Below are 144,179 nucleotides of genomic sequence, written 5' to 3'. Positions count from 1 at the left end.
AACAGACGTGTGTAGCGCCTGATTTAGTGCTCCAATCACCTCCAGGGGCGATAAAAGCCAATTTTGCTGTTGGAGGCGATAATTAGTGCCAGGCGCTAAACTTTGCGCTCCGCCAATAATGGCGCTCCATATGGGGCGATACCGAATTTTTCCCCCAGGATTCATCCGGTTTCCTAACCGGCCATATCGGGGAGTTCGTCGTTGAAGTGGTCTTTTTTAATATACCCTCCTTCAGTAGTTCCTGAACTATTGCCTGCACCGCTGATCTCGCCTCTGGTTTAATAGGATATTGTTTACGTGGTTTGTGAGTTTCCCCCTGGACCACGACGGGTGTCATGTCAACCTTCCCGCAATCCTGTTTATGTCTAGCCCATACCTCCGGAAATTGGCAACACACAAGCCCAAAGACGCCCTCAGCCACCTACTCCCGTGTCATAGGGGTGGTGGAGGCCACCCAGGCGGTATATTAGGTTACGGCTCTCGGTTTGTGAGTGTGCTCTCTGGCTCCTCGGCCAGTCCGCCACGCGACTTCCCCCGCCACCCCCCCGGATCAATTATTGCGCCTACTTCTCTTAATATATCAATCCCCAGGTTGCTTCTCCTGGCATCCGGGAAGGCGCCGAACACCTCGAGTCTCTTCGCTGGGAGCAAGCGGAAGCCAAGCACAGGCAGCGCAAGGAGCGCACGTCAACCCAAGAACCCCACCCACCCGCCCCTTCAACCACCGTCTGCCCCACCTGTGACAGAGACTGTAGGTCCCGCATTGGACTCATCAGTCACCTGAGAACTCATTTTTAATGTGAAAGCAAGTCATCCTCGGTTCTCGAGGGACTGCCTAAGAAGAAGAAGATGTCAATCCCCAATATTGTCCCCTCGTTATTCGGACACACCCAGAAGTGGACCGCTATTCAAATTCCTCCCAATCCCAACAATTGTGACTCACTCCTTCTTGCCTTAACTGATTTGTCTCCTACTCCAGTTATATACATTGTTTTATTCAAAGTTGGTAAAGGTTGGTCGGTTATCGATACAGACGCTCCTGTGTCCACCAACATCTCACACTGCCGGCTCCCCTAACAATGCTGTGGTGTATATCCGGGGGTCGCCTGAGCTGCCTGAGGGGGCCGAGGCGACCTATTTGTCGGCCTTAGAGGCCAGTTTAATTATTTCTAAAATCTGATCCGGGGTGAGGGAGGGTGCTGATGGCGCTGTCCCTGTCTGCCGCCAAGGAGCCTGTCCTTGGCTCCCCCCACCCTTCGCACAACATTGTTGTTTAGTGTGTCCCACTTTCCCGCAATTTCCACATTCCAGTGCAGGCCTTCCCTTTCTCTGCCCTGTATTACCCCTCTCATGTGGACACTCCCGAGCCCTGTGGCCCAGCTTTCAGCAATTAAAACACTCGCCTTTTCCCCCTCCAATGGCGGCTACTTTCCGAAAGGCCCTCTTCATTCTTTTGTGCAACACCCATAATACTTCCCCAATTACTCTGGCCCGCCCCTAAACACGCCTGTATTTCTGCTTTAAAAACTCGATACATTTGTTCATCAGTTTGTCCCTGTGAGTCTGTCCAAGTTCCGTCCCGAACATTCAGGGCACAACTCTCCCACACATTCCTAGGGCACTTCGCCTTCCCCGGGACATGTATGTCTTTTAAGAACATAAGAATATAAGAAATAGGAGCAGGAATAGGCCACTTGGCCCCTCGAGCCTGCTCCGCCATTCAATAAGATCATGGCTGATCTTGGGCTCAAAGCCACTTCCTCGCCCGCTCCCCATAATCTTCATTCCCTTATCTTGCAAAAATCTGTCTATCTCCACCTTAAATGTATTTAATGACCCAGCCTCCACAGCTCTCTTGGGCAGAGAATTCCACAGATTTACGACCCTCTGAGAGAAGAAATTCCTCCTCATCTCAGTTCTAAAAGGGTGACCCTTTATTCTAAAACTGTGCCCCCGAGTTCTAGATTTCCCCACGAGGGGAAACATCCTCTCTGCATCTACTTTGTCGAGCCCACTCAGTATCATATATGTTTCAATAAGATCACCTCTCATTCTTCTAAATTCCAATGAGTATAGGCCCAGCCTGCTCAAGCTTTCCTCATAAGTCAACCCCCTCATTGTTATGTATTGGGTGTTCTCCTCCCACCTGCGGTGGCGCTGTCACTGCAGATAAGTGGTTGGGGTTGTTCTCTTGGTTAAGCTTTAGCTCTCTTTGTTTGATTCTCTCCAGAACCTTCTTTTGAATAAAGCCTCATGTTTGAATCTCTGAGTTCTGAGTCCTAACTCTGTCTAGGTAGAAAGGTACAGGCACAACAAAGTGGCGACGAGGATCGGATGAATCTGCGTTGTGGGAACTTTCTTGTTTTCGACTACAAAACACTCGGAACAGAGATTGCAGCATCACATTAACGTTACGGGTGCAGTGAGTAAACAGAAATTAAATTTGAAACGTGCGATGACTACTAAATTAGGAAATATCAGTGATTTTGATGAAAATGTGGAGCAATGGAGCGCTTATACGGAACGTTTTGACTATTTTGTTTTGGCGAATGTGGTGGCAAACGAAAAGGTCGTGCCTACCTTTTTGAGTGTAATCGGGACAAAGAAATTCAATTCACTTCGCAGCCTGGTACAGCCAGATAAGCCAGGAACTAAAACATATAAACAACTAGTGGAAATTCTTGGAACACATTTTTCACCAAATCCTCTGGTTATTGCTGAGAGGTTTAGATTTCACAAACGGAATCAAGAGGAGGGGGGAATCAGTGACGATGTTTATTGCTGCTTTAAAAAGGTTGTCAGAACACTGCGAGTTCAAGGAGGTGCTGAATGACACCATTAGAGACAGACTTGTGTGTGGTCTGCTAAGTGCAGTCACACAGAAGCGCCTTCTTACTGAGGACAACCTTACTCTTGAAAAGGCCATTGAAGTTAGTGTCTCCATGGAGATGGCGGAAAAGGAGGCTCACCAATTGAGTTCAACAGGGAGAGTTCACAAGGTGTCATCTGAGCCTAAAGGTGCGCGGAACAGCACATGTTACCGTTGTGGGCAAACGGGCCATCACGCTAATGACTGCTGGTGTACGGAGCTGGAATGCCAAAATTGTGGCAAAAAAGGTCACATTGAACGTGCCTGTAGAGGTAAAAAAAAAGAACAGACAGAGCTGGGAAGCATGAAAGCAAAATGTCTGTATTTGGATGAGAGAAGAAAAAGAGTGTTCATTCAGTGCAGTATGATGGAACAAGCAAAACAGAGGGGAGCGACACCTCTGAGGAGGAAGAGGTGCACATACTGACGGTTGCAGGTGGTCCAAATGGCTACTGTGTGTCGCCACTGGTGGAGGGACAATCAGTGCGGATGGAGGTGGACACAGGCGCGACTGTGTCCCTTGTTTCAGACACTGTCTACAACAAAATGCTAAAGCATCTTACCCTTCAGCCAACAAACATTGTGCTAAAGACGTATACCGGCGAACCTGTGGCCATGCGAGGCGCCATTGAGGTGACAGTTAAATTGAACGGACAGACTGCGAAACTGGCACTATATGTGGTAAAGGGAAATTACCCATCGCTACTGGGACGTGCGTGGCTAGAGAAAATCACGCTGGACTGGCCTGCAGTCCACATGATGTCAAAAGGGGAGTCAGGTCTGACTGCAGTTTTAAACAAACATGCAGAACTCTTCAATGGTGAACTTGGGAGCATGAAAAAGATCAGCGTGAGACTGGACATTAAACCTGACAGCAAGCCGAAGTTTCACAAAGCCCGACCTGTACCCTATGCAATTAGGCCAAAAGTTGAGGCTAACTTGGAGGCCTTAGTCGAGAATGGAGTCCTGGAGCCTGTGAGCGTGAGCAAATGGGCCACACCCATTGTTCCTGTCCTGAAAAAGGATGGATCTGTTCGAATCTGCGGGAATTTTAAAGTGACTATTAACCCGGTGCTGTCTGTGGAACAGTACCCTCTTCCCCTCATTGGTGATCTTTTTACGGGCCTGGCCGGAGGGCAGAAGTTCAGCAAAATAGACTTATGCCAGGCTTATCTACAAATGCATGTCGATGACAAATCAAAGGAGCCGTTGACAATTGTGACATACAAGGGGCTATACAGGTACTGCCGCCTTCCGTTTGGAATTACGTCGGCCCCTGCTCTATTCCAAAGGGCAATGGATCAAGTCTTGAGTGGACTGCCAGGAGTCCAGTGCTACCTGGACGACATCCTTGTCACTGGGACAAATGAGGAGGATCATCTTCTGAACTTGGATGCGACGCTACAGCAACTGAAAGAGTACGGACTCAGAGTTCATAAGGACAAATGTGAATTCTTTCAGTCTTCAGTTGAGTACCTGGGGCATGTGATTGACGCTACTGGCCTGCATAAGGCGCCGTCAAAGGTCAAGGCGATCGTGGAGGCCCCAGCACCCCAGAATGTGAGCCAGTTACGTTAATTTCTGGGGCTACTTAACTACTATGGGAAGTTTATTCCAGACTTAGCAACATTGCTGAAGCCGTTACAACAGTTGCTATGTCAAGGCAAAACATGGAAATGGACTGAACTGTGCAACAAAGCTTTCGCCCAAGCAAAGAAAGCATTGCTGAAGTCGGAGGTCCTGACACACTTCGACCCAAAGCTACCCGTGCAGCTAGCATGTGATGCATCACCATATGGTGTGGGAGCAGTCATATCCCACATCATGCCTTCTGGGGAAGAGAAACCTATCGCCTTCGCATCACGCAACTTGAACAAGGCCGAGAGTAACTATGCGCAGATTGAGTGCGAGGCCTTGGGAATCGTTTTTGGAATTCGAAAATTTCATCAGTACCTGTTTGGGAGAAGGTTCACACTCCTGACGGACCACCGTCCATTGACTTCAATCTTCGGGCCCCACACCGGAATTCCGTCTCTTGCTGCAAGCAGGATGCAAAGGTGGGCTTTACTGTTGTCAGGACACACATACGACATCAAATAGCGCAAATCAGACTTGCACGGCAATGCAGACGGTCTCTTGAGGCTGCCCTTGCCTGTTACTCCCCCAGAGCCTCGTCAGATAGACATCTTCTACTTTAGACAAGTGGAGGGAGCACCTGTCACTGCAGTTCAGGTGCGAAGGTACACCCGCAATGATCCAGTCCTGTCTGAGGTAATGGCCGATGTCATTCGAGGGAGAGCTGTAGGAGATTCTCCTAGTTTGATACCTTACGTTTCAAAAAGAAATGAGCTCTCCGTCCAGGCAGGTTGTCTTCTTTGGGGACGCCGTGTCATCATTCCGCCACCTCTGAGGGGACCTATACTGCAACAACTTCATACAGGCCACAGTGGGATGGTTCGGATGAAGGAAATGGCAAGAAGCTGCTTCTGGTGGCCAGGTCTCGATGGAAATATTGAGGAGAAAGCCAAAGCATGTTCCCCATGTCAAAGGGTCCGGAATGTTCCACAGCTGGCAACCCTACATCCCTGGGATTGGCCTGAAGAAGTGTGGCAGCGAGTACATGTGGACTTCACCGGTCCTTTCGAAGAGAAGATGTTTATGGTGGTTGTGGACGCTCGTAGCAAATGGCCAGAGGTCGCTGTGATGAGATCTACCACGGCAGAGAAAACAATTGAGAAACTGGGTGAGATGTTCAGCCGTTATGGCTCACTGGAACAACTCGTAAGTGACAACAGTTCACAATTTGTATCACAGGAGTTTGCAACCTTCCTGCATGTGAATGGTGTCCAACACATCAGGTCTGCGCCCTATCATCCCTCTACTAACGGCCTGGCAGAAAGGTTCGTGCAAACTTTGAAGCACGCCTTGAAGGCATCGCAAGATCAGGGCTCAATCCACCAACGTCTGAACAGCTTCCTGTTGTCCTACAGGAACGAGCCGCATGCCACAACCAAAACTTCCCCCGCTTCGCTCATGATGAAGAGGCAGTTGCGGACAAGTTTTGACTTACTCAAACCTCCAAGGGCAGAGCAGGTTGTCCATCGTCAACAACAAGTTCAAGTTGAAAGGAGAGAGAAAAGAACCAAGGAGAGACGGTTTCATCCTGGAGAGCACGTCCTAGCTCGAAACTACAACACTGGACCGAAATGGGTTCCTGCTACGGTGATCGCGCAGATGGGCCCTGTGTCTTACACAGTTGAGACTGCTGAGGACGTCGTCTGGAGAAGACACACAGATCAACTGTTGCTAGGAGCAGAGACAGCCACAGAGGCTCCAACGGCTGGTTGGCCTGAACTGTTTCCGGATGATACCGCAAACCAGCATCCTTTGCCACAGTGCTCTTCTCCAACACAGGAAGTCAAAGAGACTGTTCCACCTGTGCAAACTCCTGACTTTCGACTGACACAGGCACCTTCTCTATCTAGGCCTGTGTCAATGCCTACTGCTGTGGAAGCCAGCGATGACTGCCGGTATCCTGTCAGAGAGCGGCAGCCTCCAAGACGCTTGGATCTGTAGGCTTAGTGGCTTACCCACAAGACTGGGGCGGAATAAACCCCAGGGTAAAGTCAGGGTTTGAGGCAGTCTACCTCTACCCTTGGTTAGTTGAGTGCATTGAAAGTAACTTACCTGTTGACGAATAATGTGGACCTTTCATTTAAGAGGGGAGGAATATGTTATGTATTGGGTGTTCTCCTCCCACCTGCGGTGGCACTGTCACAGCAGAAAAATGGTTGGGGTTGTTCTCTTGGTTAAGCTTTAGCTCTCTTGGTTCGGTTTGCTCCAGAACCTTCTTTTGAATAAAGCCTCATGTTTGAATCTCTGAGTTCGGAGTCCTAATTCTGTCGAGGTAGAAAGGTACAGACACAACACTCATCTCTGGAATTAACCTAGTGAATCATCTCTGAACTGCCTCCAATGCAAGTATATCCTTCCTTAAATAAGGAGACCAAAACTGTACACAGTACTCGAGGTGTGGTCTCACCAATACCTTGTACAGTTGTAGCAGGACTTCCCTGCTTTTATACTCCAACCCCTTTGAAATAAAGGCCAACATTCCATTTGCCTTTTTGATTACTTGCTGTACCTGCATGCTAACTTTTTGTGTTTCATGCACTAGGACCCCCAGATCCCTCTGGGCTGTAGCATTTTGTAATCTCTCTCCATTTAAATAATAATTTGCTTTTTTATTTTTCCTGCCAAAGTGTATAACCTTGCACTTTCCCACATTATACTCCATCTGCCAAATGTTTTCCCACTCACTCAGCCTGTCTTTATCCCTTTGCAGGTTCTTTGAGTCCTCTGCACAACTTGCTTTCTCACCCATCTTTGTATGATCTTTGGATGCATACGGTGTATGTCTATCATTTCCTCCAATCTCTGCCAAAACTCAGTGTTGTCATGGGCCACCCTAAGAACCGGGAGATCCGCTGATATCAGTTGTTTTTCCCCTGGTGTAAAGGGTATATGTGCGGTCGCTATCAGTATCCATGGATTGGCGGGGTCAGCTGCGTTAGCGACCTGTCTCCGTCGGGTTTCAATTGGGGCTGCCTTAGCTCTCCCTGTCACTGCGACCAATCCATTTATTGACGGATACAGACCCTCACCAGTTATCTCATAATCTGGCGGTTTGTCATCATGGTGCTCCCATTCTGCTGCCTCTCCTAAATTATCCCAATCACCCTCATCACTCTCATTCCTTCCACTTTGTGCCGACCTTATCTTCATTACAGCGGCACACTTGGCGCCGATCTTCTTTGCCTTTTTAAACTGTTCCACTAGCTCCTCTTTTTCCTTCTCCCGTGTCGCTCCGATCTTATACGTTTTTAGGTGGACCTGGCAAAGAACCACTATTGCTTTCCCCTCCTTATTTTTGCTTTCCCTACTCCACCAGTCTTTCTGCCGGTCAGGAATCCATTCATGATTCCAGCCTTCCTTTACCATTCTTTTAATTACCTTGTCATGTTTATTTAACAAATACTCTGTTATGAATCCCTGAGGACCCGGCAGTCCAAAGATGTGCGGGTTAGGTTGATTGGCCATGATAAAAAATTGGCCCTTAGTGTTAGGGGGGATTAAATACGTGGGGTTACGGGGTTACGGGGATAGGGCTTGGGTGGGATGGCTGTCGGTGTAGGGACCGGGTGCTAGGGTTTGGATGATCAGCCATGATCTCGTTGAATGGCGGAGCAGGCTCGAAGGGCCGAAAGGCCTACTCCTGTTCCTATCTTCTATGTTTCTATGTTTCCCTCGGCCATCTTACCTACTTAACTCTTTTAGAAATCGCGGGGGTCTCCTACCCCCAGAGAGACACCCTTTAAGCTCTCTCCCCCGACCCTCACCTGGCCTTCGGCGACCACAACCACTTTGCAATGTTGTCCACTCTCTCTCTCTCTCTCACATGACAGCCATTCTGACTCTGTATTATTCGAGATCCCTGATAGTCCGAGGAACCGCTCCGTGCCCACAGACCTAACTACTGGGTGGTATCAGTTAACGTACTCACCCCACTTTGTCTGTTGGTCCTGGAATGGTGCCCTTGTTTCGGTATTAGCAGTGGATCCTGCCGACTACGCCAAGTTGTTGTGGAAAGAAACCACTCGGAGTCACGGGTAGGCTGCGATATGAGAGAAACTTTATTACAAGCATGCAGGGGAGAGCCTTCAGCGTACCGCAATCTCTCACATTTACAATGCTCGTGGCAGTTTACTTATACATAATCAACCATTAATTACCGGTTACGTAGGCTTTGGCAGATGCTTCCCGCTATCTCAACTGTCCCAGACCCAAGGTCCTTACTTCTGCCTTTCTGCAGTTTTGTTTATCTTATCCAGCCTCCAGTTACCATTATCTTTCTTCATTGTTCCTGATTCAAGGTTTCATGGAGAAACTTTATTACAACTACTGCTACTGTTAAATGCTGACACTACGCTTTGGTCTGATTTTGGGCAAGCTTCCAATCATGCCTTGAAGTTACAGTAACATTTTAATAGCATGGCTTCTAATGCAACTATGATATACATTTAAAGGTTATCCAAACCTACAGGTTACCCTATCAGTCCCTCTTGCTGGCCCCTGGTCAGACCTCATCTAAATCCCTGAATTCTCTACCTGCTGGATTGTCCAGGGATCCAACTGGACTCCCGCAGGTGTCAAATCCATAAATTACATGGTCCTCTTACAGCCTCACCGATGTCCTAGTGACATTGGCTGTGCTTGGGATGCAGTCGGCCAGATTTATATCGCATATGTGTCCCACTTTTCCCCAGTCTCTGAGAGTGGCACATTGGCTACCGACACCGGGGTGTATCCCCTATTTGACATCATCACTGTTGTGTATGTACCTTTAAGAGAATAACTGGTCTCAGACTGCAGTACCGGCAGTGACCACCCCTGTATAAAAGGCGCTAGTGAGCCTCTGTTGTTTTCAGTTTCACTATTGACTTCCATCAGTAAAGACTTGTTTTGTTCAACTCCTGCTGTCCGTGTCTCAATCATTCACGGACGTAATACTGGCGACGAGCAGATACGAACCTACCTACAGTCTGCACCACCTCCTGGGATCCATTCCTACAGCGAAGTGAGCAGAGGTCGAGGCCAGAAAGAAAAGAAAGTAAGAGGCAGTAGAAACGGGCGTCGACCGTGGGCATCCGCCCCTGTGTTTGCGGAGTTGAAGATTGCTGGAGAAGCTGTCGGAAGCGGGGCCTAGTTCCTGTCGATGGTGCTTCAGCTAATCGGGCTGCTGGCAGGTAGTGCACTGATCCTTCCTGGGCTGCGGCGGTCACGAACTCGAGCGGGTGGTTTGCAACGGGGCCGAGCAGCGTTGTCGGGAAGAAGAGAGAGAGAGGGTGGAGCACACAGGGCGCGGCCGGTGCTACGAAGCCGGGCTGCGTATAGGCCCGCGAAGAGGGAGGCAAGAGTCCCACAGGGTTGTTCCATGAGGGGAAAATATTTTTTTTTTAAAGAAATATTAAACGCGCAAGAAACCGCGAGGAGCTGCAGGTTGCAATGGGAACCACGGAAGGCAGCGCTAACAACAGCGGGGAAGAAGGCAAAGCGCGGGAGGCACCATCTTAATCAGCGGGGAAGAAGGCAAAGCGCGGGAGGCGCCATTTTGTTAAATCGGGGAAGAAGGCAAAGCGCGGGAGGCGCCATTTTAGATTTGCAAGATGCCGAAGACTGGCTGTATCACTGCTTTTGACAATACAATAGAGGACTGGACCACGTATGTGGAAAGAGTCGAGGTATATTTCGAGGCAAACAAAATAGCGGAGGAGAAAAAGGCATCGATATTGCTCAACTTAATGGGCGCTAGAATGTACGGCCTATTGCGGGACCTGATTACTCCAGCCAAACCGAAGGCGAAGACTTTTAATGAAATTGTTGCTGTCCTACAGGAACACCTAAACCCTGCACCGCTGTTGATAGCAGAAAGATTTAAATTCCACAGGAGAACTCAGCATAAAGATGAGAGCAATGCTGAGTACCTTACGGAACTACGCAAGCTATCAAAGCACTGCCAGTTCGGAGCAGGACTGGCAGATACCCTACGGGACAAATTTGTCTGTGGACTCCTGAGTGAAGGAACACAGAAGAAGTTACTCTCAGAGAAAGAGCTGACGCTAGATAAGGCTTTCAGCGTGGCAGTATCGTATGAAGCAGCAGCCAGGGGAGCTGCAGAAATTCAACAAAAACCACAGGAATACGGCACCCACGAAATGACACGGGGATTTGCAAAATGTTATCGCTGTGGCAGAACTAACCATGACCAGAAGGACTGCTGGTCCAAAGACAAAATATGCAGGCAATGCGGGAAGATGGGACACATTGCACGAGTTTGCAGGTCTGGGAAGAAGACCAGTGACAACAAAAAGGCTACTAAGGAACCGTACAAGAAAGTACAAAAGATGGCGGACAGTAGTTCCGAAGACCAGATGAGCGATAGTGAATCCGGGAACAGGAGACTAAGCTGTCTCAAACTTCACAATGTAATTGCAAAAGAGGATCACCGAACCATTTGGGTCACCCTCACGATAGCAGGGTCCCAAGTTAAAATGGAATTGGATACAGGATCAGCGCTAACCGTCATGAATCGACGAGACTACGAGCGGCTATTTTCACACATACCCTTGAGAGAGACATCCATCGTCTTGACGACGTATACGGGGCAAAAAGTATACCCCAGAGGAAAAATAAGGGTGCCTGTCGAATACAACGGCAAGAAAATATGGAAATTGTATCTCTACATACTGCCAAATGGTGGACCACCGTTATTGGGACGGGAATGGATCAGGAAGATAAACTTAGATTGGCACTCCATTCATGCAATGACGGTGGACGGTAAAAAAGATGAAGACGTCACTCCTGGACGATTGTCAACAATCTTAGCTAACGCCAAAGAGGTATTTCAACAAGAATTGGGCACGCTTAAAGGCGTAACCGCCTCGATAAAAATAGAAGAGAATGCAGTTACCAAGTTTTTCAAAGCAAGACCGGTACCATATGCAATTCGCCCAGCCGTCGAGGCAGAGCTGGAGAATCTGGAGAAGGCAGGCGTGTTGTCTAAGGTCGACTGGAGCGAGTGGGCGACACCCATCGTTCCTGTCATGAAGAAAACGTTAAGCAATAAGTCCGGGGAGCCAAGGAAGATTCGCATCTGTGGGGATTTCAAGGTGACGGTGAACCCAGTCCTTCACACAGTACAATATCCTCTTCCAAGGATAGAAGACATCTTCGCCTCACTGTCTGGAGGGAAGCGTTTTACAAAAATTGACCTAGCACAAGCATATTTGCAGATAGAGGTTGAAGAGTCCTCTAGGAAGTATCTCACGATAAACACTCACAAAGGTCTTTACCAGTATCATCGATTGGTATTCGGAGTAGCATCGGCTCCGGCGATATGGCAAAGAGCGATGGAACAAGTCCTGCAAGGGATTCCGGGGACTCAGTGTTACTTGGACGGCATCCTTGTGACAGGTGAAGATGACAGTGAACACCTTAACAACCTAGAACAGGTGCTCACTAGACTACGGGAACATGGGCTGCAAGCCAACCGCCCCAAGTGCGAATTTTTTAAGAAACATATATCGTATTGTGGCCACGTGATTGATGAAGAGGGGTTACATAAGTCCCCTGACAAAATTGAAGCAGTTGTTAAGGCCCAGCGCCTGAAAATGTGTCGCAACTGAGGTCATTCCTCGGATTGGTGAATTACTACCATAAGTTTTTGCCGAATTTGTCGACAATTCTGCACCCACTGAACGCCCTGCTACGAACGGGGGTAGCATGGAAGTGGAGCGATGATTGTAAGCGGGCCTTTCAGAAGAGTAAGGACTTAATCACTTCAAGGGAAGTATTGGCTCACTACAACCCAGCACTGCCGATCAGACTGGCGTGTGATGCGTCTCCCTACGGCATTGGGGCGGTACTGTCACATAAATTCCTTGATGGTTTAGAGAGGCCGATAGCTTTTGCGTCACGCTCGTTAACTTCTGCCGAGCGTAACTACGCCCAGATTGACAGAGAGGCCCTCAGCCTAGTGTGGGGGGTGAAGAAGTTCAATCACTACCTGCATGGTCAAAAATTTACTCTACTAACAGTTACCATTTTCTTTGGTCATTGTTCCTGATTCAAGGTTTCGTGGAGAAACTTTATTACAACTACTGCTACTGTTAAATGCTAACACTATGCTTTGGTCTGATTTTGGTCAAGCTTCCCATCATACCTTGGAGTTACAGTTACATTTTAATAGCATGGCTTCTAACGCAACTATACTATACATTTAAAGGTTATCCAAATGTACAGGTTACCCTAGCAACTAGAAAAGGGCAATAAATGTGGCTTTGCCTGTGTCACCCACATCACAAAAACTTTTTTATTTATTCTCAGGTATAGATAGTGTGGACATTCATAGGTAGTATGGCTATTTGTAGTATTTTCAGATATTTAAAAAAAATTGGAAAAAATATTGATAAAAAGGGAGAAAATAGAATGAGAGTAAATTAGCACAAAATATAAAAGCAGATTGTAAGAGCTTCTACAAGTATGTAAAAAGAAAAAGAGTAGCAAAAGTGAGCATTGGTCCCTTAGAGGCTGAGACAGGAGAAATTATAATGGGGAACAAGGAAATGGCAGAGGCTTTAAACAAATATTTTGTATCTGTCTTCACAGTAGAAGACACGAAAGTATACCAAAAGTAGTGGGGAACCAAGGGGCTAATGAGAGCGAGGAACTTAAAGTAATTAATATCAGTAGAGAAAATGTACTTGAGAAACTAATGGGACAGGGTGTCCTTGTGCACCAGTCGCTGAAGGTAAGCATGTAGGTGCAGCAGGCGGTTAAGAAGGCAAATGGTATGTTGGCCTTCATATCGACAGGATTTGAGAGCAGGAGCAAGGATGTCTTGCTGCAGTTGTACAGGGCCTTGGTGAGACCACACCTTGAGTATTGTGTGCAGTTTTGGTCACTTTATCTGAGGAAGGATGCTCTTGCCATGGAGGAAGTGCAGCGAAGATTCACCAGGCTGATACCTGGGATGGCAGAAATGACGTATGAAGAAAGATTGGGTCGATTATGCTTATATTCGCTAGAGTTTAGAAGAATGAGAGGGGATCTCATTGAAACTTATAAAATTCTAACAGGACTAGACAGACTAGATGCAGGAAGAATGTTCCCGATGGCGGGGGGTCCAGAACCAGGGGTCACAGTCTAAGGATAAGGGGTAAGCCATTTAGGACAGAGATGAGGAGGAATTTCTTTACCCAGAGAGTGGTGAACCTGTGGAATTCCCTACCACAGAAGGCAATTGAGGCCAACTTATTAAATATATTCAAGAAGGAGTTAGATATAATTCTTAAGGTTAAAGGGATCAAGGGATATGGGGAGAAAGCAGGGACAGGGTACTGAATTTGGATGATCAGCCATGATCTCATTAAATGGCGGAACAGGCTCGAGGGTCCAAATGGCCGACTCCTGCTCCTATCTTCTATGTTTCTATGTTTCTATGACTAAAAGCCAACAAATCCCCTGGACCTGATGGCCTACATCCTAGGGTTCTCAAAGAGGTGGCTGCAGAGACAGTGAATGTATTGGTTGTGATCTTGCAAAATTCCTGAGATTCAGGAAAAGTTCCAGCAGGTTGGAAGGTCACAAATGTAACCCTACTATTCAAGAAAGAAAGATAGAGCGAAAACTGAGAACTACAGGCCAGTTAGCCTGACATCAGTCTTCGGGAAAATGCTGGAATCCATTATTAAGGAAGTGGTATCAGGGCACTTAGAAAATCATAACATGATTAGGCAGAGTCAACGTGGTTTTATGAAAGGGAAATCATGTTTGACAAATGTATTAGAGTATTTTAGGATGTAACTAGCAGGGTAGATAAAGGGGAACCAATGGATGCAGTATATTTGGATTTCCAAAAGGCATTCGATAAGGTGCCACATAAAAGGTTGTTAAGCAAGATAACATGAGGTTGGGGGTAAGGATAAAGGATTGGTTAACTGACAGAAAACAGAGAGTAGGGATAACCCGGTCATTTTCAGATTGGCAGGCTGTAGCTAGTGGGGTGTCGCAAGGATCAGCTATTTACAATCTATATTAATGACTTAGATGAAGGGACCGAGTGCAATTTATCTAAGTTTGCTGATGATACAAAGCTAGGTGGAAAAGTAAGATGTGAGGAGGATGCAAAGAGCCTGCAAAGGGATATAGACAGGCTAAGTGAGTGGGCAATAAGGTGGCAGAAGGAGTATAATGTAGGGAAATGTGAGGTTATTCACTTTGGTAGGAAGAATAGAGAAACAGAATATTTTTTAAATGGTGAGAAACTTTTAAATGTTGGTGTTCAGAGAGATTTGGTTGTCCTCGTACAAGAAACACAGAGGGCTGGATTTTGATACTGGAGGCGTGTAGGAGGCGGGACTACAACTTTCGGGGTTGTAGTGCCGCCTCCATCGAGTTGTGGCCAACCCACTCGATTTTCACTTGATTGATCTTGTTGAGCCCGCCCAGCGGGCTAAGCAGGCCAATTAAGGGCCACCCGGCAACAGGTGACATCACAGATTGACATTTCATCTGTCAAGAACATAAGAACATAAGAACATAAGAAATAGGAGCAGGAGTAGGCCAATCGGCCCCTCGAGCCTGCTCCGCCATTCAATAAGATCATGGCTGATCTGATCCTAACCGCCAATCCACTATCACAGAAACATCTCCTGAATCTAACAGAATTAGACACACGAAATAGGAGCAGGATCAGGCTACACGGCCCCTGGGCCCGCTCCGCTACCCACAGGGCCATGACCGATCTGAACCTAGACTCATGTCCAAATTCCTGCCCGCTCCCCGTAACCTTTAATTCCCTTTACTTCTAGGAAACTGTCTATTTCTGTTTTAAATTTATGTAATGATGTAGCTTCTACAGCTTTTTGGGGCAGCATATTCCATGGACCTACCACCCTCTGAGTGAAGTAGTTCCTCCTCATCTCAGTTTTGAAAGAGCAGCCCCTTATTCTAAGACTATGCCCCCTAGTTCTAGTTTCACCCATCATCGGGAACATCTTCCCCGCATCCACCCGATCCAACCCCTTCACAATCTTATATGTTTCAATAAGATCGCCTCTCATTCTTCTGAACTCCAATGAATAGAGTCCCAATCTACTCAACCTCTCCTCATATGTCCATCCCCTCATCCCTGGGATTAACCGAGTGAACCTTCTTTGTACTGACTCGAGAGCAAGTATGTCCTTTCTTAAGTATGGACACCAAAACTGTACGCAGTATTCCAGGTGCGGCCTCACCAATACCTTGTACAACTGAAGCAATACCTCCCTATTTTTATATTCTATCCCCCTAGCAATGAAAGCCAACATTCCATTGGCCTTCTTAATCACTTGCTGCACCTGCATACTAACCTTTTGAGTTTTGTGCACCAGGACCCCCAGATCCCTTTGTACTTCAGTACTTTCCAGTTTCTTGCCATTAAGATAATAACTTGCTCCACGATTTTTCCTGCCAAAGTGCATAACCTCACACTTTCCAGTATTGTATTCCATCTGCCAAATCTCTGCCCACTTACTTAGCCTGTCGATGTCCCCTTGCAGGTTTTTTATGTCCTCCTCACTCACTACTTTCCCTCCCATCTTAGTATCATCTGCAAACTTTGATATGTGACACTCGGTCCCCTCCTCCAAATCGTTAATATGGATTGTAAAGAGTTGGGGACCCAGCACTGACCCCTGCGGAACACCACTAGTTACTGATTGCCAGTCTGAGAATGAACCATTTATCCCAACTCTCTGCCTTCTGTTTGATAGCCATCCATGCCAGAATATTACCCCCAATCCCGTGATTTTTTATCTTAAGCAATAATCTTTTGTGTGGCACCTTGTCAAATGCCTTTTGGAAGTCTAAATACACTACGTCCACTGGTTCCCCTTTATCCACCCTATACGTTACTTCCTCAAAGAACTCCAGCAAATTTGTCAAACATGACTTCCCCTTCATAAAACCATGCTGACTTTGTCCTATTAAATTATGATTATCCAAATGTCCTGTTACTGTCTCCTTAATAATGGACTCCAAAATTTTACCTACCACAGATGTTAGGCTAACCGGTCTATAGTTTCCAGCCTTCTGTCTACTGCCCTTTTTAAATCAGGGTGTTACATTTGCAGTTTTCCAGTCTGCCGGGACCTTTGCCGAGTCCAGGGAGTTTTGGAAAATTATTACCAATGCATCCACAATCCCTACCGCCACTTCCCTCAAGACCCTAGGATGTAAGCCATCAGGTCCAGGTGATTTATCCGCCTTGAGTCCCATTATTTTACCGAGTACCACTTCCTTAGTGATTTTGATCGTGTTTAGCTCCTCCCCCCCTTTAGCCCCCTGTTTGTCAGCTTTTGACAGATGAAATATCAACGTTTGACAGCTGTTTGAAGCTGTCAAACACTGACAATCTGTACTCTAAGTTAATTCCTTCCTCTCAGGCTGATTTAGAGATCTCTCCAGAACAGAAAGCTGAATGCTGCAACTTTTTTTGACAGCTCGCAGCCATTCTGCTTTCTGTGCCGGTGAGATGAGGGACTCCCGAGACTTGAAGGAAGGCTGTAAAGGTAAGTAAAGGTAAGTAAAACTTATTTAAACACTTTACACACACCAAACACACTTACCTCTGCACTCATGCATCCATTACTCACCTGAACACCGGACATCTCAAACCCTCCAAGCCCTTCAGCCCGACGGTCCGCCTCGCTAACTTGGCGTGGTTTGGAGCCGTCGGGAACCCCACACTTCAGGAATAAAAATAGGGATTAGGCTAAAAACTGCCTGTTAACTACCTGTTAACAGGCAGTTAATTGGCACTAACCCCCTTCCCGCCTCGGGGAGGCGGGTCCCAGCACAGGTCGGGTATCCGCCTCCTTTGAAACTGGCATGGAGGCGGGTTGGGGGCGGGATGGGTTCGTGCCCCCCCCCCCCCGATTTCACGATTTTAACCCCCCACACGCCTCCAATCCCGCCTCTATGGCCCAATGAAAATCCTGCCCAGAGAGTTAGCATGCAGGTACAGCAAGCAATTAGGAAGGCAAATGGCATGTTGGCCTTTATTGCAAGGAGGGTTGGAGTATAAGAGTAAGGAAGTCTTACTACAATTGTACAGGGCCTTGGTGAGACTACACCTGGAGTACTGGGCACAGTTTTTGTCTCCTTATTTAAGGAAGGATATATTTTCCTTAGAGTTGATGCAACAAAGGTTCACTAGATTGATCTCTGGGATGAGAGGGTTGTCCTATGAGGAGAGATTGAGTAGATTGAGTGTTTACTCTCTGGAGTTCAGAAGAATGAGAGGTGATCTCATTGAAACATATAAGATTCTGAGGGAGATGGACAGGGTAAATGCTGAGAGATTGTTTCCCCTGGCTGGAGAATCTAGAACTAGGGGGCATAGTCTCAGGATAAGGGGCCGGCCATTTAAGACTGAGACGAGGAGGAATTTTTTCACTCAAAGGGTTGTGAAGCTTTGGAATTCTCTACCCCAAAGTGCTGTGGATGCTGAGTCTTTGAGTATATTCAAGGTTGAGATAGATTTTTGGACTCCAGAGCGATACAGGGAACAGGCAGAAAAATGGAGTTGAGGTCGATGATCAGCCATGATCTTATTGAATGGTGGAGCAGGCTCGAGGGGTCTTATGGCCTACTCCTGCTCCTAATTCTTATGTTCTTATATTGATATTATTATGACCAGGTGTTGGTGGTATTTTGAGGTATTGCTAGCATGGCTAAGTATTAGTAATATATTCAGGTATCAGTAGTATATCCAGGTATTGGCTATAGTAGTATTTTCAGATATTGGTAGTATTTCCAGGCATTGATAAAGGTCTCAAAATTGTTCAGCCATTCCAGCAGAATCCAGTCACAATTCCAGTGGGAAATCACCAGAACTCTTCCAGTAACCTAGATTCACAGGTTCCTAGCCTTAGGCAGAGTTTCCGGGATGATCTTGTGGGGACAAAGGGGGAAAAATTCGGTATCGCCCCATTTGGGGCGCCGTTATCAGCCGTGCACAAGTTCAGAGCCTGGCGCTAATTATTACCTCCGACAGCAAACTTGGCTTTTATCGCCCCTGGAGGTGATTGGAGCGCTAAATCAGGCACTTCACACCTGCCTTAAGGCGCATAGGCCGAGGAACGAGGCGCTACCTCAGAGCGCTGGCGAAGCAAGGAAGGGCAAATCAAAATAAACCTGCAAAGTGCTGCTCAGTACTCAAAACTCCTTCACACAGCGTTGAATCTCTCCAGGAGTCTCTCACTCTCTCTCTCAGACTGTGTGGTGCAAAAATGTCACTGACAAAAAAAGGCAGGAAGCGGTCGCCTTTAAATAGCGTTCCCCCAGTCCCTTTCTGACAGCATAACATTCCCCTCAACCTGTCGTTGCTAGCGGCAGGCGGTAAGGCAGGGGGGCGCCACTCAATATCCGGTCCGGGGCGCTAACAAGGCGTTGCGCATTCGACTGATGTCACAATCTGCTGGCACAGGAGATCATGGCGGTAGTGTTTAACGCCGCCGCAAAATGTCTAGTTAATTTTGCGAGCGGCACAAACATCGCCGTGCCCGGCCTCTAGTTGCTTTGCGCCCAATTGGCGCCCTCTTAAGGCGCTAACGGGAGGCGCAAACAACAGAATTTTTCCCCCAAAGTCTCCTATTGCCCCTACAACACCATTGACGCAAGGGTCAGGAGTTACCACAGCCAGAGTCTTTTTTTGGGGGGGGGGTGTTCAGGTGTGGGGGAGGGTGGAAGGAGAGGCACCACAGATGTGTCCCAAACCATCGAAGGTCCACACCTTGCGATCCCTCCCTCTGATGCCATGAACATTGGCGGGGCCAGTGTCAGAGTTTCATGTTTCTGGGTCAGTATGCCTAACCATTGATAATATTTCCACATAATGATAGTATGGCCAAAAATTCAGTGTGGCCAACAATTCATGATATGGCCAATTCATTATGACCAACTGATTTTGTGTAAAAGAAAAACTTACAAGACTTGTATTTATATAGAAGCTTTTAACATCTCAAAACCATCTCAAAACATCTTTTTATTTGTTTTATTTATTCATACACTCATAACTATCTACAAGTCCCAATGATCTGGAGAAAAGAAAAAAAGAAAGAAGTGCTTGCATTTATATAGCACCTTTCACAACCTCAGGGCATTCCAAAGCGCTTTACAGCCAATGAAGTACTTTTTGAAGTGTAGCCACTGTTGTAATGTAGGAAACGTGGCAACCAATTTGTGCACAGCAAGCTCCCATAAGCAGCAATGTGATAATGACCAGATAATCTGTTTTTTTAGTGATGTTGTTTGAGGAATAAATATTGGCCAGCAAGCACACCAGGGATAACTCCCCCATTCTTCTTCAAAATAGTACCATGGAATCTTTTACCTCCACCAAGATGGCAGGCGGGGCCTCAACATCTCATCTGAGTTTAACGTCTCATCTGAAAGGCAGCACCTGCACCCAATACAGTGCTCCCTCAGTACGGCACTGGAATGGCGGCCTAGATTTTTGTGCTCAAGTCTCTGGGGTGGGACTTGAACCCACAACTTTCTGACTGAGAGGCTGAGAGTGCTACCCACTGCCCCATGGCTGACATTTTCCTCGACCTCTGAGGATATCTGCGAGTAGGATTGACAATTGTGATTAATAATGGGTAGTAGATTGTAACTTCTCAGGTTCGTAGAATCATAGAATGATGCAGCGCAGAAGGAGTCCATTCGGCCCATCGTGCCTGTGCCAACTTTTTGAAAGAGCTATCCAATTAGTCCCACTCCCCCTGCTCTTTCCCCATCACCCTGACAATTCTTCCCCTTCAAGTATTTCTCCAATTCCTTTCTGAAAGTTACTATTCAATCTGCTTGCACCGCCCTTACAGGCATCACTACTTTCTGCTTTCTGTCCCTTACCTTCCAGTGAATAACATAGCGGTAACGGCATGAAGCGTTGTAGGTTCACTGAAAATACAAAATAAATCTAATTGCTACAATGTGCTCACTCCCATCGGGGGGCATCTAGTCTTCCAGTTACAATATGCAAGGGCCTTTCATATCAGCAACAATGATTCAGTAAGTACTGTTTTGAATTGGAAATAAAGAACAGAAATCTGATGTTGATTAGATGAACCTATACCCTTCAAAATCTCATATACATTTAATGCAAAGCGGCACCAGGATAGAATGGTAATATGGAAGTTAAGATGAGAGTTAATCATATTACTCAGGCTTCCTGACTTTGCAAGGATGACTGATCTTGTTGATTTTCTGTTCTTTTGGCAATGATATTTTAGTAAGACCTGGGGGTTTAGAAGTTACAGAATCTGAAGGCAATGAAACTCTTCGATTAGGAAGGCTTGTCTGGGGAGAAAGTATTTTATTATACAGGGAGTTTTGTTTTATCGCTGGCCAGTTGGGTAATTATTAGTAACGGAGTGTCTGCTGCCAACGGACCCAAAGCTGCGCAGAAGCGTTCTGTGTGTAAATCTGTGGCGGTTTAAGTATGAACGCAAAGTAATATAGTCATATCGCAGGCCTAACTCTATGGAATCTATGGAGCTATGGGCTGGTTTGATAATGTATGATATTAGTGTGGGTTGGTTTAAGTATTAATGTATGATATTTTCACAGGGGGGAGGGTTGCGGAGATTTATTTGTACGGTGCGCAAGCTCCGTGTGAAGGGAAAGGAGAAGAAAATTAATAAAAATAAGAAAATTAATACAAATGAACGTGTGCTGCGTTTTGCCGGTGGAGATTTTCTTTCCCTGTTGCGGCTCTGTTCAGCGGTAGCGACCGATCTCCATTCACCACCCCCTCCCCTCCTTTCTCTCTGGAAGTGTTTTCTCTGTAATGGCGACAATGTTTTCTTTTCAGTTAGCGAGCAACCAAAAAAACCACTGGAACTACGCGCGGGCCACTACTTCAACCTCGTTGGCAGCAGTCGTGTCCTAGTAGTGATTCACAAACTGATGAATTGCAGAAGGCACAATGGTCAAGGCGAGTTGCAGTAAGCTGACATTGAAAGTGCTCTGCCCCCTTAACTGGCCCCGCTCTTTACTGGGGCGTGATTTCCATGCGGGACGCTGGGCGAGTGTGTGGTGATTTTTCAACCGGATCCCCGTCTGGAAGCCAGCCTGATTGACAGGAGAAACAACAGAAAACGCTGGAAAAACTCAGCAGGCCAGGCAACATCCATGGAAAGAGAAACAGAGTCAATGTTTCGGGTCGAAACCCTTCTACAGAACTGAGAATAAAAGGCAAGAAATGAAAAGATTAAAAGGCAGTTTGGGGGCTGGGAAATGGGGGAGGGGATGAAAGAAGAGACATTAAGAGATATTCAAGGTGAGACAAGATGGTAATAGGACAGGTAAAGAAACAGACAATGGCTCTAGGTGAAGTGTGAAATGCGCTGGCAGAGTGGAAGACAGCTGCCCTGTGGGAGAGAGAGAGAAAAAGGAAAAGGCACAAACCAAAAGCGTGGATAAAAAATTCAAAAATATAATAGGGGCCGAGGTTATGATCTGAAATTGTTGAACTCGATATTGAGTCCGGAAGGCTGTAAAGTGCCTAATCGGAAGATGAGGCGCTGATTGACAGGCTCGGCTTCCTGTCGGGCGGGGAGTGCTGCGGCAGAGGCTGCAGCCCAGGAGCAGGTAGGTTTCCTGCTGCTGAGGTAGAGATCGCGAGGGGCTGGCGGTGGGGGGCATTGTACAGTGTTGGGGGGGTGATCGCAGGAGTCAGAGATACATCGTAGCAGAGATGGGGGGATTGGGGGGGTTGGTGATCATGGGGTGTTATCCGATCGCGGGGGCGGGGGGGGGAGTGGGAAGCAGGTTAGCTTGGGGGGGCTGGCAGGAGGTACTCCTGATCCTCCTGGCCTGTAAGCAGTGTTAGAAAAGCACTTACCCCTTCCGTGCAGCTGCCCTCATCTCCCTTTAGCTGCCAGGTTTCCCGAGGCCCGGGAAACTCAACCAGCCAGGGCTAAACCTGGAAGAGAGATCAAATCTGAGGCACGCAGCCTCATTAGAATATTTAAATGAGCAATCCCCCTCCTGGGAGCAGATTGATTGCCCCCCGCCCCCCGCCATTCCGCCTTTGTTAAAACCAAAACTGCGCGGGTTTGAGTCGGGTTGGGTTCAGGTTTGAGATTTTTTTAATGTTTGCAGCCCACCCGATCCAACACCCGCCCGTTGCTGGGGGTTAAAATTCCCCTCAAATGGGGGGGTTACAATTTTAAGCTAACCTGCACATCGGGAGATGTATTAGATCAGCTGCAGCTGTGGTTGTACACCCCACCCGATTTTAATCTCCGTTGCAGTCAACGGAGAGCAATATTGGACAGGGTGAGAACCGCCGTTCCACCCGATCCCCTGGGGATTCCCGCCTGGCGAGTTAGCTTACAATTACCCAGAGAATGGGTTGCTGCTTCTAAAAGTTGTGAACAAAAGCTGAGCGTATGCATTGAGACACAAGATGCCCCCTAGCTGAACTCTTGTCTGTAGCAGAAATGGAATGATGGTTTTTTCAATGTTTCCCCTCATGGGGGAATCTAGAACTAGGGGGGCATAGTTTCAGGATAAGGGGTCATCCATTTAAGACGGAGATGAGGAGGAATTTCTTCTCTCAGAGGGTCACGAATCTTTGGAATTCTCGACCCCCAGAGAGCTGTGGAGGCGGAGTCAGTGAGTATATTCAAGGTGGAGATATTTGAGCTACAGGGGAGTCAAGGGTTATGGGGAGTGGGCAGGAAAGTGGAGTTGAGGCCAAGATCAGATCAGCCATGATCTTATTGAATGGCGGAGCAGGCTCGAGGGGCCGAACGGCCCACTCCTGCTCCTATTTCTTATGTTCTTATTATTGAAAATGATTTTTTTTTTTGCAATGACTGATAATGGTCTGGAATGCACTGCCTGCTAGGGTGGTGGAAGCAGATTCAATAATACCTTTCAAAGGGGAATTGGAGAAATGCCTGAAGGGGAAAAATTTGCAGGGCTATGGGCAAAGGGCAGGGGAGTGGGATTATTTGGATAGCTCCTTCAAAGATCCAACAAATGGCCTCCTTCTGCACTGTATCATTCCATGATTCTATGATTCTATAAATGTAATTACGTAAGTTAGTAAGTGTGCAGATAAATTAAGCACTTTAGTATCAGGGTCAGTGCTGCAATATCTATAAGGATTCCTTGATCCTAATGGGACCCACTACGCAAACCAGATGCAGGAATCTATCCCCATAATGCCAAAACGTTCTTCCTAACCTATAACATAATAACATAAGAAATAAGAGCAGGAGTCGGCCATTCGGCCCTTCGAGCCTGCTCCGCCATTCAATGGCTGATTTACTGCCTCAACTCCATTCACTGGTCCTATCGCCATATCCCTTGATGCTGTTACTAGTCAGAAATCTATCGACTTCTGCTTTGAATATAACTAATGACTGAACCTCCACAGCCCTCTGGGGTAGAGAATTCCAAAGATTCACCACCCTCTGTGTGAAGAAATTTCTTCTCATCTCAGTCCTGAATGGCCTACCCTTTATCCTGAGGCTGTGGCCCCTGGTTCTAGACTCCCCAGCCAAGGGAAACATTCTCCCAGCATCCACCCTATCAAGCCCTGTAATAATTTTGTATACTTCAATGAGATCCCCTCTCATTCTTCTGAATTCCAGAGAATACAGGCCTAGTTTACTCAATCTCTTCTCATACGACAGTCCCGCCATCCCAGGAATCAATCTCGTGAATCTTTATTGCACTCCCTCTATGGCAAGTAAATCCTTCCTTAGGTAAGGAGACCAAAATTGTACACAGTACTCCAGGTGTGGTCTCACCAAGGCCCTATATAATTGGAGTAAGACTTCTTTACTCCTGCACTCAAATCCTCTTATAATGAAGGCCAGCATACCATTTGTCTTCCTAATGGCTTGCTGCACCTGCACATTCACTTTCAGTGACTCATGTACAAAGACACCCAGGTCCTATTGAGCATTTGCATTCCCCAATCTTTCATCATTTAGGAACTACTCTGCCTTTCTGTTTTTTCTACCAAAGTGGATAACTTTACATTTATCCACCTTATATTCCATCTGCCACGTTCTCGCCCACTTACTGAGCCTGTCAAGATCCCCCTGAAGCCTGTTCACATCCTCTTCACAACTGACATTGCCACCTAGCTTTGTCTCATCAGCAAATTTGGAAATTTTACATTTAGTCCCCTCATCCAAATCATTGATATAGATTGTGAATAGCTGGGGCCCAAGCACTGATCCTTGCGGCACTCCACTAGTCACAGCCTGCTATCCTGAAAAAGACCCGTTTATCCCTACTCTTTGTTTTCTGTCTGTTAGCCAATTCTCAATCCATGCTAGTATATTGCCCCCAATTCCATGTGCCCTAACTTTGTTCACCAACCTCTTGTGTGGGACCTTATCGAAGGCCTTCTGAAAATCCAGATACACCACATCTACCAGTTCCCCTTTGTCTACTCCACTAGATACATCCTCAAAGAACTCCAATAGGTTTGTCAAACAGGACTTCCCTTTCATAAATCCATGTTGACTCTGCCCAATCTTACTATTAGTTTCTAAGTGCCCAGTTATTGCATCCTTTATAATAGATTCCAGCATTTTCCCAACTACTGATTGGGAAAGGAAGGGAGTAGACAAGATCAAAGTTAAAATCTCCATTCCCTGTGGAGTTGTACATGAAGATGAACAGTAGATGGTTATTATGATAAATAACAATTTCTTGGAGGTTTTAAGCAAGGAGGAGACGAATAATATACCGTCAAGTTCTTCAGCGCATTGCTATTAGTGAAGTGGAGGTTCTAGAGCTGGCAACCAATAAATCCCGCTGAAGTGATAGACAATACTTAAAGAGACAATGGAAACGATTTCTGAAGCAGTATTGGTCATTTTGAGGAGTCACTGCACCTTGGGAAGGTTTGAACAACAACAACAACAACTTGTATTTATATAGCGCCTTTAACGAAGTAAAACGTCTCAAGGCGCTTCAAATAAGACAAAAATTTGACACCGAGCCACATAAGAAATTAGGGCAGGTGACCAAAAGCTTGGTCAAAGAGGTAGATTTTAAGGAGCATCTTAAAGGAGGAAAGAGAGGTAGAGAGGTGGAGAGGTTTAGGCAGGGAATTCCAGAGCTTAGGGCCTAGGCAACAGAAGGCATGGCCATCAATGGTAGTGTGGCAGAACTACTGAATGACTCTAGCTAACTGTATATAATTCTCTTTAACGAGGTTCTAACACCAGCCTAAACCTGTACCATTGTGTTAGGCATTACTGTGTTTTGTATATAGAGTTTGCATGCATGGGGCGTGGCCCCTTTAAGAGCGCGGGAAAACACGGGCAAACGCGATGCCGTCACATTGCAAACCACGGGACTGCCCAGTGAGTCCTCGTGGCATCTCCATTGAGTAAAGACCTGTTTAATCGTTCTCTGGTGTCGATCTCAGTTATTCATAGGAATTTGCTAATTCCTACATTGGTGACCCCGTTTTTGTGAACGTTTTCACAAAAGAAGAGCACAGCATGGAAGCGAACGCCGTTTCCCTAAAGCTACCGCAGTTCTGGGAGCAGCAAGCGCCCTCGTGGTTTATTCAGGTCGCGGCCCAGTTCGCCCTGAGGAACATCAATGCGGATCAGACCAAGTACCTTTGCGTGGTCTCTGCACTCGACAGCTCTACCGCCTCTCGGATCGTCAGCCTCCTCGAAAACCCCCGAATGGAGCGCAAATATGAAACCCTCAAGGCGCGGTTACTGCAGGTTTTCAGGCTCACAAAATTGGAGCGCGCCCGTCGATTACTCGCTATGCCCGGGCTCGGGGACTCCAAGCCTTCAGAGTTGATGAGCCAAATGCTCACACTCCTGGGCTCAGAACGGGAATGTTTCCTATTCCGCAAGATTTTCCTCAGCCAACTGCCTGAACAGGTACAAGCTGCCCTGGCCAGATCTGACGTTGAAGACTGCGCAACACTCGCTGCGGAGGCTGACAAAATTTTCGCTATAACTCGGCAGTACTGCGCCGCCACGAGGCACCCATCCCCCGCAGACACCGCCCCAGCTCGTCCGCCTGCTGGGCTGTGTTTCTACCACGCGCAGTTCATCGTGAAAGCGAAGCGTTGCCACCCTCCCTCCCTCCCCCCAAAAAAACCAACGACTGGCACTGCGACCACCGAGGAACGGGTCTAACAGGCACCCCGCGGCCGCGATGGCGATCGGCAACGCGGGAAAATTGCTCTTCATCACCGATACTCTCTCCGGTCGTCATTTTCTGTGCGACACCGGAGCGCAATGCAGCATTTTACCCGCGTCCGCCCTCGATGTGCAGACGGGGAATCACGGCCCTGCCCTTGAAGCGGCCAATGGCGGAACAATTCGGACCTTCGGCAGACGGCGAGTGGAGTTGTGCCTCGGGGGGCAACGTTTTCACTGGGAGTTTGTTACGGCCAAAGTTTCCCAGCCCCTCCTCGGCGCGGATTTCCTGTGCACCAACAGCCTCCTGGTCGACGTTAGGAACCGGCGGCTGATCAACGCAGCAACTTTTCATTCTCTTCCGTGTTACCGCAGTAACACTACGTTACGCACCGTCTCCTGTGCGTTCCCAACCCCTGATGAGTTCGCTCGCCTGCTCAGCGAATTCCCCGACCTGACAAGACCCACGTTCTCCTCCACAGCCACGAAACATGGTGTGGAACACCACATCACCACCAACGGCCCCCCGGTCTATGCGCGGGCCCGGCGCCTAGAACCTGGCAAGCTGGCAGTCGCAAAGGCGGAGTACGCAACCATGGCATGGTTAGGGATTATTTGCCGGTCGAATAGTCCCTGGTCTTCACCCCTCCATATCGTCCCGAAGCCTGGCGGCGGATGGCGGCCATGCGGCGACTATCGACGACTAAACGACGCCACCACTCCTGATCGGTACCCGATCCACCATATACTGGTCCCTTCCACGTGTTGGAAGCAGGGGACAAAACCTTCACGGTAGATGTCGGTGATAAACCGGACCACATTTCGGTCGACCGCTTAAAGCCAGCACATTTGGACCTCGACCACCCCGTCGAGACAGCACAACCGCCGAGACGGGGTCGGCCACCCGTCGTCGTTCCGGCAGACCAAGTGCAACTGCCCGCCAGACCGCCAGCCGCCCAGCAGCCTCCGCCTCGAGAGTACAGGAGTCGTTCTGACAGGCTTGTCAGACCCACTCACCGTTTGACTTTGGCCGTTAAAGCGAATTCTGGGGGGGCGCATGTGGCAGAACCACTGAATGACTCTGGCTAACTGTATATAATTCTCTTTAACGAGGTTCTAACACCAGCCTAAACCTGTACCATTGTGTTTTGTATATAGAGTTTGCATGTACGGGGCGTGGCCCCTTTAAGAGCGCGGGAAAACGCAGGCAAATGCGATGACGTCACGTCGCAAACCACGGGACTGCCCAGTGAGTCCTCGTGGCATCTCCGTTGAGTAAAGACCTGTGTAATCATTCTCTGGTGTCGATCTCAGTTATTCGTAGGAATTCGTTAATTCCTACAGTAGAGCGATTATAATCAGCGATGCTCAAGAGGGCAGAATTAGAGGAGTGCAGATATCTCAGGGGGTTGTGGGGCTGAAGGAGATTACAGAGATAGGGAGGGGCAAGGCCATGGAGTGATTTGAAAACAAGGATGATAGTTTTGAATTCAAGACATTGCTTAACCGGGAGCCAATGTAGGTCAGCGAGCACAGGGGTGATGGGTGAACGGGACCTGATGCAAATTAGGACATGGACAGCCGAGTTTTGGATGACCTCAAGTTTACGTAGGGTAGAATGTAGGAGACCAGCCAGGCATGCATTGGAACAGACAAGAAAGAGGCAATGGTGGCAGTCATACTTGGCAACTACAGAACCAATAGCCTGATCTCAATAATCGGATAAAAAACTGATAGCATCAATAGACAGAAACAAAGTGGAAGAATACATGTATGAAAATGGCAGCCACCATGGGGTAGATCTTGCCTGAACAATCTCATAGACGTTTTGACAAGCCATCACCCCAAGTTGACAGGGGAAACCAGAGCTATAAAGCGATATATGCTTTATGTATCTGGCACCAGAATAATGCTGGATTGTCTTAAAAAACAAACTAGTTCAGTAATGTCCACCAGGAAAAGAACTTGCCCACCCCCCTTCACATGGGTTGACCTACACATGGCTCCAGTCCCACACCACAGGATTGACTCTTAATGCACTCTACAGTAGCCTAGTTATAAAAACAATCACTCAGGAAGAAGGCCCATCACCACCTTCTCTGGGCAAGGGATAGATATTAAAATGTGGCTTTGCCAGCGTTGCCCACATCCCACGAACAGATTTTTAAAAGCTTAACTCTATAGAGAACCTAAACCCAAAAGAGTACTTTTAAATACTCCATAGCAGAAGGGACAGACTCCAGGTTGAAATGAGCATATTTAGAACATGCATCAGGAAATATTTCTTTACACAAAGGGTGGGCATCAGCTGGAACATGTTGCCAGGAAGCCTGGTTGAGGGCAGGGCACTGGACTCATTTAAGAAACAGTTAAATCCTGTCATGGGAAGATGGTAGGTTGCATTCACAGAATCACAGAATCACAGAAACCCCACAGTGCAGATAGAGGCCATTTCGGCCCATCGAGCCTGCACCGACACATATCCCACCCGATCCCCGTAACCCCTACACCAACACATGTCCCACCCTATCCTTGTAACCCCACGTATTTAATCCCCCTAACACTAAGGGTCAATTTATCATAGCCAATCAACCTAACCCGCACATCTTTGGACTGTGGGAGGAAACCGGAGCACCCGGAGAAAACCCACGCAAACACGGGGAGAATGTGCAAACTCCACACAGTCGCCCGAGGCCGGATTCGAACCCGGGTCTCTGGCGCTGTGAGGCAACAGTGCTAACCACTATGCCACCGTGCTGCCCTGGAAGCATGGGATAAAATGGGCTGAAGGGGCCTTTTTCATCCAAACCTATCTTGTGATGAAGACTTATTTCTAATGGCTTTCCATGACATCTGTGGCTGCCGAAGTTCGCAAGAACATATACGGGGTCTCATCTAACTAAGCATGGAATTTTGGTGGTTATTTTCTTAGCGTGCATGCTGTCATTACATCAGGAGCTGGAGGCTAGGACCTCAAACAAGAGAATAGAGAATTGAAAGAGGAACAAAGGTCTGCGAGAAAAGAAAACTCAAGGTTAGGGAAAAGGCTGAAAGGAAAGAGAATGTAAAAAGAGAAATTACTGAAATACTGAAAGGAAAGAAATCATTTCTACTGAAAAGGATAGGACTGGGATGAAGTGTGGTTGGCTACGTTAGACATTCTTCTGTTTATGTGCTGGCCCTCTCGTGCCCTCACTTTCTCATTATAGCATCCAGCTGCATACTGAGTGTCCCCAGTGCCTTCGCATCAACTACCCCACCTGGCAGATTATTTGAAATATTTGTTGCTCTTCGAGTAATGACGTTCTTTTTTAACGTATGTTTTAAATTTACCTTTCACTGCATTAAATTTATGTTCTCTGGTCCTACTTCTCCGACTTAATTTGAAGGAATGCTCTTGGTTTAACACATCTGTATCATTTAACGTAACAAACCCCAATGACACAGCCCCTTATCTCCCCTCTCGATCATACCGTGGGTCTGTTCTCTTCATACCTCATCCCTTTCGGACTTGAAATCAGCCTGGTTACTCGTCTCCGTGCCTCCAGGAAAGGAAGGGAGAAAATTGGGAAGATGGGGAACAATCCCTTCGAACCATGCCAGGCTCTCACTTTGACCCCGTGACCCTGAAATTGCGAATTTCTGGTCCTAGCTTGTAGCCTCGCTGTACAGAAGCGCAGATCAGATAAAAAAAAGAAAGACTTGCATCTATATAGCGTCTTCCACGACCACCAGACATCCCAAAGCGCTTTACAGCCGATGAAGTACTTTTGAAGTGTAGTCACTGTTGTAATGTAGGAAACGCAGCAGCCAATTCGTGCACAGCAAGCTCCCACAAACAACAATGTGATAGTGACCAGATAATCTGTTTTAGTGATGTTGATTGAGAGATAAATATTGGCCAGCACACTGGGGAGAACTCCCCTGCTCTTCTTCAAAATATTGCCATGGGATATTTTACATCCACCTGAGAGAGCAGATGGGGCCTCGGTTGAACGTCTCATCCAAAAGACAGCACCTCCGACAGTGCAGCACTCCCTCAGTACTGCACTGGAGTGTCAGCCTAGAGTTTTGTGCTCAAGTCTGTGGGAAGTCAGTGCTCCCGAGAACTCCTGATTTTCCGGTTATTAATTTTGATGGCCAAGACCAGGATCTTGTAATTTCGAGGTTATTTGAGCCACATTTGATGCATAATAAGTCAGGCATTTCATAAGCTTCCTTGTTTTTCTAGCATTTTCCAAAGTTCAGTTACAGTGTTTAAGGTTTGAGGTTGGTTTAAAGTAAAGTTGCACCAACGAGTCCAAGTTGAGATGTCGTTAGATGTCAAAGGCCAAAAGAGGGGTCAAGGAAGTTTCCAATGGAGGCATTACTAATGGGGGTACATGAGCTGCAAGAGATTCAACACTGTCTCATCCAACAACAACTTGCATTTATATAGCGCCTTTAACATCGTACAACATCCCAAGGCGCTTCACAGGAGCTTTATCAAATAAAATTTGACACCGAGCAGCATAAGGAGCTATATGGGCAGATGACCAAAAATTTGGTCAAGGTTTTATGGAGCATCTTAAAGGAGGAAAGAGAGGCAGAGAGGCGGAGAGGTCTAGGGAGCAAAATCCAGAGCTTAGGGCCTTGGCAGCTGAAGGCACGGCCACCAATGGTGGAGCAATTAAAATCGGGGATGCTCAAGAGGGCAGAATTAGAGGAGCGCAGATATCTCGGAGGGTATCCGGTGGAATGTGGTTCCCCAAGCAATTTGTGGAGACTTCCTGATGGATTTAATCATGGTGGTCTTATGGATTTATTCACTTAGTTTCATCATCCAACAAAAAAAAACTGAGTTTGTAATTCTGCAAGGTATTGAAATGTAGGAATCCCAGCTCCTTGATTTATTAAATCTAGTCAAATAAAGTGCCAAAGCGTTCAGCTTTCAAAGTGTTCAGAGGTAACAACAACAACTTGTATTTATATAGCACCTTTAACATAGTAAAATGTCCCAAGGCGCTGCGCAGGAGTATTTTAAGACAAAAAAATTTGACACCGGTCCACATAAGGATAAATTAGGGCAGGTGACCAAAGCTTGGTCAAAGAGGTAAGTTTTAAGGAGCATCTTAAAGGAGGAAGGAGGAGTAGCGAGGCGGAGAGGTTTAGGCAGGGCATCCCAGAGCTTAGGGCCTAGGCAACAGAAGGCACAGCCACCAAAGGTTGAACGATTATAATCAGGGATCCTCAAGAGGGCAGAATTAGAGGAGCGCAGATATCTCAGGGGGTTGTGGGGCTGAAGGAGATTACAGGGATAGGGAGGGGCGAGGCCATGGAGGGATTTGAAAACAAGGATGAGAATTTTGAAATCGAGGCGCTGCTTAACCGGGAGCCAATGTAGGTCAGTGAGCACAGGGGTGATGGGCAAACGGGACTTGGTGCGAGTTAGTACACGGGCAGCCGAGTTTTGGACGACCTCAAGTTTACATAGGGTGGAATGTGGGAGGCCAGCCAGGAGTGTGTTGGAATAGTCAAGTCTAGAGGTAACAAAGTCAGGGATGAGGGTTTCAGCAGTGGATGGGCTGAGGCAAGGGCAGAGACGGGCGATGTCACGGGGGTGGAAGTAGGTGGTCTTTGTTATGCTGCGGATATGTGGTCGGAAGCTGATTTCATGGTCAACTATGACACCAAGGTTGCGAACAGTGTGGTTCAGCCTCAGACAGATGGTAGGCAGAGGGGTTGAGTATTGACTATTGAGTAACAAAGTATTGAGTTACATCATTAATTCAATCATACATTTAAGTGCCTGGGAGTCAGGATTGAGATGATTAAGTTTAATATTGTCGAATCATAGTTTTGAGATTTAAATGAAAATTTTGCGTTTAAAATTTTTTCAAGCAATCCTAAAAAAAATTAAAATGGGACAATTGCGCACGCAGGTAGAAGAGCATTGCGTGAGACATCAATGAATGGCCAATAAAATTTATATTCATATATGGATCCTCTGATAGGTAAATGCAATTTAGAGACAACCATATAAGCTAAAAGGGGCTTGGCTCCATCTCTAGTCTGGCTTGAATCAGCTGATCTCTGCCAGGGGAGCTCTTGAGGAGATGGTGGCTATTATTGACCTCAGCATTGCTTGGATAGAGAGGGGGAAGACACCTGCCCCTTGAGCCCGCGAGCCCTACCGAACTATGCGTGTGTGAATGTTGGGTGAGTGTGGGATTTGGATTCAGCTCTGATCCTCTCCGTTGTCAAATAGCCTGCTGTGTCTCTGGCTGCGCACATGAAGAGTGGCCACTTGGGCAAGGCACTGGCGGTCTCCTGAACCCGCTGGAACCACATCCCCGGAGGGGAGAAGCAAAGGGGAATAGATGTTCACTCGTAGAAGAAACACTTGTCAGATACACTAAACCAGGGATAATTCCTCCAGTCTTCACTACTATTTTAAACCTGTCATAGTTAAAAAAAAAATTTAACTGGTGGCTCCAAAGTAGTTTAATAGAAATAGCAGACTGCAAGGCCATAGCAAGTCCTCCCTATGGCCCCTGGCAAACAGGAAGGGATCAATGCATTAGATACGCTAAAAATGTCATTATTTTTCAAGTTTCCTGTGTTAAGCTCTTTTCTGATCCAACTACACCAGGTGAAACAATTCAGCCGTTGTTCTAGCTCAGTGTTGGTTTTCTGTAGGTTAAAGGGGCAGATGATTCTCAGTGTGCTGCGTCCTTTCATTAGCTTCCTTTTCATTTCAGTGTCCCTGCGATTTCTCAATACTTCCGGTGGGCCTGTGCACTCAGCCTATCGTTGGGCTTTGCCGTCTTTAAGGGGTGTGTTTCCCCGGGGCTTCTTGAATCGTTGACCATAACTTCAGAACAGTGCTGCAGAAAACCCAAGTAGGGTCGCCAACCCTCCAGGATTGTCCTGGAGTCCCAGGAATTGAAGGTTAATCTCCAGGGCAACCCAGGAGAGAAATCATAGGGGCATTCAAAAACAAATTGTGTTCTTTCAATACTTTGGTACATCAATTGTAGTAATGTGGGAGTGTGGAAAAGAAAGACTTGCATTTATATAGCGCCTTTCATGACCACCGGATGTCCCAAAGCACTCTACAGCCAATGAAGTACTTTTTGAAGTGTAGTCACTGTTGTAATGTGGGAAACGCAGCAGCCAATTTGCGCACAGCAAGCTCCCACAAACAGCAATGTGATAATGACCAGATAATCTGTTTTTAATTATGTTGATTGAGGGATAAATATTGGCCAGGACACCGGGGATAGCTCCCCCACTCCTCTTCGAAATAGTACCGCGGGATCTTTTACATCCACCTGAGAGAGCAGACGGGGCCTCGGTTTAACGTCTCATCCGAAAAACGGCACCTCCGACAGTGCAGCACTTCCACAGCGCTGCACTGGGAGTGTCAGCTTAGATTTTTGTGCTCAAGTCTCTGGAGCGAGACTGGTAACCCACAAGCTTCATGGCTCAGAGACGAGTGCCCTACCTACTGAGCCACGGCCGACACTGCGGAAAGAAAAGCTTACATAGTAAAATAGGAGCATGAGTAGGCCATTCAGCCCTTCGAGCCTGTTCCGCCATTCAATCTGATCATGGCTGATCCATTATCTCAATACCATATTCCCCCTCTCTCCCCATACCCCTTGATGACTTTTTGGGCTAGATTTTCAGTATAGACAATTTTGGGGCGCTAACCTTAGCGCCCGCCCGAAGTTAGCGCCCGCCCGAAGTTAGCGCCCGCCCCAAAGTAGCGCCCCGTTGCCGGAAATTCAGTGGCTTCGCCCTAAGAGGTTGGTGGAGCGCTAAAAGAGGCGTCCCACTACTATCTTTAGGCGCTAAGCCGGCGGTGCAGAGCGCAACACCTGAGCTCGGGCGCAGCGCACGGCAGACACTCTGGTGCCAGTGAGCTCTTAAAGGGGAAGGGTGCATGTGTTTTTTTCAAAGGCAGAGTCTGGGGGGGAAAACAGGAGGAGGAGGAGGATGAGGAGGAGGAGCAGGAGGAGGAGGAGGAGGAGGAGGAGGTGGCCGCAAACATCACAACACCACACTGGATCCTTCCACACAACACATGCAGACTGCCTTTTATAGTGCAGGAGGAGTGCCCTTTAATTTGCGCTCCCCAGGGTGTCTTGCGTTCTATTTTACAAACGCTCTGGACGCCAGCCGCACAATGGGGCGGTCCGACTGAAGTTTGGATTCGGGGCGGCCAAAGGGCGTAGCACGAGGATGTGACGTCATTTTCTGCGCGCGCATCCGGGCGGCCGCTAAACTTTGCGCCGGCGCTAACGGGCAACTTAATTTGGGGCGGGGCGCAAACTGCGCTGCACCCGGGCGCTACACGCATAGCGCCCGAAAATCACTTCTCTTAAGGCGCTAACTGCTGGCGCAAGCAACTGAAAATCTAGCCCTGTGTGTCTAGAAGCTTATTTGATGGACAGTCAAGCATCATCCAATCAGGTAACGAAGAGTCTGCTCGCTTTCCAATTGGCGTGGGAAGGCATGGCGCTGTGAGAATTGACCAATGCTGGGAGTGTGAGGGCGGGGTAGTTGGAGGAAGGAGGTCATGTGATGAAACCCCCCCAGGAATACACCCAACCAGAGTTGGCAACCCTAAAACCAAGAAAAAAGGCCCCAATATTTATCACTCAACCTACATTACAACAGTGACTACATGTCAAAAAAGTACTTCATTGGCTGTAAAGCGCTTTGGGACATCCGGTGGTTGTGAAAGGCGCTATATAAATGCAAGTCTTTCTTTTATTTCCTATCCTTGTGAAAGTTGTCGTCATTTGCGTTATGGTTCTATAGCCATGTAATATCAGAGGCGACCCATCAGATGTGGCGAGGGAGACACCGCCTCACCTGGAATCCGAAAAAGAATTCCCGCCGGAAAGTTTGAGTTAATTCAAATTTTAGATAGTTGGACGTAAAAGATCCCGCGCGGCACTATTTCAAAGAAGAGCAGCGGTGGGGTGGGGGGAGGTTCTCTCTGGTGTCCTGGCCAATATTTATCCCTCAACCAACATCACTAAAACAGATGATCTGGTCCTCACTTCTTTGAGGTACAAAATGCTGCCGGCCATTCCCACCCCACCGATGCTAAATTCCATATCCGCCCCTCCTCACCACCCGTGGAGTTACGGTGGACGATCGGGAGAACACCCCCTGCGGAAAACGTAACCCCTTTAAGTGTTGTTTTATTTTTGCTTTCTCTCTTACATTGCGCTCCAGCTCAGCCCCTGTTTTTCTTGGCCCTCCCTGGAAAGGTTCTCGCTCGCTCGATGCCCGGGACTCCAGACTCTGAAATGCAGAAGTGGATGGGCCCCGCTCCAGATAACGACCTGAACATGCACCACCGCCAGTGCAAAAGACTGTTCGAGAGCCGGCTTCTGTTCCTTCCCTTTTGCAAATGTGTGCGTTTCGCTCCGCTGGAGTTCACTTTATGAGCTGCCCTGATGCGTGCACTGCAATGTGAATCAGGGCAGCTTCAAGCCACCAAACGCGCCTGCTGGATAAGTGGGAAGGGTTTACCGTGCATCTTGTGGGCAGGTTTCCTGCCTGCCGCACGATATTAGTGGCCGGCTCAATCCTTTATATATCTTTTGGAAATGCCGACCTCGATTGTTTTTTGAGCTGGGCTTTTTTTAAGCAGGCATCATCGTCACGTGATTGAAAGAACTTTCGAACTTCTGAGCAACAACCGCAAAAAGGACAGAACCCGTTGCCTGTAGCTTTGTAGGTGATGCGTGTCTGAGTCTAGTGGGGGATGGGAAGACCCAAGTTTCTTAAAGAGTGTGTTTATGTGTCAGGAATCTCAACTCAACTGTAACATTCAGGTAAAAACAGAAAATGCTGGAAATGCTCAGCAAGTCAGGCAGCATCTGTGGAGAGAGAAACAGAGTTAACGTTTCAGGTCGATGACCCTTCGTCAGAACTGCTAGCATTTTCTGTTTTTATTTCAGATTTCCAGCATCCGCAGTATTTTGCTTTTGTAACATTCAGGTAATTAGAGAGGCAATGCACTGGTGGCACTGTGCAGAGTTCCCTTGCTCGCACTGCCAGGCTCCCGCTTGATGAGTGAGAATCCCACCGGCAGCCTGCCGTGTATATGCAGGAGCCCTGAGCAAAGGAAATGGATGGGGGTGGGGGGGTTGGAGTGGATACGGAGCAGCAGATGGAAGTCCCACCCCACCAGAACTCTTCCCGAAGAGGACGGTCGGCCCTCCCACAGTGTCAGCCGTGGCTCAGTGGGTAGCACACTAGCCTCTGAGTCAGAAGGTTGCGTGTTCAAGTCCCACTTCAGAGACTTGAGCACATAAAGCTAGGCTGACACTCCAGTGGAGTGCTGAGGGAGTGCTGCACTGTCAGAGGTGCATGTCTTTCAGATGAGATGTTAAACCGAGGCCGCGTCAGCTCCCTCACGTGGACGTGAAAGATCCCGTGGCACTATTTTGAAGAGCAGGGGAATTATCTCTGGTGTCTTGGGTCAATTCTTTTCCCTCAACTAACATAACAAAAACTCATTATCACATTGCTGTTTGCGGGAGCTTGCTGTGTGCAAATTGGCTGCCACGTTAACCTCATTACTATGGCGACTCCACTTCAAAAAGTATTTAATTGGCTGTAAAGCGCTTTGGGATGTCCGGTGGTTATGAAAGGCGTTATATAAATGCAAGTCTTTCTTTTCCTTTTCCCCCACCTGCACCCCCATGTGTTGTCATGACCACGGGCTCTTTTCAGGTCAAGGGCAGACAACTGAACCAAGGCTGGTGTAGTGTATGTACCTTTAAGAGAGAACTACTTTTACAGCTCCTGTATACTGTAGTACCGGCAGTGACCACACCTGTATATAAGCCTTGAGCATGCCTCTGTACTGTTAGTCTTTAGACTACCTTCCTCCAGGAAACACCTGTTGATTGTTAAGTTACAGACTCCGTCTAGTTATTGGAAAACATCATACTTTAAGAATCACGGATTCAACAGTGGCGACGAGGTCGATTCGATTCTACCTGCAACTCTGCATTTCCTTTCAAGGATTCGCTCCGGGAGGGCGGTGGAAGAAAGTCGAGGCCAGAAGCACGGGCGTCGACCACGAGCAACCGCCCAGTCATCCGGCAGAGAGTGAACATCGCAGGGGAGGCTGTTGAGAACTGGGCTTGGTTCTCCAGCCACAACGATCCAGCAACAGACTGGCAACAGGTACAGCGCAGACCCTTCCCAGACAGCGGCGGCTGGAGCCAAACGACGGCACAGAAAAGGCCGAGCAGCGTCGACGGGGTAAGAGAGAGGGTGAAGCACACAGGGCGCAGCTGGGGGTTGAAAACCAAGCAGCGTCGACGGAAAACAAAAAAAAGAGAGAAAGGGTAAAGCAGCAGCCGGTGTTCAGGACCGAGCGGCGGCAATGAGAGAGGCGCACAGGAGAACGCGCAGAGCACAGCCAGGGCTCAATGGCTGAACAGCGTCCGCGGGGGAAAGAAAGGAAGCGCGGGAGATGGCATTAAGCCGCAGAGAAGAAGGGAGAGCGCGGGAGACGCCATTTTAGAAGCCGCAGCGGAGAAGAAGGGCGAGCGCGGGAAGAAAGGAAAGCGCGGGAGATGCCATTTTGTGCCAGCGGAGAAGAAGGGAGAGCGCGGGAGACGCCATTTTAGACAGTTTAATCACACCCAGGGATGCCGAAGAGTGGCAGTATTACTGCGTTCGACAATGAAGTCGAAGATTGGGCGACATATGTGGAACGCATTGAGGTGTACTGCAAGGCGAATGAAGTGCCAGATGCTAGGAAAGCACTGGTTTTGTTAAATTCCATGGGTGCAAAAACTTATGGCTTACTGCGAAACTTAATAACCCCAGAGAAGCCAGTGGATAAGAATTTCGAAAGCATAGTGGAAATCCTACAGGACCACTTAAACCCCACACCGCTGCTAATAGCAGAAAGATTTAAGTTCCACAAAAGGAACCAGCATAAAGACGAAAGTAATGCTGAGTATTTAACGGAACTGCGCAAGCTATCGAAACACTGCCAGTTTGGAATGGGACTAGCAAATACGTTAAGGGACAAGTTAGTGTGTGGGCTTCAAAGTGAAGGAACCCAGAAACGGCTTCTATCAGAAAAGGATCTTACGCTGGACAAGGCTTTCAGCATGGCACACGAAGCAGCCGCACGGGGTGCTGCAGAGATACAACGGAGACCGCAAGAATATGGCACCAATGAAATGTCATATGGAGCAGGGAAGTGTTATCGCTGCGGCAGAACAACACACGACCAGAAGGATTGTTGGTTCAAGGACCAAGTGTGCAGACAGTGTGGAAAAGCAGGACACATAGCAAGAGTCTGCAGGTCAGGGAAGAAAACCAGCAGCAAGAAATCTCCACAGGAGAAGTACAAAAAGGCACATAAGGTGATGGACAGTAGTTCAGATGAACAGAAAAGTGATACAGACTCCGGAAGCAAGGAGCTGGGTTGTCTGAAACTACATAAGGTAATCAAAATGGAGGATCACCAGACTATCTGGGTCATGCTCAAGATAGACGGAGTCCAAGTGAAAATGGAATTGGACACAGGATCAGCCCTAACAGTCATAAACCGAAGGGACTACAAGCAGCTATTTTCACATATACCCTTGAAAGCTACAGAGATTGTCTTGAAGATGTACACGGGGCAAAAAGTCTACCCCAAAGGAAAAATAAGGGTGAACGTGATATTCAAAGGCCAGGAAATACCCAAAATGGACCTATATGTATTGTCAGATGGAGGACCACCACTACTAGGACGTGAATAGATCCGGAAGATACAATTAGATTGGCATTCCATACAGGCACTGAAGGTTGAGGCCAAAAAGGATGACGACGTCACACCTGGACGACTGTCAAAAATGCTAACTGATGCACAAGAAGTGTTCCAGGAGGGACTCGGAACACTAAAAGGCATAACAGCGACGATTAAAATAGAGTAAAATGCAAGCCCAAAGTTTTTTAAGGCCAGACCGGTGCCTTATGCGATCCGACAAGCTGTCGAAGCAGAGCTGGAAGGGTTGGAACGTTCAGGAGTACTGTCCAAAGTAGACTGGAGCGAGTGGGCTACACCCATCGTTCCTGTAATGAAGAGGTCGTTGAGTAATACGCCTGGGGAACCAAATATGGTCCGCATCTGTGGGGATTTTAAGGTGACAGTGAACCCAGTCCTTCACACGGTACAATATCCACTTCCACGGATTGAGGATATTTTCGCCTCGCTATCTGGATGTAAATGCTTCACCAAAATTGATCTCGCCCAGGCATACCTGCAAATGGAGGTAGAAGAAGCCTCGAAAAAATACCTCACGATCAACACTCATAAAGGTCTCTACCAATACAATCGGCTGGTGTTCTGGGTAGCATCGGCTCCGGCTATTTGGCAAAGGGCAATGGATCAAGTCCTGCAAGGGATTCCAGGGACCCAGTGTTATTTGGACGACATCCTGGTCACGGGCGAAAATGACAGTGATCACCTCGCCAACCTGGAGAAGGTGCTCACCAGATTAAAGGAATATGGGCGACGAGCTAATCGCCACAAGTGCGAGTTTTTCCAGAAGCAGATCTCGTATTGTGGCCACGTTATTGATGAAGAGGGGTTACATAAGTCCCCTGAAAAGATTGAGGCAGTAGTCAAGGCTCCAGCACCGGAAAATGTGTCACAACTGAGGTCGTTCCTCGGGCAGGTGAACTACTATCATAAGTTCTTACCAAATTTGTCTACAGTATTACATCCACTGAACACCTTACTGCAAACGGGGGTACCATGGAAGTGGAATGACGAATGTAAACGAGCTTTCCAGAAGTGCAAAGAATTGATTACATCAAAAGAGATGTTGGCCCATTTCAACCCAGCACTACCAATTCGGTTGGCATGTGATGCATCACCCTATGGCATTGGAGCGGTGCTGTCGCACAAATTCCCAGACGGGTTGGAGAGGCCAGTAGCCTTTGCGTCTCGGTCACTAACCTCAGCTGAGCGCAACTATGCCCAGATCAACAGGGAGGCCCTCAGCCTAGTATGGGGAGTAAAAAAATTCAACCACTATCTGCATGGGCAGAAGTTCACCTTGCTGACTGACCACCAACCACTTGTCTCCATCTTTAATCCAAAGAAGCGTGTTCCGGTGATGACTGCACAATGGCTACAAAGATGGTCACTTTTTCTAGGGGTGAACCAATATGAAATAGAGTATAAGGGCACGAAACAGCATGGAAACGCTGATGGGCTATCACGCCTGCCACTGCCTACTGTGGAGGAAGCACCAGCAGTGGACCCTATCGAAATATTTTATTCGTCGATAATTGAACGATTGCCAGTAACTAACGCGGATATAGAGAAGGAGACCCGCAATAATCCAACACTGTCTCGGGTATATGATTTGACGGTGAGGGGATGGCCAACACATGGCGACTCACTGTTGCCAGCATTCTCATCCAGAAGAGAACAGCTGTCAGTATGCCAGGGGACAGTGATGTGTGGATCCCGAGTGGTAAATCCACCCAAGTTAAGGGAGAGAGTGCTCAATGAGCTTCACGAAGGTCATCTGGGAGGGGTGAAAATGAAAAGCCTTGCTAGGGCTTATGTGTGGTGACCGGGGATCGATCAACAAATCGAGGACCTAACAAAGAGCTGCTCAGGATGCCAGAAGGTCCAAAATGCCCCACCACATGCCCCTCTACACCCATGGGAGTGGCCCTCCTCTCCATGGCAACGGGTGCATATTGATTTTGCTGGTCCATTCATGGACTCAATGTTCTTAATAGCAGTGGATGCGCACTCGAAATGGCCTGAGGTGATCAAAATGTCCTCAACCACTACAGAGAAAACGATTGCAGTCCTACAGACCATATTTGCCAGGAACTGCTTGCCAGAGCAGATTTGCTCTGATAACGGACCACAGTTTGTGTCCGAAGTGTTTCGGAAATTTATGAGAAGGAATGGGGTAAGGCATTACACATCCGCCCCGTATCATCCAGCCACAAATGGATTGGCTGAGAGGTTCGTACAAACCTTTAAAAAGGCGATAAGGGCCATGTGCGGTGATGAAATTCCACTACAGCATAAGATGGACAATTTCCTGTTAGCCTACAGAAATGCGACACATGCAGTTACCAACCAGACCCCGGCCATGATGTTCTTTAACCGAAGGTTGAGATCTCGTCTGGATTTGCTCAGACCAAATGTGCGAAGAAATGTTGAGGATAAGCAATTCCAGCACATCAATGAGAAGCCGACAAGGAGCTTCAATGTAGGACAACCAGTCTTGGCCCGCGACTACCGAACAGAGAAATGGCAACCCGGAACGATATGCACATGGTAGGGGCCATTAATGTACACAGTGGATGTCGGGGAGAACATTGTGAGACGCCACGTCGACCAGATCCTAGCATCACAGGAACCAGTCAACCCCATGTCTCGCGTACCTGGGGATGAACCCGACATACCGGTAGCATCTACCTCAGAAACAGTAGCAGCGGAAACTGATGAACTAACCGACGAAAGGGGGCCAGAATCGCCTCCGCACCAAGAACAAGAACCTCAGGAAAGGCGCTATCCAGAAAGGATCAGGAAGCCGCCCCAAAGACTGAATCTATAAATGGACTATTTCAGTTTAATGTGCATGTTAAAGTGTTAACTGTTATTTGAATGTTATGGGTACTGTTAATCTAAAAGGGGAGGAATTGTAGTGTATGTACCTTTAAGAGAGAACTACTTTTACAGCTCCTGTATACTGTAGTACTGGCAGTGACCACACCTGTATATAAGCCTTGAGCATGCCTCTGTACTGTCAGTCTTTAGACTACCCTCCTCCAGTAAACACCTGTTGATTGTTAAGTTACAGCCTCCGTCTAGTTATTGGAAAACATCATACTTTAAGAATCACGGATTCAACAGCTGGGGAGGGAAAAAAGGAGAGGGAAAAGAGGGATAGAGGAGGGAAAAAGTAAGGCAGGGGAGGATAACTGGGGACAGGGCGAGAGAGAGGTCAGGGGGAAGTGAAAGGAGTGAACAGGTTAGTGAGAGGAGAGGAGGGGGATATGCAGAGAGGAGGGGACTATGGGATGGAAAGGCAGGATACAGGAGGAGGTAAAGCAGGGGAGGGGAGAAGAGAAAGAGGGAGAAAGGAGAGGGACTGGGAGGCTCTGAGTGGAGAGGACAGGCAAGGGAGGGGAGAGGGAGTTGAGTGGAGAGAGGGTGATGAGGAGAGGGGAAGAGGACAGCAGAATGGGGTAAGGAAGGGTCATCAGGCAAGGGGAGAGTGAAGGGAGGTAGGGAGGGAAGAGGAGGAGGAGAAGGGGAAAAGGGAGAGGGAGATATGCATATCAACATTTACCTCAATGGGAGTAGGGCTTGCAAGGGGGAGTTTGCTATCAACAGGTGGGCAAGGGGGAATGTGCTAATATAGGATTGCTGCCTCAGTGGAGGGTGCAGCTGGATTTTTGCCTCCACAGATGGTGAGGAGGGAGGAGATGGCATCTTGCATCGGTGGGGGAGAGGGGCGGGTGTGGGAATGGCCTGCAGCAGTTTGTACCTCAACGAGGTCACGACCAGATCATCTGATTTTGATGTTGGTTGAGGGATAAGTATTGGCCAAGACACCAGATAGAACTCCCCTGCTCTTCTTTGAAATAGTGCCGTGGGATCTTTCACGTCCAACTGAGAGGGCAGACGGGGCCTCAGTTTAACCGAAAGATGGCGCCTCTGATAGTGCAGCACTCCCTCAGCACTGCACGGGAGCGTCAACCTAGATTTTTGTGCTCAAGTTTCTGAAATGGGACTTGACCCCACAACTTTCTGACTCAGAGGCGAGAGAGCTACCACTGAGCCATGGCTGACACCTTAGAGCAGAATTCCAAGGCCCGTACCTTTGAAGAATTGAAGAACAATTTTTAATGCCCCATTTAAGACCATGTTGGGCCTAATAGTCACGTGCTTTGAAAAATTCTTCTGGAAGAAAAGTTAATTGGGGGTGAAATTGGTCTACACCCGTAGCACAAAACGGGCTCATAGCGAATGTGTGGCCATTTTACAACGCGCCCGAATTTCTATTCCGTTGAAGTCACCGGGTGCGGTCGATTCGCTATGCGCCAGTTTCGCGCTACTGTAGACCAACTTCACCTCCGACATGATTTAACAGCAGACAATCATGTTGGAACTGTAAAAATAACTACAGAACAGTAAAACGACATGTGTTTTATTGCCATTTACAAATGTTTCCTTTTTTTATGTCCAAAGGAATATATAACTTCCCCAGGGGAACCATAGTGGGAAAGAATGATTCTCTTTGTCATATGTGACGTGACATAATTTCTTCTTTACTTCTTTTCCATACATCAGATTTTGGACATAGCTCCATTTATGGCTGTTAACATGCCAAGAAAGGAAACAAATTTGAACAAAACAATGAATCATAGCACAGAAGGAAGCCATTCGGCCCATCGTGCTTGTGACAGAGAAAGAAATAAAGAAAGACTTGCATTTATATAGCACCTTTCATGGCCACCGGACGTCTCAAAGCGCTGTACAGTCAATGAAGTACTTTTTGAAGTGTTGTAATGTGAGAAACGCAGCAGCCAATTTGCGCACAGCAAGCTCCCGCAAACAGCAATGTGATAATGACCAAATAATCTGTTTTTGTTATGTCGGTTGAGGGATAAGTATTGGCCAACACACCGGGGATAACTCCCCTGCTCTTCTTCGAAATAGTGCCATGGGATCTTTTACGTCCACCTGAGATAGCAGGTCTCATCCAAAAGACATGCACCTCCGACAGTGCAACGCTCCCTCAGCACTGCACTGGAGTGTCAGCCTAGCTTCCATGTACTCAAGTCCCTGGAGTGGGACTATGAACCCACAACCTTCTGACTTAGAGGCAAGTGTGCTACCCACTGATCCACAGCTGAGCTATCCTATTAGTCCCCCCACCACCTCCTCCCACCGCTCTTTCCCCATAAACCTGCAGGAGTTTCCTTTCTCAAGTATTTATCCAATTCCCTTTTGAAAGTTTCTGTTTCCACCACCCTTTCAGGCAGTACGTTCCAGATCATAACAACTCGCTGCGTAAAGAAATAAAAAATCTCTGCATCTCCCCTCCCAACCTTCCCACCCCCAAATCCTGGCTTAAGGGTATTTTGGCTTGAGATTAGGTAGCTCAGCACAGGCCAGGGATTGTCTGAGGTCGTAGTGACCTGTGAAGATTGGTTCCACACTATGCATTGGCTCTGGCCAACTCCAACCACTTCAAGGACTTGGCTTTAATTCAGATCCGCGGTTTAGATGTCAACTGAGATCCTTTTTCTTTCCCTCTCTCTCTTTCTGCTAGGCAACCACCAGACCATCGACCACAGCGCAGAAGGAGGCCTTTCGGCCCGTCGCGCCTGCACCGGCTCTTTCGAAGATGATGAGGAACACGCCTCCATTCGACAAGTACGCCTTCCATCCGCTGAATGGTTCCAGCAACTAAAGCTCGAGGCAACGTACGGCACGCAAAGATCTTTTATTGCAAAAGTAACAATAGTGTACGAACCATGCCTTTCCACAATTAAACAAATACCGCTCGTGTAATTACTGCATAATATGAAAAAAAAACACATCGCAACATCAATGTCCCACTCACCCGCAGAACTGAAACTTTAAAAGATGTTTAAAGATTCTCCTCTTCACATCAGTGCGGTTTCATTGATTAAGCTGGAACCAAGTATGAAAAATAAGACTGTCTAAACAACACAAAAGTTTCTTTCATAGGCTTACTTAGTATTTACAGCACAGAAACAGGCCATTCGGCCCAACTGGTCTATGCTGGTGTTTATGCTCCACACGAGCCTCCTCCCACCCTACTTCACCTCACCCCATCAGCATATCCCACCTGGCAGCTATCTCTTATCCTGCCAGTACACTTCACACCTAACCTCAGCTGCCTTTTGTCTCCTCTGGCCTATTACCATCTCGTCTGGTTTCGAATACCTTTTATTGTCTCTTTTACTTCTTTTGTTCGATCGCAGCCCTGTCTTCGATCTATTTTATTTTCATTCCAGTTTTGAAGAAGGGTTTCGACCCGAAACGTCAACTCAAACTTCTCTCCACGGATGTTGCCTGACCTGCTGAGTTTTTCCAGCATTTTCTGTTGTTATTTCGGATTTCCAGCATCTGCAGTATTTTGCTATCGTATCCCTCTATTCCTTTCTCTCCCATGTGCTTATCCAGCTTCCCCTTAAATGCATCTATGCTATTTGCTTCTCCTGAATTCTTTATTGGATTTATTAGTGGCTATCTTACATTTGTGACCCCGAGTTTTCATTGGTGAGAAAGCACTGGGGAGAAAGCAAGGACCGGGTACTGAATTTGGATGATCAGCCATGATCGCATTGAATGGTGGAGCAGGCTCGAGGGGCTGAATGGCCTACTCCTGCTCCTATCTTCTATGTTTCTATGGTGAGATCATGATTGGTAGTCAACTTTTACTATCCTGTTCCAGACATTCCGAACGTCAATACGATCGGCCAGTTCTTCTCCAATGAATCATAACAATCTTATATTGATGGCCCCTAATTCTGGTGTCTCCCACAAGTGGAAACATCTTCTCTATGTCTACCCTATCAAACCCTTTCATCATCTTAAAGACCTCTATCAGGTCACTCCTCAGTCTTCTCTTTTCTATGGAAAGGAGGCCCAGCCTGTTCAATCTTTACTGATATGAATAACCTTTTCTTAAAGGAGCTGGGGTATTTATACAAAGAATGCACAACACCTGACATCATCCTCTCTGTCCTCCTTGCTGGGGATATGGGTCGATGGGTACCAGACACCCTCTTGCATCTTACCCAAGAAGCCAGCCTTGATCTGTGAGCCCAGACACAGTGAGTGCCAGAAAAGCTATTCCACCTCAGAAGGCAGCCCAGCCAAGTTCGATTCTGTCCTCAACTGCCCATCGGCGTACTCCCGCTTTCCAACAAGTCATTTCTCAATGGGTAGCACTTCCGGCAAGGGTCACAAGAGAAGGATAATGAGTGGGAAGCTAGCCAAGCTTCCTCTTTTTCAGCCGTGGCTTAGCGGTAGCATTCTCTTCTCTGAGTCAGAAGGTTGTGGGTTCAAGTCCCACCCCAGAGACCTGAGCACAAAATCTAGATTGACACTTCAGTGCAGTGCTGAGGGCGTGCTGCACTGTCGGAGGTGCCGCCTTTCGAATGTGACATTAAACTGAGGCACCGCCTGCCCTCTCGGGTGGAAATAAAAGATCCCATGGCACGATTTTGAAGAAGAGCAGGGGGGTTCTCTCCCCGGTGTCCTGACCAATATTCATCCCTCAACCAACATCGCCAAAAAAGCAGATAATCTGGTCATTAGCCCATTTGTGGGATCTTGCTGTGTGCAAATTTTCCACCGCGTTTCCTACATTACAACAGTGACTATGCTTCAAGAGTACTTCATTGGCTGTAAAGCGCCTTGGGACGTCCTGAGGTCGTGAAAGGCGCTGTATAAATGCAAGTCTTTCTTTCTTAAACGTGGGGGGGGATTCAGAGTTCAATTGCAGAGCAGCTGGCTCAGTACATCTAACCTGGGCACCTTTCTTGGTTGTACAATGCAGCTGCTCACTGCCTTGGTCAGCTGAGCCATCAGGGGAACCTGGTACAATGCTTGTCGAGGAATCACAAGTCCGAGGGCTGGTGTGGTGGGGGAGGCGGGGGGGATCAAAAACAGCTTGAAAAATAACTATTCCTTCTGCACTCCGCCCACACTCAATGAAAGCTCCTTCGTGACCTCTGCAGTGTTGAGGCTTGAAAGCAAGTCGCAAAGGCAAGACATCTGCCAGAGCCATTTGCAGAATAAATGAGTTCTGCGCATGGCCTCGAGTTCTCGGAATGTTTTCTTTCTAAACAAAATCAAGCCGTGGGGAGGCGCATCTCGAAAACTGCAGAAGACATTTTGGTAATCAAGGAGTTAAGTATTACATTGGGGGGGTGGGGAGGTTGGGAACTCTGTGTTGTGGGAGTGAATAGGAAATGTGGAGTGTTAGGTACAGAACACACTGCGGAAATCTGTCACTCAGTTTTCCCAGCCTCGGCTACGTAACATTTATATAAATATATATAAGCAATGCATGCTTAAGGTCACCTCTCCCTGGCAGAAGTGAATGAAATGGGCACAAAATCCAGGCCTGACTGGATTTTGTGCATAAATTTCTATCAGATATGTACGATTCTGAGGCGGATTGACAAGGTAGATGCTGAGAGATTGTTTCCCCTGGCTGGAGAGTCTAGAATTAGCGGTCACAGTCTCAGGATAAGGGGTCGGCCATTTAAGACTGAGATGAGGAGAAATTTCTTCACTCAGAGCGTTGTGAATCTTTGGAATTCTCCACACCAAAGGGCTGTGGAGGCTCAGCCGTTGAGTGATATTCAAGGCTGAGAGAGATAGATTTTTGGAGTCAAGGGAAATCAAGGTGGGAAAGCAGAGTTGAGGTCGAAGATCAACCATGATCTTATTGAATGGCGGAGCAGGCTCGAGGGGCCATATGGCCAACTCCTGCTCCTAACTCTTATATTCTTATGTTCTTAACCTCGCTTATTTTTGGCTGAAGCACAGATGACACAAAAGTAAAAGCATAAATGTCAGCAGATTCTTGGGGGACTTGCAATCAGAAAATGGCCACTGTGGCAGCAATCTTAGTAGACTAGGGCTCATAGCAACTCCTCCATGATTGGTGCAGTGGCAAGGACCTGAAGGTGGGCCTCAAACCCTGGCTGTAGTTAAGGACTGGAGAGTCAGCAGTACAGAGCAGAGACTGCAGCGATACCCTCTAGTTTCTGCATCATTTGAAATAGAAGATAGTTATATTGAGTAGAATGGGCCTATATTCCCTGGAGTTTAGAAGAATGAGAGGTGATCTCATTGAAACATATAAAATCCTTACAGGGCTTGACAGGGTAGATGCTGAGAGGTTGTTTCTCCTGACTGGAGAGTCTAGAACCAGGGGTCACAGTCTCAGGGTAAGGTGTCGCTATTTAGGACTGAGATAAGGAGAAATTTCTTCACTCAGAGGGTGGTGAATCTTTGGAATTCTCTACCCCAGAGAGCTGTGGAGGCTCAGTTGTTGAGCATATTCAAAAATGAGATCGATAGATTTTTGGACTCTCGGGGAATCAAGGGAGATCAGGATAGGGTGGGAAAGTGGAGTTGAGGCAGAAGATCAGCCATGGTCTTATTGAATGGCGGAGCGGGCTCGAGGGGCCGAATGGTCTATTCCTGCTCCTTTCTCTTATGTTATTATGATACTAATAAATCCAATAAGGAATTCAGGAGAAATTTCTTTACTCAGAGAGTGGTGAGAATGTGGAACACCCTACCCATGAGAGTGGTTGAGGCAATTAGCGCAGTTGCATTTAAGGGGCAGCATCTCAGCAATTTGGTATGCTCGATTCATGACTTCACGATTTTCTGTCCATTGATTTTGATGTACAGGGAATGAATTAAGAGGACACTAGATATGTAGGAGGGAGAAAGGAAAACAAGGATATGCTGACAGGGTGAGATGAAGTAAGGTAGGAGGAGGCTCATGTGGAGCATAAACACCGTCATGGAGCAGATGGGCCGAATGACCTGCTTCTCTGCTGTAAAATTCTATGTTATGGGAAAAATGGCATCAAAATAAAGCTTTACAGACATTTTAAAGTCCCACATGTTGTGTATGTACCTTTAAGAGAATAACTGGTCTCAGACTGCAGTACCGGCAGTGACCACCCCTGTATAAAAGGCGCTAGTGAGCCTCTGTTGTTTTCAGTTTCACTATTGACTCCCATCAGTAAAGACTTGTTTTGTTCAACTCCTGCTGTCCGTGTCTCAATCATTCACGGAAATAATACCACAAAGTCCGTTTTAGCAAACAAACGCAACAATGTCAAATGGTCCGATAAACTGCCTTGATAACTTACTGGGTAAATGTATTCGCTGGTGCAGTACAAAGTCTCAAATCATGCTGCCTTAGATGATCTGATGCTAGGCAGCTGTAGGGCGCTACAATTTACTTTAACTTCTTGGGCCAGGGACCAGAGAAACCAGCCAGGGGAACGAAGGAAGGAAGGGAAAGAGGAAGGAATTGCATTTCTATAGCGCCTTTCACAACCTCAGGACATCCCAAAGTGCTTTACAGACAATGAAGCGCTTTTGAAGTATAGTCACTGTTGTAATGTAGGAAACGCAGCAGCCAATTTGCACACAGCAAGCTCCCACAAACAGCAATGTGATAATCTGTTTTAGTGATGTTGATTGATTGGCCAGGACACCAGGGGGAACTCCCCTGCTCTTCTTAAAAATAGTGCCATGGGATCTTATAGATCCACCTGAGAAGGCAGACGGGGCCTCAGTTTAGCGTCTCATCTGAAAGGCGGCACCTCCGACAGTGCAGCACTCCCTCATGACTGCACTGGGAGTGTCAGCCTAGATTTTTGAGCTCAAGTCTCTGGAGTGCGACTTGAACCCACAACCTTCTGATTCAGAGGCAAGAGTGGTACCCACTGAGCCATCGCAGACACCATATCGGCTGAGATCAGAATTGAGCTTGGCTGTGGTGCCTGACACAGTCAAATAGCCGGCCAACCCTCACTTTTCGAAGGTTGGGTGAAACATATCTGGGCGTGTTTGCCACCTTCAGAAGAGAAAACAGGAAAGAAAGAAAAAATTAGTTAAACCAAATTATCACAAGACCTTGTAAAAATAAATGGTGCCTACTGTTTTAGTTACATAAACACATAAGAAATAGGAGCAGGAGCAGGCCATTCGGCCCCTCGAGCCTACTCCGCCATTTAATAAGATCATGGCTGATCTGATCTTGGCCTCAACTCCACCTTCCTGCCCGCTCCCCATAACCCTCGACTCCCCTGTTGCTCAAAACCCTGTCTATCTCAGCCTTGAATATATTCAATGACTCGGCCTCCACAGCTCTCTGGGGTAGAGAATTCCAAAGATTTATGACCCTCTGAGAGAAGAAATTCCTCCTCATCTCCGTCTTAAATGGGCGACCCCTTATTCTGAGACTATGCCCCCTCGCTCTAGATTCCCCCACGAGGGGAAACATCATCTCAGCATCTACCCTGTCCAACCCCCTCAGAATCTAATATGTTTCAGTAAGATCCCCTCTCATTCTTCTGAACACCAATGAGTATAGGCCCAACCTGCTCAACCTTTCCTCTTAAGACAACCTTTCCATCCCAGGAATCAACCTCGTGAACCTTCTCTGAACTGCCTCCAATGAAAGTATACCCCTGCACCTGCATGTTAACTTTTTGCGTTTCATGTACGAGGACACCCAAATCCCTCTGTATCACCACATTCTGTAGTCTTTCTCCATTTACATAATATTTTTCTTTTCTATTCTTCCTACCAAAATGGATAACTTCACATTTTCCCACATAAACTCCATCTGGCAAATGTTTGCCCACTCACTTAACCTATCTGTAACCCTTTACAGACTCTTTGTGTCCTCCTCACAACTTACTTTCCCACCTAACTTTGTATCATCTGCAAATTTGGCTACAATACACTCCTTCATCCAAGTCATTAATCTAGATTGAAAATAATTGAGGCCCCAGCATTGATCCCTGTGGCACCCCACTAGTTACAGATTGCCATCCTGAAAATTACCCATTTATCCCGACTGTCTGTTTTCTGTTAGTTAGCCAATCCTCTATCCAATCTAATATATTACCCCCATCGCCATGAGCTCTTATCTTATGCAGTAACCTTTTATGTGGCACCTTGTCGAATGCCTTTTGGAAATCCAAATACACTACATCTACTGGTTCCCCTTTATCCACCCTGCTCATTACCTTCTCAAAGAACTCTAATAGATTTGTCAAACACGATTTCCCTTTCATAAAACCATGTTGACTCTGATTGTATTATGATTTTCTAAATGCCCTGCTACTACTTCCTTAATAATGGATTTGAGCATTTTGCCAATGACAGATGTTAGGCTTTCTGTCTCCCTCCTTTTTTGAATAAGGGCATTACATTTGCGGTTTTCCAATCCGCTGAGACTTTTCCAGAGTCAAGGGAATTTTGAAAGATTACAACCAATGCATCCACTATCTCTGTAGCCACTTCTTTTAAGACCCTAGGATACAGGCCATCAGGTCCAGGAGACTTTTCAGCCTTTAGACCCATAAGTTTGCCTAGTACTTTTTCTCTAGTGATAGTGATTGTTTTAAGTTCCTCCCTCCCTTCTGCCCCTTGATTTTCTACTATTACTGGGGTGTTTTTAGTGTCCTCTACTGTGAAGACAGATACAAAATATTTGTTCAATGCCTCTGCCATTTCCTTGTTTCCCATTATTATTTCCCCAGTCTCGTCCTCTGAGGGGCAAACGTTTACTTTAGCTACTCTCTTCCTTTTTATATTATTGGAAACAGTAAACATTTTTTGAGAATCTGAAAGTATTTGGTGCTGCAGATATAATGATTTTTCAATGCAGCCCCTGTACGCAAACAAAGGCAGCCCTGTAGGAAAAGCACAATAAACTCGCAGCAGTCATGAAACCATATTACTTCTCGGTCCAGTCATGGGAATAGGCTGTTTGGTTTGGAGTGCTTTCTACGTCCTCTTATGGCACTGTAGCATCGTTCCGGCAGTGAGAAACGTGCATCAGTTCTCCAGAAAAACAAAGACCAGAAACCAGCTGGAAAACGGAACAGCAGAGCAAATTATTGAGAAGAAAACAGCTAATGTGAAAATGGAGATAGAGCAGGAGGGGTGGAGGGGGTGGGACTAGTTAGATAACTCCAACAATGTAGCACTCCTTCAGCACTGCACTGAGGTATAATCCAAGATTGTCTGCTTAAGCCCTGGAGTGGTGCTTGGACCCACAAACTTCTGACTCAGAGGCAAGTGTGCTAGTAAATGAGAGATTGGGTCAATTGGGCTTATACTCGCTGGAGTTGAGAAGAACGAGAGGGGATCTCATTGAAACTTATAAAATTCTAACAGGACTGGACAGACTAGATGCAGGAAGGATCTTCCCGATGGTTGGGGAGTCCAGAACCAGGGGTCACAGTCTAAGGATAAGGGGTAAGCCATTTAGGACTGAGATGAGGAATTTCTTCACCCAGAGAGTGGTGAACCTGTGGAATTCTCTACCACAGAAGGCAGTAGAGGCCAATTCATTAAATATATTCAAGAAGGAGATGCATATATTTCTTAAGGCTAAAGGGATCAAGGGATATGGGGAGAAAGCAGGGACCGGGTACTGAATTTGGATGATCAGCCATGATCTCATTGAATGGCGGAGCAGGCTCGAGGGGCCGAATGGCCTACTCCTGCTCCTATCTTCTATGTTTCTATGTTTCTATGTTTCTATGTTTCTATGAGCAAGCTGCCAACCTGGGGAAGCTGCAACACAGGACGACATGCATGCTAAAAAGCGGTAGCAGCATACAATAGACAGGGCTAAGCGATCCCACAATCAACCGATCAGATCAAAGCTCTGCAGTCCTGCCACATCAAGTCGTGAATGGTGGTGGACCTTTAAACAGCTAACGGGAGGAGGAGGCTCCATGAATATCCCCATCCTCAATGATGGCAGAGCCCAGCACGTGAGTGCAAAAGACAAGGCTGAAGCATTTGCAACCATCTTCAGCCAGAAGTGCCGAGTGGATGATCCATATCGGCCTCCTTCTGCGGTCCCCACTATCACAGAAGCCAGTCTTCAGCCAATTCGATTCACTCCACGTGATGTTAAGAAACGGCTGAGCGCACTGGATACAGCAAAGGCTATGGGCCCCGACAACATCCCGGCTGTCATGCTGAAGACTTGTGCTCCAGAACTAGCCGCACCTCTAGCCAAGCTGTTCCAGTACAGCTACAACACTGGCATCTATCCGACAATGTGGAAAACTGCCCAGGTATGTCCTGTCCACAAAAAGCAGGACAAATCCAACCCAGCCAATTACTGCCCCATCAGTCTACTCTCAATCATCAGCAAAGTGATGGAAGGTTTCGTCAACAGTGCTATCAAGCAGCACTTACTCACCAATAACCTACTCACTGATGCCCAGTTTGGGTTCCAGAAGGACCACTCGGCTCCAGACCTCATTACAGCCTTGGTCCAAACATGGACAAATGAGCTGAATTCCAGAGGTGAGGTGAGAGTGACTGCCCTTGACATCAAGGCAGCATTTGACCAAGTGTGGCTTCAAGGAGCCCTAGTAAAACTGAAGTCAATGGGAATCAGGGGGAAAACTCTCCACTGGCTGGAGTCATACCTAGAACAAAGGAAGATGGTTGTGGTGGTTGAAGGTCAATCATCACAGCCCCAGGACATCGCTGCAGGAGTTCCTCAGGGCAGTGTCCTAGGCCCAACCATCTTCAGCTGCTTCATCAATGACCTTCCCTCCAACATAAGGTCAGAAATGGGGATGTTCGCTGATGACTGCACAGTGTTCAGTGCCATTCGCAACTCCTCAGATAATGAAACAGTCCATGCCCACATGCAGCAAGACCTGGACAACATTCAGGCGAGGGCTGTTAATGGCAGGTAACATTCGTACCACACAAGTGCCAGGCAATGACTATCTCCAACAAGCGAGAGTCTAACCACCACCCCTTGACATTCTACAGCATTACCATCGCTGAATCCCCCACCATCAAACCCGCGACCGCTACCACCTAGAAGGACAAGGGCAGCAGGCGCATGGGAACACCACCAACTCCAAGTTCACCTCCAAGTCACACACCATCCTGATTTGGAAGTAAATCGCTGTTCCTTCATCGTCGCTGGGTCAAAATCCTGGAACTTCCTCCCTAATAGCACTGTGGGAGTACATTCACCACACGGACTGCAGCGCTCAAGAAGGCGGCTCACCACCACCTTCTCAAGGGCAATTAGGGATGGGCAATAAATGCTGGCCTTGCCAGTGACGCCCACATCCCAGGAATGAATTTTTTAAAAATGAGCAAGAGTGCTAGTAAATAAGTAAAAGTGCTAGTAAATAAGTAAGAGTGCTAGTCAATGAGTAAGATGCTAGTAAATGAGCATGTGTGCTAGTTAATGAGCCAAGTTGACATATAATACAAGCATTAAAGACCATGTGGGGGGAAAAATTTGGTTGATTTGCGCCTCCCGTTAGTGCCCTAAGAGGGCGCTAACGGGGGGCGCAAAGCAACTAGCGCCCAGGCGCAGCGCCGCCAACGCCTCCCGCGAAATTCAGCTGGAGGTTGGCGGTGGTGGTAACCATTAGCACCCCGCGGCGCTGCGCCGCCAGTGATTACATCATCACCGTGCGCAGCGCCCCGCTTGCGCCCCGGCTGCGATCTTCGGTAGCGCCCCCTGACTTACCACCGGATGCTTTTTCCGACTGGGTCAGGGAGGCCTACCTGCGGTCAGGGCAGAGCAAATTAAAGGGAAGGTGCCGGGCGGCCATTTCTGTTGCTGGCCGCCTGCCAGCACCTGCCCCCGTTGCTGCCCCCGGCCTCCTGTGCAGCCCCCCCCCCCCGCAGAGTAATCCGTCCGCGCTCCGTGAGCCCAGCACTTCTCTTGAATGCCGGGCTCTTTTGCTGGCACTCCGATCCCTGGTGGCCCAGCTGGGCCCCGGGTCGCGCTGCGCTAGGCCCCTCCTCTTTAATAAGGGGAGGAAGGCCTGCCGTACCGCGGCCGCGCTGCGGCACATAGCACTGCGATATTCGCTCGCAGTGCCCCAAGAGGGAGGCGGGGCGCTTCCAGTAGTGCCCCACCTCCCTCTTGGGCCGCTACTGGTGAATTTCGGGCGCAGGGGCGCTAACTTTTTCGAGGCGAAGTTAGCACCCCAAAGGGGGCGTGACCCAATTTTTCCCCCCATGTACTTCTAAGAACCTTACGATATTGTATCCAGTCTTCATCTGAATTTTAGAAATATGGTACATCTCAATCTAAATAGTCCATGAAAGTGGAAAGGTAATGCCTCTGCTAAAGCAGAGAGCTTAAGAAGAGAGCCCAGCAATATCAGTGCCATCAGTAGAGGAAGGGAGTAAAGGGAAGGAAACCGAATTAAAATCATACATTCATACAGCACGAAGGAGGCCATTCAGCCCATCGTGTTTTTACTGGCTCTTTGAAAGAGCGATCCAGTTAGTCCCACTCCCCCGCTCTTTCTCCACACCTCTACAAATTTGTTCTTTTCAAGTATATCTAATTCTCTTTTGAAAATTACTATTGAATCTACTTCCACCACCTTTTCAGGTAGTGCATTCCAGATCACAACAATTGAAAAACCTTTGTAATAAGAAATTAACTAATGAGACTAAAACCTAGTCCTATGTTGATTCTTGGGGCTAAAACCGCATTTCCATCCTTTTTTACAAGATGAACTATGGCATTGGGTCATACAGTGGGCCTGCACACTTGAGCCTGCCCAACATCTATCCCATGCTAATCTCCTTGCTCTGCTATCTGTAAACGTCTTAAGTGAATTGAATTGGGACAACTTCAACTCAGTTCCATGGTACAAAACTGTCCATGATTCACCACACTTCTGCACTGAACTGCCAATCACACTCAGGGAGACCATAAAAACGACCAAGGTGGGAAATCAAAGAAATTCACACTGGCAATAAATAGTTCTTTTCTTAATTGGGGTTTAAGGTGCATTGTTGGGTTAGAGTGGATGGAGTTTTTAAAAAAATTAATTCCTTGGATGTGGATGTCGCTGGCAAGGCCAGCATTTATTGCCCATCCCTAATTGCCCTTGTGGTGATGGTGAGCTGCCTTCTTGTCAACTGAGTGGCTTGCTCGGCCATTTCAGAGTGCAGTTAAGAGTCAACCACATTGCTGTGGGTCTGGAGTCACATATAGGCCAGACCGGGTAAGGACGGCAGATTTCCTTCCCTAAAGGACATTAGTGAACCAGATGGGTTTTTACGACCATCCGGTGGTTACCTGGTCACCATTAATGATACTAATGATAATAATCCACGACAAGGCCTTGGACAACGTGGGCCACTTTCCATACCTCGGGAGCCTACTGTCAACAAGGGCAAACGTGGACGACGAAGTCCAACACCGCCTTCAGTGTGCCAGTGCAGCCTTCGGTCGCCTGAGGAAGAGAGTGTTTGAAGACCAGGACCTCAAACCCGGCACTAAGCTCATGGTCTACAGGGCAGCAGTGACACCTGCCCTGCTTTATGCCTCAGAGACATGGACCATGCACAGCAGGCACCTCAAAGCACTGGAGAGGTACCACCAATGCTGCTTCCGCAAGATCCTGCAAATCCATTGGCAGGATCGTCGCACCAACGTCAGTGTTCTCGCTCAGGCCAACATCCCCAGCATCGAAGCTTTGACCATGCTCGATCAGCTCTGATGGATGGGTCACATCGTCCGCATGCCCGATACGAGACTCCCAAAACAAGCGCTCTACTCGGAGCTCCAACATGGCAAGAGAGCCCCAGGTGGGCAGAGGAAACGCTTCAAGGACACCCTCAAAGCCTCCTTGAAAAAGTGCAACATCCCCACCGACACCTGGGAATCCCTGGCCCAAGGCCGCAGAAAGTGGAGAAGAAGCATCCGGGAAGGCGCCGAACACCTCGAGTCTCTTCGCCGGGAGCAAGCGGAAGTCAACCCAAGCACCCCACCCACCCACCACTGTCTGCCCCACCTGTGACAGAGACTGTAGGTCCCGCATTGGACTCATCAGTCACCTGAGAGCTCATTTTTAATGTGGAAGCAAGTCACCCTCGGTTCCGAGGGACAGCCTAAGAAGAAGAAGGTTAATGATACTATTTTTTTCAATTCCAAACTTATTTAACTGAATTTAAATTGGGCAGCTGCCGTGGTGGGATTTGAACACTTATATCCGGATCAGTGGTCCAGACCTCTGGATTACTAGTCCAGTAACAATACTGCTCCCATTCTGCATCCCATCCACCCAATGCTATACTTGACCTGCTAGATGCTGCCAGTGCAAGAAAGATTTATATAATGACCTCAGGACACCCCAAAGCACTTTACATCTAATTAAGTACCTTTTGAAGTGCAGTCACTCTTGTAATGTAGGAAACGTGGCAGCCAATTTGCACACAGCAAGCTCCCACAAACAGCAATGTGATAATGACCAGATCATCTGTTTTTAGCAATGTTGGTTGAGGGATAAATATTGGCCAGATGCCAGGGAGAACTCCCCTGCTCTTTTTCAAAATAGTGCCATGGGATCTTTTACATCCACCTGAGAGAGCCTCGGTTTAACATCTCATCCAAAAGACGGCACCACCAACACCTCCCTCACTGGAGTATCAACCTAGATTTTTGTGGTCAAGTCACTGACGTGGGACTTAAACCCACAAACCTACTGAGCCAGAGGCGAGAGGACTACCAACTGAACCACAGCTGACACAATGGGCACCCCAAAGAATATTATTCCATTGTTGCACCATTATCTTCACTCACTCTGGTGGCCATGAAAATAATTCATTAAAATATTTAAATTAAGAAAATCATGTTTAGTCACAGCAGAATCTCTGCGGCAGGATCAGGAAGAAATCTTGCCAGCTTCACAAGTTGATACAATCTCTGTAAAACTGTTTAAACTATAATGCATTTAGGAATTTTTAGCCTCATCGTGACCCCTTGAAATTGGATGAAGCTTGCTTTGGTTTTGAAACCCGCCCACAAGCTACTCCATGGTGTAAAGGGCTGTTAAATCTAGATGACATACGGTCACTATCAGAAGTGACTTGGTACACCCCCGATAAAGAGAGAATGATTAAAAAGTACCAGCAGACACGCTGTAACTCCGAGATATCTGACTGTGTCGCAGAAGCTTGCTAGGAAACAAGGCAGACGTTTACGATAGGTCCCTTATGGGTGAAGCAGATGATTAGTGGAAGCAATTTAATATTTACTGTGAACCAGATAATGGTTTAAGTGTACATAGTTGAAAGGAACTACCACAGACTTTGTAGGCAGTAAGGAATTTGACTGCAGGAAGTTGGGCGGGTTGGTCTCAAGAGTCAAGACTATCACTTTTGATTTAAAAGACTAACAGCTAATCCACTGAATGTTGATTCATGGCCGAGAAAAGGTATCTCTCGGGCTAATTACGCCCCTTCTAACTTCCAACCCAGCACTGAACGTTGTGCATGGATATCAGCTAAGTAGGTAACCGTTAAGAACAGCACATGCTTCTCAGACTTCTGAATGGTCACATTCTACGATGCAGTTTTAACAAGCGTACCTCTTATTGGAAGAATGTTACAGGCAAAGGATGGAACTCTAGCAGTCTCCAGTGTTTCCGTGCCAATTTCACACATGTAATGGGTCTTTAATCATTGCGGTTTTTTAAGCTGTTTTCATGATGTCCAGTTGGTGGAAGCAATCCTTTCCAGGTCTCAGCTTTCATGTGGCTGGACTCTGTGTGTGTGTTACTTCATCTCACGCACGTTTGTACATTTCTAGCGCTTTATATTTTGAGGACATTATTTTTTTTCAGTGACCGACCTAGGTGATGGGGTCAAAGCCCAGAGTGTAGGTCACCACCTTGGCCAGAAAGAGTAGGAGAAAGTAAGACAAGATACGGTAAACAGCTAATCATGAAATGTGATTGTACTTTAATTGAAAAGTATTAATGAGGGGTTTTATTTTGCAGCCAAAGAGACTTTAATGGTAATGAGAGGCCATTTTACCAGGTTTGTAAATGAGCCTCACCATCCCGTTGCCATCCATTAATGTCAGTGTTAAGTGCCCACTGCCCTGCATTGCTATAGCAGCAATCTTTATAAATCAAATTGAGCAGGTGCTCAAACAGCTTAAAAAACCGCAATGATTAAAGATCTATTACATGTGTGAAATTGGCACGGAAACACTGGAGACTGCTAGAGTTCCATCCTTTGCCTGTAACATTCTACCAATAAAAGGTACGCTTGTTGGTTCTCTGCCCACTTTGTAAGACCCACTTGGCAACACTCATTTAAAAAAAACTTGCATTTATATAGCACCTTTTACGACCACCGGACATCCCAAAATGCTTTACAGCCAACGAAGTACTTTTTTTTTAAGTGTCGTCACTGTTTTTTTAAATGTAGGAAACACAGCAGCCAATTTGCGCACAGCAAGCTCCCACAAACAGCAACGTGTCAATGACCAGATAGTCTGTTTTAGTGATGTTGATTGAGGGATAAATATCATCCAGGACACTGGGGATAACTCCCCCCTGCTCTTCTTCAAAATAGTGCAATTCAGCAATTCAATTTTTATTTGTCATATATGCAGCAGATGTGTGTATTGCACAATGAAATGTTGATTTTTACGAGTCCTCCCAACATTGGAATAAATATGGCATAACAATGATAAAATACTAATAGAAATACAGTAATAATAAATAAAACAACAGTAATAAATAATAATAAATTATACGTTCATGAGTCTTATGGCCTGGGGGTAGAAGCTGTTTCGAAACCTGCTGGTACGAGACCGTATGCTTCGGTATCTCTTACCGGACGGGAGCAGGGCGAAGAGATTGTGGCTGGGGTGGCTCGCGTCTTTAATGATTCTCAGGGCCTTCCCCCGGCACCTCTCGGGGTAGATATCCTGGACAGCGGGTAGTTTAATTCCTATAGTATGTTGTGCAGCTTTCACCACCATCTGTAGAGCCTTGCGGTCTATGGCGGTGCAGTTGCCATACCAGGTAGTGATGCAGCCGGACAGGATACTCTCGATGGTGCACCGGTAGAAGTTGGTGAGAATCTGGGGGGCCATTCCAAATTTCTTCAGTCTCCTGAGGAAGAACAGGCGTTGGCATGCCTTCTTCGTTACGACATCGATGTGATGTGACCACGTTAAGTCCTCCGTAATGAATACACACAAGAATTTGAAGCTGCTGACCCTCTCCATCTCAGCCCCTTCGATGTAGATTGGGGTGTGTCCCTCCCCCTGCCGCTTCCTGTAGTCCACGATCATCTCCTTTGTTTTGCTGATGTTGAGGGAGAGGTTGTTGTACTTGCACCATTCTGCTAGAGCACTTACCTCCTCCCTGTAGCCTGTCTCGTCGCCATCTGTGATCAGGCCTACAACAGTAGTGTCATCAGCAAACTTGATGATGGAGTTGGAGTTGTGCGTGGCCACGCAATCGTGAGTAAACAGGGAGTACAGAAGGGGGCTGAGCACACAACCCTGGGGAGCTCCCGTGTTCAGGATCAGTGTTGAGGAGGTGTTACTGCCTATTTTCACCACCTGGAGTCTGCCCGTCAGGAAGTCCAGGATCCAGTTGCATAGGGAGGTGTTAAGTCCTAGCTCACTGAGCTTGTTGACAAGCTTGGAGGGGATAATGGTATTGAATGCTGAACTATAATCAATGAACAACATTCTCACATAGGTGTTCCTCTTATCCAGGTGTGATAAGGCAGTGTGCAGTACAGTGGCGATGGCATCATCCCTAAAATCTTTTTGGGCGGTAAACAAATTGGAGTGGGTCCAGTGTGTCAGTTAGTAAGGAGTTGATGTGGGTTTTGACCAGCCTCTCAAAGCACTTCATGATGACAGAAATAAGTGCTATGGGGCGGTAGTCGTTTAAACAGGTTACTTTTGTTTTTTTGGGGATTGGAATAACCGATGTCATCTTGAAGCAGGTGGGGACTACAGACTGGTACAGTGAACGGTTGAATATATCCGTAAACATGGCTGCCAGCTGGTCAGCGCATGCTCTAAGGACACGCCCAGGGATTCCATCTGGACCGGGTGCTTTGTGGGTGTTCACTCTCTTAAAAGTCTTGCTCACGTCAGCCACGGAGATTGAGAAGACCCAGTCGTCCTGAGCCGCGGGCGCCCTTGTAACAGGCCAGTTGTTGTTGGCCTCAAACCGGGCGTAAAAAGTGTTAAGCTCGTCCGGGAGAGAGGCATTGCTGGGCATGACACAGCTGGGTTTCCCTTTGTAGTCCCGTAATAGATTGTAGTCCACTCCACATCCTTCGTGAATCTGAGCTATGATAGTGTGACTCCACTTTATCCATGTATTGTTTTTTTTGCATTTTTGATGGATTTTCTTAGCTCGTACTTTGATTTCTTGTACTCATCTATGCCCCCAGAGTTGAATGCGATGGACCGTGCTTTTAGCATAGCACGGATATCGCCATTTACCCATGGTTTCTGGTTGGGAAATGTTCGTACAACAATCCTCGGAACAACGTCATCTATGCGCTTGTTTATGAAATTAATGACTGAATCTGTATATGTGTTGATGTCATTGTCCGAGGCATTCCGGAACGTATCCCAGTCAGTGGAATCAAAACAGTCTTGTAACATAGCGTCTGATTGATCCGACCACCGTTGTAGAGATCTCATCACAGGCTTTTCCTGTTTCAGTTTCTGCCTATAGGTGGGTAGCAGCAGGATGGAGTCGTGATCTGATTTGCTGAAGGGAGGGCGGGGGAGGGCCTTGTATCCATCCCAGAATGGAGTGTAAACGTGATCTAGTGTGTTCTTGGCTCGCGTTGGGCAGGTGATATGCTGATGGTATTTAGGCAGTACTTTCTTCAGGTTGGCTTTGTTGAAATCGCCAGCCACGATGAATGCAGCCTCTGGATGGGAAGTTTCAAGCCTGCTAATGGTCCCATACAGCTCGTTTAGTGCCCTATTTGCATCGGCCTGTGGTGGAATATACACCGCTGTAATGATCACGGATGAGAACTCTCTCGGGAGGTAGAAGGGTCGGCATTTGATCATCAGGTGTTCGAGGTCGGGCGAACAAGAAGATGTAAGTAGTTCCACGTCAGAACACCAAGAATTGTTGATCATAAAGCATACTCCACCCCCTCTATTCTTCCCCGAGTCCTTTGTTCGGTCTAGCCGGTGAATGTTGAATCCCTCTGGTTGAATGGCCGAAGCCGGTATCGATGGATCAAGCCAAGTCTCAGTGAAAATCAAGACATTGCAGTCCTTAATGTCTCGCTGGAAGGTGAGCCTCCCCCTGAGTTCGTCCAGCTTATTGTCCAGTGACTGCACATTCGCCAGGAGAATACTCAGAAGGGGGGGGCGGTGGTGTTCACGTCGCCTCAGCTTCACTAATGCACCTGCTCGTCTGCCCCGCTTGCGCCGTCGTCGCTTCCTGATCACAGGAATGAAGTCAGGTAAGCAGGTGGGAGGGTAGATGGTAGTAGCAGCAGAATCCCAGTTCGAAAAATCGGGGGTAGGTCCTATATCTCCGGATGATCTTATGTCCAGAGGTGATTGACGGTCGTAGCGGATAAGCGAAGAAACAGTACTTACAAAATTGTTTAATAATAACAATAAAGTAATAAATAAAGTGGAAAGTTGTGGACGAGCTCGTAAAACAGCGGCTACCCTCATGAGCCATACAGGTCGGTTAAACAGCAGAATATTTAAAAAAAACAACTAAACTACTAATACTAAAACTAGAATGTAGAATACTAAAAAACTAACAGTACGATATATTAAAATACAACATTAAATACATTAAATACAACATTAAAATACCAGTTGGGGAGGAGCTCGTAAAACAGCAACCATACAGGTCGGTTAAACAGTAGAATATTTTTTAAAAAACAACTAAATTACTAATACTAAAACTAGAGTGCTAAATACTAAACAGTAGAATACTAAGAACTAACAGTACGATATATTAAAATACAATATTAAATACATTAAATACATTAAATACAACATTAAAATACCAGTTGGGGAGGAGCTCGTAAAAATGGGATCTTTTACGTTCACCTCAGTTTAACGTCTCATCCGAAAGACCCACTGTCCTGCATTCCTATAGCAGCAATCTTGATAAATCAAATTGAGCAAGCTCTCAAACACTCTAACACTACGATTCCTTAGAATCAGTCATCATGTTGGTTCACTGCCCGCTTTGTAAGACCCACTCTTCATCACTTGTTCACACTCAATCACCATTCCATCATGATACTGGCTGCGTCATCTTTCAGAATGACTCTGGTAAGCGCCTCGTATTGACATGAAAATAGGTTAGAAGGACAACGCGCGGGTGACAGTCACAACCTCCGCCCAGGCACACAAGTCAACCCACAGAGTTATATTTTTGCTATCTCTCTGAGCTTCTCTCTTTACTTTCACGGACTGGATACAGGTTGGTTTGAAAGTGTGTGTGCTTTGCCTTATTTCACTTCTCCTCTGACGTCTGTTTAATTCAGGTCCCCGAAAGGTGAATTCCAAAGTTGGGGCTAAACATAAGAACATAAGAAATAGGAGCAGGAGTAGGCCATTCAGCCCTTCGAGCCTGCTCCGCCATTCAATAAGATCGTGGCTGATCTTCTGCCTCAACTCCATATCGCCATATCCCTTGATGCCCTTACTAGTCAGAAATCTATCGACTTCTGTTTTGAATATACCCAATGACTGAGCCTCCACAGCCCTCTGGGGTAGAGAATTCCAAAGATTCACCACCCTCTGTGTGAAGAAATTTCTTCTCATCTCAGTCCTGAATGGCCTACCCTTTATCCTGAGGCTGTGGCCCCCTGGTTCTAGACTCCCCAGCCAAGGGAAACATTCTCCCAGCATCCACCCTATCAAGCCCTGTAATAATTTTGTATGCTTCAATGAGATCCCCTCTCATTCTTCTGAATTCAAGAGAATACAGGCCTAGTTTACTCAATCTCTTCTTATATGACAGTCCCTAAAAAAACCTAAAGTAAACCTAAAAAAAAACCCTGGAAATGTCCATTCTTGTCTCAGTGTCTGTTTTTCGCCAAGTCTATTTGTGAAGTGGGATGTTCTTTATACTAAAGGGACTGCAGAAATGCAAGTTGTCAGAAAACAGTGTATCTTGTACAACTGCTTTCCCACTTTGCTACAGGAAACACTTCATGTTCTCTCCATAGCGACCTAGAGCAACAACAGCAGCAACAACAATATAGAACCTTTAGCGTAGTAGAACATCCCAAGATGCTTCACAGGAGCGTGATCAGACAAACGTTGACACATCTTCAGTCACCTACACCACGAACGTTGTGAAGAATGTCATAAATGTTTATTATTTATTTGAAGCATTTTAATTCTTTCTTTTAAACTTGTTTTTCTCAGAAACTCTAATGAGTCCCAAATTTATTTATTTTTCACTTGAATCTGATTTCACCCAATGTAAGTACAAAAAAAAAATCACTAAATTCAAAAGGACTATTTTACATGTCCTGCTCATCTGAGCTGTACGTTCTTGGCTACTGCTTCCATGCCTATTAAGGAAAATTCGCCGGTCCCACCCTCCCAGTGGGAGTCATCCTTGAAGGAATGCAATCCTATCCCCAATCCTGTGGTCCCATCGAGCACGGTTCCCTGCTGGAAGCACGGGATCAGTCAGTGTTCCCTGTTGACTTTCAGCAGTTGGTGCTTGTGTTTGGGTCAACTGAACTGCAGGATGCTGTGTAAGCACAGTGTGTGTGTGTGTGTGTTGGGAAGGTCAACTATGAGGATGTGCAGTAGCCAGACAACAATTCTCATTGCAATAAGAAATCCAGGCCTAGAAATTCAGTTTGCACAGTTTTGGGGCGCTAAAGTCGGGCGTTCGGTAAATTTAGCGCCCGCCGGAAACTGCAGGCAACCGCGCCGAAATTCATTGGTTTTGGCCAAGAGTTTTGGCGAGCACTGAAACCGGCGTTGCAATGCTCGGTTCCGGCGCTAACCCGGCGCTGCGGCCTGATAACGCCGATGCCGGGCGCAGCGCAGGTGCGGTCATGTGTTGCTTGACAGCAGACACCCTGACGCCGGCCTGCTCTTAAAGGGGGAAGGGTCAACTTTGACTGCTGCCACGCCCTGCACACTGGAGCCCTGCTGCTAGGCCTCAACAGTGCTGGTGGGACAAAATAGCGCCAGAACAGATGGAGATGGCCCGTGAAAGAGCCCAGCGCTTCTCAGACCATGCACTGAGGGTGCTGATTGATGCTGTCCAGGAGAGAAGACCCATCTTGTGCCTGGACAATGGCAGAAAGGCTCCCAGGAGAGAGTTCAGGAAAGCCTGGAGGAGCATCGCACGCAGGGTCTCCTCAAACTCAGATGTGCCCAGGACTGCGGACCAGTGCCGCAAAAAGTTCAATGACCTCTGTCGGCTGGTGAAGGTGAGTACCCTTTCCACTGTCCTCCTCATCCTTGCATGTGAGCCTCACACTATGGGCAAAGGGACCTCAAAGGCATAATGGGCAGCCCTCCTCACGCAGCAATGCCACTGGCATGATCATCAGCAGCACTTTCTGCACTGACCACACTGGCCAGGCTATTCCACCATGGGAGGCAGTACACATAGCAACAGGGCACCACACTGTACTTAGAGTCCGTCCTTTCTCTTGCAGGCCAAGCTGGCAAGAAATGCGCGCAGCCGGCTGGAGACCGGTGGTGGACGGCCCCACTACCAGGCTCTAAGTGCTCTGGAGGAGAGCGTCGCTGGACTCCTGCGTCCCCGGGTGACTGGCCCTGTAGCCATCGGGGATGCCGACCCTGTGCTGGAAGCCACTGGTAAGGAGATGACCGCTTGCAGCTCTCTCGTTGCCCTAGTGCTTCCGATCTAAATCCTTTCCCACTGACGGACAAATGCGCATAATGCCACCGCTCAGGCGTCCCTCGCTGACGCCCTGTCCTCACTTTAAAGCTACTCTTGTGCCTTCCTGCTTTCAGCTGCTGAGGAGGAGGTGGTCCCTGAGGCGCCGGGTGCCAGGCCCTTGGAGGAGGAGGACGTCCAGGACGAGGAGGAAGCCGGGCCATCGGGCGAGCCCTCAGCCGTGCCAGGGGATGGCAATGAAGGGGGGATGTCTGGCATGCAGGAGAGCCAGGGGGAGGTGTTGCAGGGGAGGGCAGATCCTGCTTGCAGTGGGGTCCAGGCAGGCGGCAGGGGTCGGCCAGCTCGGCCGGCTTCTCCCCAGCTGCAGAGTCCTCTCTCCAGTCCGGAGAGTGGCCTCGGCCAGGAGGTGCGCCTCCTGCAAGAGATCTCGGTGGCGTCTGACCGGCGCCACCATGAGTTCATGGGGGTTGTGCAGCAGATGCCGCACGCCATCGAGTCCCTGGCTCAGAGTGTGGCAGCATTCGGCCAATCACAGGCCAGGGGGGTGGAGCAACTGGCCGCCGCGCACGCCAGGGGGGTCGAACTACTCGCGGCACTGCAGGAGGAGAGTCGCCAGAGAGGTGGTTCCCTCGAAACACTGTCACAGCAGCTGGAGGCACATACCCGGGCAGTGCGGTCACTGACTTCTGCCACACTCGCTTTGACGCAGAGGCGTCGCACCCGCACCCGCCGCCCTGCTGCAACACAGCGGCCTGGCCTCCAGCACATAGCTGCGCCAGCTGAACTGCCAGGCCGGACGACTGCCACTGTGTCTGCTGAGCCTCGCGCGCCTGGCAGCAGCCAGCTTGCCCCCCTTGGAGCATCCGACACTGCCACTCCCCCAGCCAGGGTGCGAGGAGCTGCTGCTGCCACTGATGCTGGCCAGCCACAGCCGAACCAGTCAGCAGCCGGCCCCTCCCGGGACGTGCGTCGTGTTGGCCGACCCCCAAGGCCATCTGTCGCGACGCATGGGGGCCCTCATGAGCCTTCCCCCAGCCTTGAGGCCGCCACAGGGCCCACGTTGAGGCGGAGCAGTAGGCCGGGCAGGGGCCGGGGAAGGCTCTCTAAGGACTCGCCCTCTCGGCACAGCCGCTAGAGTGTGGTCTCTGCGGCATTGTATATATGGGGGGGATTGTGTTTTGGGGGCTGATTTTTGTGGATGGCCGAAATTGAAGGCATTTTTTGTTTTTATGGGGGTCTTTCTGTTGGCGAGGGGGGCCCTTTTTTTGTTACGGCCAATGTTGAAGGCCATGTGGATGGCCAACTTTTGTTAGTCCTCCCCAGGTTGGGGGAGTGACATATGTTTGTGACTGTTTTTTGGGTGTGTTCTGTGTTTTTGAGTTTCATGTGGGAAGGGGCCTCAGTTTGTTAAATAAAGGTTTTTATTTATTCAGCTTGTCCAGGTGTCATGTTTCAAGTGTTTGCTGCGTTAACCGGCTGACGGCTTCCGGAGCGGCTGCCTTCAGGTGCGCTCATTCCCACAGGCCATTCCCTCACAGCGGGCCTAGAAGTGTCGAGCAATAAGCCCCCGGCGTACGGCCCTTGGGCCTTCTGGCCCCCTCCTGGCCTGCTCCTCCTCCTCCTCCCCCTCCTCCTCCTGATGGTCCTCCTGCTCGTCCTCCTCAGGTGGTGGTGCAATGTCAGGTGGCAGTGCCTGCGTCCGGCGGATAGCCAGGTTGTGCAGCATGCAGCACACGACGACGAACTGGGACACTCTATCCGGCGAATACTGTAGAGAGCCGCCGGAGCGATCCAGGCAGCGGAAGCATTGCTTGAGGACGCCTATGGTTTGCTCTATGACGTTCCTTGTTGCTTGATGGCTTTCGTTGTATGAGTCCTCCGCTGGGGTCCTGGGCGCGCGGAGCGGGGTCATGAGCCATGTGCACAAAGGGTAGCCCTTGTCCCCGATAAGCCATCCCCTTGGTGGAGGCTGTGCCTGGAACATGTCAGCCACAGTAGTCTGGCGCAGGATAAAAGCATCGTGGCTGCTTCCTGGGAAGCGGGCATTTACAGCTAGGATGCGCTGCCTGTGGTCACACACCAGCTGCACATTGAGGGAATGGTAGCCCTTGCGGTTGCGGTAAACCTCGGGATTGTCTATAGGTGCCCGCATAGCCACATGCGTGCAGTCAATGGCGCCCTGCACCATGGGGAAGCCCGCGATCCTGCCAAATCCCACTGCACGCTGCTGCTGCCTCTGTTGGGTCATGGGGAAGGAGATGAACTGGTGTCTCCTCGCGAACAGTGCATCGGTGACCTGCCGGATGCAGCGATGTACGGCGAACTGGGAGATGTTCGCGATGTCCCCAGCAGCGGCTTGGAACGAGCCGCTTGCATAAAAGCTGAGAGCCACCGTGACCTTCACTTCCACCGAGAGAGACGTCCTGGACATGAGCTGTGGCTGCAAATCTGCATGAAGCAGCTGGCAGATCTCTCCAACCACCTCCCTTCTGAAGCGCAGCCTCTTTACACAAAGTGCCGCAGACATGGTGACATAGGACACCTGCTGCCGGTATTGCCTGGGTGCGTAAGGCCTACGTTGGCGACGCCTGATGGCCCTTCTGCGTCTACGCATGGCTGCCCGTCTCTCACAGCGTCTGCGAGCCCTCCGCACATAATGCTGCAACTCAATGTTGGCCCCCCATGCAGCCCCCATAATCAAGGTCGCAACAGTGAAATCAGCAAGAGTCAAATGTCAAAGCACTGGCCAGAAGCCAGAAAGACCTCTCCTATCTTGTCCCAAATCTGGAATCTCTGTCCCTTGGTCTCTGTGTAGAAATCCAAAGCAGTGAAGTCATTGCAGCAAAATGGCTGGGCTTTATAGGTCAGTGGAGGTGCCCTTTAATTTGCGCTCCCCGAGGCCCACAGGGCCTCTGCAACGTTCCATTTTACAATTCCTAATAGCGCCACACCCACATTGGGCGGGCGCCACTCAATTTCCGGGTTGGGGCGCTGAAACAGCGTTGCGCGAGGATATGACGTCATAAGCTGCGCGCGCACCCGAGCGGGCGCTAACACTTTGCGCCGGCGCTAAATCTCAAATGAATTTGGGCGTCGGCGCAGATCGGTCTGCATTCTGGCGCTAAGGCTTTATCGGCGGAAATATAGCCCTTTTTTGGCATTAGCGCCTGGCGCAGCCAACTGAATTTCTAGGCCCCAATCTCTCCTGGGTGAATCGTAGCTTTTGCATTGGGTCTGGTATGCAGTTTTTAGTTTAGTTTGTGTTGGTGAATGAATGAATGAATGAATGAGTGATAAAATGGGCCACATTACAAGGGCTTAGCAACTGGCTATTTTTATCCACAGTTAATAGGAATCCCCATCCAAGCATAATCCTGATTCAGGCATTACATTTCCTGGCAGAGAAGTTGTGTGTTTATCAGGATATGGCTGGACTTCCAAATGACACTTGTTGATCCAGACTAAATAAAAAACAGCACTTTGTGGTTGAGCTGCGTTCATTCAACTGCAGTGCCATCCTGCTATCCCCCACCCCACCCCCGTGTGCATAGACAACTCGAAATGTTAATTGATGTCATACATCAGATAGACATCCTACATTCAGCCAAGGCATTTACTGGGTGCCGTTAGTGCCTTCCCTTTTCCATTTACAATCCTGAACGAGATTCATTAGTTCCCTGATAAATAACATGCTACCGGCCTCTTTACCATCGCACCAATATCATGCACTGTGTTGATGGGGTTAGATGAAGAGGGGCGGGAGGCAATGTTCCCGCTAAGCCGCGCGGCGGCCTGGAGATCCCACGCTGGCCGCTCGCCAGCTTTCAAATGGAAGAAACCGCGCACGCGCGAAAATTTGAATGGGCCGCGCAGCCACTTAAAGGGACCGCGCACTAAAAAATAATTACAGGAAACATTGGTGAGAGGAGGCTGGTGTGGAGCATGAACCTGTTGGGCCGAATAGAATGTTTCTGTGCTGTAAATACTTGGTGCAGTACTTTGTAAGACGACCCCTGTGTCTCCTTTTACTGACATTGTTCTAATTAATTAACGATTGAGGTAACGCAAATTCTCATCCTTCGGAGGTTAAGCTCTTTTTCCCAGCTGTCTGACAGAAGCATGTCGGAGGGGCCTCTCCCCAGCATGCGCATCCTGACACTGAAAATAACTTACTGGATTGGGGCCAGTCCTGGAGCAAAAAAAAAGTACTTTGAAAAGTATTTGTAACTTGGTGCCGAGGATTTGTTTTGAAAGCTTCTAAGTTTCTCGTGCCAAAACAATTCCTTACGCTCCAACCGGAGGAAATTAACCTTTTGAAGCATTTAGTTGCACTTTTGCAGTCGACAAGGAGCCGGTCGGTGGAGAAGCAAGCGCTGCAAGAGACACGAGCAACAATGGAATGAGAGAAGTCCATTCGGTCCATTTAATCCGCAGACCATAGGAGGCTGGGCAAACACATGAGGGAGAAGGGAATAGAGGGTTATGCTGATTGATTTAGATGAGGAAAGACGGGAGGAGGCTCGAGTGGAGCATAAACACCGGCATGGACTGGTTGGGCCGAGTGACCTGTTTCTGTGCTGTATATCCCATGTAATCCTATGTAACCATATATGTAGCCTAACCTATCGTGAATTTAACCTGCCCATTTAAAATATTGAGGGTAACTTTTGCATCAAAAAACTTTCTGATCTCCCCCCCCCCCCCAAAAAAATCAAATAATATTTTCAGAATATTCATTCACCTTTACATCTACACTACTTGGAGTCCTCCAGACAACTTGCCACAAACAAGCTCAACACTGCACCCGCTGACATCCAAAATATGGGAATGTGAGCAGAACTGGCTTTAGAGTCGCAGACTGAGTGTGAGGTTGGAGTGTCAGTATAAATAAACTCTCCATACATACAGGCCTAATATCATAGCTCTTCACCCCAGTATTATTTACATCGAAATGCTCTGTCCAGACATGACCCAAGTTTGGAATGACAAAAGCTATAATTGTACTCCCGAGTTTTAATATTTCAAGAGGGCTGGGTATGAAAATATAACATTTTTTCGTGCGTCGGAGAAATTGCACTGACACGATTGGAATGTCGCCTTTGGAGTCAGTCCATCAGTGTTCAATAATGTAGATTGTAATACCTCCTTGAGATTTTAGTTCTGTTTTGAAGTCCTTTAGGGGTGAAGGAGAAATACGACAGTCTTCCTGGCCATTTTACTTGTGGTTATTTACCACACGGACTGCAGCGGTTCAAGAAGGCGGCTGACCACCACCTTCTCAAGGGCAATTAGGTATGGGCAATAAATGCTGGCCTTGCCAGCAACGCCCACACCCCGTAAAAACAAAAAACGAATTTAAAACATTTTTTTTTAAACCCCATCAGAACACTTTCCATTTCAGGAACCAAGAAAGAAAGACTTGCATTTATATAGCACCTTTCACGACCACCGGACGTCCCAAAGCGCTTTACAGCCGATGAAGTAGTTATGAAGTGGAGTCACTGTTGTAATGTGGGAAATGCGGCAGCCAAATTGCGCACAGCAAGCTCCCACAAACAGCAATGTGATAATGACTAGATAATCTGTTTTTGTGATGCTGATTAAGGGATAAATATTGACCAGGACACAGGGGATAACTCCGCTACTCTTCTTCGGAATAGTGCCATGGAATCTTTTACATCCACCTGAGAGGGCAGACGGGGGCCTCAGTTTAACGTCTCATCCGAAAGACGGCACCTTCGATAGTGCAGCGTTGCACTGGAGTGTCAGCCTCGATTTTTGTGCTCAAGTCTCTGGAGCGAGACTGTGAACCCACAACCGTCTGACTCAGAGGCGAGGGTGCTACCAACTGAGCCACTGCTGACCACCTGTGTCAGTATCATGCGTTCTCAGGTTAGGTATGCACAGCAAGATGCAAAGTAAAGTTCTTTCAACTCTGCCCAACAATGTGGTTCAGGTGCAACCTCAAAAAGCACCCCTTGCTGCTTTACTATTGCATACTTTCATTTCCCACACTAAGGTCTCTTGGCAATTAATGCCAGTTTTATACTGTAAGCGCATGTTCACTGAAAACTGGATTAAGACTGCCTGAGCTCATTTCACATAAGACCCTACTTCGAACCAGCAGGTTTTCATACCATCCGTCTAGGCTGGGTTTAAACCCAAGGTCCCAAAGGCAGAATGGAGGTATCTAACCCACTGCACTGCCCACCTACCTCAAATGGCACCTCAACTAAAATTGAGGCTAGTCATTCAAACATTATTTCATATATTACCCCGAGTGCAGTTTATTCATACCTCGAGAATTGCATTGAGCAAAAGGACTAACTATGAGTGCTGCTTGGTTACCACAGCAGGAACCAAAATTGCTTCGACTACAAATTACGGATTTTGCTTAGCAACTTATAATGTCTCCATTTACCCAGATGGCCTTTAATCATTAGCGGGTCCTGTTTATGGTCGTGTAACTACTGCCTTGTAAATCACTCTGACTTTGGCTGTTTTTTAAATCAAAATATTCCCTATTCCTTGTGCTTAGAAATAAAAATGCTCGTTTTTACAGAACACACCCATATGGTTTAGTATTTAAAGTTACTCTTTCGAGGCCAAGAACCAATACCACTGTTACCCTGCTCGAGCAAAGGCACTCGCAGATCCTTTCCAGGAAATTACGTTACTTAGCCAGAGTACTTACGGAAAGGTATTCTGAGATTTGATCACTGCAAGCATGAAAAAGAAAGGCATACGGTATTAAAGAAGAGCGAATCTGTCCACAACTAAAGGAAGGAGGGTGCAATTGATTTTCACGAGTCCGCGCCCATTTCAATTGAACGTGGACAATCCTGGAGCAGAGAAGGTGCCAGTTCTTCCCCTTTCACTGACACCATTGGAGGGAGGTGATATAAGCAAAGGAGAAAGAAGAAATTGGAAAGAGGAGGTGCAGGATCCAATTGGGACAAGGTGGCAGAGTGTTTAAGGTGATGGACGGCTAATCCATTGGCCTAGAAATTCGGTAGGCTTAGCGCCGCTTTTGAGGCGCTAGAGGGCCTAGCGCCGGAGTTATGGCCAGTTTGGAAATTGAGTGGGTCCCTAAATCGGCGTTAGGCCGTTAGCGCTGCGCCGGCACCGATGACGTCATCGGTGTGCGCAGCGTCCCGGTTGCCATGGTAACCCGCCCGAACTCCGAAATTGACTTGCGGCCGCCTCGCCCATGGCAGCCGCAAGCAACGTTCTGGCAGAGGTGCCTTACTGGACTTTGCGCCGGCGCATTAAAGGCCCCGCGGCGGCCGGCCGCTTTCCCGCCGGCCGCCTGGCCGCAGCTCCCTCCCCGGACTTCTCCCTCCCCCCCCCCCGGGACAGATGCAAGCCCGGCACTTGTCCGAGGTGCCGGGCTCATTTTTACAATGATTTTCGCGGGCCGCGGCCGGGTGCAGGCAGCTCCTCCTTAAGGGAAGGAGGAGGCCTGCACTTCCCGAACCTGCCGCACCGCAGCGGGCGCCGCAGCGCCGGAATAGCGCCGCAATTCAGCGCGTAGCGCCAGTTTTCAGGCGCAAACAGCTTTCAGCAGCGCCGGCAGCCGTTTGGGCGCAGAACTAGTGAATTTTTGGCCCGCCCAGCGCGACTTAGCTCCGGCACTAACTTCCGGCGCTAAAGCCGTCGCTGCGCCAAAACCCAATTTCTAGGCCATTGTGTCCTGTGTACCTGTGGGTTTGAGTTTCATGCATGTTGATTATTTTGCTTAGAGTCTAAACGGGGTAGAGGGGCAAAGGGATCCAGGGGTAGAGATACATAAATCACAAAAAGTAGCGACACAGGTTAATAAGGCCCTAAAAAAAAAGCAAACCAAGCACTGAGGTTCATTTCTAGAGGGGTAGAATTGAAAAGCAGAGACGTTCTGTTAAACTTGTCTCGAACCTTGGTTAGACCACACTTGGAGTACTGTGAATAATTCTGGTCTCCATATTATAAAAAAGAATATAAAGACATTGGTGAAGATGGAAAAAAATTCACAAGGATGATATCAGAACTGAGAGGTTATAAGTATCAGGAAAGATTGAACAGGCCGGGGCTCTTTTCTCTAGAAAAGAGAAGGCTGAGGGGTGAGCTGATCGAGGTCTTTAAGATAATGAAAGGGTTTGATAGGGTAGATATGGGGAAAATGTTTCCACCTGTGGGGAGACCGAAACTAGAGGCCATAAATATAGGATAGTCACTAATAAATCCAATAGGGAATTCAGGAGAAACTTCTTTACCCAAAGAGTGGAACTCGCTACCACATGGAGCAGTTGAAGCAAATAGCATAGATGTGTTTAAGGGAAAGTTAGATACGCACATGAGGGAGAAAAGAATAGAAGAGAATTCTGATAGGGTTAGATAAAGAGGGGTGGGAGTAGCCTCATGTGGAGCATAAATGTCAGCATAGACCAGTTGGGCCAAATGGCCTCTGTCTGTGCTGTAGACTCAATGTAACCCAATATATAATGAGAAGCAGATATAGTGGATACCTTTTCCCAATTTTAGATATGGGCATAGTGCCACTATGAACAATAGAGTCATTCTAGGATGATTGAGGATACCAAGAAGAACAGCCAAGCATTCCACTACTCTGAAGAACAGCGAAGCCATTCCAGCACTGTGAAGAACACAGTGTGGTAAACCACTGTTTGTATTCCTGTTTGTCCTGTTTGTATTCCACTGTGTACATGCCTGGACATGCCTCGGCTGACTCCTCCCACAGGTCCTAGTATAAAGGTGACTGCTCCCCAGCCCTTGTTATCCTGGACCAGTCGACCACTCGAGGCAGACCTCCATTCTGTTGTTAATAAAAGCCTTTAGTTACTCTTCTAACTCTCAGTCTTTTATGAGTAATTGATAGCGCATCACACAGTAACATTGTAAAGAACAGCCAAGCCATTCCAGTACCATGGCAAAACACCTGAGTCGCATTGTGAAGAACAGCCCGCGTGGAAAACAGCCAAGTAATTTTCAATACTGTGAAGAGCAACATAAACACTGCAGCGTTATGAAGAACAGAGCAGATGTGTGAGGAACAATGCTGCTCTTCAGTCTTAAACTGGCATGCAGGATGCTTGCAGTGGGCCAAAAATGTGCCGGAAGCTCCCGATATCACAAGTGAGAACCTTGACTGATTTTTACCCTTCCTCACTCAGGAACATTGAGCATTTTTACCACTACCCTGGCTGAGATCAATTAAATTAACAAAGCTGAAAGAAAGACTTGCATCTATATAGCGCCTTTCACGACCACCAGATGTCCCAAAGCATTAATGAAGTACTTTTTGAAGTGTAGTCACTGTTGTAATGTAGGAAATGCAGCAGCACAGCAAGCTCCCACAAACAGCGATGTGATAATGACCAGATAATCTGTTTTAGTGATGTTGGTTGAGGGATAAATATTGGCCAGGACAACAGGCATGATTCCCCTGCTCTTCTTCGAAATAGTAACATGGGATCTTTTACGTCCACCTGAGAGAGCAGACAGGGCCTCAGTTTAATGTCTCATCCGAAAGACGGCACCTCCGACAGTGCAGCACTCCCTCAGTACTGAACGGGAGTGTCAATCTAGCTCTTTGTGCTCAAGTCGCTGGAGTGGGACTTGAACCACCAACCTTCTGACTCAGAGGGAAAGGTGCTACCAACTGATCCATGGCCGAACCTTGCACCTCCTTGATCTGCATGGCTCCGCAGCACACAAGCTATTTACCAACTATGCCATTGGAGAGCCACAAATCTTTTTGAAGATTAATTTCAAGTGGAGTAGCACTCCTACAACCTGCAACAGACACAACACAATAGGCTCTCCATCCAATCCATCAATCCAGCTGGAGAGTAGGACTGTCAGTGTCAGCTGTGGCTCAGTGGGCAGCACTCTCTAGGTGGGAGGGGCTAGGAGTGAGCAGGTGTTACTGGTTGCCTGATTGCAGCAGGGAGTTGGAGTGAGTTTGTAAAAAGTTGGTGGTGGGTTTTGGGGTTTTTGTTTTCAGGTTTTAGGGCCTTTTTGGCCCACAAAAACAGCAGCCAGATGGCTGCAGAGGGGTCTGGAGTGCCGGGCCCCTCAGAATACTGTGTTCCCAAGAGGAATTTAATTAGGGAAGCAACTGTGGTTGGAAGGGAAAGAAAACGGCCCAAAGATTTGGGCCGGGACCCCAGGAGGTTTGGAAAAGAAAACACGGTGGTGGTTCAGTGCGAGGATAAGGAGATACGAGCTTGGGATATTATCCAGGTGGTACATGAGGACTGTGGCGAGGGAAGCTGCTTTGCCTGCCGACCAAAGCTGAATATTGGGTTCGAGGTGACGGTCAGTGACCAAGAGGAGGTGGAAAGACTTTTCCTCAGTCTGAAAGTTGGCAATAAGTTCTTGGAGGTATCTCTGCTATATTCGGAAGAGGTGGTGGTCTCGTTCTTAAACTTGCCGGTTTATATCAAGGACGATGTGCTAATCAAAAAGTTGGAGTCATGGGACATTAAAATTTGCTCAGCAATAAAGAGGAGATACTATCCAGGAACGCGGGTAGCAGATGGAACCCGTTACGTAAAGGTGCGGTTCCCAGAGGGGGTAAGGTCATTACCATACAGCATGAAATTCGAGACACTGGAAGGAGTGCAGTACTTTCAAGGGCTGCATGATAACCAAGTGAACGTTTGCTATTATTGTCTTGGACACGACCATCTTGTAAGAAACTGTCCAGACTTGTACTGTTATAATTGCGGCGAAGCTGGACACATCACTCGGAGCTGCAAGGCGGCAAGCTGTGGGGTGTGTCAGAAAGGCCCCACCCGCTGTGAGTGTGAGGCAGAAAGAAGCTCTATGAGTGATGAGGAGATGGGAGAAGGAGCAGGAGATGTGAGTGGAACGGACGGAGGAGCGGAGCAGTCGGAGGACACAGCTGGTAAATTGATGGAGAAAAGAGCACAGGAAGAGGCAGAAAATTGCGGAGCAGAGAACAGGATGGAGATGGTGGAAAACACACCAAGTACAGTGGAAAAGAACAAAGACAGCAGCGGGCAGCAAGGGTCGAGTGCAGACTCGAGCCTTAATATGGTTCAGCTCTCCCTAAAGAATCTGGAGTCCGCGGGGGGAGAGGTGGCGGGGGCAGGGTGCGTGGTAAATGTAAGTACTCCAAAGAAAGATGGGGAGTCAGACATCTCAGTGAGCAGGCGGGAACAAGACAAGGAGAGGGTGCAAGAGGCAGGAGCCTTAAAGGGGCAGCAGGATGGGATCGGCGAGACAAAGACGCCAGAAGGGAACAATATAGTTGTGCCATTGTCCCATAGGGAGAAGGATCAAGGAGCAAGGGTCAGAGGTGGAGATGAGGTCGAAGGGAGTGGCACTGTTGGAGAAACTGCGATAGCAGGAAGACTCTCTATGGGAGATGAAGTATCTGATGGGGAGCAGGATTATGTATCTGACAGGGAGCAGGCACAGAGGGTTACAGAAGAGCTTGAGTGTGAGGAATTAGAGGGGGACAGAGACATGGAAGTCGGGGGTGGGGTGGCATCATGTGAAAAGGGAAAGGTTAGTGAGGAGCAGAAGGAGGGAGAAAGGGCAGCTCCTGGGCCCAAACTTAATGCAAGGAAGAGGCTGAAACAGCAGGGAAGTTTCAAACAGGAGGTGAAAAAGAGTCGGAGGCTGCAGGAAAAAGCAACAGCTGGCCGAAAAGTTGGGAAGGAGCATGTGAGGAGGGCAGGGCCAGAGATTAAATGATGGGGAGATTATCAGGCATACTTCCCTTCTTTGGAGCCATGATTACATTGGTCTCGATTAATGTGAATGGACTGAGGGGTGAGAAGAAATTGCAGCAGTTGTTGCAGGGTTTTAAAGGTACGGACTTGTTGTGTCTGCAAGAAACCTTTTGGGATAAGGATATCCTAGAAAAAGTTCAGAAGGTTTGGAAGGGAGAGGTGTTTGCAAGTTATGCAAACAATAACCGTAGAGGGGTGGCTGTTTTGGTGAGTCCGTCCATAAAAGAGAACGTTGCCTTGGTGGACAAGGACACTGAGGGGAGATTTTTACGGCTAAAAGTGGAGGGATTTAATTGCGATCTCTTTAATATCTATGCACCGAACGACCATTGCAAGCGTCGCGAGTTTTTTCAGGGGTTATTCACTGAAGCAGCAGAGGTGGAAAATCCTTGTATAGTGGGGGATTTTAATATATTTTTATCTCGGATGGACATTTCAGCCCAGATGACCTTTAAGGATGATAACTCCAGAGGGATGATTGTAAAAATGATGGCAAATTTAAGTTTGAGAGACTTATGGAGGGACCAGAACCCCATAAAAAGGGAGTTCTCCAGAACAGGTTGGGTGGGTGATGTTTTAAAACAGAGCCGAATAGATTTTGTGCTAATGCGGGAAGGGTTAAGTTCAAAGGCGATGGCGATTTATTATAAAAAAGTATTTTTTAGTGATCACTCGGCTTTGGTTCTTAGAATTAGGAACAGCAGAGTTAAGATCGGTTCAGGGGTGTGGATTTTAAATAATCAATACCTGAAAGAAATTGCTTATAAAGAAGGGATTATAAATATAATAAAGAATGCTCGGAAGGAACCTTTGTTCTTGAAAGAAAGAAGAGTTTGGTGGGACAATTTCAAATATGAGGTAAAAGTTTTTTCGGTACGTTATAGAAAAAAGAGGGCGACAGCTAACCGGCGTCGAGAAGAGAATATAAACAAAAGGTTTACGGATGTCTGTAAAGCAGTTGACGGAGGGGATAAGGGAGCTGAGACTAAGTTCCGGGTGCTAAAGGAAGAGTGGGAATTATTGCAAGCTGAAAAATGCAAGGGGGCCATTCTCCATGCAAAGGCTAGAGATGCATTGGAGAGCGAAAGACGCACTAGATATTTTCTAGAGCAAGAGAAGCTGCGACAGAGATTATCATTAATTGAAGAGTTGAAGGTTGGGGCGAAGATCATTCATGAAAGTGAGGAGATTTTAGAGGCGGCTAGCAGCTTTTATCAAGAGTTATATACAAAAGAAGATATTTCCAATTTGGCGATGGAGAAGGTTACGGCTTTTATTGAAGAGGGTTTAAAGGAGGATGAGAGAAGCATGTGTGACAAAGAAGTAGGATTAGTGGAAATAAAAGTAGCAATAAGTGGAATGAAGGGGGGGAAAAGCCCAGGGTCTGATGGACTAAGTGCAGAATTTTATAAAGAATTTTTCAAGATTTTAAGCCCATTGCTCTTAGAAGTTTTTAAGGAAATTAAAATTGAGGGAAGCCTGGCCCCATCTATGAGGAGAGGTATCATAAGCTTAGCTTATATAAAAATAAAGGGGATAGACGGGATCTGAAGAATTGGAGGCCCATCACATTATTAAATGTAGGTTATAAGATCTTGGCGAGGGTTATGGCAAATCGTTTGAAGGAGGTGTTACCGCAGATAGTTTTGCCCTCTCAGTCCTATGGAGTCATAGGCCGGGACATCGCAGACTCTGTGGTCTCAATCCGAGATGCGATAGAGCTCATGGAAGAGAGTGGGAGCGAGGCTTATGTATTAAAGATAGATCAAGAGAAAGCCGTTGATAGGGTCTCTCATGAGTTTTTATTGAAGGTTTTGGAAGCATTTGGTTTCAAGGAAAATTTAATTCAGTGGATAAGGATTTTTTATTCAAACATATTTAGCTGTGTTAAATGTAATGGTTTTTTATCCAAGTATTTTCCGATACAGAGATCAGTGAGACAGGGTTGTCCCCTGCCCCCATTGTTGTACACATTGGTAGCAGAACCATTAGGTTACATGATGCGAAAGAAACAAGGTGTAGTTGGGATTGTGGTCCCCAGTTCTGGGCTGGTGTCGGTGATACACCAATATGCAGATGACACAAACTTAACATTGAGAAATGGGGAGTCAGTGAGGAAAGCTATGGATGTAGTGGAGGAATATTGTAGAGCTTCAGGAGCCAGAGTGAATTATAGTAAGTCCCAATGCCTGGTTGCAGGGAGGGGTAGGGGGGAATGGTTGGGGGAATGTCCCTTTAAGGTGGTGGAGGTTTTGGAAGTTCTGGGGGTGCATATGGGGTGCAAGAAAGACAGGGATGAAGTGGATCGATTAAATTGGGAACCGAAGGTTATGAAAATTAAAAAGATTTTGGGAAGATGGGAAAGAAGGTGGTTGAAAGTGCAAGGAAGAGCGACAGTGGTGTCTGCCCTCCTGCTATCTAAGCTTATTGACAGTGGAGGATATTCCTGAGTGGGCGGAAAAGTCCATCCGAGAGGCTTGTGTGAGGTTTCTATGGGAAGGGAAACCAGCCTTGGTGGCTTACAATACCATCATTGGACAGAGAAATCAGGGAGGACTCAATTTCCCAGATATTGATTTGAAGAAAAAATCCTTTAGAATCAAATGGGTGAAGAGATTTCTTCAGAAGTCAAAATACAAGTTTTTGGAAGAGTTGTTTTGAGCATTTTTTTAAATGAAGTGGGATAGGAGGGCAGGGGATATTGTATATATGGAATACAATAATATGTTTTTGAAATCGATTAAACTTCTCCCTAGGTTTTATAAGGGGGTTGTAGAGACTTGGGCCCAATTTTTAAAAAGTGTGCAGTTTATGCCCAAGGAGGCTGAGGAATTTTTAGAACAGCCCTTATTTTTGAACAGGTGGGTCAACATCGAAGGAGAGGTTTTATTCAGTCAAGCTTTTATAAAAGCTGGGATTATATCTGTGAAAGATGTATTATACGAGGTAATTCCAGGTTGGTTGACGGAAGCGATAGTGAGGGACATGGTGTGGGAGGAGGATCAGGAGGTAGAGGAAAAAGCAATAGGAATCATGTATGAGAAGATTGTGAGGGCAATGCCACAGGATTGGATGGAAGAAATAAATGCGGAAATCTCCAAAGGAAGTAAAATGCGTCCTGCTTTTCCAAGCTTTGTACTGGAGAAAGGGGGAGAGTTGGTCCAATTTGACAACTGTAATACTCAAGATTTCTATGAGGTATCAAGACACCTGCTGGTCAGGAGTTTTGGCAGAGTATATACCCACAGCTGGACTTCAACAGGATTTGGAAGGGAGTGTGGGCGAATTTTAAATATCCAGAATGGATTGAACTGGATTTCAAATTGGCTCATAACCGGATTTTTACCATGACGGTCTTGTGCAAGATTGGACAAGTGGAGGCAGCAACTTGCCCAGTGTGTGGGACACGGGATGAGACTCTGTCCCATTTACTGGTGTTATATCAGCAGTTAAATGACTTTAAGTACTATGTTCGACAGTTGTATGAAGCTTTTTTGCTGGGTGGGGACCGAAGAGCGAGAATGGGAATCCCGTGGGACTCAATTTTGAGATGGGGATTGCAGGAGAGTCTCGCCAAGTCTAGCGGAGCGGCAATTAATTTAATGTTCAGTTTGGCTAGATTCGTGATTGTGCAAAGAAGGAATGCTCTGTTTTTTAAGGGGAGGAGAATCAATCTACAAGAGTATTTTAAATATAAGCTAAAAGATCATTATAAGGCTCTGTGGATATTTTATTCAGAAAGGAATTTAAGGATAGTATTTTACAACCAATTTTTAAAGTACAATCGATTAATATATGTTACAGGAGACAAATTAAACTTTAGGTTTTAATGTTAGAATGTGGTGGCGGAATGGCTGTGCAGAGCGGTGGAATTGATTTGTATCATACAATGAAATGATCACGATGTTGTAAATGTTCTTAAGGTTCAATAAAGTATATTAATTTAAAAAAAGTGGCTAGCACTCTTGCCTCTGGGTCAGAAGGTTGGAGGTTCAAGTCCCACTCCAGGGACTTGAACACCAAAAAACGTGCACTGACACTCCAGTGCAGTGCTGAGGGAGTGCTGTACTGTCGGAGGTGCTGTCATTTGGATAAGATGTTAAACCAAGACTGCTCTCTCTGGATGTAAAAGACCCCATGGTACTATTTCAAAGAGCAGGGGAGTTATCCACGGTGTCCTGGCCAATTTTTATCCCTCAACCAACATAACAAAAAAACAGATTATCTGGTCATTATCACATTGCTGTTTGTGGGAGCTTGCTGTGTGCAAATTGGCTGCTGCGTTTCCTACAACAGTGACTACACCTCAGAAGTACTTCATTGGCTGTAAAGCGCTTTGAGATGTCCAGTGGTCGTGAAAGGCGCTATAGAAATGCAAGTCTTTTTCACGGTAGGCGGAGAACTTGCCTTTTCTCTTTTGGTTGAGAATCATTTTAAGAAGCAGGAGCCAGAGGATTATACTCTGATTTATGATAAAATAATAGAATGTTAAAACGCAAACGGGACCTTGAATGTAAATTCAGACCGAATTAGCTCATGATAATCTGCAAAATTGGCAGTTATCTTTATCTATATATATTTTTTCTTGTTTTCTCACATGTTAGCTGTTAATGTTGCTGCCATCATCATTCACACCTCATCTAGAGCCATCTTTTGTTTCTTAACTTGTCCCATTACCTCTCCTTTTGTCTCACACCATCATCCCTTTTGTCAGTCAATCTCTGCTGCCTTCCAGCCTATCACAGACCTTCCCTTTGTTCTTTCCTCCCCTCCTCCCTGCCTCTGCTTAAAGATCTCTCCTCCCTAATCTTTTCCAGTTCTGACGAAGGGTTCCACCCGAAACGTTCGGCTGAAAATTCAGTAGCCTTAGCGCCTCATGAGGCGCTAGAGGGCCTTGCGCCGGAGTTATGGCCAGTAGTGAAATTCCCTGGGGCCCTAAATCGGCGTTGCTCCGGTAGCGCTGCGCCGGCACCGATGGCGTCATCGGTGTGTGCAGCGTCCCGGTTGCCGTGGTAACCCGCCCAAACTCCGAAATTGAGTTGCGGCCGCCTCGCCCGTGGCAGCCGCAACCAGCGTTTTGTCAGAGGTGCCTTACTGCAGTTAGCGCCGACGCATTAAAGGCCCCGCGGCGGCCGGCCGCTTTCCCGCCGGCCGCCTGCCCGCAGCTCCCTCCCCGGACTTCTCTCCCCCCCCCCCCCCCGGAACAGATGCAAGCCCGGCACTTGTCCGAGGTGCCGGGCTCATTTTTAAGCAGATTTGCGCGGGCCGCGGCCGGGTGCAGGCAGCTCCTCCTTAACGGAAGGAGGAGGCCTGCACTTCCCCAGCCTGCCGCACCGCATCGGGTGCCGCAGCGCCGGAATTGCGGCGCGAAACAGCAGTTAGCGCCCTTTTCCAGGCGCTAAGACCCTTCAGTCGCTCCGGCAGCCGTTTGGGCGCGGCGCCACTGAATTTTTGGCACGCGCAGGGGACTTAGCGCCAGCACTAATTTCCGGCGCTAAAGCCCTGGCTAAGCCAAAACCCAATTTCTAGGCCGTTGACTCTGTTTCTCTCTCCTCGATGCTGCCTGACCTGCTGAGTGTTTCCAGCACTTTCTGTTGTTATTTCAGATTTCCAGCATCCGCAGTATTTTGCAATTGTAAAGAGTAATGGATCCCTTGTTGCAGTGGAGGTACGGACGGTGTAAATATATCGGCACTGTTCATCTGCTCTCAGTGAGATTGTAGAACTGTACAGCACAGAAGAAGACCATTCAGCCCATCGTGCCTCTGCCGGCTCTTTGAAAGAGCTATCCAATTAGTCCCACTCTCCCTGCTCCTTCCCTGTAACCCTGCAGTAGATGCTTTACTACTGATATTGTGGTCTGAACCTCAACCACATTCATTATGTTATTTGTTCAGCTCACTACATCATTCAGTGCAACATTTCACATATAATGGGCCACAATCGGCTGTAGGAGGAGTGAATCTAATGGCGTCTGGCGTTACTTAGACTTGCCCTTTGCACGCTTAGGTTTCTAAATGTTTTCGCGTGATGAGTTGCTGTAAGTGCTGATAACGGCGCAGCGAGGGGGAAACAGGGCATCTGGGGCCCGAGAGAACAGGGCAAGCAACTGTGCATCACCTGAACCAACTGGATTGAAGGATTCTGAAATTAACAGCACAAGGACTGAGAAGGAAGTGTAAATTAAAGAGGGTGAATTCAATGTCAAATCAGGTACAGAAAGAGAAATAAAGAAAGAGAGGGAAAGAAAGCTTGGATTAAGAGAGAGAGAAAAGAGACAAAAAGGAAAAGTAAAAAATAATTACATGAAAAATTTTACATTTTTTAAAATCTCCAACAATAATTAAAACCTGAAGGAATGAGACTCCACACTTGTAATAGTTCATTTTCCGTGCCAGAGAGGCTGACTGGCAGTAATTAACACTTATCACATTGTTAAGAGGGAACTTAGACTGAAATGGACAAGACTTGACTTTCTGAGATGAGTTTAGTTCGTATCTACCGAACAAATACAGCAACTTCACACCATTCAATGCGTTTCAATGGTGGGCCGGACAGCGAGATGTTGTATTCACAAAGCTAATGGCAGAGTGGTACAACTCGGACAGCAACGTTGAGTTTAACCTCGCATCTGCCTCTCACCTGAAGTTGCTGCAGCATTTACGCTTAAATAATGGCGAGCGCCTTTAGCCTCGCTGTTATTTCGGCAGCAGATTGCCGGCCAATGTTAATTTGACAGCGGAAGTTAAAAGTGGCAAGTTTAAAAGTTTAGGGCTAGATTTTCAGTTGCTTGCGCCAGCAGTTAGCGCCTTAAGAGAAGTGATTTTCGGGCGCTATGCGTGTAGCGCCCGGGCGCAGCGCAGTTTGCGCCCCGCCCCAAATTAAGTTGCCCGTTAGCGCCGGCGCAAAGTTTAGCGGCCGCCCGGATGCGCACGCAGAAAATGACGTCACATCCTCGTGCAACGCCCTTTGGCCGCCCCGAATCCAAACTTCAGTCGGACCGCCCCATTGTGCGGCTGGCGTCCAGAGCGTTTGTAAAATGGAACGCAACACACCCTGGGGAGCGCAAATTAAAGGGCACTCCTCCTGCACTATAAACGGCAGTCTGCATGTGTTGTGTGGAAGGATGCAGTGTGTTGTTCTGAATGGCGTATTTATGTTTCCCTCCTCCTCCTCCTCCTCCTCCTCCTCCTCCTCCTCCTCCTCCTCTTTTCCCCCCAGACTCTGCCTTTGAAAACAACACATGCGCCCTTCCCCTTTAAGAGCTCACTGGCACCAGAGTGTCTGCTGTGCGCTGCGCCCGAACTCGGGCGCTGCGCTCTGCACCGCCGGCTTAGCGCCTAAAGATAGTAGTGGGACGCCTCTTTTAGCGCTCCACCAACCTCTTAGGGCGAAGCCACTGAATTTCCGGCAACGGGGCGCTACTTTGGGGCGGGCGCTAAGGTTAGCGCCCCAAAACTGTCTATACTGAAAATCTAGCCCCATAACTTTTCAACGCTAGATTTTGATAAGCTGTCAACATTTTACGGAAACAAATACGCTGAAAGTTACCGTCCATATTCCCCACGGCTTAGTTGGTGCATGCGCTAACCAATGTAAAACTGAGGCAACACAAACCAAGAAAGTCACGGGCTTGATTCTTGGCCTGTGCGGAGTTAGCTGATTCGAGCCGGGACACTGGTAGAGGTGTGACAATTGGAAGCAGCATCCCCGGGCTCGGGACAGAAGATGTCCCCCAAGGTTCCTGTTTTGGACCATTGTCCTGCTTTAAAGTGCATATATGTGAATGCAAAGGTGAGGGAAATATTACGCTTAATTAGGTTGCACCTCCACACCACAGTCAAGCAGCTTACTGACACTCACAGTGAGTCCAGGCTCACACGGGAAGTATAGCTACTTGGGCAAGGTACTGAGGGCGGCTGGTACTTGTGGAACTAAACCCCACCACAAGTCAATGCGGTCACCAGTGCTGGGAAAAACAATAACTGCTGTTGGGTTCAGCATTGGCGTCAAGAGGAGGGAAGGAGTGCGTATCCTCCTGTTCGGACAATTACCATCTGTACCGTGTAGGACATGCAGTGGTTGAAGAACCGGGACAAGTGATCTAAGGTTCCAGCAAGTGGCGGTAGGAAAAGCAAGAAAAACCGCGGTGTTACACAAGGAAATAACGATCAAACAGCAGGAATGGTGTTACTCAGGCAGCGCCTGAATGGGAAAACGTCTGAGCCTCTGAGCAAAAACAGGAAGAAAAGCATCAAGGGAAATGGAGGTGATAGTAATGGGGGATGCAGTAAGATCCAATAACCTGACAACACTAGGGGCAGGAATTTAACTCAGGAGTCGGGTTGGAGGCGGGACTACAACTTTCGGGGTTGTAGTCCCGCCTCCATCGAGATGCAGCCAATCCATGCGATTTTAACTTGATTGACCTTGTTGAGCCCGCCCAGCGTTTATATCAGCGTTTCACGGCTGTTTGAAGCTGTCAAACACTGACAGTCTTACTTCTAACCTGAGTCCTTCTCCACAGACTCAGTTAGAAATCTCTCCTGCACAGTAAGCTGAAGGCTGTCACTTTTGACAGTTTGCAGCCATTCTGCTCTCTGTGCCGGTGAGATGAGGGACTCCCGGAACCTAAAGGAAGGAAGGCTGAAAAGGTAAGAAAAGGTATGTAAAACTTATTTAATCACTTTAGACACACCAAACACACTTACCTTTGCACTCATGCACACATCACTCATCTGAACACCGACATCTCGACCCCTCCAAATCCTTCAACCCGACGGCCCGCCTCCTCTAACTTGGCGTGGTTTGGAGCTGTCGGGAATCCCACACTTCAACCTTAAAAATAGGGATTAGGCTAAAAACTGCTTGTTAACTACCTGTTAACAGGCAGTTAATTGGCACTAATTCCTTCCTGCCTCGGGGAGGCGGGTCCCAGTGTGGGGCGGGTACCCGCCTCCTTTAAAACTGGCATGGAGGCGGGTTTGGGTGCGGGAAGGGGTCGGGACCCCCGATTTCAGGATTTTAACCCCCCCCCCCAACGCCTCCAATCCTGACTCCATGGCCCAATGAAAATCCTGCCCTAGCTGTCAAGTCTCACACATGAACTCTGGGCACTTGGTGGAGGTATCTAAAGGTGCCCATGGAATCATGCTCCAGGTAGGAGTCAGTGCCTCCCTGAGAGAAGGGCAGGGAAGAAAATGAGTGCACAAAAAGTAAAAGCACTTCTTTCTGACATGGCGGAGGAAGACGCTGGGGTAATTCTCTGAGTACGTGCTAGCGGTGGGGAACCGGTTGCAATTTTCCGGCCATGGATGTGGCCCACCTCCAGTGCGTGCTCGGAAAATTACCCATCGTTAACTAAACCTACATCTCAGCAGAGCCCTGCAGAGAGGGAAATTAAATTTAACTCACGCCAATCAATTAATGCCCATAGTTGAACATTACTTAACATAATAATTGGATATAAAATAAATGTAGTTTCAAGGTTTAAAAGAAAGACAACTTAGAATATAATTGAGTCACTGCTGGGTATAAAATACAAATAAATACACGTCAATACAAATAAAGGTACTCTTCAAAACCAGGACCAGAGTCCATCTGAAGATCTTTAAGTAGGAATGACTCTTACGTGATATCATTTCACTTCTCGCTACTTAACACTCCATTTCATATAAACTTCAGATTAAACATAGGAACATAGAAAACTGGGAGCAGGAGTCGGCCATTCGGCCCTTCGAGCCTGCTCCGCCATTCAATATGATCATGGCTGATCCTCTATCTCAATACCATATTCTCGCTCTCTCCCCATACCCCTTGATGCCTTGTATATCTAGAAATCTATCTATCTCCTTCTTAAATATATTCAGTGACTTGGCCTCCACAGCCTTCTGTGGTAGAGAATTCCACAGGTTCACCACCCTCTGAGTGAAGAAATGTCTCCTCATCTCAGTCCTAAATGTCCTACCCCGTATCCCGAGACTGTGACCCCTCGTTCTAGACCCCCCCAGCCAGGGGAAACATCCTCCCTGCATCCAGTCTGTCTAGCCCTGTCAGAATTTTATACGTTTCAATGAGATCCCCTCTCATTCTTCTAAACTCTAGTGAATACAGGCCTAGTCGACCCAATCTCTCCTCATACGACAGTCCTGCCATCCCAGGAATCAGTCTGGTGAACCTTCACTGCACTCCCTCTATGGCAAGTATATCCTTTCTTAGGTAAGGAGAACAAAACTGCACACAGTACTCCAGGTGTGTGTTAAGTCTGTGTGTTCCAATTATGGTTAATATGAATCACTGCACACAGACCACAAGAATAACTTTAACAGGTCTTTACTAGTCGAAGGTAAGGGCTGAACTGCCCAATAAATCATTACACAGCACTTATATACCGGTGTGGTCACCACCGGTATTACAGTATACAGCAGCCAAGATAAAGTAGTGCATCTCTTAAAATAGTTCTCTTAAAGGTGGAACGGTTACATACACCACAATCCTCCCTTTTTAGCTTAACAGTATATATTCCCCATTAACATAACATAATAACATATATACACAACTTCATGTAAAAACAGTTCACAGATTCAGTCTCTGAGGAGGCCTCCTGATCCGAGATGGATAACGCCTTTCAGGGGTCTCTGGTTCTCGTTGCTGGGGTGACTCATCTAGTTGATCCCCTATGGATAGGACATCATCATCATCATCAGGTATATTCACTTCTGAGGTAGATGCTTCAGGTTCACTAACTTCCTCCACGGTTGTCTCTGTCATAACCATGGGCTCGACCCTTGTTCTCAATCCCACCAGTTGGTCAGCATAACGCCGTATTACATTTTCACCAACATCTACCGTGTACATCAGGGGTCCTTGTCTGGCCCGAATTGTTCCAGATTGCCATTTCTCGTTTTTATAGTCCCTGGCTAACACCGGTTGTCCTATTTCAAAACTCCGAGTGGGCTTGTTATTGATATGCTGGAACTATTTGTTTTCGACTTCCCTCCGCACATTTGGTTTTAACAAGTCCAACCTGGACTGCAACCTCCTGTTAAAGAACATCATGGCAGGACTTTGGTTTGTTGTTGCATGGGTGGCGTTTCGATATGCCAGTAGGAAATTGTCCACCTTGTGTTGCAGTGGAATCTGATCTTCGCTCATGGCCTTTATTGCCTTTTTGAACATCTGTACAAACCTCTCGGCCAGCCCATTCGTAGCTGGATGATATGGGGCAGAGGTATAATGTTTCACCCCATTCTTCTTCAGGAATTTCTGGAATTCCTCTGACACGAACTGTGGTCCGTTGTCTGAACATATTTGCTCTGGCAATCCATTTCTTGCAAATATCGTTCTTAGCACCGCGATCGTCTTCTCCGAGGTAGTGGTAGTCATTTTAATTACTTCTGGCCATTTAGAATGTGCGTCCACCGCAATTAAAAACATGGAATCCATGAATGGACCAGCAAAGTCAATATGTACACGTTGCCATGGGGTTGAAGGCCATTCCCATGGATGCAACGGTGCAATTGGAGGTGCATTTTGGACTTTTTGGCACCCTGAGCAGCTTTTCGTCAGATCCTCTATCTGTTGGTCGATACCCGGCCACCACACATAAGCCCTAGCAAGGCTTTTCATCTTGACCCCCCCCCAGATGACCTTCATGTAGTTCTTTTAGAACTCTCTCTCTTAACTTAGGAGGGATAATCACCCTTGTTCCATACATCAATGTTCCCTGGCAGATGGACAGCTGTTCTCGTCTTGCTGAGAATGCCGGTAACAGTGGATCACCATGGGCTGGCCATCCCTTTACTGTCAATTCGTAGACCCGGGACAGTGTCGGGTCATTCCTAGTCTCCCTTTCAATATTTGCATTGGTGACAGGTAAACATTCGATGATGGTCGAGTGAAATAACTCCACCGGGTCAACCGTCGGTGCCTCCTCCTCAGTAGGTAGTGGCAGGCGCGACAGCCCATCAGCATTACCATGCTGCTTTGTACCTTTGAATTCTATCTGATATTGATGTGCCCCTAGGAAAAGGGACCATCTCTGGAGCCTCTGTGCTGTCATCACCGAAACACCCTTCTTAGGGTTAAAAATGGATACCAACGGCTGGTGGTCTGTCAGCAGTGTAAACTTCTGGCCCTGCAGGTAATGATTAAACTTCTTTACTCCCCACACAAGGCTGAGAGCCTCCCTATCTATCTGAGCATAGTTGCGCTCAGCGGAGGTCAATGATCTGGATGCAAATGCGACTGGCCTTTCCAAGCCATTTGGCAACTTGTGTGAGAGTACTGCTCCAATACCATAAGGAGAAGCATCACAAGCTAAACGAATAGGTAGCGTTGGGTTGAAGTGAGCCAACACTTCCTCTGAGGTGATCAATGCCTTGCTTTTGCGAAAGGCCTTCTTACAGTCCTCGCTCCACTTCCATGGTACTTCTTTCTGCAGAAGAGCGTTCAGCGGGTGCAGCACCGTGGATAGATTTGGCAGAAACTTATGGTAATAGTTAATCAACCCTAGGAACGACCTCAACTGGGATACATTTTCCGGAGCGGGAGCCTTCACAACAGCTTCGATCTTGTCAGGTGACTTGTGCAGCCCCTCCTGGTCAATGACATGACCACAGTACGAGATCCGTTTCTGAAAGAACTCACATTTCTGGCGATTAACTCGAAGTCCATATTCCTTCAATCTGGTGAGCACCAGTTTCAAATTTGCAAGGTGTTCCTCATCGTCATCTCCTGTAATCAGGATATCGTCCAAGTAACATTGAGTGCTTGGAATTCCCTGTAATACCTGCTCCATGGCCCTCTGCCAAATTGCTGGAGCCGAAGCCACTCCAAAAACCAGTCTATTATATCGATACAAGCCTCTGTGCGTGTTGATTGTGAGATACTGGCGCGACTCTTCCTCAACTTCCATCTGTAAGTACGCTTGCGCCAGGTCTATCTTGGTGAAGTGTTTCCCGCCAGACAATGAAGCAAAGATATCCTCAATCCGCGGAAGCGGATATTGCACCGTGTGAAGCACCGGATTAACCGTGATCTTGAAGTCTCCACAGATGCGGACCTTCCCCGGTTCCCCTGGCTTGTTACTCGATGAACGCTTCATGCCTCGGGCGACTGTCTGTGTGGAGTTTGCACATTCTCCCCGTGTTTGCGTGGGTTTTCTCCGGGTGCTCCGGTTTCCTCCCACAGTCCAAAGATGTGCGGGTTAGGTTGATTGGCTATGATAAATTGACCCTTAGTGTTAGGGGGATTAAATATGTGGGGTTACAGGGATAGGGTGGGATATGTGTTGGTGTAGGGGTTACGGGGTTCGGGTGGGATATGTGTCGGTGCAGGCTCGATGGGCCGAAATGGCCTCTATCTGCACTGTGGGGTTTCTGTGATTCTGTGATTCTGTGATTCATGATGGGAACAATGGGCGTGGCCCACTCACTCCAGTCCACCTTAGACAGTACTCCTGAACATTCTAGCCCTTCCAGCTCAGCTTCCACAGCAGGTCGTATCGCATAAGGTACCGGTCTGGCTTTGAAAAATTTTGGGTTTGCATGTTCTGCAATCTTGATTTTTGCCTTAATTCCTCTCAGTGTTCCCAGTCCCTGTTGGAACACCTCTTTAGCCTCATCCAATATTCTGGACAATCGTTCAGGTTTGACATCTTTTTTTCCGGAATCTACCGTTATTGCTTTTAGGGAGTGCCAGTCCATATTTATTTTCCTGATCCACTCCCGTCCCAGAAGTGGTGGACCTCCTCAGGTAGTACATATAAGCCCATTCCTTGGTGTTCTTTGCCCTTGTGTACCACCTTGACTTTTATCTTTCCGATGGGGTATACTCTTTGCCCCGTGTATGTCTGCAATACTATCTCCGTATCCCGTAGGGGAATATGTGTGAATAACCTTTTGTAATCTTGCTTATTCATGACCGTCAACGCCGATCCGGTGTCCAATTCCATCTTCACTTGGACTCCTGCTATCTGAAGTGTGACCCAGATAGTTTGTAGGTCAGCTTCCTTACTCACATTGTGAATTCTCAGACTACCCAGTTCCTTGCTGTTGGAGTCTGAATCCGAATTCTGTTCATCCGAACTCTTCTCAGCCACCTTATGTACCTTTCTGCACTTTTCCTGCGGTGACTTTTTGTTGCTGGTCTTCTTTCCTGACCGGCATACTTTAGCTATGTGACCAAGCTTGCCATATTTTCTACATTCCTGATTTTTAAACCAGCATTGGTTCTGATCGTGTGTTGTCTTTCCACAACGATAACATTTCGCTGTACCCAAAGCCATTTGATCTGCGCTGAGTACCGCTGCCTTCAGCTGCATTTCCGCAGTGCCTCTCGCTGTGGCTTCGTGCGATGCTGCAATAGTGACAGCCTTATCAAGTGTAAGATCATTCTCTTCAAGCAGCCGCTTTTGTGTTCCTTCTTTCGACAATCCACACACAAATTTGTCTCTCAGTGCCTCTGTCAGTCTTTCCCCAAACTGACAGTATTTCGCTAGCTTACGCAGTTCAATTAAATACTCCGCGTTGCTTTCCTCTTTCAGTTGCGTTCTCGCATAAAATTTAAATCGTTCCGCTAACATCAGCGGTGTGGGGTTCAAATGATTTCTCAGGACAGCAACAATATTAGCGAAAGCCTGATCCGCCGGTTTAGCTGGTGATAGAAGACGCTTCAATAGCCCGTATGTCTTCGCACCCATTGAGTTTAGTAAGGTTAGTGCTTTATCTTCATCTGATATTTTATTTGCCTTACAATAAATCTCTATGCGTTCTACATACGTGGCCCAATCTTCAACATCGGGATCGAAATCGTTGATGTTACCACGCTTAGGCATCCTCGCAATCTTCTTGAGAAACAAAAAGAAATTTTTTTTTTTTTCAAAATGGCGGTTTCCCGCGCTTGTCTTCTTCCCCCGCCTACGAAAATGGTGGCTTCCAGCGTTTGCCTTTCTCCCCCGCTGGCTGTAATGGCGATTGCCGTATTGCTGCGTTCGCCCTCCCCAGCGGTTCTCAAATCGTGCCTCCCAGCCCCTCTTGCAGTCCGGTCCTTTCCACCGGCTGCGGCTGAGTTCTCCGCGGTTTTTTTTAAATTTTCTCCCGCGCCTTACGCTGTCCCGGTCGCTGCGCCTCGCAGCCTCGGTAGCTGCCCGGCCTTTTTCACCGGTCGCGGTCGAGCTTTCTCTCGACGCTGTTGCGTCTCCCAGCCCGCTTGCAGCCCGGTCTTTTACACAGGCTGCGTTTGCATTGACCGCGGCTCCCATGCCTTACGCTGCCCCAGTCTCAGCGCCTCTGGCCCCGACTTCTGTCCGGCTCTTTTCCCTGGCCGTGGTCGAGTTCTCCGCCCTTATATCCTCCGTTTTCCCTCCCCTACTCCACAGCCAACGTGGCCGACTTGCTGCTCGTCGCTGATCGGCTTACCCACCACCGTGGTAGAAGGGATGATCACTGCCTGTCGCTGATGGAAGGCTTCATGTCAGGATTCTTCCTTTGCTCTTCAGACCCGAGTCTTTTCGCAGCAGGATGATGAGGGCGGATGCCTCTTCTCGACGCCTGTTAAACTGCCTTGGATGTATCTCTGCCACAGGGTAAGATCGTACTCGTCGCCACTGTTAAGTCTGTGTGTTCCAATTATGGTTAATATGAATCACTGCACACAGACCACAAGAATAACTTTAACAGGTCTTTACTAGTCGAAGGTCAGGGCTGAACTGCCCAATAAATCATTACACAGCACTTATATACCGGTGTGGTCACCACCGGTATTACAGTATACAGCAGCTAAGATAAAGTAGTGCATCTCTTAAAATAGTTCTCTTAAAGGTGGAACGGTTACATACACCAGGTGTGGTCTCACCAAGGCCCTGTACAACTGTAGTAAGACATCCTTGCTCCTGTACTCAAATCCACTTGCAATGAAGGCCAACATACCATTTGCCTTCCTAACTGCTTGCTGCACCTGCATGTTTGCTTTCAGTGACTGGTGTACAAGGACACCCAGGTCCCTTTGTACATCAGCATTTCCCAATCTATCCCCATTTAAATAATACTCTACCTTTCTGTTTTTCCTACCGAACTGGATAACTTCACATTTATCCACGTTATACTGCATCTGCCATGTATTTTCCTACATGACAGGGTGTCAGCCTTATCATTAAGCCACACCTTGGCCTCTCCCCCTACTCCTTCCCACCCTTTCCTCCTTTAAGCACCTCAGCCCTGTACCTCCCCTGGTATAGCCTCCGTCTTTGCCCCCTCAAGTCAAGCATATCTGCTGCACAAGTGGTCTTGGCAATGATCGGCAGATCTGGCTCGACCACTTCAAGTAGTGCCATGCTTCACTCTCCTCAGCAAAAGCCGCCCGTTACCCCCAGGAAGGTAAGGACAACCTCAGGCTCCTTGATGAACTGCCTCCTTAAAACCCCCTCCCTCTCCCTCCACCCTCACCTCAAATATCAAATGCGAGGCTCTAACAGATTTCTTGATCTTCAAGACCGAGACCATCCATGCAGCTGCCTCCACCACTTCCTCGTCTTCACTGCACCAGCCTGAGGGTGGAGGCTTAATCCGGAAGGCCTCATAGTGTGTGCCAAAGTAACAGAAAGAGGTAGCTGGCAGGCTGCTTTAAAAAAAAAAAAAATGTTCTTTTGAAGAAATGTCTTTCTCTACTTGCCCTAAGGCCCCCTCCGCCAACCTTTGAACACCGGACAGTGACGCCTGCATCTGGCAATGAAAGAGCGCCAACAGCGGGAAACATTGCCAAGATTTGAACTCATAACAACTAGGGCCCTTTATATTACAGTACGTGCCCCTTTATATTACAGTACGTGCCCCTTTATATTACAGTACGTGCCCCTTTATATTACAGTACGTGCCCCTTTATATTACAGTACGTGCCCCTTTATATTACAGTACGTGCCCCTTTATATTGCAGTACGTGCCCCTTTATATTACAGTACGTGCCCCTTTATATTACAGTACGTGCCCCTTTATATTGCAGTACGTGCCCCTTTATATTGCAGTACGTGCCCCTTTATATTACAGTACGTGCCCCTTTATATTGCAGTACGTGTCCCTTTATATTACAGTACGTGCCCCTTTATATTGCAGTACATGCCCCTTTATATTACAGTACGTGCCCCTTTATATTACAGTACGTGCCCCTTTATATTACAGTACGTGCCCCTTTATATTGCAGTACATGCCCCTTTATATTACAGTACGTGCCCCTTTATATTACAGTACGTGCCCCTTTATATTGCAGTACGTGTCCCTTTATATTACAGTACGTGCCCCTTTATATTACAGTACGTGCCCCTTTATATTGCAGTACGTGCCCCTTTATATTACAGTACGTGCCCCTTTATATTGCAGTACATGCCCCTTTATATTACAGTACGTGCCCCTCTATATTACAGTACGTGCCCCTTTATATTACAGTACGTGCCCCTTTATATTGCAGTACGTGCCCCTTTATATTACAGTACATGCCCCTTTATATTACAGTACGTGCCCCTTTATATTACAGTACGTGCCCCTTTATATTACAGTACGTGCCCCTTTATATTGCAGTACGTGCCCTGTTATATTGCAGTACATGCCCCTTTATATTACAGTACGTGCCCCTTTATATTGCAGTATGTGCCCCTTTATATTACAGTACGTGCCCCTTTATATTACAGTACGTGCCCTTTTATATTGCAGTACGTGCCCCTTTATATTGCAGTATGTGCCCCTTTATATTGCAGTACATGCCCCTTTATATTACAGTACGTGCCCCTTTATATTACAGTACGTGCCCCTTTATATTGCAGTACGTGCCCCTTTATATTACAGTATGTGCCCCTTTATATTGCAGTACGTGCCCCTTTATATTACAGTACGTGCCCCTTTATATTGCAGTGCGTGCCCCTTTATATTGCAGTACGTGCCCCTTTATATTGCAGTACGTGCCCCTTTATATTACAGTACGTGCCCCTTTATATTGCAGTGCGTGCCCCTTTATATTGCAGTACGTGCCCCTTTATATTGCAGTATGTGCCCCTTTATATTACAGTACGTGCCCCTTTATATTGCAGTACGTGCCCCTTTATATTGCAGTACGTGCCCCTTTATATTACAGTACGTGACCCTTTATATTACAGTACGTGCCCCTTTATATTGCAGTACATGCCCCTTTATATTGCAGTACGTGCCCCTTTATATTGCAGTACGTGCCCCTTTATATTGCAGTACGTGCCCCTTTATATTGCAGTACGTGCCCCTTTATATTGCAGTATGTGCCCCTTTATATTACAGTACGTGCCCCTTTATATTACAGTACGTGCCCCTTTATATTGCAGTACATGCCCCTTTATATTGCAGTACATGCCCCTTTATATTGCAGTACGTGCCCCTTTATATTACAGTACGTGCCCCTTTATATTACAGTACGTGCCCCTTTATATTGCAGTGCGTGCCCCTTTATATTACAGTGCGTGCCCCTTTATATTGCAGTACATGCCCCTTTATATTGCAGTACGTGCCCCTTTATATTACAGTACGTGCCCCTTTATATTGCAGTACGTGCCCCTTTATATTACAGTACGTGCCCCTTTATATTGCAGTACGTGCCCCTTTATATTACAGTACGTGCCCCTTTATATTGCAGTACGTGCCCCTTTATATTACAGTACGTGCCCCTTTATATTGCAGTACGTGCCCCTTTATATTACAGTACGTGCCCCTTTATATTGCAGTATGTGCCCCTTTATATTACAGTGCGTGCCCCTTTATATTGCAGTACATGCCCCTTTATATTGCAGTACGTGCCCCTTTATATTACAGTACGTGCCCCTTTATATTGCAGTACGTGCCCCTTTATATTACAGTACGTGCCCCTTTATATTGCAGTACGTGCCCCTTTATATTACAGTACGTGCCCCTTTATATTGCAGTATGTGCCCCTTTATATTACAGTGCGTGCCCCTTTATATTGCAGTGCGTGCCCCTTTATATTGCAGTGCGTGCCCCTTTATATTGCAGTACATGCCCCTTTATATTGCAGTACATGCCCCTTTATATTGCAGTACGTGCCCCTTTATATTACAGTACGTGACCCTTTATATTACAGTACGTGCCCCTTTATATTGCAGTACATGCCCCTTTATATTGCAGTGCGTGCCCCTTTATATTACAGTGCGTGCCCCTTTATATTACAGTACGTGCCCCTTTATATTACAGTACGTGACCCTTTATATTACAGTACGTGCCCCTTTATATTGCAGTACATGCCCCTTTATATTGCAGTGCGTGCCCCTTTATATTACAGTGCGTGCCCCTTTATATTGCAGTACATGCCCCTTTATATTGCAGTGCGTGCCCCTTTATATTACAGTGCGTGCCCCTTTATATTGCAGTACATGCCCCTTTATATTGCAGTACGTGCCCCTTTATATTGCAGTGCGTGCCCCTTTATATTACAGTACGTGCCCCTTTATATTACAGTACATGCCCCTTTATATTGCAGTGCCTGCCCCTTTATATTGCAGTACGTGCCCCTTTATATTACAGTACGTGCCCCTTTATATTGCAGTACGTGCCCCTTTATATTGCAGTACATGCCCCTTTATATTGCAGTGCCTGCCCCTTTATATTACAGTGCGTGCCCCTTTATATTGCAGTACGTGCCCCTTTATATTACAGTACGTGCCCCTTTATATTGCAGTACGTGCCCCTTTATATTACAGTGCGTGCCCCTTTATATTGCAGTACGTGCCCCTTTATATTGCAGTACATGCCCCTTTATATTGCAGTACGTGCCCCTTTATATTGCAGTACATGCCCCTTTATATTGCAGTACGTGCCCCTTTATATTACAGCACTGTCACTCAGCAAACGTTGGCACTCTGTTATTCGTCAGAAAAAATGAAAGTTGCAGTCAGCACATCTAAACAGCTACATTTGCTAACTTTGATAAGTGATGTTAGTATGAGGGAATCAAATACTTTCCATTTTGGGATCCTAGATTCCCAATACTATAGCAATGTCTCTTTTAATGTAACGTACAAGACACATCTGTAATTGCATCTATGGAAAATGAACTGCCACAATGGCATTATGTTTGGAATTGCCCAACTACAGTATGATAGTACCACCAAGTGGTCAAACAGTGTCGCTCTGCTCCTTAGAACCCGGGCTCAGATTTACACAGAATGTATCAGACGTCTTTTTAAACATCAAAATTAAGTGCCATGGCCACCTTTATAGCTACTATCAGTGACGTTCCTAGTTGTGAGCTTGTCGTCAGGGTCTTCCTGAAGCAACTGGCACAGGTCAGTAATCTGTCGCCCCGCTATACCTGAGCTTCCAGAGGCATTGCTCTTCACTCATGGTCAGGTAGCTGTTCCTGGCCTTGTAAATGCAGGGGGTGCTTTAATAAACAGAGTGACATGAATCAGTCATTCATGAAAGAAAGACATACGAAATAATACTGAGCGGCCTGCGGGTGGCGCTGTCCAGGGAGAGTATAAATACTCGGGCACAGGCCCAGTTGTCCCCAGTGTCCTGGTCAATATTTATCACTCAATCAACATCACTAAAACAGATTATCTGACCATTATCACATTGCTGTTTGTGGGAGCTTGCTGTGTGCAAATTGGCTGCCATGTTTCGTACATCACAACAGTGACTCCACTTCAAAATGTACTTCACTGGCTATAAAGTGCTTTGGGATGTCCGATGGTCGCGAAAGGTGCTGTAGAAATGCAATTCTTTCTTTCTTTGAGGGAGTGCAATGAAGGTTCACGAGATTGATTCCTGGGATGGCGGAACTGTCGTATGAGAAGAGATTGAGGAAACTAGGCCTGTATTCTCTTGAATTCAGAAGAATGAGAGGGGATCTCATTGAAGCATACAAAATTATTACAGGGCTTGATAGGGTGGATGCTGGGAGAATGTTTCCCTTGGCTGGGGAGTCTAGAACCAGGGGCTACAGCCTCAGGATAAAGGGTAGGCCATTCAGGACTGAGATGAGAAGAAATTTCTTCACACAAAGGGTGGTGAATCTTTGGAATTCTCTACCCCAGAGGGCTGTGGAGGCTCAGTCATTGGGTATATTCAAAACAGAAGTCGATAGATTTCTGACTAGTAAGGGCATCAAGGGATATGGCGATAGGGCCGGTGAACGGAGTTGAGGCAGAATATCAGCCAAGATCTCATTGAATGGTGGAGCAGGCTCGAAGGGCCAAATGGCCTACTCCTGCTCCTATTTCTTATGTTCTTATGAAAGCTGTTGCTACTGTCGTGAATCTAACATTCACAAGCAGTCAGTCCTTGTTCTCAAAGGGACTTTATAAGAACACTGGAATCGATAACCATACAAGAATATTCATCAAGGGCATCAGAAGAATCTTTAACTCCTTAACTCCTCATCAAGAAACTGTTTATGGTTTAGCTTCCAATCTATATCAAGGAGTTCTTAATGCATAAATCTGGCTCATCAAACTGTCTTACATGGAGCAGCTTGGATTATATTAGCACAATCACCTTCCCAGCAGGATCTGCGCAAGTTACTGAGTGAATTAATTCACTCTTTCTTTTCCAACTATTAAAGAAGTTGCACATGAGCTAACAATTGTTTATTAACCTTATAATCACAGTAAGCAGCACTTAAACAGTGAGTAGGCAAATAATTAGCAGAGAGGCTAAATTGAAGAAATAAACAATGAGGTTGCAAAAGGAGGTTCATTTATGTCACTATAATTTGGCAGTAATTGCTTGCTGATTATAAATCCACAGTTGAGATTAGTTTCGGAGATTGATATAAATTGGCGAGAGTAAGTTAGGTTTCGACTCTTTAGATAGCTGGCAAGGTAACAGCATTTGATAGCCAGTCTATTGAATAGCCAGTCTGCATGCTTGTACAGGAAACTCTTTTTTATCCGGCACTGACGGGACCGGCGTGGTGCCGGTTGATCAAAAAGTCCGGATTACAGAGAGGTATATTACTAAGGTACGAGAGCGCCGTACACGGCCACAGATCCAGGCATCCCTGTTGCCTGGCAACAGGTGCAGGATCCCCGGTTACACGGCCACAGATCCAGGAACCCCGGTTACACGGCCACAGATCCAGGCATCCCCGGTTACACAGCCACAGATCCAGGCGTCCCTGTTGCATGGCAACAGGTGCAGGAACCCCGGTTACACGGCCACAGATCCAGGCGTCCCTGTTGCATGGCAACAGGTGCAGGATCCCCGGTTACACGGCCACAGATCCAGGAACCCCGGTTACACGGCCACTAATGTGAAGTAAAACTTACCTGAACCTACTCCTGAATTTTGCCGGTTAAGAGAGATTTCCGGTTATTTAGGTGCCGGTAAAGAGAGAATTTCCTGTAGTTAGTAATGGGCCAGAATGTGCTGTCAAAATAATGTCAAGGCTAATGGCGTTTGCCATTATTTATGGGTAAATGGTACAGCAACTTCACGCGAGGAGCCGTTGGCTTTGTGAAAACAGCATCAAACGCCCTTAGCCTCCCCATTTTCTTTAGGAACTTGCTATATTTGCCCATCGATTGCCCATTACACTCACAACCGAAAGTTAAGTCTTGTCAATACAAGCGTAAGTACCTTTTTCACAACAAGGTAAGTGTCAACAACTGTCAATCAACCTCTCTGGTACCAAAAATTAACTATTTCAAGTGTGGAGCCTCATTCCTTCCAGTTTGAAATTTTTCAGGGAGACTTTAAGAATGTCAAATTTTAAATTTTAATACTTTTCATGCTTTTAGAATCTTAGGGGGCGATTTTGCCAGCCCTGGGGAGGTGGGTATGGAGGCAGAACTGCCGGGAAAATGGCAGAATTTGGGGGAGGGTGCCCAACCCGCCTCCATGCCATCTTCCCAGGAGGCAGGTAGCCATCCCACGCCGGGTCCCGTCTCTTTGGAGGCGGGAAGGGATTAAAGCCTATTAACTGCCTGTTAACAGGGTATTTCCTTAATCAGATTGAAGGATTGGAAATAAACACAGGAAGGACTGAGAAGGAGGGTGAATTAAAGGGGGTGAAGTCAATGTCAAATCAGGTACAGAAAGAGAAATAAAAAGAGGGAAAGAAAGATTGGATTAAGAGAGAGAGAAAAAAGACATAAAAGATTCAATTTCATCTGCCACGAGGCGAGTAGTGGGTCTGCGGGGGTCGGAGGGGTGCAAAAGTGTGCTGTGAAGGTAAGTGATGGGTGCAAGAGTGGAGAGATAAGTATCTGAGGTAAGTGCAAAGTGTTATTAAAAGTGTACTTACCTTTGTTTGTTCCTGCAGGCTTCAGTCGGTGGGTAGGCGGAGAATCCTGGACCTCCGCGTTGGGGATGACAGATGGCCGTTGCATTCTCAGGTGCAACAACCATCTCATTTCTACAAAAGAAAGAGGTTTGATGAGGTCCTGAATTCAGGACCTCATCAAACTACCGAGAATGTCACTGTTTGACAGCTTCACAGAGCTGTCAAATGATGACAATTCATCTGTCAAAAAATTTTAACAGATGAAACGTCATACGTTGATGTTCTCTCCAACGGCTTTCCCTTACTTGGCCTGCTAAGCCCACTGGACAGGCTTATCAAGGTCAATCAAGGGAAAATAGTGTGGGTTGGCTAGAAGTTGTTGGAGGTGGGATTGAAACCCGCTAAGTGGGAGTCCCGCCTCCAAAGTGCCCCATTGGCAAAATCACCCCTTAGAATCATAGAATGGTTACAGCATAGGAGGCCATTCGGCCCGTCGAGCCCGTGCCGGCTCTCTGCAAGAGCACTTCAGCTAGTCCCACTCCCCCGCCCTTTCCCCGTAGCCCTGCAAATTTCTTTCCTTCAGGTACTTAATCCAATTCCCTTTTGAAAGCCACGATGGAATCTGCCTCCACCACCCTCTCAGGCAGTGCATTCCAGATCCTAACCACTCGCTGCGTTACAAAGCTTTTCCTCATCACGCCTTTGGTTCTTCTGCCAATCAGCTTGAATCTGTGTCCTCTGGTTCTCGACCCTTCCGCCAATGGGAACAGTTTCTCTCTGTCTAGACCCCTCATGATTTTGAACACCTCTATTAAATCTCCTCTCAACCTTCTCTGCTCTAAGGAGAACACACCCAGCTTCTCCAGTCTATCCACGTAACTGAAGTCCCTCATCCCTGGAATCATTCTCGTAAATCTTCTCTGCACCCTCTCTAAGGCCTTCACATCCTTCCTAAAGTGCGGTGCCCAGAATTGGACACAGTACTCCAGTTGAGGCCAAACCAGTGTTTTATAAAGGTTCATCATAATTTCCACACTTTTGTACTCTATACCTCTATTCATGAAGCCCAGGATCCCATAAGCTTTTTTAACTGTTTTCTCAACCTGCCCTGCCATCTTCAATGATTTGTGCACATATACCCCCAGGTCTCTCTGTTCATGCACCCCATTTAGAATTGTACCCTTTAGTTTATATTTCCTCTCTTCATTCTTTCTACCAAAATGTATCACTTCACACTTTTCTGCATTAAATTTCATCTGATGAAATTGAATCTTTTGTGTCTTTTTTCTCTCTCTCTTAATCCAATCTTTCTTTCCATCTTTTTATTTCTCTTTCTGTACCTGATTTGACATTGACTTCACCCCCTTTAATTCACCCTCCTTCTCAGTCCTTCCTGTGTTTATTTCCCAATCCTTCAATCTGATTAAGGAAATACCCTGTTCACTCGGGTCCCGGATGCCCCGTCTCCCTCGCTGCACCGTTATCAGCTCGCACTTTCAGCAACTTTGTGGCCAAAAGGTTTTTTTTGAGTCGAGGGGTGCAGGGGCAAGTCTGACTAATGGCAGATGCCGCGAGATGGCCTGTCGTAGCAAATTCAGGCCCATTAATGTTGCCTGACCTAATATGACCTTGTCCTAGTGAGCTGGTGTGGATGAACTCGTTGCCTCTAGGGGGATGGTGTTCACCTTCTGCGGCATCACCGTGATGATCCTCTGTCTGTTCCTCCTAGATCTCCTGCTCCTGGGCAAATTCATCTTCTGTGCTGGTAGCAGTAGCTGGACTAGAGGCGCGATCTTGCCAGCCCTGGGGAGGTGGGTATGGAGGCAGGACTGCCGGGAAAATGGCACCCGTCCCCAACCCGCCTCCATGCCATCTTGCCAGGAGGTGGGTAGCCGTCCCGCACCGGGTCCTGTCTCCTTGGAGGCAGGAAGGGGATTGACGTAAGAAAACTACTAGCACTTGGTCTGAGTATTAAACAAGGCTTTAATCAACTGTTTTTCAACATGGAGATCTAGTTGTGTCCTTCACTAGTTCCTGTTAAGAATGTCCTGAGCAAGCTGGGCCCATGCCCGAGTATTTATACTCTCCCTGGACAGCACCACCAGCAGGCCGCCCAGTATTATTTCATAAGTCATTTCCACATGAATGACAAGATTCATGTCAGGGATTACAGCCACTTAACTGCCTGTTAACAGGTAGTTAACAGGCAGATAGGAGGATTATCCCCATTTTACCCACACAAGTGCGGGCTTCCCAAAGGCTCCGAACCCCGCCAGGGTCACCGAGGCGAGCAGTGGGTCTGCGAGGTGCAAAAGTGCGCTGTGAAGGTAAGTGATGGGTGCAAGTGTGGAGAGGCGAGTATGTGAAGTGGAAAGTGTTAGAAAAAGTTTACTTACCTTTGTTTCTTCCTGCAGGCTTCAATCGGTGGGTATGCGGAGAGTCTCGCACCTCTGCGGCAGAGATGACAGATGGCCGTTACATTCTCCAATGCAACAGCCATCTAATTTCTGCTAAAGAAAGAGGTTTGATGAGTCTTGAATTCAAGAACACATCAAACTACAGAGAATGTCAGTGTTTGACAGCTTCACAGAGCTGTCAAACAATGACAATTGATCTGTCAAAAAATTTTAACAGATGAAAAGTCATACGCTGACGTTCTCTGTAACCGGCTTTCCCTTAATTTGCCTGCTAAGCCCACTGGGCGGGCTTAACAAGGTCAATCAAGAGAAAATAGCGTGGGTTGGCCACAAATCGATGAAGGTGGGACATCGACCCGCCAAGCAGCAGTCCTGCCTCCAACGCGCCCCCATTGGCAAAATCGCCCCCTAGTTGTCCCATAACATATTGCCCTACCTGTAAGGGCACTGCCTTGCAGGGTTACTAAGAGACGGATGGGAAGAATCCCACTATTCAGTGGCAGGTCTCCTCCTCCAGATCTCATTATGTGCCAGGCTGGCTGGCTATTCATGAACATCCCCGAAGTCTGTCACAGAAGGTTGACTTGGTTTCAATCTCTCGTCACTAGCCGTGGCATCTTAGCGGCAACTCAAGCTCGAAGGAATTCCAGTTACCTACCCAAGTATTATACTATCTGCAGAGGTCCTGCGAATACATAAACTGACTCCACTGCAAGGACTTGACGAGAACATTTTTATTGCAATTAAATTATATCCAGACCAAAAATAAAATGAAATTTAATGAAAACCAAAGAGAACCATAAAGCTTCAAGCACAAAATAGATGAATAGAGAAGGCTTTTTTCCAGTTCATTTCACTTCGTCTTCCGTTGCGCTGCTTTTATGGCAAACATTAAACTCAAACCCACTTCAGAGGTCTTTACAGTAAATGCAGAACAGTACATCAGGACTTAGGATTTTTTTTTATAACATTAAGGGAGAAAAATTCGGTATCGCCCCGTTTGGGGCGCCATTATCGGCCGTGCGCAAAGTTTAGCGCCTGGCGCTAATTATCGCCTCCGACGGCAAACTTGGCTTTTATCGCCCTGGAGGTGATTGGAGCGCTAAATCAGATGCTTCACACCTGTCTTAAGGCGCAAAGGCCGAGGAGCGAGGCGCTACCTCAGAGCACTGGTGAAGCAAGGAAGGGCAAATCAAAATGAGCCTGCAAAGTGCTGCTCAGTACCCAAAACTCCTTCACACAGCGTTGAATCTCTCCAGAAGTCTCTCTCTCTCCCTCTCTCTCTCAGAATGTGTGGTGCAAAAATGTCACCAACAAAAAAAGGCAGGAAGCGGTCGCCTTTAAATAGCGCTCCGCCAGTTCCTTTCTGACAGCAAAATGCTCCCCTCAACCTGTCGTTGCTAGCGGCAGACGATAAGGCAGGGGGCGCCACTCAATATCCAGTCCGGGGCACTACCGGGGCATTGCACACTCGACTGACGTCACGATCTGCCGGCGCAGGAGATCGTGGCGGTAGTGTTTAGCACCGCCGCAAAATGTCTAGTTAATTTAGCGAGCGCCGCAAACATCACCGCGCCCGAGCGCTAGTTGCTTTGTGCCCCATTAGCGCCCTCTTAAGGCGCTAACGGGAGGCACAAACAACTGAATTTTTCCCCGTAAGAAACCTAGGAAGGGGCAAAATCTACAATGCAGGACATCCTCGAGGTTGAAAAGGAGAAGAGATAATGAGGTGAGTCAGGAAGTATTGGTACCATGCCTTGGATTTCCATTCTTTCATTGCTGCCTGTCACTTCTTAACCCGCCCTTGGGTTTTAGCAAAGGTTGCTAATGGTAAGCATCTTTGCAAAGATTTTTATTTTTTTAAATTCGCATCTTATTGTGACGCTGGGGCTGAATTTCCTGGTCCCACTCTGCCCCAGCACAGGACAAAGGACCAGGACACCTGAAGTAGTGCCTTGTCTGCCCAGTGTGAGCGGCAGCCGATTTTGGTGTCCCGGGTTGCTAACGTGACCCAGGGGTGGCCACAGTGCAAATCCACCCCCACCTTGCTGGGCCTCGCATTGGAAAACAGGGCAGGTAACTGAACGAGCAGCTGAGAGACCCACAGCTGTAACTGGCCGCTGATCTCAGGGCCCTCTGGCTGCTTCTGGAAGGCACCGACCATAAGGCCTCAAGACCCCAGATTGCCTGCAAGATAAAACATAAGACTCACTTACCTTCGAGTTTGGTCTTTAGCTTACTGCAAGGGCCCTCCCCCCGCCCCCGTGTCTGTGTTTATTTTTACTACGGTAAGTTTTTGCTCTTGAACTTTTATTTCTCGTTCCTCCTAAACTTTTAAGGGGGAAAAATTTGGTTGCTTTGCGCCTCCCATTGGCGCTAACGGGGCGCAAAGCGCCTAGCGCCGGGTGCAACGCCGTCAACGCCTCCCGCGATATTCAGCGGGAGGTTAGCATCGGCGGTAGCCGGTAGCACCCCGCGGCGCTGCACCTCCGACGATGAAGTCATCGCCGTGCGCAGCGCCCTGCTCGCACCCCGGCCGCAAACTTGGCTCACGCCCCCTGACCTACCATCGGACGCCATGTCAGGGTCGGGGTGGCGTCTCACTGGCCGCGGCGACGCAAATTAAAGGGCAGGTGCCGGGCGGCCATTTTTTTTGAGCCGCCAGCCAGCACCTGCCCCCTCTCGCCTCCTCCTGTGGGGTGCCGGCTGCGATCAGTCAGCCCGGCACTCCTCTTGAGTGGCGGGCTCTTTTGCCAGCACCCCGCTCCCCGGTGGTTCAGCAGGGCCCTTTAATCAGGGGAGGGAGGCCTGCAGTACTGCGGCGCTATGTGCCGATGCACATGGCGCTGTTGCACGTAACGCCGCAATATTCAATGGGAGCACCCCCAAGAGGGAGGGGGAGCGCTTCCAGTAGCGCCCCGCCTCCTGCTTGGGGCGTTCACATTCAATTTTGGGTGCAGGGGATCTAACTTTTTCAGGGCGCTAACAGTAGCGCCCTGGCGAAGTTAGCACCCCAAAGGAGGCACGACCCAATTTTTACCACTAAATACCTTATCCTACCTAGTGCTCTAAATTGTGTTCTAATCAAGACTCATCACACTATCTCCTATTCTTAACTAATTCTTTCCCAGGACACCACACATTCTTTCTGGGCACCACACTTTAGCAAGAACGTCAAAGCCTCGGAGAGGGTGCAGAGGAGATTCTCTAGAATGGTACCAGGGATGAGGGACATTAGTTACGTGGAGAGGCTAGAGAAGCTGGGGTTGTTCTCCTTAGAGCAGAGAAGGTTAAGAGGAGATTTGATAGAGGTGTTCAAAACTTTGAAGGGTTTTGATAGAGAAACTGTTTCTGGTGGCAGAAGGGTCGGTAACCTGAGGACACAGATTTAAGGTGATGGCAAAAGAACCAGAGGCGACATGCGGTAACATTTTTTAAATTAGCGAGTTGTTAGGATCTAGAATGCGCTGCCTGTAAGGGTGGTGGAAGCAGACTCAATAGTAACTTTCAAAAGGCAATTTGATAAATATTTGAAAAGGAAAAATTTGTTGGGCTATGGGGAAAGAGCAGGGGAGCAGGGGACTAATTGGGTATCTCTTTCAAAGAGCCGGCACAGGCACGCTGGGCCGAATGGCCTCCTTCTGTGCTGTCTTATTCTATTATTTTAATGAAGTGACAAAGCTGACCAGCACATAACCCTACATCTGACAATTGATGAGGTGGAGATGGTACTGCATGAGGTGCTTGCAAGGAGGGCGCGTTCTGTACCACTCCATGGTCCTGTCCCCACAGCTCAGCACTGCATTGTGATTGCAGGGAAATGGAGCAAAGTTTCAGTATGCAATTGATCATTACTGTCACTGGATGTTCCAGCCCTAATACTGTATTGGCAGCTACGGGTGTCCTTGCAGCAGACTATACAGTTCTGCATCTGGATGTCTGTTGATACAGACTCTGTGAAGAGATTTGCCCACAGCCAATGCCAAGCAGGGGGGCTAGTGTCTGAGGAAACAAAAACAGAAAATGCTGGAAATACTCAGCAGGTCGGGCAGCATCTGTGGAAAGAGAAACAGAGTTAACGTTTCAGGTCGGTGACCCTTCGTCAGAACTGGAAAAAGCTGGAGATGGAACAGGTTTTTAAGCAAGTGTATATAAGCCCACTGACTCCCACAGCTACCTGGACTACACTTCCTCCCACCCTGCTTCCTGAAAGGACTCTATTCCATTCTCCCAGTTTCTCCGTCTCCGCCACATCTGCTCTAACGATGCCACCTTCCATACTAGTGCTTCCGACATGTCTTTTTCCTCAACCGAGGATTTCTGTTTTTGACAGATGGAGTATAATGTGGGAAAATGTGAGGTTATCCACTTTGGAAGGAAGAATGAAAAAGCAATTTATTTTTTAAATGAAGTGAGACTACAAAATGCTGCGGTAAAAAGGGATCTGGGGGTCCTAGTACATGAAACACAAAAAGTTAGCATGCAGGTACAGCAAGTAATTAGGAAGGCTAATTGAGTGTTGGCCTTTATTACAAGGGGTATGGAGTATAAAAGTAGGGAAGTTTTGATGCAACTTTACAGGGTGCTGGTGAGACTGCACCTGGAGCACTGCGTACAGTTTTGGTCTCCATATTTAAGGAAGGATATACTTGTATTGGAGGCAGTGCAGAGAAGGTTCACGAGGTTGATTCCGGAGATGAAGGGGTTGACGTATGACGAAAGGTTGAGCAGGTTGGGCCTATACTCATTGGAGTTTAGAAGAATGAGAGGTGATCTTATTGAAACATACAAGATTCTGAGGGAGATTGACAGGGTGGATGCTGAGAGGATGTTTCCCCTAGTGGGGGTATCTAGAACTAGGGGGCATAGTTTCAGAATAAGGGGTCGCCCATTTAAGACGGAGATGAAGAGGAATTTCTTCTCTCAGAGGGTCGTGAATCTTTGGAATTCTCTACCCCGGAGAGCTGTGGAGGCGGAGTCATTGAATATATTCAAGGCGGAGATTGACAGACATTTGAACTACAAGGGAGTTAAGGGGTATGGGGAGAGAGCGGGAAAGTGGTGTTGAGGACAAGATTGGATCAGCCATGATCTTATTGAATGGCGGAGCAGGTTCGAGGGGCCGATTGGCCTACTTCTGCTTCTTGGAAAGATACAATGGGCGCAGTATGAAAAAAAATCCCAGTAAATGGTATGTTTTATAAAAGTGTGAAAAATAAGTTAACAGGGGAAAATTTAAAGAAAGGAAGAAAAAAAAGATAAAATAAATTATATTGGTAAGAAATTTGAGTACTTCCTGTTTCTTATGTTCAAACATCAGGCAATGGCGTGCAGAATATCCCATCCCAAAAATAATATCTGAATGAAGCTCACATTATTCATCACCCACGAAAAATTGAGCGTGACAAATTGGGCAAAGATCAGAAAATCCATGCTCAAGTGTAAGGCCAATGAAGTATCATTGATTAGAGAAGGTCAAGACCCACAGTCTAGCAAAACAGCAGTTAAGAGGGTAAATCTCACAGAGATATTATTAAATGGCATGGATAAGCAAACACAGAGCATTACTTCACGTTAAACCAGAGAAGTAGAACCAGAAGACACATTTGTAACTTATTAGATCTTAATACGCGCTCTCTTAAAGTTTAGAATAAACCATTTAATTGAAGGAACGGAAATCTGACTGTCTTTATCTGAACCTCCTGACTCACACAAAATTCTATGTGGTGCCTAGGTTGATTCACGGAAACCACACAAAAAATGTCGAAACCAGATTAACATGCAGAACCATAAATACAATCTTCTTTGTAAGATCATCACTGTTGATTAAAGTACTAAATTGCTAAACTGAACCATGAGTTGACAAGACTATTACTCATATTATGATCAAATCCAGAATGTCTATGCAGCAGAACGCTTGCCTTTCCAGTACTCAAGAATTTCTTCTCCCCCTTCCCAAACCATGAACAAGGAACAGCGTAGTGATAGGCAATTAAAATGTCACTTTTAAAAGCATTATCAGGGAGGTTCAGAAAAAGAAAGTAAAGACCTGGGTGCTGCTTGGCAACAGATAAGATATGCCAAGGGATTCGGTATCTATTATTTTCCAGGCAGAAATCAAGACCCGAGAGCTCAAAAGGTTTGTGGTCTTCATGAGTTCTATAATAAAGCGGCAACGTAAAGAAAACAACAAGTCACACGGAACATACTAGGATTACTCAGCAGGTCAGACTGCATCTGTGGAGAGAGAAACAAAGTTAACGTTTCAGGCTCGACAACCTTTCGTCAGAACTGGAAAAAGTTAGAGATGCAACAGGTTTTAAGCAGGTACAAAGGCAGGGAAAGTGGGGAGAGGAGGATAGAACAAAATGGAAGGTCTGTGATAGGGTGGAAGGCAGGAGAGATTAAGAGACAAAAGGGGTGATGGTGCGAGGCGAAAGGAGATGGTAATGGGACAAGTAAAGAAACAAAAGATGGGTCTAGAGGAGGTGTAAATGGGAGTGGCAGAATCATTACCAACAGCTGCCGTCCGAAAAAATGGGGCCAGAGTTTATGATCTGAAATTGTTGAACTCAATGTTGAATCCAGAAGGCTGTAAAGTGCCTTATAGAAAGATGAGGTGCTGTTCCTCTAACTTACATTGAGCTTCATTGGAACAGTGCAGGAGGCCAAGGACAGAGAGGTCAGAGTGGGAGTGGGGAGCAGAATTGAAATGACAGGCGACCGGAAGCTCGAGGTCACGCTTGCGGACTGAACGGAGGTGTTCCACAAAGCGGTCACCCAATCTGCGTTTGGTTTCCCCAATGTAGAGGAGACCGCATCGTGAGCAGCAACTACAGTATACTCAATTGAAAGATGTACAAGTAAATCACTGTTTCACCTGGAAGGAGTTTTTGGGGCCCTGGACAGTGAGAAGGGAGGCGGTAAAAGGGCAAGTGTTGCATCCTGGGCACACGTGCTATTTGCCGGACCCTTGCATTTTATTCGGCTCGCTGGAGTCTTCATCACACCAACAGAACGGGAATGTACCACAGCAGGGCTGAAGCCAGGGTTTCCAGAGAATATTGTTCCAAGAGAGCTGAAGAGGAACCGGAGTCAAGGTCTTCCTGTGTTCTTCCACCCCTAACCGGATCTGGTTTTGGATTTCATGGTAAAGTGGCTCTGTCGCAGGCGACAATGGGTTTGTTTCTGAGGGGTCCTTTGAGAGGTCAAAGAGTAAAGGTGGGTCATGGTAGGAGACATGATGTCCATGACACATGCAGATCTCACTCTGGTAGCAACTGCCTACCTCAAATTTGGGAGTGAAAAAATGAGCCTTCCACACAGCATCACCTGAAGAAAAGAAAAACTAAATTGAAGAAAGGACATAAACCCTTCTAACCTGTAGCAATCATGTAACAAAACAAACATGAATATAAGGTTACAACACAGTTGACAAGGCCAGCATTTATTGCCCATCCCTAATTGCCCTTGAGAAGGTGGTGGTGAGCCACCTTCTTGAACCGCTGCAGTCCATCGTAGCAGATTTTTTTTTTACACGACAGAGTGGCTCGCTAGAACATTTCAGAGGGCAGTTAAGAGTTAATCACATTGCCATGGGTTTGGAGTCACATATAGGCCAGACCGGGTAAGGGCGGCAGATTTCCTTTAGTCGTATTAGTAAACCAATGGGGTTTTTACGACAATCCAGTAGTTTCACGGTCACCTTATTCCAGATTTATTTAATTAACTGAAATTAAATTTCCCAGCTGCCGTGGCGGGATTTGAACTCACATCTCACGGATTATTAGTCCAGGCCTGAACTGAATTACTAGTCCAGTCACATAACCACTATGCTATCGTACCCGCAAGCGTCAGGAATGATTTCAGTAGTAAAGGGAATATGTAGATCATGAACCCTGCTTGGCCCCGATTTTAACTCCAGGTGGATTCGCCGCTCAGGCCCGAGTTAAAATGACAGTCGGGTCTCAATGACGTAATCGGGCCACAACGTGCATAGATAAAGAAGGACCCTGTTGGCTCCGGGCGTGAGTCCTTGCTGCCTGCTCAGGAGAGCATGTTAAAACTGCAGATGGTGCGATCGTGGCGGGTTTCGGGCAGGTAAGAGCCGGAGCAATTCTAACTGCCCAGCCGCCAGGTTTCTGCTGAGCGAGTAGAGTAAAAAAATCGCTGCCAAGCATAAATTGGTGACATGATTCTATTAGGATATTACAACAGCTGCTAGATATTGAATACTTACTTCCTTTTGGATGCCATCGCGCTGCATTCAAAGCACTTCCACAGTAATGAAAGAGGAACTCATGCACGGAACCCTGTACATCACCCTCCATTAGTGGCATCAAGTCTCGTCCGTCTATCACCCTAATAAGATGCAAGTAACAGGCAGCGTTTTATATTCCCAGTTGTTGAAAAGTGAATGGCATCATTCCCTGTGCACTTGAATCACATTCCTTGCGTGGAACCATAATACCAATAATTGTGATTGCCCTCGCTGACTAAATATTGCATTCACACGAGAAGGCTACAACTTGTGCGACTGGTTTGGGGGAATTTTAAGCCCAAGAAAACAAGTGGGATTGGGAATAACAACAGAAAATGCTGGAAAAACTCACCAGGCCAGGCAACATCCGTGGAGAGAAATTAGAGTCGACGTTTCGGGTCTAACCCTTTTTCAAAAAGTGGGATTGGGGTTGGGTGGGAGGTTAAAGTAATACAAATGTGAATCCCGACCCCAACCCGCCTCCAACCTGCCCACTTCTGGGTTTAACAGAGGCAGGATGTGGAGCGGGCAGCCCACCTGCTACCAGGAGGCGGGTTGGCACTTTAAGCATTATAATGAGGCTGTAAGCCTCTGCTTTAACCTGCTGTGTAGATTCAACTGGGATCCCAGGCCTCGGGATTTCCGACAGCTGCAACGAGGCGAGGACAGCCTCGGGGGGAGGCAATTCTTGTGGACCGGGAGGAGCAGGCGTGCTTCCTCCGGGCTCCCCCCCCACAAGCTCACCCACCATCAGCCCCCACTCCCATACAAACCACCCCACCCCCTGGGTCGGGGATCGGGCAACCCCTCAAGATTGGGGATCAGACACCCCCTGGGTTCGAGGATTGGACCTATCTGGAGCTGCGGCCTCTTCTCCAGCATTCCCCGGCCAACTGGGAGCCGGTCTGTGAATCGGGCTGACCTCCGGGCGGGGAACCTGTCCGTGACGTCACATGCACACGGTGGAGTAAAATTCCATAGCGTGCGGGAATTCCTGCACTCTACAGGCCCCGGCCCCCGATGGGTCAAAAGCTTAAAATTCCAGCCAAAGTCCCCAAAAAGTGCACCATTTTCAAAGTGCTTTGACAAAACCATCTACAAATTATATTTTCAAACCGCCAGGCACATATCCATGTAAATCTTCACCCACCTCTTCTCGACTCCTTTCAAGCCAATCTTTTGAGACTCCACCTTATAGACCAAATCAAAAGCTACGGTATATTATAACTGAATCCCCTTCCTTGTTTATTGTTAATAGGGGGAATTCAACCCAAACTCAGCTGAATTGCAGATCAATAACTCCACTGCAAAGTGCCAGTATAGTTGCTACTTGCATTGTGTTCACCTACAAGAGGGCTACTGCAATCCTGGCTGGAGCATTCGGAGTTTCTCTGCGGCACAGGCTGAGCAGTTGGAAGATGCAAAACTGAACACGAGCACGGGCAGGAGAGTGTAATTACAGCGTGACAAGTCTACATAGGTAGTTTTCATTACACATGTTGACATAGAAAACTTAGAATGGAAAAGTTGACAAGCGTGACAAAAAAAAGTGATGACAGGAAGTAAGGTTTTCTAGACAGGAAGTGCATGCAGATGGAAGGATTTGAATGTATATATTATAGGCTCTTTACCTATCCTGTGGCAGCGAAGCACCTGCTAGGTTGACAATAGTTGGGTAAATGTCCATAAGGCTGGTTGGCTCATCAATTTTCTTGTTGGAAGGCAACACTCCCGGCCACCTGAATATCCCAGGGACACGAATGCCACCTTCCCAACCAGCCAATCCCTTTTTACCTACAAAACAGAAAAGCACCAGAATATGTCTTTTATTTGCTTATTACATTTGGTATCAATAATTTAATTTCCTTTCTCCTGTTTTACTCCCCTCTTTTGGCCTCTCCTTTCCTTCTTACTGGCAAGATGCATTCACACAAGCCCTCCTGTACTTTGGCCAGGTGGGCATTTTGCATCTGGGAAGTCAAGACATTATCGGGAAGACAATACACGGTGGGAGCATGACAGAGAAATCCAATCCGATCATCCACATGTCACTGTAGATCGAACAGGAGTGAAAAATCCCTGTTAAATCCTTGGAGTATTGTGTCCAATTCTGGGCACCACACTTTAGGAAGGATTTCAAGGCCTTGGAGAGGGTGCAGAGGAGATTTACTAGAATGATATCAGGGATGAGGGACTTCAGTTCTGCGAGAGACTAGAGCAGAGAAGGCTAAGAGGAGATTTGATAGAGGTGTTCAAAGTCATGAAGGGTTTTGATAGAGTAAATAAGGAGAAATTGTTTCCAGTGGCAAAAGGGTCAGTAACCAGAGAACACAGATTTAAGGTGATTGGCAAAAGAACCAGCATTGAGATTAGCCAATTTGTTGATACTAGCTTATGTCTGGTCTTTCAGATAATCAGGATCGACTGCAAACCAATATGGTGGGAATATTGTATTTAATCAGAGTTTAAGATGGAATGCTTACCTTCAGCACCTGTCGCTGAAGGTAAGCATGCAGGTACAGCAGGCGGTTAAGAAGGCAAATGGTATGTTGGCTGTCGTAGCGAGTGTAATGATATCAGCAAATAGAGATGGTATTTGCCTGTTCGATTATGATGCCTTAATAGCATGTTTGTATGTATTGATTGCTTGTGCCTGACCAGCAGAGGGCATGTGACCGAGAGAAGCAAGGCAGTTAGTTTAGTTTCAGTTTCGTTCTAGATGCATCACTAGCATAATGGTGTCTCCTGAATGCTGTATAAAGAGTTGAACAGACTTTAGATTAAAACTCATTGGCCTAGAAATTCAGTGCCCTTAGCGCCGATTTTGCGGCGCTAGAGGGCCTAGCGCTGCAATTGGCGCCGGCGCCTAAATTGCCTGGGGCCCTTCCGCCGCGGTAGACCGGTAGCGCTGCGCCGGCACCGATGACGTCATCGGTGTGCGCAGCGTCCCGGTTGCCATGCCGACGGGCCCCAGCGCCGAAATTCAGTTGCGGCCGCCTCGCCCGTGGCAGCCGCAACTAAGACTCTGGCAACAGAGTCCAACATGTTTTTGCGCCGGCGCATTAAAGGCCCCGCGGCGGCCGGCCGCTTTCCCGCCGGCCGCCTGGCCGCAGCTCCCTCCCCGGACTTTCCCCCCCCACCCCCCCCCGGAACAGAAGCAAGCCCGGCACTTGTCCGAGGTGCCGGGCTCATTTTTAAAAAGATTTTCGCGGGCCGCGGCCGGGTGCAGGCAGCTCCTCCTTAAGGGAAGGAGGAGGCCTGCACTTCCCGAACCTGCCGCACCGCAGCGGGCGCCGCAGCGCCGGAATAGCGCCGAAATTCAGCGCGTTGCGCCAGTTTTCAGGCGCAAACAGCTCTCAGCAGCGCCGGCAGCCGTTTGGGCGCAGAACTATTGAATTTTGGGCCCGACCAGCGCGACTTAGCTCCGGCACTAACTTCCGGCGCTAAAGCCCTGGCTGCGCCAGAACTCAATTTCTAGGCCATTCTCTTTCATAAATGTCTCATCATTGAACCCACAAAGAAATCAATACAGCGAGAGGGTTCAAGTACAGGAACAAGGATGTCTTGTACAGAGCCTTGGTGAGACCACATCTTGAGTATTGTGTGCAGTTTTGGTCGCCTTTTCTGAGAAAGGATGTTCTTGCCATGGAGGGAGTGCAGCGAAGATTCACCAGGCTGATACCTGGAATGACAGGAATGACATATGAGGAGAGATTGGGTCGATTGGGCTTATACTCACTGGAGTTTAGAAGAATGAAAGGGAATCTCATTCAAACTTATAAAATTCTAACAGGACTAGACAGACTAGATGCAGGAAGGATGTTCCCGATGGCCGGGGAGTCCAGAACCAGAGGTCACAGTCTAAGGGTAAGGGGTAAGCCATTTAGGACAGAGATGAGGAGGAACTTTTTCACCCAGAGAGTGGTGAACCTGTGGAATTCTCTACCACAGAAGGCAGTGGAGGTCAATTCATTAAATATATTCAAGAAGGAGTTAGATATATTTCTTAAGGCTAAAGGGATCAAGGGATATGGGGAGAAGGCAGGGACAGGGTACTGAATTTGGATGATCAGCCATGATCTCATTGAATGGCGGAGCAGGCTCGAGGGACCGAATGGCCTACTCCTGCTCCTATCTTCTATGTTTGTAACACACTAGATATACAGCAAAAACATACGACCATCACAAGCAGCCAGTACCGGTCCCGATCGGACTGTCAGCTGGCGTGCACGATCAGTTCTCCAGCTTGCGGCCTTTCTCCCTCTCGTCTAGAACCTCCAAGAATGGGTTGAGTCTGCTCCTGGAGGAGTGTTAGACCAGCCCCACTCTTGTATGGCTCTCTCTTCCACCGTCTGTGCTAAGGGCTTTTCAGGTCTTTCTCGTTTACCCTTTTTTAGGGGTGGGGTGATGTAAAATATGGGCAGGGCCATTTAACCTATAAAGGCTCTTCCTAAACCAACGTGCCCAATGGCATGTCGAGTTCTTTTTGTCAATTTCGAGATAAAGATCCTCTCTCCAGGAGGGGTCTTTGTTGTATCCGTGTGTTAATGGAGACACGGAATGCAGGAGTTGGTTTAACAGGTGTTTACTGTACAAAGTCTGGAGGTGAACTAAAAGATACAAGACACTATACAGGCTTATATAGCCCGAGTGGCCACTACCGGCATTACAGTACACAGGTGCTCTTAAAGGCACATACACCACAATTCCTCCCCTTCTAGACAACCAGTACATAATATTTTTAAGTAATCATCAATTAACATGTTTACAAGAACAATAATCTACACATTTGCTGCAGTTAATCAATTATAAGTCAGTCTCTCTGGAGGCTTCCTGACTCGGTCCGGATAACGCCTCGGTGGTGTAGTCGTTTTCGGTGGTGTAGTAGGTTCTTTTGACAAGGTCGATTCGGCTTGAATGCCAGTGTCGGGTTCATCTGGATCCAGTATCACCAGATCGGAGGTAGATACTATGGGTATCTCTGCTTCATCATTAGGCGTATAGAGTTGTGGTGTAGGTTGTCCCTTTTCGGATGACTCTATGATCTGGTCAGCATGGCGCCTTATTATGCTTTCTCCAATGTCCACGGTATACATCAGCGGTCCTAGTCGTGTGCAAATAGTTCCAGGCTGCCATTTCTCGGTACGGTAGACCCGGGCCAAAACTTGTTGACCTATCTGGAAGGTTCTAGTTGGCCTTTCATTCATGCCTTGAAATTGCCGGTTCTCTACGTCCCTTCTGATGTTTGGCTTGATCAAATCCAGCCGGCATCTTAGTCTTCTATTGAAAAACATCATGGCGGGAGTTTGGTTTGTAACCACATGAGTTGCATTCCTGTATGCAAACAAGAAGTTATCTACCTTATGCTGTATTTTTATGTCTTCATTACCCATGGCCTTTATGGCCTTCTTGAAGGTCTGGACAAACCTTTCAGCCAATCCATTGGTGGCGGGATGGTATGGGGCGGACGTGTAGTGCTTAACCCCATTGTTTTTTAAGAACTTCCTGAATTCTTCGGACACAAATTGCGGTCCATTATCAGAACAGATCTGTTCAGGCAGCCCATTCCTGGCAAATATGGTCCTTAATACTGTGATGGTTTTTCCGTGGTGGTGGAGGACATCTTTATTACCTCCGGCCACTTGGAGTGTGCATCAACCGCGATTAAGAACATTGAGTCCATAAATGGACCAGCAAAGTCGATGTGTACCCTTTGCCATGGAGATGAGGGCCACTCCCATGGATGTAGAGGGGCTTGTGGTGGGGCGTTTTGGACCTTCTGGCATCCTAGACAGCCCTTGGTCATTTCTTCGATGTCTCCATCAACACCTGGCCACCACACAAACGCTCTGGCTAGGTTCTTCATTTTCACTCCACCCAGATGCCCCTCGTGAAGCTCCTTTAGCACTTTATCCTGGAGTTTGGGTGGAATCACCACTCTGGATCCACACATCAAAGTTCCTCGGCACACTGACAGCTGTTCTCTTCTTTGCGAGAATGCTGGCAACAGTGGTTCACCATGTGCTGGCCATCCCTTCACCATTAAATCGTAGACTCGTGAGAGAGTCGAGTCATTTCTCGTTTCCTTTTCAATGGTAGAATTTGTTACTGGTAGACATTCCACTATGGTTGAGGGGAACATCTCCACTGGGTCCACTGTAGGTGCCTCTTCTACCATTGGCAACGGTAGACGCGATAAACCGTCAGCATTTCCATGCTGTTTTGATCCTTTGTATTCTATGTCATATTGGTGTGCCCCTAGGAAAAGGGACCACCTCTGTAGCCTTTGCGCTGTCATAATGGGAACGCCCTTTTTAGGGTTGAATATGGAGACGAGGGGTTGATGGTCAGTCAACAAGGTAAATTTTTGTCCGTGTAGGTAATGGTTGAATTTCTTCACTCCCCATATCAGGCTGAGTGCTTCCCTGTCGATCTGGGCATAGTTACGCTCAGCTGAGTTCAATGAGCGTGACGCAAAAGCTATCGGCCGCTCCGAGCCATCAGGGAACCTATGCGATAATACCGCTCCTACGCCATAAGGGGATGCATCGCACGCCAGTCTGATTGGCAGTGATGGGTTGTAATGAGCCAAAACTTCCTTGGACGTGATCAAGCCTTTGCATTTATGGAAGGCACGTTTACAGTCTTCGCTCCATTTCCAAATTACTCCCGTTTGTAGCAGTTCGTTAAGAGGGTGCAGAACAGTTGACTAGTTCGGTAAAAATGTATGATAGTCATTTGTACCTTTCTGTACTTTTCCTTATTGATTTTTTTCTGTCAGTGGATTTTTTGTTTCCAGTTCGGCATACCCGTGCAATGTGTCCCATCTTTCCGCATTGCCTGCATGCTTTGCCCTTGAACCAGCAGTCCCTCTGGTCATGGGTGGATCTGCCGCAGCGATAACATCTCTCGAAACCGTGTCATTTCATGGGTGCCGAAGTCCTGTGGTTTTTGCTGTATCTCTGCAGCTCCTCTTGCTGCTGCTTTGTATGATACAGCTACACTGAAAGCCTTGTCCAGTGTTAAATCTTTCTCAGAAAGTAGCCTTTTCTGTGTTCCTTCATTTAGGAGACCGCAGACGAATTTGTCTCAAAGAGAATCTGCCAGTCCTGCCCCGAATTGGCAGTGCTTTGACAGCTTCCTTAATTCGGTGAGGTAATCAGCGTTACTTTCATTCTTGTGCTGATTCCTCCTGAAGAATTTGAATCGTTCCACTATCAGCAGCGGTGTTGGGTTTAAGTGCTCCTGTAGGGTATCAACAATCTCCTTAAAATTCTTGTCCATCGGTTTGGCTGGAGTGATTAAGTTTCGTAACAGCCCGTATGTCCTTGCGCCCATTAGATTTAGAAGTACCGATGCCTTTTTATCATCCTCTATTTCATTTGCTGTGCAATATGCCTCCACTCTTTCCACATATGTGGTCCAATCCTCTAGATCACTATCGAAAGCAGTAATATTGCCAGTCTTAGGCATCCTGAAAATGAAAAATGGCACCTCCCGTGCTTTCCTTTCTTCCCTGCCGAGAAAAAATGGCGCCTCCAGCGCTTTCCCGCCGCTGCCGCTGCTGACAACGCTGTTCTCCGCGGTTTTTATTTATACAGATATTTTTAATAGTTGGAGACTCATTCCCGTCGGACTCTCTGGGACTTTTCCCTCCCTCTGCTTGGTCCGAACGCCGACCTGCTTTGCAGCGCTGGCCGTCTCCCGAGTGCTCCACCCTCTGTCTGTTTGCCTCCGCCTTCGCTGCTCGGCCCCACTGCCCAGGAAGGATTATTGCAGTACCTGCCACCAGCCCGGCTAGCTGGTGAAACCACAGTTTTTTCCTTTTTTTTTCTTCGACTTTCATCTGAGGAATCGATCTCCTTGAGGTGCTGCCGAATTGCAGGTAAGTCCGTTTCCAATTCGTCACCACTGTTGTATCCATGTGTTAATGGAGACACGGAATGCAGGAGTTGGTTTAACAGGTGTTTACTGAACAAAGTCTGGAGGTGAACTAAAAGATACAAGACACTATACAGGCTTATATAGCCCGAGTGGCCACTACCGGCATTACAGTACACAGGGGCTCTTAAAGGCACATACACCACAGTCTTCACAATCATTACACTTGCTTTATTGTTTATACGTTTTGAAAGCCGACCCATCGGAATTTCCCTTTTCTCCCTTGTCCCTATCCTCCCTAGTTTGGAGTCAGACAGGCCATTCTTGGCCATCAGATGTTGGTAACTGCTTGTTATCAGCTATTTATGTTCATGCTGTTCATGCAGCTTTAGCTATGCAAAACTATTTCATTCCATGATCAAACTATTGTACCATGGAATGAATCATTAAATTCCCAAAGATATTTTCTATTCTATTCTCATACATTGCTTAACTGACGCATTTCAAAGCAGTTTGGTTAAACAAAGTCAAAATTCTAACTTACATTATAATATGGTTATTAGCAGTAATGGAAGAAACATAGGCGTTGGGCCTCTGTTGGCCAAATCAAAGATACAGTCAACAATCTTTCTAGCACACACACACAGCAGACAGCTAGTCTGGAAACAAGGTCACCGTTACGGTGCAGAATGTTATAACATCCACAGAGAATCAAAACACAAGCAGATTCTAAGCATCTATCCAGTTATTCTAATCCTAGTCTGAAGAGTCTTTTTGTCTCAAGTTCTAATACAATCATCTAAGCACAGTATTATTCGCATAACCCCATATATTTTGGATACCCTAATTTCTAACACCAGAGGCGACATGAGGAAACTTTTTTTTAACGCAGCGAGTTGTTGTGATCTGGAATGCGCTGCCTGAAAGGGCGGTGGAAGCTGATTCAATAGTAACTTTCAAAAGGGAATTGGATAAATACTTGAAAAGAAAAAAAATTGCAGGGCTACGGGGAAAGAGCGGGGGAGTGGGACTAATTGGATCGCTTGTTCAAAGAGCCAGCACAGGAACAACGGGCCAAATGCCCCCCTTCTGTACTGTAGGATTCTATGGTTCGATGAAATTTCCTCCCTAGTCAGGACATGGAGACAAACAGTAGACCTCCACTGCTGCCCCAGCTACCCCAGCACAAGCCAGAGATCAAGCAAGGAGTCTCTTCTTCTTCTTCTTCTTAGGCAGTCCCTCGAAACCGAGGATGACTTGCTTCCACACTAAAAATGAGTTCTCAGGTGACTGATGAGTCCAATGTGGGACCTACAGTCTCTGTCACAGGTGGGGCAGACGATGGTTGAAGGGGCGGTCTTCCTCATATGCTTAGTGCCACACCATCCAGCGAATGTATCTACTGTGCCATCAGCAAGTGCTTGAATCAACTGTTAAGTTAGCATACAACAAGACGGACAATCTTATATCTCATTTTAATACCTATCCGCTAAGTGGCTACAACCTTGAAAACTGTACTTTGACATAATAATAGTCTTACAGGATTTAAGATATAAACTAAACAAGGTTAAGACGTACAGACTTGGTGGGATTTAGCTTCCTTCTTGGAGAACTACACATTTATCCTTCATATTTCCATTTATGCTTCTGAATACCAAGTCTATATGCAGCTCCAGCTTAATAACAACCTACATTCATATGGTGCCTTTCAGCTAATGAAATGTCCCAGGGCATGTTACAAGGAAGAGTGGTGGACACTCTGCAGAAGTAGGGGAGAAACATTATGGGAAGCGAATGAAGGCGTGGTCAGAGCGGAAAACTGAAGGAGGATTTTGACGGTGGGGAGAAAGGCGGTGAGGCGAGAAGATTTAGGAAAAAATGAGTGCAGAGGCAGGGCAGCTACACATTAATTGAATTCCAGTTTATAATATTGAGGGCATTCTCAAAGGGGCATTCAGTGCCACATGGATACAATCAACGGTACCCTGTACCTGGGGTGGAGCTGCTCTCTAATAAAATGTGACTGCTGGCTCCCTCTGTTTGGCAGGCTCCACTGAGATCATGATGAGTTGAGATGCCTGCCTGAGCATCATCTCAGTTACCTTTGTAATACAGGAAACTCTCGATATACCGGCACCTAAATAACCGGAAATCTCTGTTAACCGGCAAAATTCAGGAGTAGGTTCAGGTAAGTTTTACTTCATATTAATGGCCGTTCCTGGATCTGTGGCTGTGTAACCGGGGTTCCTGCACTTGTTGCTAAGCAACAGTGATGCTTGGTCTGTGGCCAGGGCTCCTGCACCTGTTGCTAAGCAACAGGGAAGCCTGGATTTGTTGCTGTGTACGGGACTCTCGTACCTTTTACTATACCTCTCTGTAATCCGGACTTTCTGATAAACCGGCACCACGCCGGTCCCGTCGGTGCCGGATAAAAAAGAGTTTCCTGTACAGTGGTGCATATCTGACTGACTGATGTGACGGAGGTCACCTGGAGTAGCTTGGAAGGACCCAATTGCCTGAAAATTCACCGCTGTGGTCACTTGTACAGCCCCCGTTATCCTTGTGGATGCGTGCTGCAAGTCTTCGCCCATAAGCTAACATAACTCCCCAATACGATAGCAAAATACTGCGGATGCTGGAAATCTGAAATAACAACAGAAAATGCTGGCAGCACTCAGCAGGCCAATCAGCATCCGTGGAGAGAGAAACAGAGTTAACGTTTCAGGTCTGGGACCCTCTATCTGAACTGGAAAAAGCTGGAGATGTAACAGATATTAAGCAGGTGCAGAAACGGGGTGGGGGGGCGGTTTAGGAGGGGAGGAAGGAATTGAAAGAACATACTGAACATACTGTACTTTTGTAAGAGGCAGGAAAGATAAAATGTTGCAAATGGGAATGGCAAAAATCATACAGCATGAAAAATGGGGGCAGGGATTATTATCTGAAATTGTTGAACTCGATGTTGAGTCCGGAAGACTGTAAAGTGCCTAATCGAAAGAGGAGGTGCTGTTCCTCGAGCTTACATTGAGCTTCATTGGAACAATGTAATAGGCCAAGGACATCGAGCATTATTGCACCCCCTTTAAAATTGTACCATTTAGTGTGTATGGTCTCTCCTCATTCTTGTAACCAAAATTTATCACATTCTACCCCTCAAATAATAGCGGTTTGGGCAAGGAAAATCCAGGCTTACATTCTTACGAGGAAAATTAATTACAAAAATAGTTATTGATGGAGTTCATATTAAAAACGACAATAAGTTTAACATGGGCTATTTTACTCCAGAATGTACTTACCTCTGTGTATTCCATTCCAGCTGCCCCCATGATCCGAGGTGAAGTATATAAGGGTTTTATTGGCTAGACCAGCATTATTGATGGAGTTTACAACCTGACCTGGAAGTAGCATAAAAAGAACATTAGGAACGATAGGCTCTCAATAACTGGTGAAAGACCCTGAACGTTTTCACTACATTACAACAGTGACTACACTCCAAAAGTACTTCATTGGCTGTAAAGCGCTTTGGGACATCCTGAGGCCGTGAAAAGCGCTATATAAATGCCAAGTTCTTTCTTTTTCTTTTAAACCTCTGCCACAGATTCATTGGTTTGTTCGGGCACATCCTTATTCTGGTTGCTGTTCCAAGATGGATCAGTCAACAGCTCCTTTAGTTCAGACAGGAATAAAAAAAATTGACCCATTCACATCTATTATAGAACATTATCGGGGTGAAATTGGGTGGCGCTCCATTTGGGATGCTAACGTCGCCGGGGTATTAATTTTAGCGCCCCAAAAATTTAGCGCCCTCCGCCGGAAATTCAGTAGTAGCGCCTCAAGTAGGAAGTGGAGCACTAATGGAAGCACTCCACCTCCTTCTTTGGGCGCTACTACTGAAGATCGCGGCACGACCTGCAACAGCGCCACGCAAGGGGAGTGCCGGGCTGAGCGATCGTGGCCGGCACCCCAAGGAAAAAAAGTTAAAGGGGGCAGGTGCTGGCAGTCGGCCAAAATAAAAATGGCCGCCTGATACCTGCCCTTTCAAATATCGCCGCCGTCGCTGCAAAAACGCCCCCGATCCTGTCGGACATATTGCCCAGCAGTAGGTCAAGGGGGTGTGAGGGAAGTTTGCAACCGGGGCGGAAGGGGGGCGCTGCATCATCATTGGCGGCGCGGCGCCGCGGGGCGCTACTGGCTACCGCCGCTGCTAACCTCCCGCTGAATTTTGCGGGAGGCGTTAGCAGCACCGCGCACGGGCGCTAGGGGATTTGCGCCCCATTAGCGCCCCCGGGGGCAGTAACAAGAGGCGCAAATCAACCCAATTTCTTCCCCCTATCAGTTTTGATCTCACTTAGCTAAACAGATTTTGTCGCTTTGCTGTTTGCAGGCTCTTGCTGCGCCCAAGATTGATATTGCACTTGCTTTCATAATAAAAAAAGCATCTGATGAAGGGGCATCGACCTGAAACGTTAACTCTGTTTCTCTCTCTCCACAGATGCTGCCTGGCCTGCTGAGCGTTTCCAGCATTTTCTGTTTTTATTTCATAATAAAGCACTCACTTCAAAGTAGTTTACTGAATGCGAAGCCTTGTTCTGATATTACAAAGTGTAACAGACGCCAGCGAAAACAATAGCAGCAAAAGGCAAAGTACGACACGGTAATGATTAAGAACAAAAACTTGCATATACTGTCTATACAGCGCCTTTAATGTAGAAAACAAAATGTCCCGATGCGCTTCACAGATCTGTAATCAGACGTCAAGCTGAAAAAAGAAATATTAGGAAAAGGGTGACCAAAAGCCTGGTCAAAGCCACGGGGTTTTAAAGAGGGTCCTGATGAAGGAGAGGGAGATGGGGAGCAACGTTCCTTTTGAGCTGCGCAGCGTTCCAGGGAACCCACACAGCTGGCTAGCCGGCTTTTCAACGGAAAAACCATGTTATTTCAAATGGCCCACTCAGCCTCTTAAAGGGTCCGCGCGACGCCAAAAAAAGTTAGAGGGAACATTGGTGGGGAGGTGAACTGAATGCTGGGAAATGAAAGGGACTAAAACTAATTAAAACCAAGAAGTCTTATATAATCAAATACATTCCTTACTAGTGATGGAAGGCCAACTTTGAGGATCTCATTGAAGCATACATGAGAGGGGATCTCATTGAAGCATACATGAGAGGGGATCTCTTTGAAGCATACATGAGAGGGGATCTCTTTGAAGCATACAAAATTATTACAGGGCTTGATAGGGTGGATGCTGGGAGAATGTTTCCCTTGGCTGGGGAGTCTAGAACCAGGGGCCACAGCCTCAGGATAAAGGGTAGGACATTCAAGACTGAGATGAGAAGAAATTTCTTCACACAGAGGGTGGTGAATCTTTGGAATTCTCTACCTCAGAGGACTGTGGAGGCTCAGTCATTGGGTATATTCAAAACAGAAGTCGATAGATTTCTGACTAGTAAGGGCATCAATGGATATGGCGATAGGGCCGGTGAATGGAGTTGAGGCAGAAGATCAGCCATGATCTCATTGAATGGCGGAGCAGGCTCGAGGGGCCGAATGGCCTACTTCTGCTCCTATTTCTTATGTTCATATGTTCTTATGTTATGATACATGCCTTATGTGGAACTGTGTAAGAGAAAGATTGAGGAGCTAGAGAGTAAATGTATGATCTGCCATACTTAGGTACCCATGCACCATTAACGTGGCAATCTTAAAGGGCATTTACATTACTGTTTGAAGTGACTGACACCAAAAGAGGTTGAGCACTTCTGACAAACGTGTCACTCAGATTGGTCAATTGAATGGAAAGGGATTTTGCTTTAAAATTAAGGCGTATAAGAGGGCATTTCTCAGTGAGTTCTCTTTATTCTCTTCCATCCTCTTTAGTTCCCTTCTGTTTCTTGTAGTCTTTACCTAAGGCAGAAGGGTTCCTCTAAAAGAGCCAAAGTGTATCCAGGACAAAAAGAGGAATGTGTAAAGGTACAGGTTTGCTCGAGAGCAAGGAAGGTGAGATTTAAGCCAGCCACTTCAGATACAGTTACTCGTGCGCAAGTGGGTGTTAGCCTAGAGCTGAGGATTCGAGAGGAACAGATAACCCCGCCACAGAAGAAGGCCCATCCACCCGATGCCCCAGAAGCTCCCAGCCTCGGCCCAGGGGGAGGCTAAGATCAGCTCAGCCACACAGCTCCTAAGGACAAGGTTGTAGACGTTCTGGAAACATTGCTAACCACCATGGACTCTAATCTATCCAATAGACCAGCGATTTAATGCTGTTAACTTGTCAGCTAACTAAGCTAATTTATAGAAATCTCAAACACTGATCTTGACCAATGCACCCTGTAATTTTTATTTTGGTGTCACATGACCCCTTTAAGGGCCATTCAAAATATCCCATGTGTGGTTTTTGCATTGAAAAGCCAGCAAGCTGGCTGCGCGGGTTCCCTGGAGCGGTGCACAGACACAAAGCTTACAGGGAACATTGATCTTGACTACAGTTTGATAAACAATGATCCAGTTATTGCTGAATTACAATGGTGCCATTGAACTGCCTTTAAAGCCTCTGTTATTTAAATTGCTAGGTCGCCCTATCTACAACTATTTATACCAACCAATCATTTGCACACTCAGTGCTTCAGTGTTGCTGATTATTCAGCCAGAACCCCAGTCAAAGAGGACCCCAAAGAGGCGAGTTCCTTTTCATTTTGGTTGGACTGGGAGGAGCAGGAGTGTTCCTACAAACACAGGTTGAGCCACTGTTGCTATGGCTCCTCCCCACACCCCCACCCCACAGCCCAACTCCCCCACCCCAACACCCCATCCCCCGTCCCAACACCCCATCCCCCCCACACCCCATCCCCCCACACCCCATCCCCCCACCCCAACACCCCATCCCCCGCCCCCACACCCCATCTGCCCCCCCAGCTCAAGACCCCATCCCCCCCACACCCCATCCGCCCCCCCACCCCCACACCCCAGCACCCATCCCAACACCCCATCCCCCCACCCCAACACCCCATCCCGCCCACACCCCATCCCCCCACCCAAACACCCCATTCCCCCCCACCCCAACACCCATCTCCCCAACACCCCATCCCCCCCACCCCAACACCCCATCCCCCCACCCCAACACCCCATCCCCCCACAACCCCGCCACCCCCACCCAAACACCCCATCCCCCCCACCCAAACACCCCATCCCCCCACAACCCATCCGCCCCCCCACCCAAACACCCCATCCCCCCCACCCAAACACCCCATCCCCCCACACCCCATCCGCCCCCACACCCAAACACCCCATCCCCCCCACCCAAACACCCCATCCCCCCACACCCCATACCTCATCCGCCCCCCCACCCAAACACCCCATCCCCACAACCCAACACCCCACCCCCCCCACCCCAACACCCCATCCCCCCCACCCCAACACCCCATCCCCCCACAACCCATCCGCCCCCCCACCCAAACACCCCATCCGCCCCCGCACCCAAACACCCCACCCACCCCCCACCCCAACACCCCATCCCCCCACACCCCATCCGCCCCCCCACCCCAACACCCCATCCCCCACCCCCACACCCCCCCACCATCCCATCTCATCCACAGATCCTGATCTGGCAATTACCCTCTCATTATCCCTCAAACTACTTACCTACATGCCAATCCATCTCCTCCACATTGTCTCCATAAGAACCATGCTTACTCTTCCCAATAAATGCCTCAGTTGTAAAGAAGGGAGTATGGACATGCAGCAACGACACGAAGAGGAGAAACGGTTTCTCCTGGTTTCTAAAATTTGAAATATATAATTGTGTTAGAATGCCTTGCGTAATATGTTTTAAAAAAAAGAACTAACCCAAGATACAAATTCGACAGTTAAATCATTTGACTGGCAAATGTAATTTCATGTTATGCTGAACCTTTACAAAGCACTGGTTAGGCCACAACTGGACTATTGCGTCCAGTTCTGGTCACCACACTTTAGGAAGGATGTGAAGGCCCTTGAGAGGGTGCAGAGGAGATTTACCAGAATGGTTCTGGGGATGGGGGATCTTAGCTACAAGGACAGGTTGGAGAAGCTGGATTTGTTTTCATTAGAGCAAAGGAGGTGATTTGCTAAGAGGTGTACAAGGTTTTGACGGGTTTGGATAGGCTAGATGGGGAAAGGCTGTTCCCACTAGTTGATGGTACAAGGATTAGGGGGCACAGATTTAAGGTTTTGGGCACGAGATACAGGAGGGACGTGAGGAAAAACTTTTTTACGCAGCGAGTGGTGAGGACCTGGAATTCGCTACCGACGGAAGTGGTGGAAGCGGAGACACTCAATGTTTTCAAGGGGAGACTGGATAGGCACTTAGAACATAAGAACATAAGAAGTAGGAGCAGGAGTAGGCCATACGGCCCCTCGGGCCTGCTCTGCCATTCAATAGGATCATGGTTGATCCGAACCTAGACTCACGTCCACTTCCCTGCCCGCTCCCCGTAACCCCTAATTCCCTTATCAGCTAGGAAACTGCCTATCTCCGTTTTAAATTTATTTAATGTCGCAGCTTCCACAGCTCCCTGAGGTAGCAAATTCCATAGATTTACTACCCTCTGAGTGAAGAAGTTTCTCCTCATCTCAGTTTTGAAAGGGCAGCCCCTTATTCTAAGATTATGCCCCCTAGTTCTAGTCTCACCCATCAGTGGAAACATCCTCACCGCATCCACCTGATCAAGCCCCCTCACAATCTTATATGTTTCGATAAGATCGCCTCTCATTCTTCTGAATTCCAATGAGTAGAGGCCCAACCTACTCAACCTTTCGTCATACGTCAACCCCTTCATCCCAGGAATCAACCTAGTGAACCTTCTCTGCACTGCCTCCAATACAAGTATATCTTTTCTTAAATATGGAAACCAAAACTGTACGCAGTATTCCAGGTGTGGCCTCGCCAGTACCCTGTATAACTGAAGCAAGACTTCCTGCTTTTATACTCCATCCCCCTTGCAATAAAAGCCAAGATTCCATTGGCCTTCCTGATCACCTGCTGTACCTGCATACTAACCTTCTGTGTTTCATGCACCAGGACCCCCAGATCCCTTTGTACTGTAGCACTTTGCAGTTTCTCTCCATTTAGATAATAACTTGCACTTTGATTTTTTCTGACAAAGTGCATAACCTCACACTTTCCAACATTATATTCCATCTGCCAAATTTCTGCCCACTCACTTAGCCTGTCTATGTCCTTTTGCAGGTTTTTTATGTCCTCCTCACTCACTGCTTTCCCTCCCATCTTTGTATCGTCGGCAAACTTGGATATGTTGCACTTGGTCCCTTCCTCCAAATCGTTAATATAGATTGTAAAGAGTTGGGGTCCCAGCACTGACCCCTGCTGAACACCACTAGTTACTGATTGCCAACCCGAGAATGAACCATTTATCCCAACTCTCTGTTTTCTGTTAGATAGCCAATCTTCCACCCATGCCAGTATATTACCCCCAATCCCGTGATTTTTTATCTTGTGCAATAATCTTTTGTGTGGCACCTTGTCAAATGCCTTTTAGAAGTCCAAATACACCACATCCACTGGTTCCCCTTTATCCACCCTGTTTGTTACGTCCTCAAAGAATTCGAGCAAATTTGTCAAACATGACTTCCCCTTCATAAAACCATGCTGACTCTGTCCGATTAAATTATGCTTATCCAAATGTCCTGTTACTGCTTCCTTAATAATGGACGCCAACATTTTACCAACCACAGATGTTAGGCTAACTGGTCTATAGTTTCCAGCCTTTTGTCTACTGCCCTGCAGTACTCGCCTGAGCGAGTCTCCCACTTTGTTGTTGTGTGCTGCATGCTGCATAATCTGGCAATCCTCAGGACCCAGCCAATGCCACCGGGCCTTGGCGTACCAGCAGAGGAGGAGGAGGAGGAGCAGCAGCACCAAGACGGGAGGGAGGCACAAAGCACAAGGGCCGTCCGTCAAAGGCTTATAGCAAGTCGCTTCTAGGCCCCCTCTGAGGGAATGGCTTCTGCCATTCAAAGAACCTGAATGGAACCATGCCGCAACCCCTAAGCCGGTCAAGGCAACAATGAGTGCAAAGAGCAAACATGCACATTTTGAATAAAGACAATTCTTTATTTACCAAACTGTGTATCCTTCCCGCATGACAAAGTAATAGAAAGAAACACAAAAAAAACCTGTCAATCACATAACTGGCTCTCACAACCTGGAGACAATGTCCAAAACAGTAACAAAAATATGACCACGATCCTCGGCCTTCAATAAAACAATGAACAACATTTTGCCACACCTCCTACTTTTTGCCCTTCGAGGGTGATCTGCTTCCCTTGCGAAATTGCCCCCTTCCCACCCTGCAGCTCCTCCGTAATGGGACCCCAGTGGCTGCAGCAAGGCTGGGGGAAGGCTGCTGAGTGTCAGAAACTGAGACTGCAGATGCCCTTGAACATAAGAACATAAGAACATAAGAAATAGGAGCAGGAGTAGGCCAATCGGCCCCTCGAGCCTGCTCAGCCATTCAATAAGATCATGGCTGATCTGACCCTAACCGCCAATCTACTATCACAGAACCATCTCCTGAATCTAACAGAATTAGACACACGAAATAGGAGCAGGATCAGGCTACACGGCCCCTGGGCCCGCTCCGCTACCCACAGGGCCGTGACCGATCCGATCCTAGACCTGGACCAGCTCTGGGCCTGGAGGGCCCGGCTGCTGACTGCTCCAACTCTGCATGGGCGGCAGCAGTCTGTCCTACAGGTGGTGGCAACTGCAGTGGAGAAGTGACAGTGCTGGCAGCAGGAATGCTGTCCTCCTGAGAGAGAACAGCAACTCCCCACTCGACCGACACACTGGCACTCCCACGGGGCAGCACTTCAGCATGCGAAGCAATCTGCTGGAGCACAGATTGCTGGCCTACTGTGGCGCGGTGAGAGCTATGGGGAAACCTGCCCGATCCAGCAAGGGTGACAGCAGTTAGTGCTCGCGTGGCCTCAATCTGTGTCTGCATGAGACCAGCCACTGACTGCATTGCAGCACTTAGCATTTGTGTGGCAGACACCTGTGCTGCACCGAAGTCCTGGAACTCCTTGCCAGTGACTCAATGGATTCGGGCATCCTTGCCACTGCAGCCATGAGCTCAGTGTGCCTTTGCTCCGCCTGGGCGCTCAATTCAGCGAGGACCCGCACCTCGTCTGCGCTCATTGCAGCAGGACTCGAGGCCAGACTCTCCCTCCAGGGAGAAGGCCCCCGAGCTTCCCAAACCCCATCACGTTGCTGCAGCCCGCTGGGTCCTGGAGCTTCACCCTCATCAGACCATTCCCCCCCGCTCCCCTCCAGGGAAGGCGTGTCCCCAGTATGGGCACGGGCTGCCTCGGCAGAGGGTTGCGCTGATGGTCCAGCTTCCTCTTCCTCCTCGCCTTCAGATTCACTCCCAGTGGCAGCTTGAGGGCCCGTCTCCTCACCTGGTGAATCAGCATCTGAAAGCAGGGAGGTACAAGAGTGGCTTTAGCGTGAGGACAGGGTGGCAGCAAGGGAGGCATGAGTGCAGCGATGTACTGATTTGGATCGAAAGTGTCAAAGGATGCTGTTGTGAGGAACAAGTGGAAGGAGAGAGGTCAAAAAGGTGATGACCTTAGTCATTGCTGTCCATAACGGGTCGGCGTCTCCAGTGGCGACGGGGCCAAGCATCCGGCTTGCCACAATCCGGTGGACTCGCTGCTCCAGATCGGTCAGGGCTTGAAGGTGAGGCCGGCCTCCCCCGGTCCATTGCTGCTGTCTCCTATTATGCGCCAGCTTGCCCTGCAAGAAAAAGGACGGGGTCTGAGTAAAGATACAGCCATGATCTTGGCTGAAATGCCTCCCATGGTCGAAAAGCCCTTACTGTGTGCAGCCATGCTCTTTGCTGAAATGCCTCCCATGGTTGAATAGCCCTTACTGTGTGCAGCTATGTTCCTGGCTGAAATGCCTCCCATGGTCGAATAGCCCTTACTGTATGCAAAGTGCTGAATGTGTGTGTGAGTTTCCTGAAAGGGCCATAGGTGTTGGATGAGTGCTGGGCATTGGGGCTTTCAAGACCCTTTGGCCATAAAGCAAGGTTGAGATGGAGAGATGAAGAGGTTTCTGAAAAGGGCACTCACCCTGACGACCCAAGTGAGTTCGTTGAACTTCTTCCTGCATTGTACAGGGGTCCTAGGCACCATGCTGCTGGAGGTCACTCTGTGAGCCACCTCCCTCCAAGCTTTTCGGTACTCGCTGGGCAGAGGCCTCCTACCACTCTCCAGGTACAGGAGAGATCGCCTGCGCTCCACCGCGCCAACCAGAGCCTCCAAGGCCCCCCTCGCTGAAGCGCTGGCTCGCTCCCTGGCCCTCTCCATGGTCCTTGGCTTCAGGATTTGGCAACAGGTCTGCCCAGGCCGAGATTCAGGGCTCCGATGCACAGGGCACGGCTGCAATTCAAGATCGACCCTCCCCTTTAAGAGCTGACCGGCGCCAGCGTGTCTGTGTGCAATCGCTAACTGACAGCACCTGCGCTGAGCCCGCCCTCTGAGGTAGCGCCTCGCTCCTCCGGCTTAGCGCCTTAAGAGAGTCGTGCAGCACCTGATTTAGCGCTGCAATCACCTCCAAGGGCGAAAGAGACCAATTTAGCAGTAGGCGGCGATAATTTGCGCCTTTGCGCCCGGCCGATAATTGCGCCTCAAATGGGGCGATACCGAATTTCTCCCCCTATGACTCTATGTCTAGCGTGTACCATCTCATATTGGAAAATGGGCCCATTCTCGGGATGCGGGCCTCACTGGCAAGGCCGGCATTTATTGTCCATCCCTACTTGCCCAAACTTGATTAGCTTGCTAGGCCGTTGTGAGTCAACCAGGTTATCTATAAATAGACTTCGCATTATATACAAACAGAATAACTTCATAAACATATTTAGCAGTATCCAGTCATGCTGCGAAATAACTGGAGACTACATTAAAAGCATTGACATGGAGATTGTAGACTGGATTGGAATATACGCAGACTGCTAGATAAACACAATTTTGATCACCTAAAAATCACTTATTATTTGTTCCACAAATTGAATCCTCAATTAGAACTTTCTTGAAAACTACATATAAAATATGATACCAAAGTGTATAAAAATGTGATATTTTAGCAAAGGGGCAATAAGGATACTGGGATTTTAAAGCTGCATTTATACTGTAGCTACCAGTTTGAGACCAGTAACGACGTGAAGCAGTTCCAGCTAGGCAGTATCTTGTTTATAGAATTGCATAGAATTTACCGCACAGAAACAGGCCATTCAGCCCAACTGGTCGGTGCTGGTGTGTGTGCTCCACGCGAGCCTCCTCCCACCTTTTCATCTAACCCTATCAGCATATTTTTTTTCATTCATTTATGGGATGTGAGCGTCGCTGGCAAGGCCCAGCATTTATTGCCCATCCCTCATTGCCCCTTGAGAAGGTGGTGGTGAGCCGCCTTCTTGAACCGCTGCAGTCCGTGTGGTGGAGGAACTCCCACAGCGCTGTTAGGGAGGGAGTTCCAGGATTTTCACCCAGCGACGATGAAGGATCGGCCAATATACTTCTAAGTCAGGATGGTGTGTGACTTGGAGGGGAAGTTGGAGGTGGTGGTGTTCCCATGCGCCTGCTGCCCTTGTCCTTCTAGGTGGAAGAGGTCGCAGGTTTGGGAGGTGCTGCCGAAGAAGCCTTGCCGAGTATCCTTCTATTCCTTGCTTAAATGCGTCTGTGCTGTTCGCCACAACCACTCCTTGTGGCAGCGAGTTCCACATTCTCACCACTCTTTTGGTAAAGAGGTTTCTCCTGAATTCCCCATTGGATTTATTGGAGACCATCTTATATTTATGGCCCCTAGTTTTGGTCTCCCCCCACAAGTAGAAACATCTTCCCTACGTCTATGTTATGAACAACGTTCCCTTTAAGCTGCATGGCCACACAGCAGTCTGTTGGTCCCACGCAGCCCGGGACCGGCTTTTCCAGTGTCAAATTTCACTTGAATGGGCCGCGCAGCCCGTTAAAGGGGCCGCGCACCCAAATTTAAAATTAGGGCGGACATTCCTTATGAAATCTTAAAGACCTTAGTTCGCCCCTCAGCCTTCTCTTTTCTAGAGAAAAGAGCCCAACCCTGTTCAGCCTTTCCTGCCAAGTATAGCCTCCCAGTTCTGGTATCGTCCTTGTAAATCTTTTTCGCACCTTCTCCAGTGCCTCTACATCCTTTTTATAATATGGCGACCAGAACAGTGCACAGTACTCCACGTGTGGTCTAACCAAGGGTCGATACAAATTGAACATAATTTCTCTGCTTTGTAATTCTATCCCTCTAGAAATGAACCCCAGTGGTTGTTTGCTTTTTTTTTAATGGCCTTATTAACCTGTGTCGCTACTTTCAGTGATTTGTCTATCTGTACCCGTAGATCCCTTTGCTCCTCTAGACTTAATTTCCAAGCAGTATGTGGCCTCCTTATTCTTCCTACCAAAATGTAGCACTTCACACCTACACACTGCCTGACTTCAGATCAGAGAATTAGTAAAGGTGAGAGGTGATCTGATTGAAACATATAAGATACTGAGGGGGCTCGGCAAGGTAGATGCAGAGAGGATGTTTCCCCTCGTGGGGGAATCTAGAACTCGGGGGCACAGTTTCAGAATAAAGGGTCGCCCTTTTAGAACTGAGATGAGGAGGAATTTCTTCTCTCAGAGGGTCGTAAATCTGTGGAATTCTCTGCCCCAGAGAGCCGTGGAGGCTGGGTCATTAAATATATTTAAGGTGGAGATGGACAGATTTTTGCAAGATAAGGGAGTGAAGGGTTATGGGAAGTGGGCAGGGAAGTGGCTTTGAGCCCAAGATCAGCCACAATCTTATTGAATGGCGGAGCAGGCTCGAGGGGCCAAGTGGCCTATTCCAGCGCCTGTTTCTTATGTTCTTATGTTCTTATGTGACGGAGGCCACGTGCTCATCCTTGCAACGTCTCCCGTCACATTATGTATCGGGACAATTGTTTTTTTATATACCTTTCGATGAATGCAAGAGCTTCCTCGGTCATTCTGGTCGAGAGGGTTTCTGAATTTGATGGCTGCTGGACAACTTCATAGTTCCTCATGACCAAACAGTTCCAGTACCGCAGGAAGCCGAAAACAGAGTACCAAGTGCCAGAGAACAGGAAAGAAAAAACTGCGAGCCACATCATCGTCCTCCAGCCAACGCTGGCGAAGCCAACCCATCTCAAAACAAGCAGCGTCAGGAGCCCCGCAACGAGCGCCTCAGTGGCCAGACGCAGCGTGGCTTGAAAATCAGCTAAAATGTCGCTTTTCTCTCCTGGCTTACAATCATGGTGGTTAGTGAAAGGCGTGCCGTAGTAGTAATCAAACCCATGGCTAAGTGGATGGTGACAGTAATCGTTGCGGGATTCACAATTTACACCCAGATGCCATTTCCCTGTGAAAAGTTCAAACACAGCATTCAATTAATTGTTTAAGGCAAACCATTTTTAATGATATTTCCGACGCACTTCAAATTCCTAAGTTCCACAGAATGGAACAAAAAAGCTGACAGGGATGGTGAGCGTGGGGGGAGGGATATCGTATCAAAAAAATTTACTTAGCATACTGTTGAAAAAAATTTTTTATTCGTTCCTATGATCTGGGCGTCATTGGCAAGGCCAGCATTTATCGTCCATCCCTAATTGCCCTTGCGAAGGTGGTGGTGAGCCGCCTTCTTGAACCGCTGCAGTCCGTGCGGTGAAGATGCTCCCACAGTGCTGTTAGGAAGGGAGTTCCAGGATTTTGACCCAGCGACGATGAAGGAACGGCCGATATACTTCCAAGTCAGGATGGTGTGTAACTTGGAGGGGAACCTGGAGGTACCTCCTGCCTGGTGACTGGAGCCATAATTAATTCAGTGCCCAAATTCCCCTCATCTGTAGGCTTGCCAATTCAGATCTCCTCACACGCACTGCCCAACAGTACAGTTGACGGGTACAATTTCCTGGTTTGGTGTCCTCTGCATCAGCAGCTAGGGCCAATCTGAAAAGCCACCTTTCACTTAAATACATGAGGCCCACTCTGGCCAACCACGTCACCCGACTGGTGTCGAGGAGAAACTTGGAGAAGCCATTTCCTATCAGAAAGGAGATTTTTTTTTTAAAGAAGGTAAGTAATGTAGGAGAGTGCTTTGTACTAAAAATACTCATCCTGTTCTCTCTCCCCCAACGTCATTCATTTGTTTAAGTACAAAAATAACTAAAAGACAAAAAGCAGATGAAAATACAAACATCAAAACCAACCTAGCAGGACAATTTTGCCATTTTCGTTAAGCTACAAATCATAGAGCATGCATTCTGAAACATGTAGTGAAATGTTGTAATGGCCACAGAAAATTCCCTTTCGCTTTAAAGCTTATTACATTCATATGATAATCGACGTTCCCTGTAAAAAAAATTTGATGCGTGCGGCCCCTTTAAGGGGCTGCACGGGCCATTCAAAATACCGCGCATGCACGGTTTCTGCACCGCTAAACCGGCAAACCGGCTGCACAGGATCCCCGGAGTGCCGCGCAGCCACACAGCTTACAGGAAACACTGATGATAATATTCCTTTAGTCGGCCAGTTCGCAATATTTCATACAAAAGCAAAGTACTGCGGACGCTGGAAATCTGAAATAAAAACAGAAAATGCTGGAAATACTCAGCAGGTCAGGCAGCATCTGTGGAGAGAGAAACAGGAGTTAACGTTTCAGATGCTGCCTGACCTGCTGAGTATTTCCAGCATTTACTGTTTTTTATTTCAGATTTCCAGCATCCGCAGTACTTTGCTTTTGTATTAGTGTTTAATTCACTGCCACTTCTCTTCTAAGAATGCCCACCTTGAAGAAGTTCTGCTCTTCTCTCCGACGGGGTTTCCGTTTGTCTCGTTTACCTTGTTCATCTTCATTGCTTTCTGTCTCCCTTCTCGTGTTTGATCAGGTATCTACCAAAACTCGCTTAATCTCTCCTGCCTTCCATCCTATCACAAACCTTCCCTTTTGTTCTTTCCTTCCCTCCCCCCTTTCCCAGCCCCTACATTTGCTTAAAAACCTGTTCCATCTCCAGCTTTTTCCAGTTCTGACGAAGGGTCATCGACCTGAAACTTTAACTCTGTTTCTCTCTCCACAGATGCTGCCTGGCCTGCTGAGTGTTTCCAGCATTTTCTGTTTTTATTTCACAATATTTCATGTTACTTAGTAAAAACAATGATAATGGTTAAAATTCCATTAGGACATACCTATAATGCCAGTGGCAAATCCTTGTTTTTGCAATATCGTTGCAAAGGTTGTTTCATTCTTAGGAAGGCCCCCAGAACCACCAGTGAACAGAAGGACACGGACTCTGTAACCATTATCCATACCTTAAATCGAAATGCAGACAATCATCAAATTCAGTTACGGGTTTTTTTTTATGTTCTTGATTAAAGGTTGCATTGGTTCCGCTGATGGCCTCTTGACTAAAGGCACTGCCAGGTGTAATACTAAGCCACAAAGACATGGTGGACGTAAAAAATCCCATGGCACTATTTGAAGAAGAGCAAGGGGAGGTCTCCTGGTGTCTTGGCCAACATTTATCATTCAATCACTACACTACTTTATAAATCACAACACTTTTTCTGTAGAAACTCCAGCGTTAGCAACTTCAGATTTATCCTGGCTTGGCTTTAGAGCTATATTAGGCAGAAATTCCGGTCCCTATGGGTGTGTACGCGCTGTGTACTCACCCGTAGGGCCAACGGAAATGCCGGTTTTAGGCATGCACTGCACATGTGCTGGAAACCGGCATTTCCGATCTGTCAAGAAAGCTCTTGACAGATCCTCCGGCTGTGCTGGAGAAGGGCCTCTGCGGGCGGAGAGTTCTGTTTTCTGGAGACCCTCCGCCCGCAGAAAACACTTACAATTCTTGCGCCTGGTAATTTTTTTGTTTAAAATAGTTAATTTATGTAATTTAAAGTCATTTTAAAAATGTGATTTTTTTTTTTTATTTATTTGAAGTTTTACTATGTTTTGGGGGTGATCTCTATTCATATATTTGACAGGTCTTCCTGTCAAATCTATGAATGGAGATTCCCTTCTCTGATTGGCTCCCCATGGCCCGCGTGATCCCAGGGACGCTGCGAACCGCCTGCGCCTCGGGGATACGTGGGCCCTGCGCACCGGCAGTTTGGAGAGGCCCAGGAACGGAACTCTGCAGCTCCCAGGAGCCCGCCGGTCCAGGCTCAGATTTTTCCAGATCGCTGCCCTCCGCCCGCAGGAGGCCTGCGAACGGAATTCCTGGGCCAATATGTGAGAGTTGAACTCAACCGACTCACAGCAAGAAACTACATTTGCCTGATGAGGCCCAAGTCCTGTTAACAAATGGATCTGTTATCTAAGACATTGAACTTCGACACACAATTAGATTGAACAGGATGGAGGTCTTTCCTCTAGAAAAGAGAAGACTGATTTAATAGAGGTCTTCAAAATTATGAAGGGATTTAATAGGTTGGAAGTAGAGAAGATGTTTTCACTTGTGTGGGAGTGCGAAGTTAGAAGCCATAAACAGAGGATAGTCACTATTATAAATCCAATAAGGAATTCAAGAGAAACTTCTTTACCCAGAGAATGGTTAGAATGTGGAACTCGCTACCACATGGAGTGGTTAAGACGAGTAACAGAGATTAATTTAAGGGGCGGCTAGGTAAGTGCATGAGGGAGAAAGGAACAGAAGGGTTGATAGGGTGAGATGATGTAAGGTGGGAGGAGCCTCGTGTGGAGCATCAACACCAGCATAGACCTGTTGGGCCGAATGGCCTGTTTCTGTGCTGTAACATTCAATGTAATTCTATGTATTAAATTGCTATGATTACAGGAAACACCTGCCACTTACATCGAAGTGGCCAACATCGGTTTAAAAATCAGTGGACCAAGCTGATCTCGGTTCAGAAGATGTTCTCTGCTTCTTGAATTTAAAAATGAAACAAGGTAAAATTCCACCTGTGTGACAGGGGCCTAAAGAGGGGCAGTGGCTCGACATTTGTAAAAGTTCTCTTACCCGAGCGGATAGGGTACCTGCCCGTCAAAAAGGCTGCCCTGCTTGGCGTGCATAATGGAGCTGCAGCTATATGATGGGTCAGCATCACTCCTTCCTTTGCCAGACGATCAATATTGGGAGTTCTATTTGAAAGGAAAAATGATTAGAGTAATGCATTGGCATGATTTCATTTTTGATGTGGCTCCTACCAACTGTGCAATGTTCTTATGTTTAAAGATCGATATACTTTGATTTTTATTTTTTAATTGCTGCTCTGGCCTCCACTCAATTCCACCTCAACAGTAAATGGACCTCTCATACAGAAGGCGACCAGGTCCACTTGCGGGGGTGGTGTCACACTGGTAGCCCAATGAAGCATCAATGCACAGCACCACAAAATGGTGCCTCACCCCGTCAGATACCAACGGAAGGTGCCAAACTGTAGCCAGTTCTCAGTTATCTCTCCATCAACACCTAAAAACAGATGAGGTGGTCATTACCACATTGCTGTTTGTGGGCGCTTGCTGTGCGCACATTGGCTGCTGCGTTTCCTGCAGAGCAGTAGTGACTACACTTCAAAAGTACTTCATTGGTTGTGAAAGGCGCTATATAAATGCAAGTCTTTCTTATATATAGGAGGGAAGGGAAATATTGGAGAACAAGTCATCCATGCTGCACAGGTATGTCTCGTGACTGACCAGAACTGATAACGTCCTGGGTGTAGGGCACCTCCCTACCTTTACTATTGTAGGTGGTACATGGCAAAGATGCAGATTCAAAGGGGGAAACCTGGATGGCAAGACAAGACACCATTAAAGGAAAAAAAGCATCACACCAGTGCAGCAGAAGCAACTCTACTAAGGTTGTGATACCTGTGTTGCTCAGGCATTGAAGAGGGAATTTTATTCTCTTGTTATATTACAATTGTCACACTGATTTTACACACAATAAGGCCTCAATTTTAAAATTCTCATCCTTGTTTTCAAATCCCTCCAAGGCCTTGCCCCACTCTAGCTCTGTAACCTCCTCCAGCTCCACAACCTTCCGAGATCTCTGCGCTCCTCCAATTCTGGTCTCCCTGATTTTAATTGCTCCACCATTGGTGGCCGTGGCTTCCGATGTAGAGGCCCTAAGCTCTGGAATTCCCTCCCTAAACCTCTCCGCCTCTCTATCCTCCTTTAAGACGCTCCTTAAAACCTTTGACTAAGCTTTTGGTCAGCTGCCCTGATATCTCCTTCTGTGACTTGCTGTCAAATTTTGTTTGATAACGCTCCTGTGAAGCACATTGGGATGTTTTACTAGGTTCAAGGCGCTGTGTAAATAGAAGTTGTTGTTGTTGTACATGCAGGATAAAAATCATAGAGCTGCCAATTCCGAAACTGCGTCTGCTGCACCACCTTCACCAAGTCCTATACAAAATGGTACCTGGCAGGTGAGCACCACCCGAGATTGACACAATGCCACAGTATCAGATGTACAGATCAGGAAATGCATACTGCACACACTGAGCATCCTGGCTCTCCCAGAACGTCTACCCATTAAGCAGGCACATGTACATCAGGTGACATGGCACTTGTGTGCATGTTCAGTATTGGTCAAAAGAAATCTGAGCATCTGATTGCATGAACTGTATAACCTGGCTTTGGTGACCTACTGTGTCAGCTGTGGCTCAGTGGGCAGCACTCTCGCCTCTGAGTCAGAAGGTTGTGGGTTCAAGTCCCACTCCAGGGACTTGAGCACAAAAATCTAGGCTGACACGCCAGTGCAGTGCTGAGGGAGTGCTGCACTATCGGAGGTACCAGCTTTCGGATGAAACGTTAAACCGAGGCCCCGTCTGCTCTCTCTCTCTCTCAGGTGGGCGTAAAAGATTCCATGGCACTTTTTCGAAGAAGATCAGGGGAGTTATCCCTGGTGTCCTGACCAATATTTATCCCTCAACCAACATAACAAAAACAGATTATCTGGTCATTATCACATTGCTGTTTGTGGGAGCTTGCTGTGCGCAAATTGGCTGCTGCGTTTCCCACATTGCAACAGTGACTACACTTCAAAAAAGTACTTCATTGGCTGTAAAGCGCTTCAAGACATCCGGTGGACGTGAAAGGCGCAATAGAAATGGCAAGTCTTTCTCTACACAACATTATACAATGCACTTCACTCGTGCCAGATGGGTTAGTAATAACAGGAGTCTACCAGACCTGGGAGTGCGTAATACTCAATTACTCAATGCCAACGCTGAATGCCAAAAATGTAAACTGTTCTGTTTCTCAGTAACTCACTTTGAGAGGCCCTTATGTTTTAATTAAATATATATTAAATAAATAAATCAGAAACATGCTGTTTTTCTCATTTTGATCGCCAGAGGGGATCGGAGAAGAATTCTCCAGAGCGTTTATTCCCCCTTTAATGGCCCTGGCTTTCTCTCTGGTATGTTGCCTCTCCCAGGAGGTTAAATGGCTAGGAGGGGGAGGTGGAGGAGGTGGTGGGGTGGGGGGGTGGAGGGAGGACGTGTCTAGTCGCGATGCTCCAGCCATCATGGGTGTGAGGCGGGCTTGATGGACCAGCTGGTCTTTTCCTGCCCGTCATTTTCGTCTGCTCGTTTGCCGATATAAAACGAGCAGTTCCGCACAAGCAAAGGAACTTCGCTCACAAGCCCCTCACCTGATCGTATTATTTCCATAGCAGCCAATATCCCCAATGCCGAGGTCATCAGCCATGATTAGTACAATGTTAGGCTGGAGATTTGTCTCCGTGCCAGTGACACAAGTCATCAACATAGAACTGCAACATAATATACTGGCCGCAACATTCCTGCACAAACAGAAGAAAATAAATAGAATTAAAGTAAGTACCCAAAGGGCAATAATGCGTTTCACCATAAATAGATCCAACTTTAAAAATATATACATTTCAGCATCGACCCATTTCAAGATATGGGTATTTTGTAAATCTGTGGAATTCTCTGCCCCAGAGAGCGGTGGAGGCTGGGTCATTGAATATATTTAAGGTGGAGATAGACAGATTTTTGAACAATAAGGGAGTGAAGGGTTATGGGGAGCGGGCAGGGAAATGGAGCTGAGCCCAAGATCAGATCAGCCATGATCTCCTTAAATGGCGGAGCAGGCTCGAGGGGCCGAATGGCCTACTCCTGCTCCTAATTCTTATGTTCTTATGTTCTTATACTACAGCTTTGTAACAAAAGCTTAACCCAATTACCGATACCACATCAAGACGAATTTTCTGATTGCACGCTCCCTGCGTTTAACCTCATCCATCGGGGATACACGTTGGAAAATCACATGAGCGCAGCCCATGATTATTAGTGCAGTTCCATGCGGTGCTGTCGACACTCGCGATCCACTCATAGAAACATAGAAGATAGGAGCAGGAGTAGGCCATTCGGCCCCTCGAGCCTGTTCCGCCATTCAATGTGATCATGGCTGATCATCCAAATTCAGTACCCAGTCCCTGCTTTCTCCCCATACCCCTTGATCCCTTTAGCCTTAAGAAATATATCCAACTCCTTCTTGAGTATATTTAATGAATTGGCCTCTACTGCCTTCTGTGGTAGAGAATTCCACAGGTTCACCACTCTCTGGGTGAAGAAATTCCTCCTCATTTCTGTCCTAAATGGCTTACCCCTTATCCTTAGACTGTGACCCCTGGTTCTGGACTCTCCTGCCATCGGGAACATCCTTCCTGCATCTAGTCTGTCCAGTCCTGTCAGAATTTTATAAGTTTCAATGAGATCCCCTCTCATTCTTCTAAACTCCAGCGAGTACAAGCCCAATCGACCCAATCTCTCCTCATACGTCATTCCTCATGAGCCTCACAATGTGTGCAGGCTTTTTAATGCTCGCCATTTGTGCGGGACATTTCAACGTGTGAAAAGCTACTTTTGACGTCCCCCGTGTGAATCAAGAGCACTAAATAAATTCCGCAAATAGTGTCAGCCCTCAGTTGGTAGCAGCCTCTGAGTCAGAAGGCTGTGGGTTCAAGACCCACTCCAGAGACTTGAGCACAAAAATCTAGGCTGACACTCCAGTGCAGGACTGAGGGAGTGCCGCACTGTCAGAGCTGCCGTCTTTCGGATTGAGACATCTGCCCTCTTAGATGGACATAAACAATCCCATGGCACTATTTCGAAAAAGAGCAGAGACATTATCTCTGGTGTCCTGGCCAATATTTACCCTCAATCAACATCACTAAAACAGATGATCTGGTCATGATCACATTGCTGCTTGTGGGAGCTTGCTGTGTGCAAATTGGCTGCAGCATTTCCTACATTAAGTACTTCATTGGCTGTAAGATTTCAAAATTCTCATCCTTGTTTTCAAATCCCTCCATGGCCTCGCCCCTCCCTATCTCTGTAATCTCCTCCGGCCCCATAATCCCCGAGATATCTGCGCTCCTCTAATTCTGACCTCTTGAGCATCCCTGATTATAATCGCTCCACCATTGGTGGCCAAGCCTTCAGCTGTCGAGGCCCTAAGCTCTGGAATTCCCTCCCTAAACCTCTCCGCCTCACTTCCTCTCTTTCCTCCTTTAAGACGCTACTTAAAACCTACCTCTTTGACCAAGCTTTTGGTCTCCTTATGTGGCTCGGTGTCAAATTATTGTCTTTTAATACTCCTGTGAAGCGCCTTGGGATGTTTTACTACGTTAAAGGCGCTATATAAATACAAGTTGTTGTTGCAAAGTGCTTTGGAATGTCCTGAGGTCGTGAGAGGCGCTATATAAATGCAAGTCTTTTTTTAAATTGCAGGACTTAGAAATGTTGCTTACACTGCAATCTTTGAACCGTAATTCACCATATAAAGCCCATTCAGTTCTCATCATACTTACTTAAGATTTATACACGGGTCCATGGTTTTAACTTCTGTCCCTCGTAGACTGAAGTACTTTCATTCAAATTTTCTAAAGTAGGAATAGACAATTTAATCACTCAGTACTCACTGAAATAATATGATTACAACGAACATTTGTGCTCACAAACAGACACAGATAAGATTAAGAGGGGAGAAATGAGTAACTGGGAGTGATTACAAGTCAGTAACCTAAACAAGGGTTTCAGTTTCTATTTCAAACCATGTGAGCACAGCCAAATTAGTGTTTAACAGGAGCCCTGAACTTTAGTTTCAGTCTTGAAGTAAATCCAGGGTATGATAGTTAATATATAAACTGTGAGCTTCATGGCAGTAATTTTGCTCCATTTCTAGAAGGCTAACATTAGATCAATAATCCATGATATCCATAATCGGGGAGTAGTGATGTTATGGAATCACCCTATGTTCAGCTGCGCCGGTGGTTCAGTTGGCAGCACCCTCGCTGTTGTGTATGTACCTTTAAGGGAATAACTGGTCTCAGACTGCAGTACCGGCAGTGA

At 47.4% G+C, this 144,179-nt stretch overlaps 2 protein-coding genes across 2 annotated transcripts; one reads left to right on the top strand and one right to left on the bottom strand.

The window, feature by feature from the left end:
- Positions 1–63,599: 63,599 nt before the first annotated feature.
- LOC147112106 (uncharacterized) lies at positions 63,600–67,406 on the top strand. Its single transcript, XM_085998313.1, has 3 exons — positions 63,600–63,608; positions 65,951–66,134; positions 66,294–67,406. Exons 1-3 carry the CDS (start codon positions 63,600–63,602, stop codon positions 67,310–67,312), a joined length of 1,212 nt encoding a protein of 403 aa, XP_085854439.1. The 3' UTR covers positions 67,313–67,406.
- A 36,921-nt stretch (positions 67,407–104,327) lies between these two features.
- LOC147112105 (arylsulfatase D-like) lies at positions 104,328–143,693 on the bottom strand. Its single transcript, XM_085999653.1, has 10 exons — positions 143,639–143,693; positions 141,455–141,604; positions 138,815–138,936; positions 137,019–137,141; positions 134,772–135,195; positions 127,389–127,525; positions 123,047–123,145; positions 113,501–113,663; positions 111,849–111,970; positions 104,328–110,941 (listed from the first exon to the last, which is right to left on the bottom strand). The coding sequence occupies exons 1-10, from the start codon at positions 143,659–143,661 to the stop codon at positions 110,568–110,570; spliced, it is 1,737 nt and encodes a 578-aa protein (XP_085855779.1). The 5' UTR covers positions 143,662–143,693; the 3' UTR covers positions 104,328–110,567.
- Positions 143,694–144,179: the final 486 nt, after the last annotated feature.

The sequence above is a fragment of the Somniosus microcephalus genome, chromosome 10, assembly GCF_052327205.1.
Source record: "Somniosus microcephalus isolate GS21.2 chromosome 10, FLI_Smic_1.0, whole genome shotgun sequence".
Lineage (NCBI taxonomy): Eukaryota > Metazoa > Chordata > Chondrichthyes > Squaliformes > Somniosidae > Somniosus > Somniosus microcephalus.
This window is presented reverse-complemented; position numbering and strand designations above follow the sequence as displayed.

What these genes read in the sequence shown, in the direction of transcription:
- LOC147112106 (XM_085998313.1), top strand. An exon ending in CCCTGTGCTGGAAGCCACTG is followed by an intron (nt 66,135 to 66,293) that starts GTAAGGAGATGA and finishes TCCTGCTTTCAG; the next exon opens with CTGCTGAGGAGGAGGTGGTC.
- LOC147112105 (XM_085999653.1), bottom strand. Translation starts at nt 143,661, where the DNA reads ATGGACCCGTGTATAAATCTTAA. An exon ending in ATTTGCCACTGGCATTATAG is followed by an intron (nt 135,196 to 137,018) that starts GTATGTCCTAAT and finishes AACTTTTCACAG; the next exon opens with GGAAATGGCATCTGGGTGTA. An exon ending in GGAGATGGATTGGCATGTAG is followed by an intron (nt 123,146 to 127,388) that starts GTAAGTAGTTTG and finishes TGCTACTTCCAG; the next exon opens with GTCAGGTTGTAAACTCCATC.